Raw genomic sequence first — 139,195 nt, 5'->3', positions numbered from 1 at the left:
TTCCTGCATCGGCAGACGCGGACTTTGCCAATCTAGTGGATGCCTCCAGACGTAACTCTTTAGGATCGGTCAGATCTACGTGGAACATTTCAGAGTTGAACCACTTTCTAAAGGGACTTTTCGTCACTTTAGAGGTGTTCAATTTTCTGGATTGGTCCTCTCGAGTTCTGGCTAATAAGTCTAAAGACCCGGAGTTTCTTAAAAACCCAGAGATTCTCCATAGCGTCCTGTCTTGCATGAACAAGGCAGTACAAGACGGTTCGGAAGAAGTTGCTTCCCTATTTGGTGCTGGTCTTCTGAAGAAGAGATCAGTTATGGATCCCTTTTATCCAAAGCGGTTTCTCAGAGCCAGAGGACAGCGTTATTGTTCGCCCTTCTGTCAGATCATCTGTTTCCTTCTCAGTTAGTGAAGGATATATCTCGCTAGCTAACTGAGAAGGCGACACAAGACCTACTTGTACAAACATCCAAGAAGAGTCGTCCTGTAGTGTCTACGAATAAAAAGGACTCTCGTCCTCCTCAGCAGCCCTTTCGTGGAGGGTGCAGCGGCTCGTTCCCCTTCCAGAAAGAAAGAGCTCTGATAAGAGAGGAAGGTCTTCCTTCAGACCTTTCAAGAAGACAAAATGACTTGATGATCCTCCAAGCACCAGTAGGCGCCAGACTCCTGAACTTTGCAGGAGCCTGGGCAAAAAGGGAACCGACCCTTGGTCAGTTCAGTCCCTAAAGAAAGGATACGTAATCCCCTTCGAGGACAGTCCTCCCCTAACCTCTACGCCTCGGGAACTGTCAGCGAGGTACAGAGACCCTGTGATGAGAAAGACTCTCCTTCAAATGGTAGAGCAAATGTGGGAAAAGGAGGCCATCGAACTTGTGCAGATCCACACCCCCCGGGATTTTACAATCGCCTTTTTCTAGTACCAAAGGCATCGGGGGGGGGTGGAGACCAGTACTGGACGTAAGCGCTCTGAACCGCTTTGTTCAGAAAAAGAAGTTCCGTATGGAAACGTCCGCCTCAGTAATGTCAGCTCTTCGTCCAGGAGATTGCAAGATGCATATTTCCACGTTCCCATTCACCACTTGTCAAAGAAATATCTTCGATTTATGATAGGAGGCAAGATTTTTCAATTCAGGGCTCTGTGTTTCGGCCTGTCTACAGCTCCACAGGTCTTCACCAACCTGATGGCGAATGTAGCGAGATGGCTTCACCTAGAGGGAATAAACATCTCCCTCTACTTAGAACGACTGGCTGATCAGGGCCAAGTCGGAGATTCAGTGCTTGGAGGACTTATTAATAACAAGAAAGATGATAGAATCACTGGATTACTCGTGAACCATCGAGAAGTCGCAACTGATCCCCAGCCAGAACTTGGTCTATCTGGGGATTCAGATGGATTCTCGGGGTTTTCGGGTATTTCCTGCGCGAGAGAGAATCACTCGAGGTTTGTCGAGAATCTCGAGCTTCTTAGAGAGAGAGAGCAGTTCAGCGAGGGATTATCTGAGCCTTTTAGGGACTCTGTCCTCGCTAGAAAAGTTCTTCTCTCTGGGGAGGCTTCACCTTCGCCCTCTTCAGTTTTTCCTGTAAAGGGGTGTGGAGTTGGAAGACGGGACAACTCTCAGACACCTTCCCGATTCCACAAGAGATAAAAAATCACTTGAAGTGGTGGATCCTTCCTCTTCAGAAGAACGAAGCGTGTCACTTGCCTGCAGAACCCACCCGACCAAGTGTTATTTTCTGACACTTCTGGAGGTCGGGATGGGGAGCGACGCTAGGAGCAAGGGAGGTGTCAGGCACCTGGACAAAGGAACAGGTGTCCTGGTACATCAATTGCAAAGAACTAGTGGCCATACACCTAGCCTTAAGGTTCTTCGAGGAGATAGTCAGAGGCGGGGTGATACAGATAAATCGTCGGACAACACCACGGCTCTGCTTACATACACAAGCAAAGGAGGGACGCACTCTTTCTCCCTCTATCAGTTAACAAAAGACCTGTTAACCTGGACAGAGGAAAGAGGCATAACTCTCCTCACAAGATTTGTGCAAGGGATAAAAAATGTGAGAGCGACAGACTAAGCAGGAGGGAATCAGCCCTTCCCACAGAGTGGTGGGAACTCTACACGCAGAAGTGTGCCGAAGTCTTTGGTCCCTGTGGGGGAGACCTCCACATAGACCTGTTTGCGACGTTCCTCTCCAAAGAGTAGAGATCTTTTGCTCTCTAGTGGAAGATCCAAGAGCCTTTGCAATAGACGCGTTTCTCCTGGATTGGTCGGGCTTAGACGCCTACGCCTTTCCCCCGTTCAAGATCCTGGGGGAAGTACTCAGGAAAATTCGTAGCTTCAAAGAGCACGAAGTTGACCCTAATAGCCCCATTTTGGCCAGCCCAAGATATGGTTCACGGAGGTACTGGAGTGGATAGTGGACTTCCCCAGATCTCTTCCAAGCAGAGCAGATCTACTCAGACAACCCCACTTCGAGAGGTTTCATCACAACCTCCCCGGTCTCGCTCTGACTGCCTTTCGACTATCGAAAGACTTGTCAGAGCGAGGGGTTTTTCTCGCAAGGCTGCAGGCGCTATCGCTCGAGCCCGCAGATCTTCGACGAGAAGAGTATACCAATCGAAGTGGGAAGTCTTTAGGAGGTGGTGTAAGAGTCAGAAGCTGTCCTCCTCCAGTACCTCTATAGTTAACATTGCCGATTTCCTCCTATCTCTCTGAGAGAGGAATCGCACCTTTCCGTGTCAACAATACAAAGGATACAGAAGAAGCATGCTGTCTTCAGTATTCAGGAATCGAGGGCTAGAAATTGCAGAGAACAAGGATCTACATGATTTGATTCGGTCCTTTGAAACTTCAAAATCAGCAGCTCCTAGAACGCCTAGTTGGAATCTGGACGTGGTTCCTGAAATTCCGTTACCTCAGATAATTCGAGCCTCTACATCTGGCTTCCTTCCGCGACGTCACTAGGAAATGCTTATTCCTGTTCTCTCTCGCTACAGCCAAGAGGACGAGCGAATTGCACGCTCTGGACTCCACAGTGGGATTCAAAGGAGATGCGGCTATCTGCTCGTTCCAGACATTGTTTCTGGCGAAAAATGAGAACCCATCAAAACCTTGGCCAGAAGCTTGAGTAAAAGGCCTATCTAACCTCGTAGGCAGAGAGACAGAGAGGTCTCTCTGTCCAGTGAGAGCTCTTAAATTTATTTAGAGAGAAAGAAACAGATGGGAGGATGTCAACAGGTCTTTGGTGTGCTGTGAAGAACCCAAAAGACTCATGTCCAAAAACACCTTGGCTTTCTTTGTGAGAAGCCTGATCACTGATGCACACAAGAACTGCTCGGAGGAATCCTTCGGTCTTCTAAAGGTTAAGACCATGAGGTGAAGCAGTAGCAACGTCCCTGGCGTTCCAAAAGAATATGTTCTCTCAGAAATATCATTGAGACTACTTATTGGAGGTGCAATTCAGTGTTTGCGTCTCATTACCTGAAGGATGTGAAAGTGACTTATGAAAGAAGCTTGCTCTCTATGGTCCATTTGTATCAGCAGATACAGTTCTGGGTCTTGGAGCAAAGACTGATCCTTAAAATATTTTATATTTAACGTACATAAACCCTCTTGTCAGATATGTGCTTGGTTTTCTATTAGCAAGCTCACTGATGTCGCACGGGCGCATAGTGTCATTGCTGGTAGGGGATCAAGGGTATGTATGGCTAGTAGGGGGGTACAAAATTTTTTTTTTTGTGTATATTTTGTTATAAATGAACGTGTAATTATGTTTCGAGTTTTGGTGTTTGTAAGGAGTTCGGGGATAACTCCTTGCAATCTTAGAACTAACATGGATGTTAGGATCAGGTGATCGGGATCGGTGTTGTGCTCCTTGAACAAGGTGTATTGTCAGTTAGTGGAATAGTACCCAATGACAAAGGCCTTTAGGCTCTGCCGAGTAAGTGGATAAGACCCCATTGGCAGACCCACAAGAACTCTTAGCCATAGATCAATATCTCGCTGAGGCTCTTGAGGCTAAGCAGACTCCTAGGCAGTAGCCGCGAAGTCTTCAGCTTAATAAGGTAGGAACCAAGGTTTATTAATACCTACAACATATGTTGTTTACCTGTCTATTTCATAGTTAGCTGTCTCTTACCCACCACCATGGGTGGCTAATCAGCTAAGTATATATCTGGCAGGGAAGTTTGAATGTATAAAAAATGATATTGTCATGATACAATAAAGTTTTATACATACTTACCTGACAGATATATACGATTAATGGCCCTGGCCTCCCAGCCTCCCTGCAGGAGACAGGTGGAAGAGAAGAATTCTGATTAGAAAACGGAAATGGTTCCTAGTCCTGCCACCCAGGGCAGGGCGGTAGATCACCTGACCTACCGGTAGCTTGTGCGCGAAATTTGAAATTCTGTCGGGGTACGATGGAGTCTATAGCTAAGTATATAATCTGTCAGGTAAGTATGTATAAAACTTTATTTTGTACATGAACTTCCCTGCCAGATATATCTTAGCTTAGGTCTCTGACGTCACGACAGAAAATTCAAAAACTCGCGGCACACGCTACAGGTAGGTCAGGTGATCTACCTTACCGCGCTGGGAGGCGGGTGTAAGAACCACCAGTCCCCCTTTCCTGTCAGATTGATTATTTCTGTCGCCGGCTGGGACAACACCTGTTGTTCAGTCCTTACGATAGTTGAAAATTCGTTCTCGTTGCCGACGATTTGGATTTTGGTGAAGTACACTTTGGTTGTTGGCTTGGCATACGCTTTTTGGACTGTTTTTTGGATTTTTCTTTTGGATTTCTCTTTCATATCTAAATCATGGATGATTCTGAAGTTAAGAAACCTAGTTTATTTAGGGTTTGTTCAGAGAAGGAATGTAAAGTTAGGCTTCCTAAAGCTGCATTAGATCCTCACTCGGTATGTGAGTCGTGTAGAGGGAATGAATGCTCTTTATTAACCCTTGCAAAGAGTGTGAGAATTTGGATGAGGATGGTTGGAAGGCTCTCTCTTCTTATGTGCGAAAGTTAGAGAAAGATAGGGTGCGCAAGGCTTCTTCAAAGAGTTCTAGATCGAGGGGAGTGAGTGAAGTGACGCTGAGAATCCTGTAGTAGAAGTAGTTCCTTCTCCCAGTTTCAGCCCTGCGCCCAGCTTTGAACCCGAAAGATTCGTTTTCGGAAGTTGCTTCTGGGAGAGCCTCGATCAGGAGTAAGGAGAGCCTCGCTCGCTCTCGACAAGGTAAGAGTGATGATAGTGCAAGTGATCAGTGCAGTGCCCCTAGTGCAGTGGGAGGGTGCGTCTGACCGGCTCACTAACGCTTCCAGGCCTAGACCTCTTCCAGACTCCAGACCCAGTGGAGGAGGAAAGTCGAAAGCCGCAGGAAGGTTAGGGAGACCCCCAGAACCCCCACCCCGGTCAGGCGTCCCCTCGGCAGTTCCTGTTGCTCGTTCCCAGGCTGCCTTGGAACGAAACCAAGAAGGAGTTATTGCGCCAGTGCTTCTCGTCATCTTCGTCGCCTTCTCCTCAGCGTAGATGGAGCGCATCGAGTCGTCGCGCCCTCTCAAGAGGCCCTGGAAGGATCCTTGCGCCCTTCCTTCCAGACGAATCCTTCGCGGAAGAACCTGAAGTGGAACGCAAGAGAACCAAGATTCGTCCTGTTACGCTTCTCCTGTTCGCTCTCGGACTTCGTCCTGTAGAGGAGTTTAAGAGATCTCCTGCGCGTATCCTGGCGGGTCTGCAGGCGCAGATTGCGGCTTTAGCAGAGTCTATTGCCGGGACTTCTCATCGTCGGTAAGGACGCCTCACTTCCGGTGAAGAAGTCTAGAACGTTCCTTCGGCTAAATCTCCTTTGGCTAGAAGAGCTTTTGAGCCTGTTAGTAGGAGTTCAGAAGGGCAGCCGGGAGCTCGGATCTTTCTCCGAGTAGGCTCTCCTCTCTTCCCAGCAAGAGTTGTGAGCATGTAAGGTGTAAGGAGAGCCAGGCAGGCTCTCTCCTAGGATTTCCGCTCCTCTTCAGTTAGGCGTCAAGAGCTTGACAGACGTCAAGAGCCTAGTTTTCGTCAGGAGCGAAGGAAGAGTTCTTCGCCTGTGGCCACTACTCCTTTTGACGGACGCTCGGAGCCTAGTAAGGCTAGAGGCAACAAGAGCCTAGTAGGCGCCAAGAGCCTAGTAACGTAGAACCTGGTAGGCAGCAACGGAAGTTTTTCTCCTCCGTTAGAGCACTCACCGATTGGATAGGCGCTCAGAGCCTTGTAAGCGCCGCGCTTCTGACAGGGATTCATCTGTGGATGTTTTCTCTCCCGTGGCAGGCGTCAAGAGCCTGGCAGGCGTATTGAGGATGGCAGGCGCCAAGAGCCTAGCAGGCGCAGAGAGCCTGATAGGCGCTCTCCCGTATCCAGACGCTCTTCTGTGGAGTTAGAATCTGTTTTCGGACAGACGGGCCTCCACTTGTAGGCGCTCTCCTAGTAGGCGCTCCCCAAGTAGGCGCTCTCCTAGCAGGCGCTCACCAAGTAGGCTCTCTCCTGGGAGGCGCTCTCAAAGTAGGCGCTCTCCTAGTAGGCGCTCTCCAACTAGGCGCTCTCCTAGTAGGCTCTCTCCTGGGAGGCGCTCTCAAAGTAGGCGCTCTCCTGGTAGGCGCTCTCCTGGTAGGCGCTCCCCGTGTAAGCGCTCTCCCGGTGGTTTTTCTTCCAGTAGGCGCTCTCCGAACAGGCGCTCTCCAAGGATTAGCTCTCCTCCGGGCAGTAGAGCTTCTAGACGTCATTCTTCGGAAGAATTTGTTGCTGAATCGGAGGAAGATTTGCCCAAGGATGCTTCGGTTTCTTCGTATAAGAGACTACAGACCTCCTCTTGCAAGATTTTGGGGAGTCTCTTTCGGCCGTTGCTCCTCCGTCTCCTCGTCCTTATTTCAACGACCAATACGGCTAAGAAGTCTTCGGTCGTTAAGATGAAGCCTACAGTGTCTATGAAGAAGGCTATGAAGAACTTTGACGACTGGTTGCTTTCAAAAGAAGAGAAGGGCAAGACAGTTTTTTCTTTTCCCCCGTCCAAGCTGACGGGTAAGATGGGGTTCTGGTACGAGGTCAGGAGAGCCCTTGGGTCTAACTCTTCCCTCTTTCTGGCAGACTCGGACTTCTCTTCGTTGGTCGATTCCGCACGTCGCTCGGCGCTGAATTCTGCGAAGACGACGTGGGGTATGAGCGAGTGGATCACCTTCTGAAGGGAATGTTCCGAGTCTTTAGAAGTTTTTAACTTTCTTGACTGGACCCTGGGAGTGTTGGCTAAGAGGACTCAAGAGCAAGACACTCTTTCGCCTGAAGACCTCCACGCAGTTCTGTCTTGCATGGGACAAGGCAGTGAGAGACGGTTCCGGGGAAATTGCTTCTCTTTTTGGTGCAGGAGTGGTAAAGAAAGCCGCCGTTTTCTGTCTTTTCTTACCAAGGCGGTTTCGCACGCACAGAGAGCTTCCTTGCTGTATTCGCAACTTTCCCGCAACTCTTCCCCAAGAAGACGATTAACGATATAACTCCAGCTCCTTATCAGCAAAAGCGACGCAGGATATGCTAGCTCGCTCGGCTAGAATTCCGAAACCTTTCGTTTCAGCAGAAGACGAAGAAAGAGGCTCAAAGTAGGCAAGAACCCTTTCGAGGAGGACCTTCGTCTCGCTCTTCTTCCTCCAGAGGTTCGAGACCACCTAGAAGAGGAAGGACCTTCTCCCGGTTCTATTAGGGCCAAGAAATAGTTCGGGTGTCCTCCAGACAACTGTGGGTGCCAGACTTCTGAACTTTGCAGATGTCTGGGCACGGAAGGGGGCGGACAACTGGTCCCTCGCGATCATCAAGAGGGGATACCTCATTCCCTTTATTTCGAGACCACCCTTGACCACCACTCCAAGGGCACTGGTGGCCAAATACAAAGACCCACTGATGAATCAAGCCCTCGCTCTAGCGGTAGAGCTGAGTTAGAGAAAGAGGCAATAGAGATGGTTCAGGACCCACTTTCAGCGGGGTTCTACAACCGTTTGTTCCTAGTTCCCAAGAACTCAGGAGGATGGAGACCGGTTCTGGACGTAAGCGCCTGAATGTCTTTGTGAAGAAGAGGAAGTTCGCTATGGAGACGACGTCATCAGTCTTAGCAGCTCTTCGTCCCGGGGACTGGATGGTGTCACTGGACCTTCAGGACGCTTACTTCCATGTGCCGATCCATCCTTCTTCTCGCAAATATCTCAGATTCATGTGGGGAGGGAACGTTTTTCAGTTCAGGGCCCTAGGGGCCCTATGCTTCGGCCTTTCCACGGCCCCCCAAGTATTCACAGGACTCTGATGAAGAACGTTGCCCAGTGGCTCATCTCGAGGAGTGAGGATTTACCCTCTACTTGGACGATTGGCTTATCAGGGCCAAATCCAAGGAGAAATGTCTGGAGGACTTACGAGTGACGTTGGATCTAGCAGCTTCTCTGGGTTTGCTAGTGAATTTCGAGAAGTCACAGCTAATCCCCAGTCAAGAGCGTATCTATCTGGGGATTCTGATGGCTTCTCTGGTTTTTCTGGGCGTATCCGTCCCCAGAGAGGATAACCCGAGGTTTGGAGAAGGTAGCAATCTTTCTAGAGAAAGATGTATGCACAGCGAGGGAGATGGATGAGTCTGTTGGGGACACTCTCCTCTCTGGAGCAATTCGTTTCTCTAGAAGGTTGCACCTCAGACCCCTACAGTTCTTCCTGACGAGGAACTGGGATCGGAAATATCAAGGTTCTGGACTTTGCGTTCAAGATTTCGCAAGAGATAAAGGAGGATCTACGTTGGTTGGCTAGACCCTCTATTGTTCAAGGAAGGCCTTTCCTTGCAAGTCCGGAACCCCAACCTAGTATTGTTATGCAGACGCTTCGGACAAAGGTTGGGGAGCTACTCTCGGGTCGAGAGAAGTGTCATGGCACCTGGAGGGGAGATCAGGTGTCCTGGCACATCAACAAGAAGGAGCTAACAGCGATTTGGTTAGCTCTCAAGACCTTCGAACCCCTCGTAAAAGGGAAATATGTTCAGATCAACTCCGACAACACTACAGCCCTGGCTTACATTCGAAAAACGGGGGGGAGGGGGGGACTCACTCTTTCTCCCTGTACGGGACAGCGAGATCGCTCCTCTTGTGGTCAGAGGGAAAAGGAACATAAGGCTTCTCACCAGGTTCGTACAGGGAGAAAGAAATGTCAGAGCGGATCTGCTAAGCAGAAGGAATCAAGTCCTTCCCTCAGAGTGGACTCTGCACGCGGACGATATGCCAGGAGCTGTGGAGGACGTGGGCAGGCCCCATCTGGATCTATTGCGACCTCCAGGAATGCGCGGATAGATCTATACTGCTCCCCTATTGCAGACCAAGAGCAGTGGCAATAGATGCATTCCTCATGGATTGGAGGAATCTGGATCTGTACGCGTTCCCGCCTTTCAAGATTATAGGGGAAACGTTAAGGAAATTCGCAGCGTCAGAGGGAACAAGGATGACGTGATAGCTCCGTTCTGGCGGCCCGCCACGACTGGTTCACAGAGGTACTGAATGGCTGGTGGATGTCCCAAGATCCCTACCTCTAAGAGTCGATCTGCTCAAACAGCCCCACTTCGACAGGTTTCACAAAAACCTCCCCGCTCTCAGTCTGACTGGATTCAGACTATCAAGAGTCTCGTCAGAGCTAAGGGCTTTTCGGCAAAGTCTGCAAGGGCTATTGCCAATGCAGTAGACCTTCCACATCTAGAGTCTACCAGTCGAAGTGGGATGTTTTTTCGACGCTGGTGCAGGACTCATAAAGTTTCCTCCTCCAGTACCTCTGTGACGCAGATTGCAGATTTCTTATCTTCCTGAGGGAAAAATGCGGGTTGGTGTCTCCACCATCAAGGGGTACAGGAGGCATGCTTTCCTCAGTTTTTCGTCATAGAGGATTAAACATATCTGAGGACAAGGACCTCCATGATTTAATCAGATCGTTTGAAACGGTTAAAAGAACCTCCTCCTTAGTGCCTAGCTGGAATTTCTTGATGTCGTGCTGCTCTTCCTGAGGTCCTCAAGGTTCGAACCTCCCCAGGCTGCTTCGTTCAGAGACCTTTCGATGAAGACTCTTTCCTCTGTGCGTTAGCGTCAGCAAAGAGGGTCAGCGAGCTGCAGGCTCTAGAAGGTGAGGTAGGTTTCCAAGGAGGCTCCGCGGTTTGCTCTTTTCTTCCGGCTTTCCTAGCCAAGAATGAAAACCCTTCTTCGCCGTGGCCCAGGAGCTTCGAAATCAAAAGCTTATCCTCCTTAGTCGGGACGAGAGGAGAGATCTCTTTGCCCGGTGAGAAGCCTGAAATATTATCTCAGAGGAAGAAAAGACTTGCCGCTAATGAGAGCAATCTCTGGTGCTCTGTAAGGGACCCCAGTAGGCCCTTATCTAAAAAATGCACTCTCATTCTTTATCAAGGAATATTATTAGAGAAGCACACTCTTGCAATCAGCAACAGTTTAACCTTCTGAAAGTCAAGGCGCACGAAGTACGGGCCATCGCGACGTCTTGGCTTCAAGAAGAATTTGTCATACAAAACCTTATGAAGGCCACTTTTTGGAGGTGTGAATCAGTCTTCTCTAATCACTACTAAGGAGACGTATCGATTACGTATGATAAGTGTTTTGGCTAGGCCCTTACGTATCGGCGGATTCAGTGCTGGGGCAGGGAGCTGAAACACATCCTTTTTAATCCTTTTTCCCTGTTAGTTTTTAAGTTTGAGTTTTTGGTTGTACGAAGGAAGTTGCAGGAGGCAGCTCCTTCTTTCGTATACTAATGTTAGTAATTGGTTAGGTGATCGGTTGTGCTTAAGGCTCCTTGCAATTGGTAGTGATAGGCTCTGGCATGTAAGCGGGTTGATCCCATTGACCAGATCCTGCTTGGATTCTGCCAAGTAAGTGGACTCAGTTCCCATTGGTAGACCCAAAGAGTTCTTCAGCCATAGGTCACGCCCTCGCTGAGACTCTTTAGGCAACGCAGACTAATAGACAGTAACTATCAAGTCTTCTGCCTAAATCAGGTAAGAACCAGAGGTTTATATTATGTATTCCTTTAACATGTGTGTCCCCACTTTCTAAGTAAGTATGTGTCTCTTTCCCTCCACCAAGGGTGTCAATCAGCTAAGTATATATCTGGCAGGGAAGTTCATGTACAAAAATGATATTGTTAGTATACAATAAAGTTTTGTACATACTTACCTGGCAGATATATACGATTGATGGCCCGCCCAGCCTCCCCTCAGGAGACAGGTGGGAAGAAAATAACCTGACAGGAAAGGGGGACTGGTTCTTACACCCGCCTCCAGCGGCGGGTAAGGTAGATCACCTGACCTACCTGTAGCGTGTGCCGCGAGTTTTGAATTTTCTGTCGTGACGTCAGAGACCTAAGCTAAGTATATATCTGCCAGGTAAGTATGTACAAAACTTTATTGTATACTAACAATATCATTGTATCATGACAATATCATTTTTATACATTCAACTTCCCTTCCAGATATATACTTAGCTATAGACTCCGTCGTCTCCGACAGAATTTCAAATTTCGCGGCACACGCTACCGTAGGTCAGGTGATCTACCGCCCCCTGCCCTGGGTGGCAGGACTAGGAACCAGTCCCGTTTTCTAATCAGAATCTTCTGTCGCCCGGGCCATCAACATTGTGTTGGTTCCTCTCGATTGGTTTTTCTTTTTTCACCGGCAATTGATCTTCTTGACCGACTTTTGGTGACGTATCTGGATTGTTGGATTGGCATACGCTTTTGTGGACTGTTTTGTGGACTTGATTTTGGATTTTTCTTTAAAAATGTCTGACTCTGGAATGGTTGTGAGACGTTGTGTGAATGTAGGCTGTAAGGTGAGGTTGCCGAAAGCTTCGGTAGACCCTCACAATGTATGCAAGGGTTTGCAGGGAGTATGAATGTTCTTTTACTAATACTTGCAAGGAATGTGAGAATTTGAGTGAGAACGAATGGAAGAATCTAACTAATTTTTTGAAAAAAGTTAGAGAGAGAAAGAGTGAGGAAGGCTTCTTATAGAAGTTTAAGTAGTTCGAGATCTGAACTAATTCCTAGCTTGGGATCTTCCCCAAGGGTAAGTATTGCTACTTCTCCTTCCATTGCAGCCCCTTCTCCTATTGCAGAACCTGTAGATTCAGCGAAGAACTTGCGGATCTAAAAGCAGCCTTCAAGTTGATGGAAAACAAAATGGCTGCCATACAAGGTAAGGCTAGTGAATTTCAGTGGACAGTTGATATAGTGTCTCCAGTGTAGTGGAGGGGGCATCTGGTCGGCTCAGCAACGCTCCTAGGTCTAGACCTCTTCCAAGCTCACATGCCCAGAGGAGAAGGAATGTCAAAAACCGAAAGGAGGTTGTGGAGAATCCCCACCGATCAGGTGTCCCTTCGGCGGTTTCTGTGACACCCCAGACTGCCAAGGATCGCTATTGTAAAAGCGTCCTGCGTGAGTGTTTTTCGTCGTCGGGATCTTCATCTCCGAGACGTGATTGGAGGGATTCAGATCGATCTCGACCACTCAAGAGGAGTTGGAAGGCTCCGACGATTGATTCGAGCCCAGAAAAACTTCCCTGAGGAGTCTCCTTCGGGAGTGAAGAAGCAAGAAGAGCCATTCTTTCAACAGAGTGAGAAGGAGGCAGGAGGTGGAGGCTATGGACTCCTCCCCTCCTCCTTCCCCTCCTCCTTCCCCTCCTCCCGAAGAGGATAAAGAGGAGGTTACGAAGAGGTTCATGATGGCTATGCAAGAGCAGATTTCGTCTTTTGTAGGATTTTCTGTCAAAGGAGCCTCCTAGAAGGAAAGACACTTCCCTTCCGATCAAAAGATCTCCAGACGTATGGAGGTATCTGCCGCCAGGATCAACCTCCTCTACTCGAGGTGAGGTTTCCTGTACGAACCTGGATGAACCTATCAGACGTCTGGCACCGGCCAGGAGTGAGGAGTCACCAGGAGGCAGGAGCCAAGAGCCAGGAGTGAGGAGTCAACCAGGAGGCAGGAGGCAAGAGCCAGGAGTGTGGAGTCATCCAGGCAGGAGGCAGGAGTCCGGAATCAGGAGGCAGGAGTCAGGAGCCAGGAGGCAGGAGTCAGGAGGCAAGAGTCAAGAGCCAGGAGGCAGGAGTCGGAGACTCGTTCCTGGAATTTATGACTCTTCTCCAAATAGGAGCTCCTCTCCTTCAGATCGTAGGAGGTCTTGGAAGGACTCCCTCCAAACGTGAGCTTTCTCCTTCGTCTGATCGAGGTTTAGACGATTTGTCTGATGACGAACCTCCTGCAAATGAGGGATTCTCGAGTTATAAGGTCTTAACCTCATTACTGCTACAAGAGTTTGGAGACTCTCTTAGTCCGGCGGCTCCTCCTTCTCCTCGTTCTCTCTTTTCGAGCTCGGCTACGGCAAAATCTTCGGCCTTTCTGAAAATGAAGCCTGCAATATCTATGAAGAAGGCACTCCATTCTTTAGATTCTTGGATGGACAAGAAGAAAGAGTTGGGAAAGGCGTATTCTGCATGCCTCCTTCCAAACTACATGGAAAGAGAGGTATTTGGTATGGGACAGGAGAGACTATGGGTCTTTCTCTGCCTGCCTCGGCAGATGCGGACTTTTCCAATTTAGTGGAGGCCTCTAGACGTCACTCCTTAGGATCGGTCAGATCGACGTGGAGCACTTCGGAGTTGAACCACTTTCTAAAGGGACTTTTTGTCACTTTAGAGGTGTTCAACTTTCTGGATTGGTCACTCGGAGTTCTGGCCAACAAATCTAAAGATCCGGAGTTTCTTAAAAACCCAGAGATTCTCCATAGCGTCCTGTCTTGCATGGACAAGGCAGTACAGGACGGTTCGGGAGAAGTGGCTTCCCTTTTTGGTGCTGGTCTCCTGAAGAAGAGATCAGTATATGGATCCCGATTATCAAAGGGGTTTCTCCGAGCCAGAGGACTGCTTTATTGTTCGCCCCTCTGTCGGATCATCTGTTTCCTTCTCAGTTTAGTGAAGGATATCTCGCCTCGCTAACTGAGAAGCGACACAGGACCTACTAACACAAACGTCCAAGAAAAGGACGCCTGTAGTATCGGCGATTAAGAAGGACTCTCGTCCTCCTCAGCAGCCCTTTCGTGGAGTGGAGGTGCAGCGGCTCGTCCCCCTGCCAGAAAGAAGAGCTCTGACAAGAGAGGAAGGTCTTCCTTTAGGCCTTTCAAGAAAACCAAATGACTTGTTGCTCCTTCAAGCACCAGTGGGCGCCAGACTCCTGAACTTGCAGGAGTATGGGCAAAAAGGGGGAGCCGACCCTTGGTCAGTGTCGGTCCTAAAGAAAGGATATGTAATCCACTTCGAGGACAGCCCTCCCCTAACATCTACGCCTCGGGAACTGTCAGCGAGGTACAGAGACCCTGTAATGAGAAAGACTCTCCTTCAAATGGTGGAACAAATGTGGGAAAAGGAGGCCATCGAACTTGTGCAGGATCCACACTCCCCGGGATTTTACAATCGCCTTTTTCTAGTACCAAAGGCATCGGGGGGGTGGAGACCAGTTCTGGACGTAAGCGCTCTGAATCGCTTTGTTCAGAAAAAGAAGTTTCGCATGGAAACGTTTGCTTCAGTAATGTCGGCTCTTCGTCCAGGAGATTGGATGGTCTCTCTGGACTTGCAAGATGCGTATTTCCAAGTTCCCATTCACCATTTGTCAAAGAAATATCTTCGGTTTGTAATAGGAGACAAGATTTTTCAATTCAGGGCTCTGTGCTTCGGTCTGTCTACAGCTCCGCAAGTATTCACCAACCTGATGGCGAAATGTGGCAAGATGGCTTCACCTAGAGGGAATAAAACATCTCCCTTACTTGGACGACTGGCTGATCAGGGCCAAGTCGGAGATTCAGTGCTTGGAGGACTTATCAGTAACAAGGACAGATAGAATCGCTGGGATTACTCGTGAACTCGAGAAGTCGCAGCTGATCCCCAGCCAGAGCTTGGTCTATCTGGGGATTCAGATGGATTCTCGGGGTTTGCGAGTATTTCCTGCGCGAGAAAGAATCACTCGAGGTTTGTCGAAAAATCTCGAGCTTCTTAGAGAGAAAGAACAGTTCAGCGAGGGATTATCTGAGCCTTTTAGGGACTCTGTCCTCCACTAGAAAAGTTCTTCTCTCTGGGGAGGCTTCACCTTCGCCCTCTTCAGTTTTTCCTGAAAGGGGTGTGGAGTTGGAAGACGGGACAACTCTCGGACATCTTCCCGCTTCCACAAGAGGTAAAAGATCATTTGAAGTGGTGGATCCTTCCTCTTCAAAAGAACAAAGGCGTATCGCTTGCCCTGCAGAACCCAGACCAAGGTTGTTATATTCCGACGCTTCGGAGTCGGGATGGGGAGCGACGCTAGGAGCAAGGGAGGTGTCAGGCACCTGGACAAAGGAACAGGTGTCCTGGCACATCAATTGCAAGGAACTAGTGGCCATACACCTAGCCTTAAAGTTCTTCGAAGAGATAGTCAGAGGCGGGGTGATACAGATAAACTCGGACAACACCACGGCTCTGGCTTACATACGCAAGCAAGGAGGCACGCATCTTTCTCCCTCTTTCAGTTAACAAGACACCTGTTAACCTGGACAGAAGAAAGAGGCATAACTCTCCTCACAAGATTTGTTCAAGGGATAAAGAATGTGAGAGCGGACAGACTGAGCAGGAGGAATCAGGTCCTTCCCACAGAATGGACTCTACACGAAGAGTGTGTCGAAGTCTTTGGTCCCTGTGGGGGAGACCTCACATAGACCTGTTTGCGACGTTCCTCTCCAAAAGAGAATAGAGATCTTTTGCTCTCTAGTGGAAGATCCGAGAGCCTTCGCAATAGACGCGTTTCTCCTGGATTGGTCGGGTGTGGACGCATAGGCCTTTCCCCCGTTCAAGATCCTGGGGGAAGTGCTCAGGAAGTTCGTAGCGTCAAAGAACACTAAGTTGACATTAATAGCCCCATTTTGGCCAGCCCAGGAATGGTTCACGGAGGTACTGGAGTGGATAGTGGACTTCCCCAGATCTCTTCCAAACAGACCAGATCTACTCAGACAACCCCACTTCGAGAGGTTTTCATCACAACCTCCCAGTCTCTCTGACTGCCTTTCGACTATCGAAAGATTTGTCAGAGCGAGGGGCTTTTTTCTCTCGACCAAGGGCTGCGGGCTCTATCGCTAGAGGCCCGCAGAGCCTTCTCGACGAGAAAGAGTATACCAATCGAAGTGGGAAGTCTTCTAGGAGGTGGTGGAAGAGTCAGAAGCTGTCCTCCTCCAGTACCTCTATAGTGAATATTGCTGATTTCCTCTCTTTCTGAGAGAGGAATCACACCTTTCTGTCTCAACAATAAAGGGATACAGAAGCTGCTGTCTTCAGTATTAGAAATCGAGGGCTAGATATTGCAGACAACAAAGATCTACACGATCTAATTAGATCCTTTGAAACTTCAAAAGCAGCAACTCTAGAACACCTAGTGGAATCTGGACGTGGTCCTGAAATTCCTTTCATCGGATAAATTCGAGCCTTTACATCTGGCTTCCTTCCGCGACGTCACTAGGAAATGCTTATTCCTGTTGTCTCTCGCTACAGCCAAGAGGACGAGCGAATTGCACGCTCTAGATTCCACAGTGGGTTCAAAGGAGATGCTGCCATCTGTTCGTTCCAGACAATGTTTTCTGGCGAAGAACGAAAACCCGTCAAAACCTTGGCCCAGAAGCTTTGAAGTAAAAGGTCTATCTAACCTCGTAGGCAGAGAGATAGAGAGGTCTCTCTGTTCATTGAGAGCTCTTAAATTTTATTTAGAGAGGAAGAGACAGATGGGACCTTGTCAACAAGGTCTTTGGTGTGCGGTGAAGAACCCCAAAAGACTCATGTCCAAGAACGCCTTAGCTTTCTTTGTGAGAAGCGTAATTAAAGACGCTCACAAGAACTGCTCGGAGGAATCCTTCGGTCTTCTAAAGGTCAAGACCCATGAGGTGAGAGCAGTAGCAACATCCTTGGCGTTCCAAAAGAATATGTCTCTTAAAAATATCATTGAGACTACGTATTGGAGGTGCAATTCAGTGTTTGCATCTCATTATCTGAAGGATGTGAGAGTGACCTATGAGAAGTGCTTCTCTCTAGGTCCATTTGTATCAGCAGATACAGTGCTGGGTCTTGGAGCAAAGACTGATCCTTAAATATTGTGTTTTTATCGTACATAAACCCACTTGTCAGATATGTGCTTGGTTTTCTATTAGCAAACTCACTGATGTCGCACAGGAGCATAGTGTCATTGCTGGTAGGGGATCAAGGGTATGTATGGCTAGTAGGGGAGTACAAAAATTTTTTTTTTTTGTATATTTTGTAAAAATGAAAGTGTAATTATGTTTCGAGTTTTTGGTTGTTTGTAAGGAGTTCGGGGATAACTCCTTGCAATCTTAGAACTAACATGGATGTTAGGATCAGGTGATCGGGATCGGTGTGTTGTGCTCCTTGAACAAGGTGTATTGTCATGTTAGTGGAATAGCACCCAATGACAAAGGCCTTTAGGCTCTGCCGAGTAAGTGGATAAGACCCCATTGGCAGACCCACAAGAACTCTTAGCCATAGATCAATATCTCGCTGAGGCTCTTGAGGCTAAGCAGACTCCAAGGCAGTAGCCGCGAAGTCTTCAGCCTAATAAGGTAGGAACCAAGGTTTATTAATACCTACAACATATGTTGTTTACCTGTCTATTTCAGTAGTTAGCTGTCTCTTACCCACCACCAATGGGTGCTAATCAGCTAAGTATATATCTGGCAGGGAAGTTGAATGTATAAAAATGATATTGTCATGTTACAATAAAGTTTTATACATACTTACCTGACAGATATATACGATTAATGGCCCACCCAGCCTCCCCGCAGGAGACAGGTGGAAGAGAAGAATTCTGATTAGAAAACGGGAATGGTTCCTAGTCCTGCCACCCAGGGCAGGGCGGTAGATCACCTGACCTACCGGTAGCGTGTGCCGCGAAATTTGAAATTCTGTCGGAGACGACGGAGTCTATAGCTAAGTATATATCTGTCAGGTAAGTATGTATAAAACTTTATTGTAACATGACAATATCATTTTTGTTCAAGAAAGAAGCCAAATGTTTCTGCCACTATATTGATTTGTAGTTGTTCATATACAGAATAAACCTTCGGTCTTGACAATAGGATCATTCTTAACGTACCAGCTGGAAACTGGTTAAAACAATCAAAGATGGTTTAGCCATATAGCAAGGAATGTGTAAGATCTGGCAACTCCTGCATGTACGAGGCGGGAGCTGGTCAGTGACCACGCACCACACTCCGTGATGCGTTAGTCTTTCTTTAAATGCCTTGGAAAGTAGACGCTTACACTTTTGCTCTCCTTCCAAGCCGGTTGATTTGTACCCGTGTTTCCTTTCTTTTTCAGTGTGTTTGTGTTTCGTAATGGAGTCCTCCGAGTCTTCAAGGCCTCGTCAATGCATGTGGCCAGGTTTTTTCTTAGAAAAAGAGGTTTCTAAATCTGTGGAATATCAGAGATTTAGGAATCTTAGTAACCGGTTTCCAGCTGGTGCTAGAATATTATCCTATTGTTAAGACCGAAGGTTTGTTAGCTGTGAAGAGTACAAATTGATTATAAATTTGTCATTTTTTCAACGTTTTATTTTATGGACAAAAGTTACCTATTCTCAACGTAGGTGTGTATGCTTGCTTTTATGTATTTTGTATCATTTGCTTTGGTTTCTTCTCTTGTGCTTTATTTTTAAATTTTTCTTCTGTATAGTGATTCTATTTTTGTACATGAACTTCCCTGCCAGATATATACTTAGCTTAGGTCTCTGACGTCACGACAGAAATTCAAAAACTCGCGGCACACGCTACAGGTAGGTCAGGTGATCTACCTTACCCGCCGCTGGGAGGCGGGTGTAAGAACCAGTCCCCCTTCTGTCAGATTATTTTCTGTCGCCGGCTGGACAACACCTGTGTTCAGTCCTTACGATAGTTGAAATTCGTTCTCGTTGCCGACGATTTGGATTTTGGTGGTGAAGTACACTTTGGTTGTTGGCTTGGCATACGCTTTTTGGACTGTTTTTTGGATTTTTCTTTTTGGATTTCTCTTCATATCTATAATCATGGGATGATTTCTGAAGTTAAGAGACCTAGTTTATTTAGGGTTTGTTCAGAGAAGGAATGTAAAGTTAGGCTTCCTAAAGCTGCATTAGATCATCACTCGGTATGTGAGTCGTTGTAGAGGGAATGAATGCTCTTTTATTAACCCTTGCAAAGAGTGTGAGAATTTGGATGAGGATGGTTGGAAGGAGGCTCTCTCTTCTTATGTGCGAAAGTTAGAGAGAAGATAGGGTGCGCAAGGCTTCTTCAAAGAGTTCTAGATCGAGGGGGTTGAGTGAAGTTGACGCTGAGAATCCTGTAGTAGAAGTAGTTCCTTCTCCAGTTTCAGCCCCTGCGCCCAGCTTTGAACCCGAAGATTCATTTTCGGAAGTTGCTTCTGGGAGAGCCTCGATCAGGAGTAAGGAGAGCCTCGCTCGCTCTCGACAAGGTAAGAGTGATGATAGTGCAAGTGATCAGTGCAGTGCCCCTAGTGCAGTGGAGGGTGCGTCTGACCGGCTCACTAACGCTTCCAGGCCTAGACCTCTTCCCCAGACTCCCAGACCCCCCAGTGGAGGAGGAAAGTCGAAAGCCGCAGAAGGTTAGGGAGAGAACCCACCGGTCAGGCGTTCCCCTCGGCAGTTCCTGTTGCTCGTTCCCAGGCTGCCTTGGAACGAACCAAGAAGGAGTTATTGCGCCAGTGCTTCTCGTCATCTTCGTCGCCTTCTCCTCAGCGTAGATGGAGCGCATCGGAGTCGTCGCGCCCTCTCAAGAGGCCCTGGAAGGATCCTTGCGCCCTTCCTTCCAGCCCCGAATCCTTCGCGGAAGAACCTGAAGTGGAACGCAAGAGAACCAAGATTTCGTCCTGTTACGCTTCTCCTGTTCGCTCTCGGACTTCGTCCCCTGTAGAGGAGTTTAAGAGATCTCCTGCGCGTATCCTGGCGGGTCTGCAGGCGCAGATTGCGGCTTTAGCAGAGTCTATTGCCGGGACTTCTTCATCGTCGGAAGACGCCTCACTTCCGTGAAGAAGTCTAAGAACGTTCCTTCGGCTAAATCTCCTTTGGCTAGAAGAGCTTTTGAGCCTGTTAGTAGGAGTTCAGAAGGGCAGCGGGAGCTCGGGATCTTTCTCCGAGTAGGCTCTCCTCTCCCAGCAAGAGTTGTGAGCATGTAATGTGTAAGGAGCCAGGCAGGCTCTATCTCAGGATTTCCGCTCCTCTTCAGTTAGGCGTCTCAGAGCTTGACAGACGTCAAGAGCCTAGTTTTCGTCAGGAGCGAAGGAAGAGTTCTTCGCCTGGTGGCCACTCTCCTTTTGACGGACGCTCGGAGCCTAGTAGGCACAAGAGCCTAGTAGGCGCAAGAGCCTAGTAGGCGCCAAGACCTATGGTAAGCCTGTCGGCAGCAACGGAAGTTTTCTCCTCCGTTAGAGCACTCCCGATTGGATAGGCGCTCAGAGCCTTGTAAGCGCCGCGCTTCTGACAGGGATTCATCTGTGGATGTTTTCTCTCCCCGTGGCAGGCGTCAAGAGCCTGGCAGGCGTATTGAGGATGGCAGGCGCCAAGAGCCTAGCAGGCGCAGAGAGCCTGATAGGCGCTCTCCCGTATCCAGACGCTCTTCTGTGGAGTTAGAATCTGTTTCCGACAGACGGGCCTCCACTTGTAGGCGCTCTCCTAGTAGGCGCTCCCCAAGTAGGCGCTCTCCTAGCAGGCGCTCACCAAGTAGGCTCTCTCCTGGGAGGCGCTCTCAAAGTAGGCGCTCTCCTAGTAGGCGCTCTCCAAACTAGGCGCTCTCCTAGTAGGCTCTCTCATGGGTGGAGGCGCTCTCAAAAAGTAGGCGCTACTCCTGGTAGGCGCTTTCTCCTACTGGTAGGCGCTCCCCCGTGTAAGCGCTCTCCCACGGTGGTTTTTTCTTCCTAGTAGGCGCTCTACCGAAACAGGCGCCTCTCCAAGATTCTAGCTCTCCACTCCGGGCAGTAGAGCTTCTAGACGTCATGTCTTCGGAAGAATTTGTTGCTGAATCGGAGGAATATTTGTGCCCAAGGATGCTTCGGTTTTCTTCGTATAAGCGAACTTACAGAACCTCCATCTTCGCAAGCTTTGGGGGAGTCTCTTTTCGGCCGTTGCTCCTCCGTCTCCTCAGTCTTATTTTCAACGACCAATACGGCTAAGAAGTCTTCGGTCGTTAAGATGAAGCCTACAGTGTCTATGAAGAAGGCTATGAAGAACTTTGACGACTGGTTGCTTTTATCAAAAGAAGAAGATAGGGCAAGACAGTTTTTTCTTTTCCCCCGTCCACGCTTGAACGGGAGTAACGATGGGGGTTTTCTGGTACCGGAGTCAGGAGAGCCCTTTGGGTTCTAACTCTTTCCCTCTTCTGCAGACTCGGTACTTCTGCTTCGTTGGAGTTCGAGTTCCGACACGTTTTCCCCCCCCCCCCCCCCCCCCCCCCCCCCCCCCCGCTCGGTCGCTTGAATTCTGCGAAGACGACGTGGGGTATGAGCGAGTTGGATCACCTTCTGAAGGGAATGTTCCGAGTTTTTAACTTTCTTGACTGGACCCTGGGAGTGTTGGCTAAGAGGACTCAAGAGCAAGACACTCTTTCGCCTGAAGACCTCCACGCAGTTCTGTCTTGCATGGACAAGGCAGTGAGAGACGGTTCCGGGGAAATTGCTTCTCTTTTTGGTGCAGGAGTGGTAAAGAAGAGGGCCGTTTTCTGCTCTTTTCTTACCAAGGCGGTTTCGCACGCACAGAGAGCTTCCTTGCTGTATTCGCAACTTTCCCCGCAACTCTTCCCCAAGAAGACGATAACGATATCTCCGCTCCTCCCCTTATCAGCAAAAGCGAACGCAGGATATGCTAGCTCGCTCGGCTAGAATTCCGAAACCTTCGTTTCAGCAGAAGACGAAGAAAGAGGCTCAAAGTAGGCAAGAACCCTTTCGAGGAGGACCTTCGTCTCGCTCTTCTTCCTCCAGAGGTTCGAGACCACCTAGAAGAGGAAGGACCTTCTCCCGGTCTATTAGGGCCAAGAAATAGTTCGGGTGTCCTCCAGACAACTGTGGGTGCCAGACTTCTGAACTTTGCAGATGTCTGGGCACGGAAGGGGGCGGACAACTGGTCCCTCGCGATCATCAAGAGGGGATACCTCATTCCCTTTATTTCGAGACCACCCTTGACCACCACTCCAAGGGCACTGGTGGCCAAATACAAAGACCCACTGATGAATCAAGCCCTCGCTCTAGCGGTAGAGCTGATGTTAGAGAAAGAGGCAATAGAGATGGTTCAGGACCCACTTTCAGCGGGGTTCTACAAACGTTGTTCCTAGTTCCAAGAACCTCAGGAGGATGGAGACGGTTCTGGAACGTAAGCGCCCTGAATGTCTTTGTGAAGAAGAGGAAGTTCGCTATGGAGACGACGTCAATCCAGTCTTAGCAGCTCTTCGTCCCGGGGACTGGATGGTGTCACTGACCTTCAGGACGCTTACTTCCATGTGCCGATCCATCCTTCTTCTCGCAAATATCTCAGATTCAGTGGGGAGGGGAACGTTTTTCAGTTCAGGGCCTATGCTTCGCCTTTCCCACGGCCCCCCAGTATTCACAGGACTGATGAAGAACGTTGCCCAGTGGCTTCATCCTCGAGGGAGTGAGGATTTCCCTCTACTTGGACGATTGGCTTATCAGGGCCAAATCCAAGGAGAAATGTCTGGAGGACTTACGAGTGACGTTGGATCTAGCAGCTTCTCTGGGTTTGCTAGTGAATTTCGAGAAGTCACAGCTAATCCCCAGTCAAGCGCGTTATCTATCTGGGGATTCTGAATGGCCTTCTCTGGTTTTTTCGGGCGTACTCCGCCCCCGTCCCCAGACGAGGATAAACCCGGAGGTTTTGGAGGAAAAGGTAGCAATCTATTCTAGAGAAAGATGTATGCACAGCGAGGGAGTGGATGAGTCTGTTGGGGACACTCGCCTCTCTGGAGCAATTCGTTTCTCTAGGAAGGTTGCACCTCAGACCCCTACAGTTCTTCCTGACGAGGAGGGCTGGGATCGGAAATATCAAGGTCTGGACTTTGCGTTCAAGATTTCGCAAGAGATAAAGGAGGATCTACGTTGGTGGCTAGACCCTCTATTGTTCAAGGAAGGCCTTTCCTTGCAAGTCCGGAACCCCAACCTAGTATTGTATGCAGACGCTTCGGACAAAGGTTGGGGAGCTACTCTCGGGTCGAGAGAAGTGTCAGGCACCTGGAGGGGAGATCAGGTGTCCTGGCACATCAACAAGAAGGAGCTAACAGCGATTTGGTTAGCTCTCAAGACCTTCGAACCCCTCGTAAAAGGGAAATATGTTCAGATCAACTCCGACAACACTACAGCCCTGCTTACTTATTCGAAAACAGGGGGGACTCACTCTTTCTCCCTGTACGAGACAGCGAGATCGCTCCTCTTGTGGTCAGAGGAAAGGAACATAAGGCTTCTCACCAGGTTCGTACAGGGAGAAAGAAATGTCAGAGCGGATCTGCTAAGCAGAAGGAATCAAGTCCTTCCCTCAGAGTGGACTCTGCACGCGGACGTATGCCAGGAGCTGTGGAGGACGTGGGCAGGGCCCATCTGGATCTATTTGCGACCTCCAGGAATGCGCGGATAGATCTATACTGCTCCCCTATTGCAGACCCAAGAGCAGTGGCAATAGATGCATTCCTCATGGATTGGAGGAATCTGGATCTGTACGCGTTCCCGCCTTTCAAGATTATAGGGGAAACGTTAAGGAAATTCGCAGCGTCAGAGGGAACAAGGATGACGTTGATAGCTCCGTTCTGGCCCGCCCACGACTGGTTCACAGAGGTAATGGATATGGCTGGTGGACTGACCAACGATCCCCTACCCTAAGAGTCGATCGCTCAAACAGCCCCACTTCGACAGGTTTCACAAAAACTCCCCGCTCTCAGTCTGACTGGATTCAGACTATCAAGAGTCTCGTCAGAGCTAAGGGCTTTCGGCAAAGTCTGCAAGGGCTATTGCCAATGCACGTAGACCTTCCACATCTAGAGTCTACCAGTCGAAGTGGGATGTGTTTTTTTTTCGACGCTGGTGCAGGACTCATAAAGTTTCCTCCTCCAGTACCTCTGTGACGCAGATTGCAGATTTCCTTATCTTCCCTGAGGGAAAAATGCGGGTTGGTTGTCTCCACCATCAAGGGGTACAGGAGCATGCTTTCCTCAGTTTTTCGTCATAGAGGATTAAAAAACATATCTGAGGACAAGGACCTCCATGATTTAATCAGATCGTTTGAAACGGTTAAAAGAACCTCCTCCTTAGTGCCTAGCTGGAATCTTGATGTCGTGCTGCTCTTCCTGAGGTCCTCAAGGTTCGAACCTCCCCAGGCTGCTTCGTTCAGAGACCTTCGATGAAGACTCTTTTCCTCTGTGCGTTAGCGTCAGCAAAGAGGGTCAGCGAGCTGCAGGCTCTAGAAGGTGAGGTAGGTTTCCAAGGAGGCTCCGCGGTTTGCTCTTTCTTCGGCTTTCCTAGCCCCAAGAATGAAAACCCTTTCTTCGCCGTGGCCCAGGAGCTTCGAAATCAAAAGCTTATCCTCCTTAGTCGGGACAGAAGAGGAGAGATCTCTTTGCCCGGTGAGAAGCCTGAAATATTATCTTCAGAGGAAGAAAAGACTTGCCGCTAATGAGAGCAATCTCTGGTGCTCTGTAAGGGACCCAGTAGGCCCTTATCTAAAAATGCACTCTCATTCTTTATCAGGAATATTATTAGAGAAGCACACTCTTCTTGCAATCAGCAAACAGTTTAACCTTCTGAAAGTCAAGGCGCACGAAGTACGGGCCATCGCGACGTCTTTGGCTTTCAAGAAGAATTTGTCATTACAAAACCTTATGAAGGCCACTTTTGGAGGTGAATGATCAGTTCTCTAATCACTACCTAAGGGACGTATCGATTACGTATGATAAGTGTTTTGGGCTAGGCCCTTACGTTATCGGCGGATTCAGTGCTGGGGCAGGGAGCTGAAACACATCCTTTTTAATCCTTTTCCCTGTTAGTTTTAAGTTTGAGTTTTGGTTGTACGAAGGAAGTTGCAGGAGGCAGCTCCTTCTTTCGTATACTAATGTTAGTAATTGGTTAGGTGATCGGTTGTGCTTAAGGCTCCTTGCAATTGGTAGTGATAGGCTCTGGCATGTAAGCGGGTTGATCCCCATTGACCAAGATCCTGCTTGGATTCTGCCAAGTAAGTGGACTCAGTTCCCATTGGTAGACCCAAAGAGTTCTTCAGCCATAGGTCACGCCCTCGCTGAGACTCTTTAGGCAACGCAGACTAATAGACAGTAACTATCAAGTCTTCTGCCTAAATCAGGTAAGAACCAGAGGTTTATATTATGTATTCCTTTAACATGTGTTGTCCCCACTTTCTAAGTAAGTATGTGTCTCTTTCCCTCCACCAAGGGTGTCAATCAGCTAAGTATATATCTGGCAGGGAAGTTCATGTACAAAAATGATATTGTTAGTATACAATAAAGTTTTGTACATACTTACCTGGCAGATATATACGATTGATGGCCCGCCCAGCCTCCCCTCAGGAGACAGGTGGAAGAAAATAACCTGACAGGAAAGGGGGACTGGTTCTTACACCTGCCTCCCAGCGGCGGGTAAGGTAGATCACCTGACCTACCTGTAGCGTGTGCCGCGAGTTTTGAATTTTCTGTCGTGACGTCAGAGACCTAAGCTAAGTATATATCTGCCAGGTAAGTATGTACAAAACTTTATTGTATACTAACAATATCATTTTACTACACTTTTCAAGTTATTCTCGCTGTATTCCTACATGACAATTTTACACTTGAATAATTATGGACAAATTGAGATGATCTATAGCCCAGATATATTTTTTGTGCATTTTTGGGAAATAATTTTCTTTTACTGTATGAATAATTTACACTTTGCAGTGATTTTGTGCTTGTGTACCTGCCAATCACTCTTGATGGAAATTGCCATCCAGTATTGGTATTATAGTAATACAGAGGAAATTATGGCTTGTTGTTCGCTTTTTATTTTATTTTTAAAGTGGAATTGATTGAGTGATGCTAGGTAAAGCATTATCATTCTATCACTTGTATCCCTTTGTTTTCCATTTGGCTAGTTTAAACAATCCTTTTTGTTTCAGATTTATCAGGGCTTTATCAGACAGATTAGTACTGACTGCATCTTTTGTGGGTATATATTTCACAATCGACTAAACAAAAGATCAGTAACTGTGCTGTGTAACTTAATTTCTGTGAATTGCTGTGCATCTGTCTATATTGTGTATATTTATATAGATTTGCATCTTGAGATTGTAGTTCAGAAAAGTAAGTTGCTGGGAGTTATGGTATCCAGAGGTATATAACAAAGATAAGTTTTTTCACACGTTCATGCTCAGCTATGAAGTACTGTAGTATATACTTGTGTTTCATTTGTCAGCTATTTCTTTGCATTATTGGAGTACAGTTCCGTAATTTAGTCAGTTTTTTTTGGTGCGTTGAAGATCACAGTTATTATATCTGTCTTGGATTGAGTGATTTAGTGTCGTAAGCTGCCAGTTCTTATCCTAGTTGTTAAAAATTTTCTGCTGCCTTTGCAATCACTATTGGAAGTATTGTTATTTATTTGTATTATTTAGATGATTGCTACTTTATGCTTTTTGGCACTTTGTTTTGTTTCCAGGTTCCAGTATTTTAAATTCAATTTTAGATTATTCAAGGAGTTGATCTAGTGATTCCTTTGAGATTAAGCTTCTCATTCTAGTGTAGCTAAGAGCTCAACACTTAGGGTCTTTGCTGCAAAAGTAACCTCTCCTTCTTAGACTACAGTTGTTCTGTCCCTGTCACTCTTGTTGTTGCTTTTTTGGCAGATCCTTCTGATTCCTGTCCCTTCAGGGATGCATGTGTCTTTGGTAAGTCCTCACAGATCCATGTGGTCATGAGAGGCAAAGAAATGAAGGCATGCTATGTCCTCATTTTCTTCTTCGTAATCTCTTCACCTTCCACCTTCTCCTGCCTCTGGACCATTGAAGGTACAGGAAGAAGGTCCTGAGGGTTACTGTGCAAGAAGGCTAGGACAGTGCTGAGCAGACATTGCTCTTCTGCCCAGATCTAAATAAAGAACAGATAAAATTTTTTAAAGAAAATAAGCAGTTTCCTTAGATATTCAATCCATGAGTCTTTTATCTAGATCCCCCTGCTATCCTACTCCCCATTTGTCCCAAATGGTAAAATGATAGGTAACCTACAGGTGAGTGGCACTGTTCCACCACTGTCTACCTACCACTGTTAACCACCTTGTTATAAGCTTCAGTGACCAAACCAACTATCGCTAAAGGTGCATACATATAAAAGACTTTGGGTTTGTATGTCTAGGAAAATTGCAAAGTATCCTTAAAAAACTTGCTCTATTTAATGATTTCATTAAATCATAACATCTAACTTATAGAATTCGTTTCTGTGTTTTACTTGTGTAGGAATGATGACCTGCTTGTGATACAACCTGTTATAGAAAACAATCATCAGCCGTTTGGGAATTTTGGAAAAACTGGGCACCAAAAGTCTCAGCATAATGGAATGTCACGGTCTGCATCTTTGCCTCTCACCAACGGAGTAGGATCCCAAAGAAAGAAACCGCCTCCCAGACCTCCACCACCCAAAAATAACCCTGGCAAGGTTTGTTTTGAAAGATTGGTCTGTGTTATTAATGATGTGTATACATACTATACCTTATCTTTATTGGTTTGATTCTCTTAACAGAAAACATTTGGGGTTTTTTTATTCCTGCAACTAGGATAACCATTATTCTATTTATTTTTTGTTTTTGCTTGTAGCATGAGGAGTTTCCTTGCATACCATACTTTAGGGGAAGGAGGCTATTTTGTGCTTATTGATTCTTATGTTAATTGCATTCTTTGGTTTCATGATTGTTAACAGATATGGCCAATGCAATAAAGATATTGCATATAAAAATCTTAAGAAGCCTCTACTCTTTACATGATAGCCTCTGTGACCCAGAGAAAGATATGAAGGAAGAAGCCTGATGCAGTAAATAGTGCTTCCCATTGATTAATCAAATATTTCTATTATGTATATGAGTCAGCATCATATTCAAGAACGTTTATATTCATATGACAATAGAATACAGTACTTTGCTTTATGTGTTGACTGGTGAACTTAGGTTGTGTAAATTCATGTATACTGAATATTTTAACGTACACGATTTGGTGAAAAGGAACAAGTGAAACAAAGAGATTTCTAGATTTGTGGTGACAATAATTTTAGATGTGAATACACTGATTGGTTTTTTATTTAACAAACTGTACATTTCATTTCAGTCATTAGTGGTTTTTAGCCATCAGACTAGTAGACTTGTCCTTTTTACCATAATCAGCAAATCATCTCCCATCTTTCTTTACCCTTACAAGATTAAGTTCGGGATGTACAGGCTGTAATGCCTGGAATAGCTTGTGCTATTTATTAAAGAGAAAAAATCTTGAGATTTGCTCAGGTGAATTCCAGACCATGCTGTATCATAGACATTTGCTATTTCTTTTCATCCTTTTTCTTCATTTATTCTAATTGAGATTTGTAATGGCAAGACGTGCTGATGGTATTTGAGCATTCCACATTGCATTATTTAGCTTTATTCATAATTAAATGTTGTAGGAAAACAACAGATGAGGAAGTGAAGTTGCACTAAGTATACGTATTGTTATCCTGCCCATGACAAGCTTAAGGAAGAATGATCGTATGGTAGTATGGGTTATTGCACTGATGCATCACATGGTGTTGGGAGATGATAATAGTGGCTAGCCTGGTTTGAGCATTAGATGAGAGGATCACATGGCAGTCTCTAAGTAGAAGCTGCTTTCTTCCAGCTGGGGTTTTGCCGATGCTCGGAGAAGGGAGAACCAAGTGGCTTCCCAAATAGGTTTTAGAGCCTAATGCAGTTCTGCATGACTCAGTGAATGGAAAACAGGAGTTTTAGTACACTATTGTAACTGATGAGAACATATGAACTGCCTCATCTTCAGCAAGCAGTAAATATATAAATAAACACTTTAAAAAAACATCTATGACCACAGTTATGATAACTGTCTCAAATATGGTTTGCACTTGCAACAAAATTGCAGTAGTAATATTAACATGCACAGTAGGAAGAAGTAAATATTTGCAGTCAAAAACATTGCAAAAGATTATGGCAGAACTTATAGTCATTATGCTTTCATTTATCAAGACCACAGAGTCCACAGAGTCACATTCCAAGACTCATGGTGTTTGCCCCAAGGATTTTGTCCTCAATGAGAAGGTGACAATTAAAGCAAGGCGCAAGTTCAAGAAGTTAGCTAACTAGGAAGAGCCCAAGGAGAATGTATGAAGAAAGGGAGAAAGCAGTGTAACTGAGGCAGATGGAATGCTCCAGAAGAACATCTCTTGCCATTTTCAGTGGTATCTTTGTGGTGGGGGATGGAGAGGAGTTACAGAAGGGAAAAACATGACAAGTTTCCAAAATATTATGCTTGGTTAATAGTAATGGGACTCAACTGTGGTCACTACAAGGAATATTAAGACATATGCTGAGATGGTTTTTTGGTTAAAAAGTGCCCTCTACTTAGGCTTTTCAAGTCCTTGATATAGGTTGTAAGTGTAGGTGTAGGTTTGAACAGTAAAGGTCTTATTTTTTAGTATGCAGATTAAGATAAAAACTATTGAACAATCTTTATCCTACTGTGTACATATTCTTTGTAAATATTTCTCATGGGGATTGAGTAAAGAATGGCCGTGGTTAGCCACAGTACAATAAACATTTTTATTTCTGGGCTCAGCTCGTGTCGGCCTATGAAAGGATCCTTAATATCATTCTTTCTAGGTAAAATTAATCTAAAATTACCAGAGAAAAACAAAATTAAGAAAATGTCAGTAAAACTGACTCGCTCACTCTTAAAAAAAGGAAAGTGTCGGTATGGTAATAGGGGCGAGTGTGGAACACTACCACGAGACAATAACCAATTAGAACTTCCCAATCAGAATCCCCCCAAGAGAGAGCTGATACCAACGGGCGATGCAGTCGCTACTACTACTACTAGAGGACGCCACGGACAGCAGCGCCCCTAGCGGGCATCCTTAATTTTTAGCGCTAGCGTCAAGACGCATTTTTCCTTGTGCTGTGTTATTTTCGGGATTATCCTATCCATCATCATGGAACGCTCTGCTATTGCTACGGCTAAGTTAAGTAATCATAAGTAATGTTTTACCTCATTTTGTTTCTTTCCCGGGTACCAGTATTTTCCTCTTTAATAGGTCATATACGGTTCCCCCCCCCCGGTTGCCTCGTGGTGGCGCCATGCTGCCTCGTTAAGAATTCCCGGTCCTCCATACTGGGACTTCTTATACTTATGGGCTTACTATTTTGCGTTCATTGTTTTTTACATCGAGTTTTAGCTAGTTTAGCCCTCCTACCATGTCTTTTAGTTTGTTATTTAGGGCTATTATTATTATTATTCCGGCCAGCATCCCGGCTCTTGCTCTTCATCGGCTATCGCTGGCTCCGAGTAGGCTTCTGTTTCTTGGAACAGTCTGCCTCCTCCTGGGCTTCTTTTCTTTTACTAAAAGTGTCTTTTCCATCTTTTCGATGTATTTATTTATTAATTTAGGGTGTTAGGCTAGCCTAGGTGCTTGTTCCTTGTATTGGTACAGTCTGGTTCACGTGGCCCTCTCACGGTTGTGTTGCTCGCGGCCTAGGCCACTTGCGGTCACGTGTTCCATCGCACCTTACCCTGCCCCTGCCCTCCCTCTCTGATATAGGGAGGGGCTGGGGGACCCCTTAGGTTGTCATGACAACCTCAGTCGCCTTCTACTCTCTCCCTCTCTGAAGTGACCAGGGGTTCCTCCCAGCAGGGGGTATAGGGCGACCACTCATGAGGTACCGGGTCTCCGAGCGGGTAGTCGGTGAGGCGGGGAGGAGTAGCCATCCCTCCCCCCTCTCTCTCTCCCGCCGTGTTACGCCGAGACCTTCTCCTCCCCCCCTCCCCAGTTGCTCAGCCACCTCCCTGCTATAACGAAAGGAGCCTTCCGTCGCAGCCGGGGCACCTTTGGTTATAGATTACTGGCTCCGCTAGCAGGCGGGGTGGGCAGGTTACTAGTAGGTCTGTTGCTCTTTGCCTACTCATATCCTTACATCTCTCGCTACCGGAAGGGAGCTTGCTTCTTACCCGTGCACTCTTCTAGTAGACAGGTGGAGAGAGGTTTGTATTATTATTATAATTATTTTAAGGATATACCCTAATTTTACAATGAATTGTGTAATATTATTATATTTCTACCATTCCCGCCATTTTACGTCGTGGTGGTTTCCTTTTACCACCACTCCTGGTTGGTTTCCCTTTGCGTCTCCGCCATCAGCGGGGCTATAGCCTAGGGCACGCAACCAACCTGGTTACCACACGTATTTTGGCGGGGGGCTCCTGGTTTAATCTAACTTTGTCGCTCCGGCACCCCAGCGGAGCATCTGTCAGACTGTAAGTGTGTACCTGGTACTCATGTATCTTTCCACTTACAGGCTACCAACTGCCAGGTCCCAGCGTGTAACGCGACGCTGTTCGACCCCTGCGGCCCGGCCACGATGAGTGTAGGTCTCACGCCCCCTGTGCCACGTCTTTCAACGGGATGATCGTCTGGCACCAGAAGCCTGCGCCATCTGCTACGAACCTGGTCGGTCAGCTGGGAGATGGGGTAAGTCCATTATAGGCTTCATTATCATTTACTAACAACTCTTAGTCATAAGTTTGTTAACCCCATGCCACCACTAGAAGTCATCTCGCTTTTCTTTCAGGCTACTGGTGTGAGGGGGAAGTCGCCCTCGCCACCCTGAAAAAGCGGTGGGGTGGGGGCGGCTTCAGGGAAGAACGCCGCCAAAGGCCAGCCTTATATTCTTGATAAGAACTGGCCCGTCCAGATCTTCCCTGCGGGCAAGTCGACTGGATATGTTGACCCCTTGTCCGCGGCCCCTCTGATAGCCTCCATCCAGCAAGACCTCCAACAATCCTTTGGGGTCGTAGCTGCCCAGGAGTCGGTCCCGGACGTCGCTGCCCTGGACCTTAACATCGAACCCATGGCGGTAGGGGTGGAGGATTTGTTGGTTGAGGTAGGTGTGTCGGGCGCCCAAGGTCTTTCCTTGGGTGCTCCTGGATCTTCTCCTGTACCCTCTTCGAGTGCTTCTTTCCAAGGCTTTGTGGGATCTGAGATCCCTACCCTTCGCTCTCCCGCTCTCTCTGTACCCCCAAAGGTGAAGGGACAGAGAGAACCGAAGACTTTGGCTAAGACAACTTCTAAGAAGTCGTCTTCGTCTTCTTCGGCTAGGAAGTCTTCGACTTCCTACGCCGACGCGGTGAAAGCGAAGCCGAGCTCTTCTCACTCAAAGAGCTCTAGAAGCAAGGCTTCTAAGGAGAAGGCCCGCGGCCTCCCGCCGAGCCAGTGCCTTCTCCCGCCTCCTCCGCTTCCACTCCGGCTACGCCGGTAGGAGGAGCAGGGCCCTAGCACCTTTGATCCCACTCTGCTTTCTCAGCAGTGGTGATGCAACAGGTGGGCGAGCTGGTTGGCTCGCAAGTCTCCGACCCTGGGGACGAGATTCGAGCAGATGTTCGCACAATTGTCGAGCACTCTGTCTCAATCAGGCCAGTCGATTCAAGATCTCTCTAACAGAGTTAGAGAGAATGAGGACCGAGTAGCAGGGCTATCTCAGGCTCCTCTTCCAGTTTCCCCAGTGCCAAGCACTGGCATTCTCCAACTCCCGCCATACGACTCTCTGCCAGCTTTCTCCATGGAGAACCCATGGAGAGTAGCTGCCTACGCTCCTTTCAAGGATGGGATGATCTCTATCCCGGAGTGTGGAACTCGGAGGATTGAGGACTTCGAGTTTTACCCTCCGGGGGTCTGACGCAGCCTTTCATCGTTTATGCTAGGCTGACTGTAACGGCTCTGACTAGGGAAGACAAGATCTCTAGAGAGTCTGTCCTGTATAGTAGAGATCATGCCCAGCGGGAATGGGTTCACTGCCTTGAGGACTGGGAGCGTACGAACACTAAACTCCAGGCCTACAAGAGTCCCTTTACTATTTTCGTGACGGAAGAGGAAGTTTCTCTTCCGTTCGCTACGAAATTAGTAGAGAAGTCCCTTCAGGCAGTCCTCAAGGATGAGCCCATCCCACAGTTGAGGGAGGCGGAGTCTACTTCTCCGCTCTTCCCGGCTTTCGGAGAATTGTGGGAGAACTTACCAGCTACATTCACGCTTGGTAAGCTCAAACCGGACTGCGCCATGGACCAGTTCGGCGAGAAGCTACCGAGGCTGCCGGATTCCCTAATCCAGGCAGAGTTTGATGCGCGAACCAGGTTTGGTAGGTCCCTCAATTCCCTTATAATCACGGAAATGGCTGCTCTTTCTTACGCTACGGAACCGCTGTTCAAGATTTTGGCAAAATCTCAGTTCCAGACGGTACTTTCTGACGCTTTCGACTTCTTCCAGGCTAGGAGGAATTGCTGGAAGCATGTTCTACAAGAGTGTACTATTAGGCACGAGCCGAATAGACTCTTGGCTTCTAGTATGTGGGGAGTGGATCTCTTCCCAGAGTCCGCTGTCAACGAAGTGCACCACGAAGCTGCTAGGCTCAACCAGAGCCTTAGAGCTAGGTGGGGTATTTCCTCGAAGAGGAAACAAGAATCCGTCCCCGCTGCTGGTAAGAAGCAAAAGAAGGCTGGTAAGAGGTTCCAGCCGTTTCAGAAACACCAGCAACAGCAGCAATTTGTGCAAGCTGTCCCAGTTACCCAACAAGGACAACCTGCTAGTTCGAAGCAGAACCAGCCTATCCTCCTGTTTGTGTCCCCTCAATCTCAGCCGTCCACCTCCTCGCAATCTCGCCAGCCTTCAACCCTTCATATGAGGCTCAAGGTTACAAACCAACCAAGAGGTAGGGCGAGAGGTTACTTTCGTCAGCGTGGCGCAGGAAGGGCAACAAGGAGCAGGCAGTTCAGAGGGGGGCGTGGTGGTCAACCCGCCCATCAACAATGAGGCTCCCCAGGTAGGAGGGAGGCTGTTCCTCTTCCGCCACAGGTGGGGGTTCAGCAATTGGGCACAGAGCATAGTGTCCAAAGGATTGGGTTGGAGTTGGATCAAAGAGCCTCCTCCAATCAAATCATTCCACCAGATACCATCAGAGGAATTGACAGATTACGCGGAAGAACTCCTTCAGAAAGGAGCTATTGCGAGAGTCAAGCATCTAAAATTTCAAGGTCGCTTATTCAGCGTGCCAAAGAAAGGCTCAACAAAAAGAAGGGTAATCTTAGACTTGTCAAAGCTAAACTCTTTCATTCGTTGCGACAAGTTCAAGATGCTTACCCTCTCGCAAGTAAGGACCTTACTTCCGCGGAGCCGTCACATGCTCCATCGATCTTACAGACGCATACCATCATATCCCTATAGCCAGGCACTTCCGCCCATTCCTAGGATTCAGGCTAGGAAATCAAACATTCTCATTCAAAGTGATGCCCTTCGGTCTGAATGTAGCCCCCAGGGTATTCACAAAAATAGCAGAAGTGGTTGTACATCAATTGAGAGCTCAGGGAATCATGGTAGCAGCATACCTCGACGATTGGTTGATCTGGGCACCAACAGTCGAGGAATGTCTCAAAGCCACCAAAAAGGTAGTTTACTTTCTGGAACATACTGGGTTCCAGATAAACAAAACGAAATCCAGACTCACCCCAGAGTCTCGTTTTCAGTGGCTAGGAATCCAATGGGATTTGTCTTCCCACAATCTGTCAATTCCAGTGACCAAACGGAAGGAAATAGCAAAATCTGTCAGGCAATTCTCAAATGCAAACAAACGTCAAGGAGAAACCAGGAAAGAATCCTAGGGTCCCTCCAGTTTGCTTCGGTAACAGATATCCTCCTGAAGGCAAGGCTGAAAGATTTAAATCGAATTTGGCGATCAAGAGCAAACTCCAAATATCGAGACAAGTTGTCAGTGATCCCACAGATCCTCCGCAATCAACTCCGTCCTTGGTCAAAAGTAAGAACTTAGCCAAGAAAGTACCCCTTCAATATCCCCTTCCAGTGTTAACCATTCACACGGACGCCTCCCTGTCCGGGTGGGGGGGATACTCTCAGTTCAAACAGGTTCAGGGGACTTGGTCAGTTCAATTTCGCCAGCTCCACATAAACGTGTTGGAAGCAATGGCAGTATTTCTTACCTTGAAGAGACTGCTTCCCCCGAAGAAGTCTCATCTAAGGCTAGTTTTGGACAGTGCAGTGGTAGTTCATTGCATCAACAGAGGAGGGTCCAAGTCCAAGCATGTCAATCATGTCATGATAGCCATCTTTGCCTTAGCAAACAAACACAAATGGCATCTATCTGCCACTCACCTGGCAGGAGTAAGGAATGTGATAGCAGGCGCCCTGCCCTCCCGGTCAGTTCCTCTGGAATCAGAATGGTCTCTAGACGACGGGTCATTCCAGTGGGTAAGCCTGAGAGTCCCAGGTCTCCAAGTGGATCTCTTCGCCTCACAAGCGAACCACAAGCTCCCTTGCTATGTGGCCCCCAACCTGGACCCTCTGGCTTATGCCACGGACGCCCTGTCGTTGGACTGGAATCAGTGGAGGAGAATTTATGTTTTTCCTCCAGTGAATCTTCTCTTGAAGTCCTAAGCAAAACTAAGGTCTTTCAAAGGGATAGTAGCTCTGATTGCACCGGACTGGCCCAAGAGCAACTGGTATCCTCTTCTTCTGGAATTGGGGGGTCTCCGACCTCAACGGATCCCCAATCCCAAGCTATCACAATCAGTACAAATGAGGACTGTGTTCGCTTCCTCAGGAATTCTCCAGACCCTAACTTTATGGACTTCATGAAGTTTGCGGCTAATAAAGATGCTAATATTGATCCACAGAATATTCTCTTCCTAGAATCAGATAAGAGAGAGTCAACCATTAGACAATATGACTCAGCTGTTAAAAAATTAGCATCTTTCTTGAAAGAATCGAACACTACAACCATGACAGTTAATCTGGCTATATCCTTTTTCAGATCCTTGTTTGAAAAAGGTTTAGCAGCTAGCACTATTACCACTCATAAATCGGCTTTGAAGAAAATCTTTCAAGTAGGTTTTCAGATAGATCTGACTGAATCTTATTTTACGTCTATCCCTAAAGCCTGTGCTAGACTTAGACCTTCCCAAAGGCCTACTACAGTTTCATGGTTCTTAAATGATGTCCTCAAACTAGCTTCAGATACTGACAACTCATCTTGTACATTCATAATGCTCCTGAGGAAGACATTATTCTTACTAAGCTTAGCCTCAGGAGCTAGAATTTCAGAACTGTCGGCTCTATCCAGGGATGCAGGTCATGTGGAATTCCTCCCATCAGGAGAAGTTCTACTTGCTCCGGATCGTAGCTTTTTAGCCAAAAATGAGGATCCTCTGGCAAGTGGGTTTTTCCCCCCCCTTGGAAAGTTATCCCACTTCCCCAGGATCCTTCTCTCTGCCCAGTATCAAACTCTTAGAGCCTTTCTATCTCGTACTTCTTCAAGATCCTCAGGTGCTCTCTTCATGAGAGAAAAAGGTGGTACTTTGTCAGTAAAAGGTATTAGGCAACAAATCCTTTACTTCATTAAACAAGCCAATCCTGAGTCATTTCCAAAAGCACATGATATCAGGGGAGTAGCCACCTCAATTAATTATTTTCAACATATGAACTTTGAGGATCTTAAAAAGTATACTGGATGGAAATCCCCGACAGTCTTTAAACGCCACTATCTAAAGTCCTTGGAATCTTTAAAGTTTTCAGCAGTAGCAGCGGGAAACATTGTTTCCCCTGATACTGTATAGTAGTCGTAGTATAGATCCAGGTCTCCTTTCTACCTACAGCTTCCAACATGCCTCACCCTATCGCCATGCTACTCGGATATCCTAGCCTTAGCCGTGGAATCATATAGTGGATTGTTCCTTATTTTTTTGCTAGGGACATCCACACTTGTACTGATAGTGTACTTCAGTGTACCTACCCACACTTATTTTTATGCTAGGAGTTAAGGACACAATGGTTTTGTTTGTATATTTTGTAAATAATTTCAAGTAAATCCCTTTAGTTTATATTACATGCATCACTGTATTTACTGTTAATTACATTTAAGTACTTTAAAATTACTAACATTCTGTTATTTTTTACTGTTTAGTATAAGTTAGTTTAAGTGCTTAGTTTGTATTGCTGTAATTGATTTACTTACATTATATCCATCATTTTACACTGTTTTTCATTGTTCCTTTTTTCCCATCTTGTCTGTTTCTCTGGTACTCTTTCATAGGCCGACACGAGCTGAGCCCAGAAAAGGGATTTTTGACGAAGGAAAAAATCTATTTCTGGGTGATTGGCTCGTGTCGCCCTATGAAACCCCCCCTTTTTATTGTTTTCCCCCCCTTGCAGGACAAGATGTTTTTTATTAAGGATGCCCGCTAGGGGCGCTGCTGTCCGTGGCGTCCTCTAGTAGTAGTAGTAGCGACTGCATCGCCCGTTGGTATCAGCTCTCTCTTGGGGGGATTCTGATTGGAAGTTCTAATTGGTTATTGTCTCGTGGTAGTGTTCCACACTCGCCCCTATTACCATACCGACACTCCTTTTAAGAGTGAGCGAGTCAGTTTTACTGACATTTTCTTAATTTTGTTTTTCTCTGGTAATTTTTAGATTAATTTTACTAGAAAGAATGATATTTAAGGATCCTTTCATAGGGCGACACGAGCCAATCACCCAGAAATAGATTTTTCCTTCGTCAAAATCCCTTTTCTCTGTTTGCTGGCGTTTTTGTAATCTCAGTGTGTTTGTTTCTGCTGTACATTTCAGTAATTCAGTGCTGTCGTTGCATTCCACAGAGAAACTAGCAGAGGTAATTGACTTAGAAAAAAAGTTTGTGCAAGTTTTATAAATAGGTTTTGATGTCAAAATCCGACTGATATCTGCTGCCACCTTAGCCATCTCATCCTTACTATTAAAATCTTGATACTCTTTGAGGATTATTATCTAGATTGCTCTTTCAAATGTTATTTCCAACATTGCCATATGTTGAACTCTTGTATGGCAGTACCAAGTATACATCAGAATAGTGTGGATTGCCTTTATTAGGAAAAAGTCGGTAGATTACATTCACCTGTGCCTTTGTGCTTGAGGATGACTCAGCCCAAGAAGAGTCTACTTGAGCCCAAGAAGAGTCTACTTGAGACTCAGAGGTCTGGAAAAACTAGCCCCTATTAATAATAATAATTGTGTTTGAGGCTGTTCCATATACATTATTGGTGGAAGTTCTATCAAGATTGAAAGACAAGTGCCTTTCTTTTGGAGATGATTGATCTTTACTACCAAAAAACTACAATGGTCAAAATCTGTTTTCTTAGTTTTCGGAAGAGTTAATTCATGCTGGTTTGCTAATATAATTGCTTATCTTCCTTTTATGCATGAACTTGGGGACATTATATGCAGTATGTAGAATTTTGCTGAACTTGGTTATGTTGGTGGCAGTGTTTGTACAAAAATTGGTATGCAGACTAGCTTTGTGTATTGGTGTATTTTACATTTCCATGGTTATTCTCATGGTGATTTGACAAGTACTTCTGTAGATTTCTTAATATCTCCTTAGCATGTGTTTTGTAATCAGGAGACCATATATTGAGAAGTTAATCAGTTACATACATAAAAGGCTTTTCATGGTTCTCTGTGGCCCTGATCATAAGACCGTGTAATGACATAAGGGCTTCATTTTTGGCTTGAGTGTCATGGAATTAGTTGTGGAGTTATTTGACTACTATTTGCCAGTGAGACTTTTCAATTAAATTAAATGTATGGAGGAAGGTTGCCTAATTGTGAATCATTGCACTTCTATGTACATAGCAGTTTCTATCTCATTGTCAACCTAGTAGAGAAATGACTACTGTTTGCGCATTAAAAAATCCAGCTTTCATTTTACTTCAGTGGTTTTTAAATTAATTGAGAATTTTGAAGAAAATAACCAAATTACTGATTGATGTTAACAGGCAATGGAATTAAGACCCAGTAGATATTGTAGACTTTGCATTTTAATTTCACTAGAGTTAATGTACATGGATGGATTGGAGAATGTATATAAGGATAGAGAAACAGATGTAGTGAATATATTACTTCTTGGTAGCCTTGTCCATGAGGTAGCCTTGTCCTACTTTGTATCAGTTGCTATTTGATGATGATATTAGTACTGGGTAGGTGTTCTTGTAATTGTTCCCTACAAAATTCCCAGTTTCTTTGAAGATTGAGTATTGTGTGTTAGTCTGCAATATGCAATTCCTTATTACTGTATCCTAACTTATAGCCAGGGAATCTAACTCAGCGTTTCATTCAGTTTTGTAATATATATTTTCCTGAGACAAGCATGAGGACTGTCCCTCCATCCAGATTTTCAGAACTCCTTCAGACCTGATAGTAGTAAGGTAAAATTTTATGATACCTCTGATGCATTTGCAAAGGCCTTGATTTGGTAAATCAGCAGTAAAGTTACAGAAAGTTTTTGCATTAAACTTGTGCAAAAAATTTGATGAAATATAATATTAATTCCACGGTGTAAATCATCTGCCTTACCATAAAGAACTGTAGTTTTAATGAAGGTCTTAAGAACTTGTAATCTTCAAGTAATCGCCAGAAAGGTTTAGTATATGCTTTTTGAACAATTTACCTTACGTAAAATTTGCCCCTCTCCCTCAAACCACAGATTAATTATCTATGCGTGACATCACTTGATACCAGAAATTCTGACCTTCCACTCTGAAGTAAGCCACAGGTCATTTCAGTTAGTTTTTGCCATAACTAGACAAATTGTTCTTATTCCATTCCTAGTTTGACGAATCTCCACAAAAGCCCACAGTTTTACAAATGTCAGAGCCTATTTTTGGAAATATGATTGTTATTTACAATTGACATTGAAATTTAAATTGCATACTCATCTGTGCAAAGTGCAAGAAAGCAGCCATGAAACCATAGTATATTAACAGATTACATTTAAAACCATCCCTTTCTGAGTTGAAGGAACGTTCAGATCCAGAGGTTATGTATAAAGTAGTTTTAGTAAAAGCACAGAACAGACAGGAGTGGGAGATTTTCCCAGAAGCACTTGCGTGGTTGGACTCACTGATGATGATGATGCTGCAGTTCTTACTTAGTTATGGAATCTTGCATTTATTTCAAAAGGAAGTTAACAGATTTATGCAGAATGATTGATTATAGCACAAGTGAAAGCATCATGATGCAGTTACAGGTGTAAACTTACACAATCCAGAGTTCTGATAATGATCGGGAGGGCCATTTTTCATGACTGTTGTTGCCCTTGCACCAATTTGTACTGACCTCCTTGTACAGAATATAGGCTAATGGTTTAAAGTCAAAACAATATGTAATAAGTCTAAGAGAAAAATTGGGGAATGTACTAAGAAAATTCAAACATGAATGCAATAGTATTGTTTACCTGCACTGTATTTAAAAGTTGTATAGTACACTATATGCATATTGTCAGTTTTTTGTAAGTACTAAAGTACTGTATAGTGTCTATTGAAGGTGTTGATAAAAACTTGCATGTCTTATTTTTTATATACTTGGTGGTTACAGTACATTGTCATTTTAAGTTAAAAAATCTAAAATCCTTTTATGCTCTTTGTATCTTTGCACATAACAAGGGGATTTACAATGTATGAGTCATTCTAACACAGTAGTTCCTTGTAAAAGTGTGAGGTGTCAGCTCCATTAATGGAATCTGATTTTTTTACATTATTTCCTTCATCAAGGGACAAGAATTTTATTCAGCGCCTGTGATTAATTATTTGCACTACTGTATATTTTTTAATGAACCATACAGTCATTTTTTTAATAATGCTGGATTTTTATGCACAAATGGCTAGATAGAGGAGAGAAAATTTAGAAGTTTGTGTATCAGCTACGTTTTCATTAATATTTGATGTTCTCTGCAGCTAACTCCGGAAAAGGCACACCCCATTTTTCACAGGTTACATAAGTTTTCAGTTAGAAAGGTCAGTTGTTCATAAATTTCATAGCTTCCCTTATAGTTCCCAGATTATCAAGTATCCCTGTATTTTGGCTTCCTTGATAATGAGTTTTGCTTCAGTTTTATTGATTTATTACTGTTCTATATTTTTGTGTTATTGGCTTACTTGTTCCGCCTACTGAATAAAAGCAAAGATAACCAATATTTTACTATTATTGATAGATTTCTATGTTTATGATATGGCCTCTTGAATAATTTAGAATAGAAAAGTTGTAGAAAGACAAAGTTTAAAGACACTCCTCACTTAATGACATACCTGTTTGATGACTGCTTGTACTTAAGACTACCTTTCCATCTAATCGGTATTGTATGCAGTATGAGAACTGTACATGTAAATTGCAGATTGTAAGCACTCATTTGATTGTTTGTTTGTATGTAATGTCTGTTTACCCTCTCTTTCTGTTTGATTGTACATGGTTATTTTATTACAAATTTTGCATAAAGATATTATCTCATAACAAAATGTGATTGTGTTTATTAGTAAGCAGTTACATTACATATTTACCAAAGGTTCCAGGCTGTTATACATTGCCTAAGCTCAAGTAAGCAATATGTTAATGTTAGGAGGGCTTGAAGATTTCCCAAATTTTCTTATGCCTTACCATATTAATAACCACATTTTTTTCTTTACTATGGACAGTTTTTTTTTAACAGACAAACACTACATATATATATATAAATATATATGTATAGTGTTTGCTAATCAACCAGTTCTGTTACCTCTCCTGTTGTGTGTGTGAGTTTGAGAATTAAGCTAACCTTGTGCTTACCAAGGTACATGATTACAGTTTCAGTTTCATCTTGGCCAGTGAAATTACCCCAACCCTCCACCTCTGCTATTCAGGAATTGTCCTCCTTCCCGCTTATATTTCCTCGGCCACAGATAACTCACAAATGGTGCAAGTAATATATGAGTGCTTAATTTTGCAAACCAAATTAAAACAAATAACATTGTAAGTCCAGTATTTTTATTACATTTAACTGATGCAGTGCAGTATTATACAGAGTGCCCTCGACTTACGGCAGGGGATCCGTTCCAGCGCCACAATGAAAGTTCATTTTTGCTGTAAGCCGGTTTTTCGCCATTAATGGCGCTTTTAACAGTGCTCACAGTGCAGTAAGTGCCATTAACTTGATGCTCAACAGTGCTTATAGGGCCATTACTTTATGCAACATCAAGTTACAGCGCTGTTACAGTGTCGTTAGAAACACTGAAAAAGCACCATAAGATCGAATCACCGGAAGTCGAGGATGCATTGTAGTTCTTGCTGTATCGTAATATTGCATACATTTATTTTACAGTGTGTGTTTTTTCTGTGTACAATCATGTATACATTGCAGTAGGAAAATATGCACTTGCTAAGAGAGAGAGAGAGAGAGAGAGAGAGAGAGAGGGGGAAATGCACAATAATTGCATAGTTTCCTTATTGCAATGGTTACACGTATGTGGACACAGTCATAAAAATACTGTATCAGATGGATAGAATGCATAGTGCGCACACTGTATAGATACATGCTGTGCACACTTGTATGTGCACTCATGCAGGTTGGCCAATAAGCTAGGCTTATACATAGACTTCACATAACAAAAATGCAATCTTGATTCACAAATTTTTGAAATTATTTCTTTGTTTAACCTATAATTTTGTTTGGAAATTAAAAACTTATAAATTCATTGTCACTGTCTTGAGTTATCCATCAGCAGTGGAGGAGACGGAGGGGAGAGGGCTTGGGACTCCATACATATTGACCAATTCACTTACATACTGAGTAGTAGGAATGGAACTTGGTTATTAAGTGAAGAGTGTCTGTACGTTACAAATGCTCAAATAGCTCCCAGACTATTTTTGTGTTAATAAGACATGAAATTTGCTATTGTACATGAAGATACATTGGCTAAGGCTTATAAATTTTTATGTTTGTGTTGGCTTGCTTAGCTTGCAGCATGCATCATTTTGATTCATAATGTGTTAGTAGTTGATGAACTTTATGCTTAAGTGTAGTTTTATTTGTGATGTCCAAGTGAATAGTCCTTGTTGGTTTTGCGATTATCATCAGTGGTTGTTATTCATTTCCTTTTAGTTAGTTTTTTTCTGGACCTGATAAGTATTTCTGTTTAAAGTATAGAAATTAGTGTTCTGATTTTTTTCCCTTTTGATATAGATAGTATATTAACTTTGTTGCCCATTTTCACCAGTTTGATATAGGTAGTATATTAACCATAGTTAATGTGTGTGTTTTGATGTTCAATGATCCCTTAATGCTCCCTCCAGGGTGTTTTTTGTTTTCAAGAAATTCCCCTTCACTTCCCTTACCCCTCATTTTGAAATGCCCCTTCATCCCTCATTTGAAATGTCCTTCACTCCCCTCATTTGAAATGCCCTTCACTCCCCTCATTTGAAATGTCCTTCACTCCCCTCATTTGAAATGCCCTTCACTCCCCTCATTTGAAATGCCCTTCACTCCCCGGTTCCCTTCTTTGAAAATGCCCTCCCCACTCCCATTTCCCTTTGAAATGAATCCAATTCACTCCCCTTCATTATGAAATTGCACCTCTTCTCCTTTTGCACTTCACCCCCAACCTCCCTCATTTGATTAAAATGCCACTTTTCCCCCTCTTTATCACTCCCTTCCAAATTTTGTTGATTGATGAAAAAATATGCACACTCTTCTTCTAACAATTATAAACATCTTCTTCCCCTACTTTCACTCCTTCCAATCATTTACTCATATTGAAATGCCCTACCTTCAACTCCCAGTCATTTGGAAATGCCCTTCACTCCACCTAATTTGGAAATGCCCTTCACTCCTTAATACTCATTTAAATTATATATTTTTGCCCTTTACATTCCTTCATTTGAAATTGCCCTTCCACTCCCCACATTTTGAACATACGCAACATCATCAGCACCACACGCACTTCTCATTTGAAATGCCCTTCGTACTACCCCTCATTTGAAATTGCACCCTTCACTCCCACTCAATTTTGAAATGCCCTTCTTACTCCTCTCATTTGAAATGCCCTTCACTCCCCTCTCCATTTGGAAATGCCCCTTCACTCCCCTCTCATTTGAAATCCCTTCGCCTTCCGCTTCATTTGAATGCCCTTCCCACTTTCCCCTCATTTGAAAATGCCCTTCAATCCCCCATTTGAAATGCCCTTCACTTTCCTTCATTTGAAATATGCCTTCCAGCCGTCCCTTCATTTGGAAAATGGCCCTTCACTCCCTTCATTTGAAATGCCCTTCCACTTCCCTTCAATTTGAAAATGCCCTTCACGCCCCTCCCCATTTGAAATGCCTTCACTTTCTCCCTTTTATGAAATGCCCTTCACTTCCCTTTATTTGAATGCCCTTCCACTCCCCTCATTTGAAATGCCCTTCACTCTTCATTTGAATGCCCCCTTCACTCCCCTCATTTGAATGCCCTTCATCCTCTCAATTTGGAAATGCCCTTCATGAGTCCCCTTCCATTTGAAATGCCCTTACATTTTCCCCTCTTGCAATGCCCCCTTCACTCCCTTTATTCATTTGAAATGCCTTCACTCCCCTTCGCATTTGAAATGCCCTTCACTCCCCTTCATTTGAAATGCCCTTCACTTTCCCCTCATTTGAAAATGCCCTTCACTTCCCTCATTTGAATGCCCTTCCCACTTCCCTTCATTTTGAAATGCCCTTCACTCCCCTCATTTGCCAATTTGCCCTTCCCACTTCCTCCTCATTTGAAATGCCCTTCACTCCCTTCTCAAGTTTGAAATGCCCCGTTCACATCCCTTCATTTGAAATGCCCTTCACTTCCCTTCATTTGAAATGCCCTTCATTCCCCTCCCATTTGAAATGCCCCCTTCACTTTCCCTTCATTTGAAATGCCTTTCACTCCTTCATTTGAAATCCCTTCACCATCTCCCTTCATTTGAAATGCCCTTCACTCACCTATTTGAAATGCCCTTTCCTTCCCCTCATTTGAAATGCCCTTCACATCTTCATTTGAAATGCCCTTCACTCCCCTCATTGAATGCCCTTCACTCCTCTCATCATTTGAATGCCCTTCACTCCCTCTTTGAAAATGCCTTCACTCCGCCTCATTTTAAATGGCGCCTTCACTCCCTTCATTTGGAAATGCCCTTCAACTCCCTTCATTGAATGCCCTTCACTCCCTTCATTTGAAATGCCCTTCACTCCCCTCATTTGAAATGCCCTTCACCCCTCATTTGAAATGCCCTTCACTCCCTTCATTGAATGCCCTTCACTTCTCCGGCTCATTTGAAATGCCCTGCACTCCTTCATTGAAATGCCCCTTCATCCTCTCATTTGAAATCGCCCTTCACTACATCATTTGAAATGCACTCACTCTCTGTCATTTTGAAATGCCCTTCACTCACCTCCTTTGAAATGCCCTTCATCCCTTCATATTAAATGCCCTTCACTCCTTCATTTTGAAATGGCACCTTCACTCCCTCATGTGAAATGCCCTTCCCACCCCTCTCATTTGAAATGCCCCTTCACTCCTTCATTTGAGATATTGCCCTCTTTCACTCCCCTCATTTGAGAAATGCCCTCACTCCACTTCATTGTGAAATGACCCTTCACTTCCCCATCATTTGAAAGCACTTCAATAATCTCATTTTGAAATGCCTTCACTCCTTCATTTGAAATGCCCTTCACTCCCCTCAGTGAAATGCCCTTAACTCCTCCATTTGAAATGCCCCTTCACTCCCATCATTTGAAACGCTACCTGCACTCCACTTAATTTTTGAAATGCCTTCACTCCCTTCATTTGATAATGCCTTTCACTCCACCTCATTTGAAATGCCCTCACTACTATCATTTGAAATGCCACCTTCATCCCTTCATTTGAATCCCTTCACTCCCCTCATTTTCCGAAAGCCTCTTCACTCCCTTTATTGAAATGCCCTTCACTCCCTTTATGTGAAATGCTTCATACCCTCATGAAATGCCTACATCTCTTACTTTGAATGCCCTTCACTCCCCTCATTTGAAATGCCCTTCACTCCTCTCATTTGAAATGCCCTTCACTCCCCTCATTTGAAATGCCCTTCACTCCCCTCATTTGAAATGCCCTTCACTCCCTTCATTTGAAATGCCCTTCACTCCCTTCATTTGAAATGCCCTTCACTCCCTTCATTTGAAATGCCCTTCACTCCCCTCATTTGAAATGCCCTTCACTCCCTTCATTTGAAATGCCCTCCCACTCCCCTTATTTGAAATTCTTTCCCTTGCTCCCTTCTTGTGAAATGCCCCCTTCACTCCCTTCATTTGAAATGCCCTTTCATCTTCATTTGAAATGCCCTCAACTCCCCTCATTTGAAATGCCCTTCACACCCTCCCTTTATTTGAAATGCCTTCACTCCCTTTATTTGAAATGGCCCTTTCCACCCCCTCCCATTTGAAATGCCCTTCACTCCCTTCATTTGAAATGCCCTTCACTCCCCTCATTTGAAATGCCCTTCACTCCCTTCATTTGAAATGCCCTTCACTCCCCTCATTTGAAATGCCCTTCACTCCCCTCATTTGAAATGCCCTTCACTCCCTCATTTGAAATGCCCTTCACTCCCTTCATTTGAAATGCCCTTCTCTCATTTGAAATGCCCTTCACTCCCTCATTTGAAATTGCCCTTCACTCCCCTTCAATTTGAAATCCCTTCACTCCCTTCATTTGAAAATGGCCCTTCACTCCCCTTCATTTGAAATGCCCTTCACTCCCCCTTTCTCCCCATTTGAAATGCCCTTCACTCCTTCATTTGAAATGCCCTTCACTCCTTCTTTGAAATCCCTTGACCTCCCTTCATTTGAAATGCCTTCATCCCTCATTTGAAATGCCCTTCACTCCCCTTCATTTGAAATTGCCCTTTCACTCCCCTTTCATTTTGAAATGCCCTTCCTCCCTCATTGTGAAATGCCCTTCACTCCCTTCATTTGAAATGCCCTTCACTCCCCTCATTTGAAATGCCCTTCACTCCCCTCATTTGAAATACCCTTCATCCCAATCCTGTATGAAGGGGGCCGGGTGGTAAACTGCCTCAGAACAATAGTCATAACAGATACTACCTGAAAATGTGAGTGTCTGAATTACGTATTAGAGAGAGATCTTCTATTCTGATGGCAGTGCTACTTATCCATGAGGTTATCTATGCCTAAATGTATAAAGACTATTGTAATATATGTATTATTCTGCAGTAACTGCCATTAATTAGTTTTATAATATTTGATGTCATAATTTGTGTTACATTTTGCATTCTGACTTATATCATTACCACTATAAATTTTTATTATTTCAGTAAAATCTGCCAAACATTCATCTAGCTGTAATTTTACTAGTACAGAAAAGCAAGCATTTCATGGTTATACCTAGTTAGGTTGGTAGGTTGTTCATGATCTGCCTTCTGACTTGTAGGCAGTTTGGATAAGTTTTTTGTTTTTCAGTTATTCTTTACCTAGCTGCCATTGTGAGAGGATCTTCTCAGAGCAGTGCTTTTTGAAGGAATTTGCACTGAGAATTTATGGTCTGTTATTAAATAATTTTTTTGTGACAGTGTCATCTTCGTGAAGGAAAGGACTTTGCAAATGGATTATCGAAATTAGAATATGATTGCCAAACCTGTGAGGATTAAGCGCCTCAGTGGCATAGTCAGTTTGGTCTTGGCCTGCCACCTCGGTGGCCGCGAGTTCAATTCTCGGGCATTTCATTGAGGGGTCAGAGATGTCTATTTCTGGTGACAGAAGTTCACTCTCGACGTGCTTCGGAAGTCACATAAATCCGTTGGTGCCATTGCTGACATAATCCTGTGAGGATTATGTTAGCCAGCCTTGTGTTTTAGAATATATTTGCCAGGAGTGTGACTGTTGGGATATGGAGAATATCAATGTTTTGATTAAACATAAGACAAGGAGTGAAAATGTAGGAATAAATTAAGTGTACCGATGCTATAGCCAGTGTCAGCTGGTTTGTCATCGGAATATTATCTTCATTATCATTTTGTCATGAAATACTGCTGATATTATTGGATGCTCATTGGCCGAATTCCATCTAATTTGAATGTAAACTTGCATGCAAGACATGGGATTACAGTATACACAAAAAATGCAAAAGTAACTTTAATGATAAATATGTCCTTTTGAGTTACTAAAGATATACCTTGGCCGTAATGATGATATAGATACTAAGTACCAGGAAACAAAGAGGCAAGTAGCAGGAAATATAACCTGACATTCAGATTTAGAGCTTCAGCAGAAACAACTGCTATCGTTTTTACCCCAATATGGCAATATGCACTTTGCAAGCATTCTTTAAAATGTATGAAAATTTTAAATATCCAAATTTTTTGACCGCACAATATATTTCTAATAGCAATTGTTATAAGCATTTTATAATTGTCAGCCTATATAATAGGAAACAGTAGTACTACAGACTCAAATCATTGCTTAGTTGTTTTTTTACTGTTATTTCAGAAGTATTACATTCTCTTCATATTACAGGTGTCTAACATCCATGTCTCGGTTACATCTTTTTCTTCATAATTTTTTTTTATTGATAAAAGTCATTTTTGTTGTCCATAAAGTCATGAATAATAATATAGTACAACTGACTTGTTCAGAACTCATTAAATTCCTTTCTGTTCCAAATTCTTATCGTCTTCCTTTCATGCTCACCTCAATAATTACTTTCCCAATATATTGCTGCTTTTATGAAACTTAAGTAGAAATCACATCTTAAGAATACTATAGTAGGTTAGACTTATATAAATTGCACTGGATGGGAGAGTAATGCTGCAGCAGCTCTTAAAATTCTGGCATTAGAACCATTAGAGAACTGGCTGTTAAAAATGCTTGGCGGTATCTTATGGAAACTATCTGTATATCAATGTATGTATAGTATAAAATGTTGCAAAAGGTTTGATTTGAATAAAAAATTATGGATCATCAATGTAATAGTATATACTTAATTTATGTGAGCCTAATGAAGCTCAGCATTCTAAATACTTTTCCAGTTTTCATAGTGATGCTGAAACAAGCATCTTATTTTTTATAGTACTGGAAATGAGTTTTTATGACTTATCACATTCAGCAGTTTATTGACTACTACCCCATAAAATCTTTTAATCCTCTTCGGGCTGTGACTATGGATTCAGTATATTGTTTTGTTGACACTGATAAAAACATGAGCAGGCAAAGCTGGTGTGAAGTAAAATATGCATAGGCTTACCTGCAGGAATGTACCATTAGCTTTGATGGACTCCCAACAGAATTAATACCAGATCCATATCGCATAAGAGTTTTTATCAGGATCACTGACCTGCCATGTAGTATTGTACATATTTCTTTGCTGTGCTGGTAAAGCTGTAGGTAGATGAATGTTTGGTGAGAATTGAAATAACAAATTTTAGAATTGTTCTTTTTAAAAAAAGAATGATAGCTGCTCCATGCATTTGAAAACTTGAAGAAGACATAATCATAACCTTGCATTCTTTTAATGTGGTAACCAAGTGGAATACATAAGTGAAAAGGCTTTTGTGTCTGATTTATGTTGTGTGATTGGCTTTACATTCTAAAGATTCTTTAGGCATTTCACTTATGTGTTTGAGTAGGGACTCCAGATGCATTGCAAAACTAGTGTTTTATATAAGTGATTTACCCAGTAATTACTTGGCTAACAATTTCTTGCCTTGGCAGCTTGAAAATTGGTAAAATTTGCAGTCACTGTTTTACAGGTTTAGTGCAGGGGACCGGTCCCGCCCACCAACGGGAATACCAAGAACTATACTAGCAGATCACTTCATTCTAGTTCTGCCGATGTTCGTGTAACACAGATTGTTGATGGCAGCTGTGTTCTTAAATGCATTGGAGACCAGATTTTGGCAAAGAATTATTGCCGATTTCGGGATTTTGGGTAGCCTTATTCGAGTTTTTCATATTCTGATGTGATAGCAAATTCACAATCGTATTGATAACTACTGGTAGCATAGTTTAGCAACCTACCACCCTTTAAGGTTAACACAGTAATGAAAGATTGCTTTTGTTGCTGAACTAATACGTTCGAGATGTTACGAGTAAATAATGTAATGATGTAAACATTGCATTCGTTGCCAAACTAATATTTGCGTTGGTGACATGTTACAAGTAAGTAATGTAATAATGAAACATTGCATCTGTTACGTACTTTCATGTTTGCTACCAGACCTATTTTCTTTGGTTGTGAACACATATCTGAGAGTTTCAATTGATACCTGATAGATTTGAGCTATTTTGAGTTTTGTACGAGGTCAGAGAACAGTTTGTGATATAAGCACGCAGACAAAAGTATATTATGTTCATATAGAAAATATGTATATGTGGAAATTTCAATCATTATGCTACTAGCTCTCCTGTTCCCTAGCTAGCCTGGCACCAACTCTCTCCACACACCAATTTTCTTTCCTTCTACTGGCCCTCATTAATTTTTCCTCCTCTTGCTCCTGCACTTGGCTCCCTTGCTTTCTTCCTGTGCCATTGCTAGTCTTGTGTCTGGGTTAACATGTTACCCTTGTAATTGAATGAAGTGTTGTGAAGTGGAGGAGGTGTTTACTCATCCCTCAATTCTCCTAGACAAAAGTCAGTCATACTCCCTTAAGGTCTAAATCTGGGAGGATACATACTAGAAGTCCAAGGGAGGTCGGGGGGTTTACACACAGGTAGGTGCCCCTCAGTCGAGCCTGTTGCCGGTCCCAGATATCGACAGACAGCCACTGGGAAGGCGTCATACTGAATGTGTAGTGGAGGAGGTTGCTATCCAGCCCTATCAGTTCTCCTAAACCCACTCTTTGTCAGACTCCCCTAAACCAGGGAGGAGACAGTGTTGGTCCATGATAGTCCAAAAGGGTTTGGCCCCAGATGTTTGCCCCTAAATAGAGCCTGCTGTCTGCAGGTGTTGACAGACAATTATTTGAAAGGTGTCCGTAGAGATGTGCTTTTATTCTAGCGCCACTCCAGTGTAAACAAACCACCAATAGTGTTTTATCAGTTGTTAAAAAGATACTTTTCAGTGCGGAACATAAGCGCTTGAGCTTCCAAGAGTGGCTGCTAGCACCTGAGCTTCCAAGAGCTGCTGATAGTGGCCGAGCCTCCAAGAGCACCTAATAACACCCAAGCTTCCAAGAGCGCTTGATAGTGCCTAAGCTTCCAAGAGCGCCTGATAGCGCCCAAGCTTCCAAGAGCGCCCGATAATGAACGAGCATTCTATGGCCCTTGATAACATCCATCACAATCACTCAGGCAGTTTTGCCTATTTTTTACCTGTTCCAACTTTGCGTAGAGTTCTCGGGCAGAATTGCACCCTTTTGTGTCATCAGTTAGTGTCTCAAAGCACTGGTATTTGCAGACAGGGACTTTAGTGGACGTATTTATGAGCTTGTTGAAGAGAGCTGTTGCATCTACAGGGAGTTGGAGCCTGACTATAATTTTTTAGGGAGCAAGACAAATCTTTTTTGTCTGTTACTCCCTCTGATGTTTAGACAGAACAGTCCTCCTGGTTGAAGTTCTTTTCAAGATTTTGGAATAAGATAATTTTTGTCTTAACAGAAGGCAGGAGACTTGCAAGGTGTTGCCAGCCTCAGCTGTCTAACAAGAAAATCACAGCTACTTTCAGAAGGTATATGTAGATACTCAGTCATTTTGTCCTTTGGATTGATGATATCTTCTCTCTTGAGTGCTCTTTTATGGATAGTCTTTCGTGGGCTCCAGACTGGAAGGAGCACCATGAACCCGTTCATTAGTGTCACCCGATCATCTTCAGAGCTCTTGGCGCTGAATCCCGAGTGTCCGACTCCTGCTCCGGTCTGCTCATCTCTTTCTAGCTATATACAAGGCTACCACCACTGAATGCCTATTTCTTTTTCATAAGATTTTTTTAGTATTGTGTTTCACTAAAACAGAAGTTATTACTCCTGGTTGGGTTCTAGAACCTTTTTTATCCAATGGCCAGGCTTTAGTGTCTCCTATGGGCTTTCCAAGCTTCTGTAAGCATGTCAGATATTAGCTTTATCCAAGTACAGTGCCGTCTATGTTTTTAGTTTGTACAAGGTGTTTTTGAGTTGACGCTATACATTATCACATAGGATGTCGACCCCATTCTAATGGCTATGTGTCCATGGCTGTCAAGTATTGACAGGGTCGACAACTGGTTCATTTAGTTATCTGTGAGTCTGCATGTTCTACAAATTTGTTTGGTTTTCAGAGACTAACCGTACCATCCTGTCATCCAATCTCTGTGTTGCATGAATGGAGTTCTTGGTTATTAAGATACTTCTTCATTTTCATGTCCACATACAGCCTCTGGAAGATATCTCAGACTCTTCTCATGAGACAGTCTGCCAGTTTGGGAGTTTAGGCTTCAATAACTATGGCACGAGCCTTCTCTCGAGTCTACACTCCACTTTCCTTTGTTTTCTTTTCTGGCCATGAACTTCACCCTGTGACCTGAATTTTAAGTTGGGCCTATGGTGGTAGTAGTCTGAATTATAGTCGTCCGGAAGAGGTCCCTCATCATGAGACTAGTCTTATCTTACTTCTCACTCCTCGTTCTAGTCAAGGGAGCCCGCTCATGGAACCATGAGTTACTTCTCAGGACGTATCCCTGGGAGAACAGAACCTTCTCACATATGCCAGAATAGCCTAGACTGAGGTAGTATTCCTTTAAACATCACCACAGGTATTACATTTTTACTTAAACACTCACAAGCAACTAAGCAAGCGGAGAGTTTGTTTGTTTTACTGTGAACGATCGATCGATTTTTCTCTAGTCAAACTGGAATTCCTGGCGGAGAAACAAAATTGTTAGAAACCCATTCTATGCTCGAGTGGACATCAATTCCCCTCTTCTGTTGAGTTAAGTGCTATCTATGGGGCAGGCTAACGTTCTTCCACCTTTCAATATAGTCAGGAAGGGCTAGATGTTTTTAGACCCATCAAAGCGTTATTATGTCCCTTGTTGCCCTGTTCTGAGTTGCAATTATGGTTCCTAATTTGCTGTGATGGAATGATGAACTATCCAGAATCCCTCCACCTTTTGTACCTTTTTGAACAATCTCACTTCAGAGACACCATCAAGGGTGGAAAGACATTTGAGAGATGGGAAAGGGTATCGAGCCAAGTCTTGACTCGATAAGGTTTGCTCGTTTACCTTGAGAATTTTTTACTGAGAACGAGGACCCTTCCATAACCTGGATCTCTCTCTCAAGAATTTAATAGTAGAGAAGACAGTCTTGTCAATCAGGGATAAGGCCCAGGAACACCCATTAGTACGAGTTTTTTTTCATCACCAGCTTTCCTGCTCGCCTGGTGCCAGATTACAGCTGGGCACCAGCTCTAACCAAAACTCCTAGGAACACCTTCCAGCTCCTAAATGTTTAGTAGTTGGATGGCGACCAGCAGTGTCTCTGAGCACTCGGAAACGCTCACTAACTTTGAGGAAGAATAGTGGGCTGCCTGTACAGTTGGAGGGTTCCAGTATTACCTGGAAGGAAACGGAAGTTTGCGGCCATCCTTTCCTTAGTGTGATGGCAAGAGCTCCTGTCGTCCTCTTGACTAAAACTTCTGTCTCCAACAACAGCTTGGCACAAGCTTGTTCTCTTGAGCACCCAACAGTGCTTACCAGATCTGAGGATGAATAGAGGTCTTTCCAGCAAGCTGAGATGTTCAAAGACCACCCATAACCTCAGGTGTTATGGCTGGATCTCATCTCATCTGCTGTTTAGAACATCTGGTTCTTCATACTAGTAGACTTATTTTCTGAGATACTCTCAGATATTTTCTGAGATACTCTCAGATTTAGGGAGCATTTCTCTTCCTATTAACTGAAAGCTAAAAATGTCAGAAAAGTTTTTCCTCTTTCAACTTCCGGGCTTTTCTTGTCTCCATTCTACAATCATTCTATAGAAAACAGTGTTAAATATTTTTACAATACCTTTTGACTATCAGTAACTGGCACGAGATGGTGGAAGGAAGCATGAGGTATTCTACCATCTCTTCACCTTGTTATAAGGTGTCAAGTTCTAGGGAGCCAAGGGGGTACAGTGTACCTAGAACACCCACCACTCTTAGTGGATGGGTTGTGGTTTTATTTCAGTGTAGGTGATAGTGTGTCTGGTTGTTTTCTTTCTGGTACTGCACCCAGGGCAAGGGCACCTTAGAAAGTTTTGCTAGCAATCGTATAACTCCTCAAGCTACATAACTTCCACTAATGCTTTGATAGCCATCAGAATACTCCATCGCCACAAAGCTCCCACTTAAGGAGAGGCACTCCTGGCTTTATCACCATGCTGCTACAGGTTAAGTTGAGCAACAACCAGAGGCAGTTTGCTACTGCAGGCTCTTGTGACTAATAAAAAACTACAAGCATTGTACTCAATGCTAGTGACTCTTTGCATTCAATTCATTATATGACTCAAAGGTTAGGAATGAAATAAAATAAGATTTTGTATCCAATGGACCCTCCTGTATTTGCATTCTCCAGATTTGTGGATTTCTCTCTGCACCATATCTACCCATTACTCGCAGGAGATTCACCTATTCGCTGTATTTTTCTATGAGAAATATCCACATATTCCTTTGTTTTATAATTTCATCATAAAATGCACTTTTTGTGATAAAACTCAAAAAACCAGGTACTATTAAAATTTTTAGTGGGTTTTTCTTGATTTTTAACTAACAAAATACTAGGCCATTTTCAGCGTTTTTATGGGGGTTCCAACTATTTGTGGATTCTAACTATTCGCAGGGGGGCTGGTACACTTCCCCCACGAATATGGGGGGACCACTGTAATACTTACCCAGTAATTACAGACTGAGCTCCCTCCCACCTCCCCGCTGATGTACATATGGCAGAAATAGAATGAAGTGGTCTGCTAGTAGTCTTGCTATTCCTGTTGATGGGTGGGACCAGTCACCTGCACTAAATCTGTGAAGCGTTATCCACAAATATTTTAATTTTCAAGCTGCCGAGGCAAGAAATTGTTAGCTAAGTAATTACTGGGTAAATATGTATTATATAAAATTGTATTTTATCATAAAAATTTAAATTTTCTGAGTGTTAGTACTACTGTTGAGTAATTCAGTCGTACCTAATCTTTTTACTAATCCTACCCCTTTTAAATGTTTTAATGATTTATGAACCAGCAGTAGGTATTTTATGCTTTGGAATTCTTGTGTGGTTCTTTTATACAAACTTACTGTGCCTAACATATTTTGATTTAGCTTGCATATAAGTCATGTTCAATGTGAGAGAGAAATGGCTCTCATTATGATTTAATTATATTAATTTTGTGTGTTTTTGTGATACGTAGTTATTGCTTCAATATAAAATTCCTTAAACTGGGAATGTTCTGAGTTGCATGATTTAATCTCAGTTGCTGTTGATTTTGAATTGCTTTCTGTTTATTTTAGCAGTAATTTCCTGTATGAATCCTTAAATGCAGTATTTTGAATTGAAGTAAATCTGTACTGTGTTGTGTATTTATTAGTATATTTACCCCTCCAGTCTTGGAAGTTTATAAATACACATACTACATTAGAATAGCTAAGGTTCATTAAGTGTTTGGAAGGAACTTGAAGAGCTAGCTTTAGTGCTAAATGTAGTTTACCTAACTTAAGAAACTTAATTTTTGGCTCAACTCTAGTTGGTTTAACTTGTTCAGTTCAAAGGTACTAATAATAATTTCATTTATTGTTTAGAAAGGACACCCTCACCAAGAATTGAATGGACCATCAAACAGACACAGTGTAGTAGGAGGTATTGTAGGAAAACTCAGAGGCCCTCCACCGGCTCGCCCTCGTCCAGCAAGTACCCATTCATCTTTATCAGCTCCAAGTACCCCTGCTACAGATGCATCACTAATTGACTTCTCCTCTCCCCCTGGATCCCCAACGACCAGGTCTGGTAGTGATGGACTAAGTGTTAATAGCTTTGGAAGTGAATCATCCTCGGGTAACCAAAGTTCAGGGTTTGATGACAGTTTTGATCCTTTTGGCTCCATTATGGAAAATAATGCCTTCTCTGGGGGCAAGGAAGTCGGTGGTTCTTCGTTCTTTACAGGAACCTCATCAAATAGAAGTTGTAACACAATACCAGCTAAAGAAGTTGGAGTATCTTCTTTCTTCACTGGAGGCTTTGGAAGTCAGCCATTGCAAAATGCATCTATTTTAGATGATGACCAAGACCCCTTTGAAATGCTTGCAAGACGAACAGAGATGGCTTCCATACAGAGTAAGGCAAACTCTACGCCTACAGTAGAAGCTCCAAAACATGGAAGTCCTGGGACTCTTCCACACCCTTCTGCTCAACCAGTAGCTCAGATTCTAAGCAACAATAAACCAAAAACAAAGCAAAGTTTCAAGCCAACAATCATTCGAACAAAAGCACCTGTAACAAGTTCCCAAGTTGAGAGTGCTGGTGATACTAGTGCTTCAAAAGATGAGCTAAAAACCATTGATTGGAGCAGTGGGTCAAAGACATCTAATGCAGCCTTTGGCACTGGGTGGGGGGACACAAACATTATCGATCAAACAATTCCTGAAGAACCTCCTCCGCCTCTGCCACCAAGACCTGAAACAGAGGTTAGTTGTATGTCTGGCCATTGCCCAGTGTTTCATTATGAATCTATACGTATTTCTTTTAACCAGTATAATGCATTTTCTTCAGTTACTATGTGAAGATACTGTGATGGTCATTAGTCATAGAAGTTGCATTTCAGCAAACTTAAGATGCTTTTTTTTTCTATAACTTTTCACTTTATGAGATTAATTTGTTTATTTTTATGACTTTTTAATCTTTGTTGCTGAATAATGTAGTTCCATAAAGCAGTATACATATTTAAATTTTAATTTTTTTCTTCATTTTGAATTAAATCTCGAAGTAAAAAATTATAGAAATGACATAACTAGAGGTATTATTGTATTAACTTATAATTCTCCAGTTTAATCCCTAAAGTCAAACCCTTGGATACATTATTAATATGAACCAATGAGGATGCTTAAGATTGTTAGAACAGATCTGACGACACAGTCTTGTGGCACCCAGACAGAATGGCATTGCTTTTATGCCCTTTCTTATATTAATATAAAATCTGTAGAGGCATATTTCAGTGACTAAATGTAGGCAACTCACCTTTCAGGATGATGATCAAGATAGACCATATGGTGTAGCAGAATATGATTATAATGGCGATAAAGATGATCTTGATTTCAAGGTAAGTGGTTCTCAAATAAGGAATTTAGCTGTGTGCATTTGCTTGTGCAGGTGAATTTAAAAAATCAAATGAATGGAGCAAGAGCCTCTTCCAACACAAGGCTGGTTTAATCTAAAACAATATTTTGTCTTAAAAGGGTTAACAGTACATTCTGCATAGTCATTACAGGTGATTTTTAACTTAAATACAATCCAGCCTCTGTGAAACTAAAAAAATACACAGCATACAAAATAATTGTAAGTTGCACATATACTTATGTATCATTCAATCTTGTGTATCATGAGGTCATTAAAATTTTGTCCAAAAATGACAGATCAATTTGTATTTTTCATAACTAACAAACTTGAGGTCTTGACATTAGGATAATCTTCTAGCACCAGCTGGAAATCTGGTAAAATTAATATAAAACTTGTGTAATAGAGTAAGGTAGATACACTAGTCTATGCTCTCTGAGTTAGCTTATAACTAATAAATATGCCTAGAAGCTTAAAGTTCATTCTGTTAAATGTGAATCTATATATGTTAATCAAGCTTACCAACCTTGTGACCTGTCTGAGAATTCATTACTATTTCTCAAACCGTAATTTACTACTGCATGCCAGCACACTGGCATAAACAACAGCAAGTACTGACATAATCAAATCGAGAAACAACTGTTTGCCAGTGTCAGTTACTGTTACTAACACTTGTTTATTAAGGGTTGCGTTACATTTGTTGACTTGTCAAGTAGTGCTAATTTTCAGTGGTGACTTCCATAAATAAAGATGGAGAGGAAAGTGTTATGAAAGTATGGCGCAGTGGAGGGTGTTTTATAAGAAGAGGGAACATCCTAGAGTTTCGACTCTTCCTTCTTGGGATGGATTTCTTCTCCTCGGATGGATGATTCGGCTTCCCCCTCTCCTGTGATCGCTCTCCGTGTCTCCTTCCTTTTCTTCCATTGATTTGTCAGTGGAAGTATTGGGAGTTCCACAGGATGATGATGTGTTTAATGTAGTCCCTGGTGGGAGATTCTCCTCTACAGAGAGTCCCTCTGTCCACGGAAGTGAGACAAGACCTTCGTTTGGTGGTTGGAAAACCAGAATATCTTGGTGGGAATCCCTCTATGTTCTCCCCCTCAAGACTTACTTCTGTTTTCGGATGCCTCCATCTCGAGTTGGGGAACTCATTTGGGAGACCTCCTTGCGTCAAGCGTTTGGAGTGCGGAAGACGAGCTTCTACGCATCAACGTTTTGGAGCTGAAGGCAGCTTTCCTGGGGCTGAAGGAGTTTCGGGAGGAAGTAGAGGGTCATTCGGTGGTTCTGAAGTCTGACAAGACCACGGTGATTGCTTATGTGAACAAGCAAGGGGACCTGGTGTCTCCTCTACTGCATTCCTTGACAGTAGAATTACACCAGTTGGCAATTGACAACTGGGTAGAGCTCTCTGCTAGTTACATTCTGAGCAAGAGGAATATGGTAGCCGACAGACTGAGTCGTCGGAACCAAATCCAGGGCACGGAGTGGTCTCTGCATCAGGTCGTGGCAGACAGGGTTTTGCAGGTTTTGGGGGAGGCCTATGCTAGACCTCTTCTCAACCCAGTTTAACAGAAAACTGGAAGTTTACTGTTCGGAGGACGCATTCCAACACCCTTGGGATATCCTCCAAGTTTACGCCTTCCCTCCGTTTTGCCTGATCTGTCAGGTTCTGAACAGGGTAATGAATTCTCAAAATCTCAGGATGACCTTAGTGGCTGCTCTGTGGCCTCAAGCAGAGTGGTTCCCAGACCTTCTGTCTCTTCTGGCAGAGGTTCCAGAGTAATTCCTCCGTGGAAGAGTAATTCCTCCGTGGTGACAACTTCTTTGCCAACCTCATGTCGAAAGATTTCACTAGTCAGTAGAATCCCTGTCTCTTCACAGATGGAGACTATCATGTATCCGAGCAAGAGGATTTTTTTCAGGAGGCAACAGGACGTATGTCCAGTTACGTCGGATAATCCTCTTCAGCAGTTTACCAGGGGAAATGGGCAGTCTACTGTGATTGGTGTCATCGACGAGGTTTCTCTCCACTCAAAGCCTCTGTTCAGCGTATAGCAGATTTTTTTTTATATTCCTCAGGGATGAGAAAGGACTCTCTTTCTGCTGTCAGGGGCTACAGAGCAGCACCAGGTTTGGGCGTTAGACATCTCTTCATTTTTGGAGATTTCCTTGTTGTTCAGGGGTTTCAAATAAACCTATTCTCCAAGGGAACTCAAACCTCCTGCATGGGATGTTTCACTTGTCCTGAGAAGCCTTATTCGAGCTCCATTCGAGACCTTGCGTTGTTCATCAGACCGAGAGAGATCTGACGCTAAAGACAGTTTTCCTGTTGGCCTTGGCTTCTTTGAAGAGAGTGGGAGAGCTTCATGGCCTAAGTTATGATGTGAAACATACCAGGGGTTTGGGGTCAGTGACCTTTGAGTTTGTCCCAGAATTCGTGGCCAAGACCCAAAATCCCTCAGTACATAACAACAGATTTGCCTCTCTTTCCATTCCATCATTGAATGACTTTGTGGACAATGACCCACAGGGGCTCTTACTTTGTCCAGTCAGAGCCCCTTAAAAGGACTCGTCATCTTAGACCTAGATGTCGTAGACTTTTTGTCAGCACTGGTCGTTCTAGAAAAGAGGTTTCCAAGAACACTATTTCATTCTGGATACCTGAGGCAATTAAGCAGGATTATTCCTCGCCTGATGGTTCTCTCGCTGAGTCTTTGCAGGCTAGAATACATAATGTCAGAGATATAAGTTCTTCTCTGGCATTTAAGGAAAATTTTGCTGTTCATAGAATTTGAGTGCTGGTTCCTGGTTGCGCCAGTCCATGTTTTACTTCTTTTTATGTGAAAGACGTTGCTCACAGATCTTTGGATACATTTTCCTTAGGTCCTGTGGTGGCTGTCCAACAAGTTGTGTAATTCATCCATTACCCCTAATAGGGTATTTTGTATCTTACCTATGATGATTGTGTGGAAGAGAGGATGAGTGAGTTGGCTGGTCTCTTTCTTTCTCTTTGTTCTTTTCTTCTTCCTACGGGTGGGTTGAGGAATAGACACATCACATGCTGGACTGGTCTGATACAGGTGAGTAAGGTAGCCATACTCAAAGTTCGTGTGTTTTATGTTTTTTAAAGTACCAAACCCTCTATTCAGTCGCAAAATACTCCTCACTCTACAGCAAAGGGGAGTAAGGAGTGGTAACAAACCCCTTTGAGTATATAGTTTGTTACTTGAACAATCAGAATTTTTTTTTGCTTCCCTGGTTGCAATGAATCTGCTCATATATCATTGTACTTCAACCCAGATGGCTGAGTTGTTAGATATCTGTTAATCTATCTTCTCACAGGCATAGGACCACCTTCTCTAGAACTCATTCTTCAAAGAGGGGTGGTCAGGTGGATTAACTCCCACCAGGTTTAGGATACTTGTACCTCCCAACAAGTATAAGTCTATCCTATTGTTAAGACTGAAGGTTTGTTCCACATATGAACAAATGACAGAATTTTTTAATCAATTTGTATCTTTCATAGCTAACAAACCTGAGGTCTTAACGTTTACTGCCCACTTCTAGCCGACCCTCTCTTTGTTATAGTTCCTGGGTTGGGGAAAGATTAAATACGTCACGTGGCAGTGTGCAGTCTCTGACCAGCTATCACCTCATACACGTATGAGTTGCCAGATTTTACAGATTCCTTGCGTTCAATCTTTGATTGTTTTTATCCTGTCACCAGCTAGCACTTGGAAATATCCTATTGTTAAGACCTCAGGTTTGTTAGCTATGAAAAATACAAATTGATTAAAAAATTCGTCCTTTTAGCTGTGGCTGAAGAAATTAATAATTTGCAGGCCACAAAACATTTTAGAAGAGACAAAACTAATAAAGTATCTGATATTGGTGAAATCATACCTTTACTTCATTTGATTTATGGCATTTATAAACAAAGTAAGTTGCATTTGTTCATATATGTATACATACCTTTTGGTCTTTACATATGGGATTTCCTCTCAGTGCAAGCTGGAACTGGCTGTTAAACTTGAAACAAGGCAATTAATGGTAGTAGGCTGTTGACGGCAGGGGAGGAAGACCTGTTATCCAGTACGCATTAACTTGATCTTTTGGCCACTGTCTATCTCTTCTGCTGCCTGTTTGACTTAATTATTCATTTTTTTGTTTTTGTTTTTTTACTAAAATTATTGTTTTGAGATATTTTGGAAATACTGCAGCCTTACAATGTATCTACTCTTTTTACATTTTGTTTTATTCGCACCTTCATACTGTTTAGTTGTTCCTACATAGTTATGCTGTGCAGTTATCATCATCTCGTTTTAGCCTTATGAACATTTCTCTTTTATATTCATTCTCTCTAACTTGTTTTGCTATTTGATATAACACCAACCCAACTCTAGTCTTAGCCTTGGTATTTGTTCTTTTATTCTGTTAATATATCTTTTGTTTCTTACGCTTCCAAGGAAAGAGAGAGGGAGCCTCTCTCCTCCAACTGTTTTATTTTTAGATGCCTTCCCAACCCTGTTTTATCGAACATCCTTGTTCTACATCTATTTTCTCTTCTGAAGTGTTTTCTCCCTGAAACAAACGGTTATTATTTCAGCTACACTGTTACTTGGAATGTTGTAATATTTTAGTCTTTCAGATGTTGAGATTGATAGGTTTGAGATGGAATATGGTTCTCTTGCTACAGTGCGGTGGTGTCATAACGTATGGTAAGAGAGCTCTGCTAGCCTTCAAGCATGGAATCCCCTTATCTTACCAGTAGCTGTTCCTTTCTAAGGTTCCTGTCTGTGGTTCTTGCTCGGGGAGTAGGGGGCCTGGTTTCCTATAGTCCCTCCCCCTCCTCTCTTTCCTTTTCGTGATTTTCATCACTGCCTTCTTACCTGGAAAGTTACATAGTATCATGTGGTCATGACAAATCACCTTCACCCCCTTTTTTACCATCAGAACATTGCCCATAGATCGTTGAACTTTTTTTTTTTTCTTCTTCTTCTCCTTGGGGCCTGTGGTGGCTACTCAACAGTCATGTAGCTTACCCAGCTCAATTGGGGACAGGTGGCATCTTGTCTAAGGAGTACATCTGCAAAAGAGAGGGAGGGTGTGTGTGGGACTGGCCCCATACCTTTCTCTTTTATACCCTTCCTCTCCCAGTGGGCAGAGGTATGGCTTGCAAGCCGTCACGTACTGGACATACACATGTATGCAGGTGTTGTTCTATATGACTGAGTGCCCTATCTATAATCTAGGAAGGGGGAGAGAGGCATTGGTAATGAACAACCCATTGGTATCTTCAGCTTTATTGTCCCTGTCAGTATGATTTCATCCTCATCTGTCTTCAAACCAGTGATGCTACATCCCATTAATTTGAAAGGTCCAGAAGTCTGCTCATACATTGCTCTTACATGACTAGGAAGAGATACACCAGGTGAAGCAAACTACCTGTCAGTTCAGAAGATTGCCCAGAATCCTCCCACCAAAAGTAGGTCTCCCATATGTAAAAACTGAATGGTTATATATGTGTAGGAACAAATAACATTTATAAAGTAATTTGTATTTTTCCTAACATACAAACCTGAGGTCTTTACATAAATGGCCCACCGCCATCATCCCTCATTCTGCTACCTGAGGAAAATAGGTAGAGTGAATGTGTACCGACTGGATGGCAGGTGTTCCTTCCATACCTTTGGTAGCCAACTGCCAATAATCACCTTGTTGTAAGTTTAATGGCGGGTTCCAGCCTGCACTGAAAGTAAATCCCATATGTAAAGACTTCGTGTTTGTAGGTTAGGAAAAATACAAATTACTTTTAAAATTTGTCTGTTATAAACCGGGCTTTGATAATTTACAAAAAATAAACAAATCTCCAATGTGCATTCACTTAGCAATTAATTGCTGTAATGATATTTGTAAACATGACTAGAATGCAATGGTGCCTGATCACTATGTTCATAAATTATAATATGATAATATGACAATAATGCATGAAATATAAATGTGTACAATATGTAAACCAACAGTTTTAAGTTAAAATTATCAAAACATACTATTCTTAATACAAGAGTATTACAGTATTTGACTTTTGCAAAAGAAATCTGTCGGTGTAACAACCTAACCAGTGCCAATAGTGTCTCTCTCTCTCTCTCTCTTCTTCTCTCTCTCTCTCTCTCTCTCTCATGCATTCTTTGAGAAAAAAGGAGCAGGTTTTTAAGTTTTTGCTGAAAATGAAGGCCAGAAAAGGTTGAAGTGCCAGCAAACATTGAAAAGTGTCAGGAGATTAGAATTTAACAGTTTGCATATAAAGGAGTTCAAGCTCCATTTTAGCAAAGGTGTAAGCATTCCCCGGGGAGATGCATAAAGAGCAGGCCAGAATTTTCATAAGGAACTAAACATGACAAATGACAATAATCATTCATTAGCTTTGCTGTATTTTTTATAACAGCAATACATATACATATACGTATGTGAATTGAGGTAGCAAGACTGTTTACATATGGGTTTTTTACTGATGTCTGTCATCTGGCATGGTCTGTGGTTCAGCAGTGGCCTTGTCCCAAGTGTGCCAAATTAAAGAGGTTGTACTGTACTGAATTTCCCATTTTCTGTTTCAGGTGGGTGATGTCATACAGTTGCTGTATCGAGTGAACGAAGAGTGGCTTTGTGGACGTTGTGGGCTTAAGGAAGGCATGTTTCCAGAGTCTTTTATAAAAGTAAGATAACTGCAAGGACATTTTCTTCATTGAAACAGTATTGAAATTTGATAGTTTAATCTGTTGCAAATTAAGGAAATTTTATTTTGAATTATAATCAAACACAATTATAAAGTGTACCAGGTTAGTTTAAAATTGCATAACTGCGTATGATGAAAAGCTTGTAGGTCACCTTTTCCCTGTATTGGGAAATATTTAAGTTAGATTTTTTGTAGAAACCATTAGATAATTTTTAACTTGAATTGTAATGTTGTTCATATACGAAACAAACCTTTGGTCTTAACATTGCGCCAAGCTGGAAACCGGTAGAATTAATAATAAAACTTGTGATATCCAGGGACTATTGGCATCTATACCAGGTCACAGGTATTGTAGTTCCCAGAATGCCCTTGGCGTCCCGTGACCTATCAGTTACTTTCCTACCGCCTTTAAGATAGGATGTGATTACACTATCTGTTTTAAAGCCGGTTTAGTTTGCCCATTTTTATTCATATTTTCCTATTTTCTCTCTCTGGGTGATCTCGGTGTGGGTGTGATCTGCTAGGTGTGTGTACGTTGTGAGATGGAGAATTTTGCTTCAATGGAAATTTCTTCGGGTTCTCGCAAGAGACAAAGGAAATGCCCTAGAGTGAGTGGGTTTCCTTGTTCAAGATTTTTAACATCAGTATCTACAGATCCACATCCAACGTGTAGTAGGTGCAAAGAAAACGTATATACTATTACTAATCCTTGTTCAGTTTGTCGTGGTTGGTTGGTGGAACAATGGATGAAGTTTTATGGGAAGGGCCAGTACAAAAGAAAGGAGACGATGCCATCTTTGGATGACCAAGCGTTGTCAGCTTCTTTTGTATCAGCAATACATCAGACTGCTCCATATGTTTCATCTCCTGCTTTTGATGTTTCCTATACCCCTTCAGTTTCTTCTAGCAATACATTATTGGAAACTTCAGGAGGGGTTTTGGTAATTTTATGCATAATTATGCTCCGTCATTCCCGGCAGGGAAAGGGGGACCATCGCCATCTTTGTCCCAGGTGTCAGCCCCCGATGCACAGAGAATGGAAAGAATGTGGTCAGCGTTAGGCCTACCAGGCGTACCAACCTTGGAGGGGTTGCTTTCTCACTGTGGCTTCACGTTTCCACCCGGGGGCCGACAACGATGAATGTTCCTCATCCCCCTGGCCTGCAATTTATGGGAGCAAATGCTACGGCAACGACAACAACATTGATGTTTCCAGTGATGAAGAACGTTGGAAACAGTTTTGCAGCACACGCAGGGACTCCAGAGGAGGCCGCTCAATCTTTCCCTACAAGCGTGGTGACGTCACAAGCGACGTCACACACGGGCATGGCTGACATGATGACGTCACAGTCTACTGCTTTTCTCACTACTTCATTGCCTCTGGAGACAAATACGCTTTCTGACTCTTTGGCACACACAGTCATGAAGAAATTACAAGCTCTAGCGGACAAAATAGATAAGAAAGACAAAAAGAAAAGACGTGAATCGACTTCTTCTTCGAGCCAGGACTGTCACATCCCTGTCAGCAACAAAGTGAAGAAGGCAGTGGCTGGTAAACTTAACACTAACAGACAAAGTAATTTACAGGCGTCCGAACGGGCGAAAGCATCAACGGTCGCTGGAATGGCGGCCGCTGCTGAGATGCCAGTGGTGAGGCCAAAGCGTTTAGCAGAGACTCAACTGTCGTTGGTGAAATCGGCGAGTGGGCTGCATTTAACGAAGAACGGGGAACGTATACCAGTTTCTCCCGTAAGACCTTTTATAATAAGAAGAAAGGATGAGAAAGCTCCCATTCAAAGGTCAAATAATAAAAGAGTTGGTAACCTCTCCTGATACACTGATGGAAGGCGTTATTCGCCTTGACGAGAGATCAAAGTCAACTTCCCTGATGGCTGTCGGAGATGATAGTCAAATAACCTTGAATAATATTAATAGAGATAGAGAGGAAATTAGCTCGGTTTCGAGAGAACCTTCATCTTGGAAGTATAGATTGAGTTCTCGCTCTAGATCTGCGAGTAGAGAAGAAATTAGGCAGTCACGTTCTTGACTATTCAAGATCGAGCCGAAGTCGGCCATCAGAGATCAAAGATGCTGCGGACGTAGGGTCAGATGGCCATGATGCACCCAGACATTTGTCAGAGGATAGAAGTGAACTAGCTTCTCCTGTGGCTGAACACAATACATTTGAACCGGAGGTGGTTGATTTGATTCATCAATTCAATAACCTTTCGAGGAGCCCAGAGGCACCTGCCAGTACAGTATACTTCCACCAAGAATTGATATGGTATTGGGGCTGAAAAAGGATACGAAGGTGTCTATGAATTACCTTGCTCAAGTCATGCGGAGTCAGTTTTACAGCACTTCAATGCACGGATTGCTGGAAGGGATAATTCATTAAGGTCAAATAGATCATTTAAGTTTATTCCCCCATCATTGATGAAACATGGGAAATATTATGCGACACCTATGGTTCCTTTGCTATCAAGACAAATTAACCAAGATGTGGTAAGGTTAAAGCCTGGATTAACCTTGGATCAAGTTAAGATGGAATGCCCGTCGATGACTTGTCAGGAGGCTGCTACATTGGAAGCAACGGCTTCTTCTATCTTTCAGACTGCTTTTTGGTTAGACCTTTGGTCAACAGCAGTAGTAAAAATTGCATCCTCAGGAGTTACAAGAAAAGTAGTGGATGAGACTGTTTTTTCAGATTGCTCCAATCAGGTTCCAAAGCGATTGTTTACTTGGTGAATTTGAGTGTCAATGTATGGGCTAATATCCTGTTGATGAGGAGGGATGCAGCATTGGCTAGATTAAGCCGCACTATTGACTTGGATTCCTTGTTAGCAATGTGGAATGGGGATATCTTAGAGTCGCAATTGCTGTTACCAAAGGGTATAGTGGAAGCTGCTATAGATAGAAGAAGGATGGATACTAACGACAGATTAGTCCAGCAGGCAGTTAGAAAAACATTTGGGAGCCAGGCTAGTTCTAGTGAGGTAAGACATCAGCAATTACCTCAAAAGAAGCCAGTGAGACATATCATCTCTAGTAGATCAACAAGACCCTCTTCCCCAAAGAGGTTAGCTCATCGACCCTTTCACAATAGACCCAACAGAGGAAGGGGTATTAAGGGCAGGTGGAGAGGTTCGAGATTATAGGATGGGCGCCTCTTATCACTTGGCCACATGAGTGGGGGGTTGCCTGGCAAATCATTGGAGGGTGTGGCAGGAATTTGGAGCGGAGCAGTGGGTGGTGGATTTTTGCAGAATCAGATATTTGATTCAGTTCGAAGTGACCCCCACCCCTGACAGAACAACCATTACCACACCTCTCTTATGTTCAGGAATCTGAGAAAGCTCTTATTCTGCAAGAGGAAGTGAAGATTGTTTTGTTTGGTTAACAAAACAAGAAGTGATGGAGAAAGGAGCTGTAGAACAAGTATGGCTTCCATCAAAGGGGTTTTACAGCCGTATTTTCCTTGTCCCCAAAGCCAACGGAGATTGGAGGACAGTGATAGATCTGTCAACATTGAATCTGTATAAAGAAAACCAGATTCAGAATGGAGACCCCAAAGACAGTTCTAGCAGCAGTCAGGGACGAGGACTTTATGCTGACAATAGACTCGAAGGACGCATACTTTCAGATCCCAGTCCATCAGTCTTCCAGGAAATTTCTCCGCTTCAGTCTTGCAGAGAAAGTTTTCCAATTCAGAGTCCTGTACTTCAGATTGACAATGTCTCCAAGTTTTTACGAGAGTATTTACTCTGTGTCGACATGGGCGCACGCTCAGGGGATCAAGCTAATAAGATACCTAGACGACCGGCTGGTGATAGCAAAGTCCAGAGAAAAATTACTTCGGGACAGGGATACCCTTCTGCAGTTTTGTCACAGCTTAGACGTTGTGATAACTCAGGAGAAGTCAAAGTTGGATCAAAGTCAACAGCTGGTGTATCTGGGTATGATTATAGACAGTAAAAGCCAAAGTGTTCCCAGCAGACCAGAGGGTAGAGAAATGCAAACAAGTGGTGAATGCCTTTCTGGAAAAGCAAACACAGCCAGCAAAACAGTGACAAGTAGTCTTGGGAATTCTAAGTTCCTTGGAGAAGCGGGTACCACACGGGAGACTACACCTTCAATCATTGCAATGGAGGATGAAGGAGTTTTGGTCGCCAACGGTAGATCACCCATATGAGCAAATTCCCTTGTCGACAGAGGTGAGGAAAGACCTACTGTGGTGGGTGCAGGACAACAATCTGATAGTGGGAGTTCCCCTTCAGCAACCCTCTCCGGACCTCTTGCTGTCCTCGGATGCATCACTCGAAGGTTGGGGCACCCATGTGGAGGAGCTGATGATTTCAGAGATGTGGAGTTGTAAGGACAGAGTTAAAAGCAGCGTTTCTGGCACTACAAGTAGTTGTCGACTTACGACCACAATTGGCTCTGACCAACCGGTTGTAAATCGATTTGGACGTAAGTCGGCCCATGTTAATTTACTGTAAGAATATTATACTAGCCTAGCCTACATTAGGGTAATCAGTACCATCTTTACATATAGGGCAGCCTAGCCTACACTACACAGCATTTCTTCATACCTATATGGCATAGTAATTATTAATTTCAGCTAATTCTCTAGGTTCAATGCACATTGGCTTATGATAATTCAGTCTTCTTCTTCCCAGCTTTATCCCTATTTGGGGTTGCCGTTTCTAATGAGTCTCTTTCATCTACCTCTGTCCCGTGTCATTTCCTCCCATACTCCCCTCTCCCTCATATCATCTCTAATGCAATCTCTCCACCTGGTCTTAGGTCTTCCTCTCCTTCTTGTTCCATCCACCTCCACGTCCATCACTTCTCTTGCCATGTGTTGCTATGATAATTCAGTACAAAGAGAAATTGAATAACATTTAACAAGTTAGCCTCGCGTATACAGTATACTACATATATGTACAGTTTAATTTAGAAGTTTGTTAATACAGTTGAATATCTTAAAACCGGCATTCTATGGTCCGGAAACTCCTGTGGTTCGGCTCTATTTTAAATCAGCAGCCACGAGATAGTTCCGCCGCCACCTGGGACGCGCCAAGTATTGTTTACAACTTCAAGGCAGCAAAAACTATGCCATATATCCTTTGTTAGTATGAAAATAGTTGTTAGTAATGTAAATATGCAAAGTCAGGTATGTTTTTTATATTAACCTTGGAAGAATAAATATATATTTTTAAATATGCCACTTGAGAATGCTCAACTAAGCCAAACTTTTTAACTTTTAATCAAAAGAATGAGACATTTGTCAAGCACAAATTCCTTACTCTGTAGGCAGTCCCCGTGTTACGACGGGCTCGGCTTACGACGTTCCGAGGTTAAGACGCTTTTCAATTATATTAACCCTCTTACGCCGAAGCCCTAAAAATCAAAACCTCTCCTGTATGCCGGCGCCGGTTTGGAGTGAGCGCGGAAGCGGAAAAAATAATTTTTTCAAAAAATCACAGCGCGCTTAGTTTTGAAGATTAAGAGTTCATTTTTGGCTCATTTTTTTTCATTGTCTGAAGTTTAGTATGGAATCATCAGAAATGAAAAATAATATCATTATCATATGTAAATAATGCGATATATGGTAGCGAAAAAAAAAAATTCATAGATAATTGTATTCAAATCACGCTGTGCAAAAAACGGTCAAAGCTAACGAGTTAATTTTTTTTGGTTGTATTGTACACTAAATTGCGATCCTTTTGATATATAATACATAGTAAAACAATAAAAGCAACACCGGAAAAATATTATCACAAAATGAAGTACGAATTCGTAAAGCGCGGATGTAAAAAAATGTTATTTTCAAAAATTCACCGTAATTCTAAATATTGTTCTAGAGACTTCCAATTTGTTTCAAAATTAAGACAAATGATTGAATATTACGATAGTGTAAGAGTTTTAGATTAGAATTGCAGATTTCGACCATTTCGGACGAGTTAAATTTGACCGAATATCGAAATTTTTATATATATATTTTTTTATATGCACATATTTCGGAGATGGAAAAAGCTACAACCTTCAATTATTTTTTATTGTATTTTTCATGAATTTGCGCACATTTTGATATATGAAACTCTATAAAAAAGCTAATATGAAAAGGAGCAAATATTAGGATAATACGATGTACGTATTTCGGAGACTTGCGGCCGCAAATCGGCGCGCGGAGTGAAGGTAAATATATTTTTCAAAAATTCACCATAAATCACAATATTGTTTTCGAGACTTCAAATTTGTTTTCAAAATGAAGAAAAAATGACGGTGAATATTACTAGGCCATAAGAGTTTTAAGCTTACAATTGCGTTTTTCAACTATTTCGGTAGAGTCAAATTTGACCGAACATGGTTTTTTTTCTATTTATCGTGATTTATATGCAAATATTTCGAAAAAAAGAGAAAAGCTACAACCTTCAATCATTTTTAGTTGTATTCTACATGAAATTGCGCACATTTTCTTATATAAAACTTTATGTAACAGCTAATTTTAAATGGTGCAAACATTTCGACAATCGCACAAAAAAATTCTGATTTTTTCGGAAGAGTTACCGCGCGAACGTAAGGAAAATGTTTTTTATTTTTTTCATAAATTCACCATAAATCGAAATATTGTGCTAGAGACTTCCAAGTTGTTGCAAAATGAAGGTAAATGATTGAATATTACTAGAATATAAGAGTTTTAGCTTACAATTGCGTTTTTCGACCATTTCGGTAGAGTCAAAGTTGACCGAAAGTTGAAATTTTTGCACTTAACGTTATTTATATGAAAATATTTCGAAACTGATAAAAGCTACAACCATGGGTTGTTTTTTGTTGTATTGTGCATGAAATTGCACACATTTCCATATATAAAACTTTATGTAACGGCAAATTTAAAAGGGTGCAAACATTAGGACAATCGCACGAAAAAATTTATCGGAAGAGTTATTGCAAGAACGTGAGGAAAAAGTTTTTTTCATAAATTAACCATAAATCAAAATATTGTGCTAGAGACGTCCAATTTGTTGCAAAATGAAGGCAAATGAATGAATATTATTATAATATAAGAATTTTAGCTTACAATTGCGTTTCTCGACCATTTCTGTAGAGTCAAATTTGACCGAAGGTTGAAATTTTTGCACTTATCATTATTTATATGAAAATATTTCAAAACTGATAAAAGCTACAATCATGAGTATTTTTTTGTTGTATTTTACATGAAATTGCGCACATTTTCATATATAATACTTCATGTAAAGGATAATTTAAAATGGTGCAAAAATTATGTCAAAGTGACGAAATAATTTTCGAGATGTGTCACTGATACTTTTTAGTGCGATAAGAAAGAAATTCGCGCTTGCGCGCCTGCGTAGCGATTGTAAACAAAACAACGCCTTGATCGTGAACTTCCCAGCATCCGCCAAGGCGCGTGATACAAAAGTTTTCGGCTGGTAGGCCTATAAGTATTTTTCCGCGAATTTTTAAAAAAACTTTTTTGAGCCGACGTATGATACGTCCAATCGGCATACGGGAGACATTTTGACACGACGTTTAATACGTCCAATCGGCGTAAGAGGGTTAATCAGAAATTACTTCCAGGGTTACGACGCCTACAACACTGATCTGGCAGATGAAATATGACACCAAAAATGCAAAATAATCAATATTTGAATTTTTTTTATGAAAAATGCAATAAGAATGCAATTTACATAGTTTTTAATGCACCCAAAGCATTAAAGGTAAGGTTTTCTTAGGATTTTTTATGAAGTTCCGGCTTATAACCATTTTCGGCTTATGACGCGTCTCAAGAACGGAACCCCCATCGTAACACGGGGACTGCCTGTATGTGCTTGAGAGACCATTTTGATAATGTATTTTATGTAACTGTGTATTTACCTATTTGATATGCCACCCATAAGATTATATGATGCTAGAGGCAAGAAGTGTAAGCATAAATCTTTATTTCGTTAGTGAATAGTACTGTTTATTTTCCTCAATAGATGGTGCCGTTGTGCTTTGTTTACGGTTTTACGGCGACGGCGACATTCAAATGCAGTTATCGCCAAAATTCATTCATTATTTTGTTCATCTCTTAATCCTCTACAGTAAATATCAACTAAGAAACTACGTAATAGTGATAATTATGAAGCTACGAAATTTCCGATATGAAAGTCACCAATAATAAAGTGCAGATTCTGAGAAGTTTAGTACTGTATTTAGACTTATGATTGGGCAGGCTAACTCGGGAATGTAGGCTAAATGTGTTAAAATACACTATTTTAAGGAGATTTATACTGTATAGTTATAAAATGATGAAGTTAAAATATATGAGTAATAAAATGATAAAAAGCAGTATCAGAACGTAGCTAGTAGTAGGCTAAGTCGGAAACTAGGCTATTTGTATGTGGAATTACCTAAAGGCTTAATATTTTAGGGATGTATTGTATATTCCGATGTCAGGCTGCAGACAGCTACATATATTAATGAATTAAAAATACAATGAACATGCAACTTTTCCGTGAATCTTTTAAAAAGTTGTACATTATTGTATCCAATAATATTGTATGTATTCTCATATTATTAAAAATACTAACAAAGTGGTCAATGTTTTGTTTTCAAAAACAGCTGATGGCGAATACGAGTTTAGTTCGCCATGTTTACGTTTTATTTCGCCATATTTAACTCAATTCAGAGTGAATTGCCTTGCTTCTAGTTAGTATAAAATATCTAGATACTTTACTTATATGAGACAAGGTAATTTGTTATTATACGACATGTTTTTAAGTCGAACTTAGTAGACATCAGAGCCACATATATTCCAGGAAAAAGAAACATGGTAGCCGACAAATTGAGCCGCAGGGACCGGATTCTAGGAACGGAGTGGTCCTTGCATCAAGAAGTGGTGAACAGAATGTTCATCTTGTGGGAAAGGCCGATCATAGACCTATTCTCAACCAGGTACAACAAAAAGTTGGAATTGTATCATTCAGTAGTCCCGAACACAGAGGCAGTAGCAGAAGATGCGCTACAACACCCATGGGACAATCTGGATGTGTACACATTTCCTCCATTTTGCCTAATCTGTCAGGTTCTGAACAAGGTAATGCGGTCTCAGAACCTCAAGATGACTCTGGTAGCCCCTTTATGGCCGAAGGCAGAATGGTTTCCTGACCTGTTGGAACTCCTAATAGATGTACCGAGAGAGTTACCTCCATGGAACAACCTACTTGTCAACCACACATGGAGAGGTACCATCAGTCGGTGCAGTCCCTATGACTTCACGGGTAGAGACTGTCAAGTATCTCCTGCGAGCGAGAGGCTTTTTTCAGAAAGCAGCAGCACAGATGGCAGAAAATATCAGGTGGTCATCGGCAGCGTTCTACCAAGGAAAATGGTCCTCATACTGTGATTGGTATTGTAGAGGGAACTTGTCTCTACTCAGAACCACTATTCAACAGTTAACAGATTTTTCTGTTATACGTATCTCGGGACAGAAAGGCATATGACTGTATCTGCTGTAAAGGGATACAGGGCTGCTCTAGCTTCGGCTCCGGGATAGAAGGCGTGGACATTTCTTCTTCATGTGAGATGGTTATGTTAATGAAGAGTTTTGAGCATTCCTGTTCCCCGAAGGAACTAAAAGCCCCAGATTGGAATTTGACCATGGTACTGAGTAGTCTTACAAAACCCCCATACGAGCTATTGAGACAGGCCACAGATAGAAGCTTGACCCTGAAGGCAGTCTTCCTATTGGCTCTAGCCTCAACAAAATGGGTGGTGGAGCTGCATGGTCTGTCATGTGGTGAAGCATTCAAGAGGTTGGAAGTGTATGGTTTTTTAGTTTTTCCCAGAATTCGTTGCCAAAACTCAAAACCCATCTGTAATGGATGGCAGATTCGACTCCTTTTCCATACCTACTCTGGCAGAATTTGTGGGTAGTGACCCTGAAGAAATGCTGCTATGCACTGTCAGAGTACTAAGAGCGTACTTAACCCTTAAACGCCGAAGTGGTATTTTAAAAATCTTCTCCCGTATGCCGGCGGCGTTCGTGAGCGAGCGCCGAAGCGGAAAATTTTTTTTCTAAAAAAATCACAGCACACTTAGTTTTCAAGATTAATAGTTCATTTTTGGCTCCTTTTTTTGTCATTGCCTGAAGTTTAGTATGCAACCATCAGAAATGAAAAAAAATATCATTATCATATATAAATATTGGGATATATGACAGCGTGAAAAAAATTTCATATATAATTGTATACAAATCACGCTGTAGGCAAAACGGTTAAAGCTAACGAGTTAATTTTTTTCGTTGTATTGTACACTAAATTGCGATCATTTTGGTATATAACACATTGTAAAACGATCAAGGCAACACAGAGAAAATATTATCACAAAATGATGCATGAATTCGTAACACTCGGACGTAACAAAAAGCTGTTTTCAAAAATTCACAATAAATCGAAATATTGTGTTAGAGACTTCTTATTTGCTGCAAATGAAGGTAATTGATCGAATTTTACTAGGCTGTAAGTGTCGTAGCTTACAATGGCAGTTTTCGACCATTTCGGTCGAGTTAAAGTTGACCAAAGGACGAATTTTTTCTGTTTGGCGTTATTTATATGAAAATATTTTGAAACTGATAAAAGCTACAACCATAGGTTGTTTTTCATTGTATTCTACATGAAATTGTGCACAATTTCATATCATAAACTTTATGTAACGGCTAATTTAAAATGGTGCAAACATTACGACAATTGGACGAAAAAATTTATGATTTTTTCGGAAGAGTTACCGCGCGGACGTAAGGAAAAAGTCTATTTCATAAATTCACCATAAATCAAAATAGTGCGCTAGAGACTTCCAATTTGTTGCAAAATAAAGGTAAATTATTGAATATTACTAGAATGTAATGGGTTTAGCTTACAATTGCGTTTTTCTACCATTTTGGTCGAGTCAGAGTTGACCGAAGGTTGAAATTTTAGCCCTTATCGTTATTTATATGAAAATATTTCAAAACTGATAAAAGCTACAACCATGGGTTGTTTATTGTTGTATTCTACATGAAATTGTGCACATTTTCATATATAAAACTTTATGTAATGGCTAATTTAAAATGGTGCAAACATTACGACAATCAGACAAAAAAATTTCTGATTTTTTTTTTTCAAAAGAGTTACCGCGCGGATGCAAGGAAATTTTTTTTTTTTTTTTCATAAATTCATCATAAATCAAAATATTGTGCTAGAGACTTCCAATTTGTTGCAAAATAAAGGTAAATGATTGAATTTTACTAGAATGTAAGTTTTGTAGCTTACAATTGCATTTTTCGACCATTTCGGTCGAGTCAGAGTTGACCGAAGGTTGATATTTTGGCACTTATCGTTATGTATATGAAAATATTTCAAAACTGATAAAAGCTACAACCATGAATTGTTTTTTTGTTGTATTCTACATGAAATTGTGCACATTTCCATATATAAAACTTGATGTTACGACTAATTTAAAATGGTGCAAACATTACGACAACCAGACGAAAAAATTTATGTTTTTTTCGGAAGAGTTACCGCGCTAACGTAAGGAAAACGTTTTTTTCATAAATTCACCATAAATCGAAATATTGTGCTAGAGACTTCCAATTTCTTGCAAAATGAAGGTAAATGATTGAATATTTCTAGAATATAAGAGTTTTAGCTTACAATTGCGTTTTTCGACCATTTCGGTAGTCAAAGTTGACTGAAGGTTGAAATTTTGGCACTTATCATAATTTATATGAAAATATTTCAAAACTGATAAAAGCTACAACCATGAGTTGTTTTCTGTTGTATTCTACATGAAATTGCGCACATTTTCATATATAATACTCCATGTAACGGCTAATATAAAATAGTGCAAAAATTATGTCAAAGTGACGAAATAATTTCTGAGGTGTGTCGCTGATACTTTTTAGTGCGAGAAGATAGAAATTCACGCTTGCGCGCCTGGGTAACGATTGTAAACAAAACAACACCTTGATCCGTGAGCTCTCAGCATCCCCCAAGGCACATGATTTAAAAGTTTTTACCTAGTAGGCCTATAACTATTTTTCTGCAAATTTTCAAAAACTTTTTTATGTCTACTACCATACATCCAATCGGCACCCAACAGACAATTTATATCGACGTTTAATACGTCCAACCGGTGTTAAAGGGTTAAGAAGAACGTGGCATCTCAGGCCGGGTTGCCGAAGGCATTTTGTAACTACAGGACGGAACAAGAAGGAAGTGTCCAGGAACACAATTTCGTTTTGGCTGAGAGAAACGATCAGGAATACATACATGAAAGGAGACAGGGTCAAATAGCCTGGAGCCTCATGACATCAGGGGCTCGAGCGCTTCTTTGGCATTCAAGAATAATATGTCTGTGGAGAGGATTTTGAAAGCTTGTATTTGGAGACTGTAATGATAATTGCTGTATAGCAAAGAAAGATAAAGGAAAGGAAAACGCATCTTCGAGAAATTCTGTAGCAAGGAGGCATTCGTGCATGTGTTGGAGGTGCCTGTTCTCATGGTGGTTCTAGAATCGGCAGGAGTTTTGTGGAACTTACAGGCGCCGAGGTGTCGTGAGAAACGCTGCGTCTTCTGATGCAATACTTCGTCGAGAAACGTCTAAATTGTTCCGGTAATCTCGGGGGTCTGTGACACTTGCCGTAGGCCCCGCCCCCAGAATGCCGTATAAATACGACGGACGAAGTAGGAGAAGGCAGATCAGATCATCAGTTAGTCACAGAGTAAGAGATCATCAATAAGAGCCACAGATCAGATTATCAGTGAGAGATCAGCAGCAGAGATCAGAGTGAGATAAGAAAAGGATGAAGGATCAGAGAGGAAAAGTCGCTCGAGAGAGTTTGGTCAAATTCTGGTCAAGTCGTCGTCAGGAGTGGACGACCGAGGCATTTCGACGTAGAGCAAAACTTCAGAGAAGAAACGTTCTGCAAGAGGTTTAGAGAAGTTCCTGCCCTTCGAGTATCAAGAATAGACATTATTTTCTGCAATACGGAGTCAAGAAGACGTCTGCAATCGCAGTTCTCCTTTTGTGAAGCCATCGCTTCGAGTCGCAAAACTGGCCAGCAAGTATTTGAATTACCTCACTGTTCCCCCAGTTCACGCATTGTAAGATTTTGCCTTTTTATGTAAATAGGAGATACCATTCTGCATTTATCTTTGTTAGTAAGCTTGTAAATAAACCTTTGTTGTGTTAGTGTTTCTTTCTATAGTCGTATTCCCAGTTTCAACTGTTGGTGTTGAATTTTTTTTTATTTTTTTATTTCATACCGAACCTGAAGCGTACCTCTCTCAGTTCGTAACAGCGACGCCAAACAACTTTCACTTCCTTTTATTTAAAAGATGTTGCTCATAGATCCTTGGACACTTTCCTTGGGTCCAGTGGTGGCTGCCCAGCAAGTGGTATAGCTCATCCGGTACCCCTGGCGGGTCAGTTTGTGTCGAGTCTAAGATGAAAGTATGAAAGTAGAATGAATGAGATGACTGGTCTTCCTTCTTTACTACTTTTCTAACTATTTCTTTACCTACGGGCAGTATGAAGGAGAGTACCATCATGAGCTGGAACAGACTAGATACAGGTGAGGGGGACAGCCTGATATTAGATCCAGATACAAGGGACAGAAGTGGTTTATGAGAACGGATAGTTCTCCACCTTCCGTAATGCAATAAACCATGGCATTGTATGAAACACCCAGAGATGGAAACTAATAGATTCTCATATATCTATGGTTCAAAGTCCATATTTTTAGAATATATCTATTCGGAGTGGATAAAGGTGGCAAACTCCCAGTCGGTTATAGAGACTTACCTCCCACACCTCCCACCAATAAGTAAGTCTATCCTAATGTTAAGACCGAAGGTTTGTTTTGTATATGAACAAATGACAAATTTTTAACCAATTTCTGTTTTTCATAACTAACAAACCTGAGGTCTTAATAGATAAGGCCCACCTCTAACCACCCCTCTACCAGTCTAAATTGGTTTGGAAGAGTAACTGATAGGTCATGGGATGTCAAGGGCATTCTGGGAACTACAATACCTCATGACCTGGTATAGATGCCAATAGTCCCTGGATCTCACAAGTTTTTTTTTTTATTAATTCTACCGGTTTCCAGCTTGGCGCTAGTATTATCCTCATGTTGAGACCTCAGGTTTGTTAATTATGAAAAATACAAATTGGTTAAAAATTTGTAATTTTTAATGAATTAATAGAATTTATTATAGCTGGCTATTTCAGTAATAGTTTCTTTTATATTGGTGGGTAATTGTTTTTATTGAAAATACCTGAATTTATGGCAGCTGGATCTTTTAACTGTAGATTTTTTCTTATATAGTATTGAGTTTTATGCCAGATATGGAAATGTAGTTGCTTTTTCACAACGGAGCTGAATATATTTTGAAAGCTAATAACACTACCATAGCTCCTCTATACTTTATAATTTTGTAACCCAGAGCATTAAATAAGAAACCAGTGTTGAACTGGTTTAACTATGTGGTAATATTAATTTAATTTTAAGATGGATCTTTGTCTCATCTAAATTCTTATAACAAAGACTCAGTCCCATTTATAAACATTAGTGTCAAACATAAGAATGTTGAATTGAATTTGCTTTGCTTGCAGATTGTTGTACCTCTTGCTGGTGAAAGTGTCCCATCAATTTCGTCCAGCATCTCAGCACCTTTGGATTCTGTAGGTACCCTATCTACCTCAAGTTGGTCACCAACGCCATCCAGTGAAGTTTCTGATGAAACTATGGTCACAGCTTTATATACTTTTCAAGCAGAAACTGTTGGAGATTTGACTATACAAGTAAGTTGGAATAAATTTGTAATGAAAGTTGTAGTTGGCATATGAATTAGAGACAGTACTAGAAGTCCTGTGCAATGCCTTCAGTCTGCAGCTGCAGCTCGGAAATTAGTACAATAAAAAGATTTATTTCCCACTTCTTTTTTTATGTGATTCTCTCTCTCTCTCTCTCTCCTTTTTCTTTTGGAGGGAGGGGGTTTTTGGGTGTTTTCTCTCTTACTGGGAGGGATATAACTTACTCTTTACTTTGTTTCAGGCATGGATATGTTGACCAGGGATGGTTGTTTACAATAAAAAAATTATTTTAAACCACTACCTGGTCTAAAGACCCAAATAAATGCTTTGTTGGTGGCTTGTATATTTTTATTCATTTGAACTTGGTTAATGTTCTCAGTTAACTTATTTAGAATTAGTCACCCTGACTTGAATTTTTCATTGATGTAGCCTGTTTCTATGTATATATTACAGACTTGATTTAATTAGAATATATTGGTGCACTTGTATATATATAATGTATATACAGTGTACACACATATGTGTTATGCCTTTTATTTATAGGTTTCGGTTGTTTAGATGTTAAAATCTTTATGCTGTGAATCATCACCACTGTCACCACACCACCTTCAACACTTGATGCAAAGGTGCCTGTGAAATTCCACCATTCATGTCTTTCCTGTGTTTTGTTTTGCACAAATATCTAGCCTTCCTTCTCATAGTTAGCCTCCAAGAAGCTTTGGGTCTTCCAAATCATCTGGTGGCCATGAGATCAATTGATTGATTGATTAATTATGAAATATAAGTCTTGAGGACCAAGCGCTGGAACCCATCAGGATTATTCAGTGCCCTAATGAAAATGAAATATATAAATTATGATTATGTTATTATGAATAAGTGAATGATAACTGTTCAAATATTAATGTAAAAAATGAAGAGTGATGATAGATAAAACCAGTAAAAAATAAAAATAAAATTATTTAAAAATATTTACTTTATAAAATAAAAATTACTAAAATCTTTATAAATTATCAGTACTGAAATTGTGAGAGCCCGGCTGATGCTAAGACATACTGTTCTCCCATGGGTTATGTAACAGTCATGTCCATGGTATCTCCATCTTCCTTTTATCATTATCTGATCTATGATGAAATTTTAAAATATACCCATTGTATTATATCTGAGCTTTATTCTTATATCAACAAAATCTTCCAGTTATTGTTTTCATTATATACCATGAGTCATATGTGTATAGCAATACAGGTTGTACTACTATGAATACCTAAATTTAAGTTCCTGTGTTGAGAAGCATTTCTTCTTTTTGCAGGAGGGCTGTCAAGTGCGTGTTACTGGTCGTCTTAATGATGAATGGCTCTTTGGAGAGTACAATGGCATGAGTGGGCAGTTCCCAGCCAATTTTGTTGACAGAATTCCTCCTGATCTTCCCCAGATATGACGAAGCTATTCTTAGGCTAAGAGAATGTCTATGAACTCTTGAATTTTTTTTTTTTTATCCTGATGATAGGTAAAACCTCATTAGTGCTCAGTGATCTGTAAATACGTTACATATAGACATCATTAGTAAATGGTAAAATACCTAAGGGTAACAAGTGAAATAAATCATTAAAAGGGTTTCTGGTGAAAGAACTTCATCCTAAACTGTAAAGGAAAATTTGCAGCACCCGTAACTTTGTCAGTAAGCTTGTTACTATGCTTAGTCAGAATTTTTAAAGAGGTCACATTTTTGTACTAAACTTTTACATTTTCAGTACATTGCTATGAAGTTTCACATGATTGTAAGTGTTCCAGTTAGAGGAGAAATTTGGACGAGTGGAAGTTTTTCTGAAAGCTAAGAAAGGCAGTTGTAGTTGTTAACCTTGCTGCAATTTTTTGTAACAGATTTGTGATATGTGAATAGGTCGTTTATGAGCTTCTTTGTATGAAGCAATGTGATATTTGCTCAGATTTCTGTTAGAAATATATCTATAATTGTGTATACAAGAGATAGGAAAGATATAATTTTTTAGTATTGAATAATTTTATTTTGTTGAAGTAAACATCTTACTAATGAAGTTCATTTTTTTAATCCAGGTTGGATGAACCAATGTACTTTGTTTCTATACACTTTGGTCATTTTATTTGTTATGACATTATTTTTTTTTTTTTTTTTTTTGCCAAGGATAATGCTGTCAGTACCAACTTATGTTAATTTATCAACACTTGCCCTCTTGTCATTAATATGGAGGAGAGACTATCTTCCTTTAAGAGTTTATACATACTACTTTTAAGTCATAGGCTAAGGGATGTTTCCATTTCATATGCGTATTTCAACTATTGTTCAGGATCTTTGAACCCAAGCATATTCTAGATACATTTGATTGATCATTGGTATTAACTTTCTACAAGCACAGTACAAATTATTCCTCTCTTCCTGTATTTCATTGTTTATATACTATGTTTTTCAAGTAAAAATTTATTTCTTTGCTAGTTAAAAATTAGATGAAGTGATATTTCATGATCCTGAAAGATGAAACTTAATCTACAAAATCCTGAGACATTCAATAGTCATTTATTGTCAATCTTGAATGATAATTAAGCATGTATGCCTACAGAAACTTCCATTTTAAAAATGATATCCTAGTTACTAGGCGAGGTAAGAGGTATTTCATGTGTGTTACCTTGGATTAGTCATTTTTCGGTAAGTATTATTTTTAGATGTACTACAGAATTTATATGTTCATATGTCCTCTTCTCATTTTATTAAATTTTCCTATATACGATAATTCATCATTTTGTAGCAAACCCATTACTTTTAACATTGCCTTTTTGTGCATCATAAGTGAGTCTTGGACATGTCATGCTACTTAAAAGGAAGGCGATCATCAGGTGACTTGGGTAGATTGGTTCATGTGCCTACATTTCCTTGAATCCATAATAGTTAACCGAACCTTAATTATGCCAACTGTTTACCGCTAAACAGTCCAGAGATTCTGGGCTTTTGAAATGGTTTACAATTGTCATGTATTAATTGTAGTTATAATGCCCTGTGTTTTGCTCTTGTATAGGACCAATTTTTTGCCTCTTGCAATTTTTTGCCCACGGCACCCCTTGCTTTCCATTTGCGTCCAGCCCTCGTCAGGTAACTTTTGAGTGTTGATCTTCAGTGGACACTTTATTGTCACAACTTAGGTTTCGTTGTTGTCTTACACCTAGTTATTCCATTAGGAACTTTGGGATTTGCAGGGTCTTCTCAGTGTCAGAGAATCATTAATGAAACTGCCTCCTAGGCTATGGTAATGAGGTTGAGATGATATACATGTAACTTTTAAGAACAAGATTTATTTTTTCAATATTAACTCATTAACTGAAGGCTCTGTTGTAGCTGGATTGTATACAGAGCGATTCATTTAATTAATGAGGACTTACCAACCTACCTGAGCCATCTGATCTTGTTTTTCTTCAAGTGGAATGATGCCTGGGATTCACAGAGGAGAGACTAATAGGCTATGTTAAAGTATTGGTTTGTATTGAATTTTTTTCCAAAGATTACCATGTTTGATGGCTTGATAACTTCTGCCTATCTGATTTTATGGTATTTTGTTATTACAGTAGAACTATTATTAAAAAGATTTTCCTGCCATTCTACTGACATGTTTTTTCCCCGTTTGTCTGCCATACTTCAGCCTTATATTTTAATAACGTTAAATGCTTACAAGTAAACACACTTCTTTCCTTAATAATCCTTGCTGAAAAGTTGGGGAGGATCTTGTGTGCCTGGAGGTCTTAAAACACCATCAAACATGGTATTACCTTTTTTTTTCTTCTTTATACGGAGACCATTCTGAATAATTTTTTGTAATTTTTCTATCTGATAGGTTCGTCTTTTTAATAAGAACTCTGTGGATTTGTTTTGAGTACCCAAACATCCATGCTTAAGTGGTGCTAATGTTATCCTATTCATTGAAGGTGGAACACTTCAGAATAGAAAGAAATTATTTGACTACTTGAGTAGTCATTTAAAGCATTTTCTTGTAAGAAAGTGGAATAGTAATTAGTATTTTTTGCCAATGGTACTTTAGAACATAACAAAATATGTATAGCCAAGTAGTATAAGCTGTTTCTTACCATCACTGCTTTTAGACACATCCACTTGTAGTTGAACTTTTCCAAGAAATAATTGTACATAAATTTCAATTTACAGTTTATTAAAATATATTTATAATGTTTTGTGTAAAATAGAACTTTTCTAAATGGTTATACACTGTTTAGTAGTATACTTTTTCAGTGGACACCAATAATAAAATCAGAAATACTTGTGGGAAATGGCTTGGATTTTTAGGTGGTTTTAGTTAAATGCATTATAAAAAGACTTGGATTGTTTTGAAATTTGATGCAAGATAGATTTTACATAGGCAAAAATGGTTACAAGCAAATACTTTTTGACATTTTTCTCATTTTACCTAATTAAGTTTAGTAAAAAAAATTTTGTACTTACAGTTTTGAATGCAAATAACCTGAAATGATAGGGTTAGAGACAGGGTTAGAGACATCACCTTACAACATCATAACTAGTGGAAAATACTTATGTAAAGGATTGTATGTATTTTCCACTAGGAAAAGACATACAGTCCCTTACATATGTAAAAGTGATGAACATTTACCATATGAACACAAGTTACTATTTTAAATTGAGTTTTGGACTTAAAGAAAACCATTTATCATATTGTACTTCTATTACTGTGGTAACATATGGTAAGTTACTATCTTAAATTGATGAGTTTTGGACATTTATTTAAAGAGTTCTTTATCATATCGTACTTCTGTTATCATGGTAACGTGAAATAAATTTTATTCTTTTGCCCAGCCCCTGTTAGTCTAGTTATGTGTATGGTGGTCTGGTGAAAAACATTACTATAATCATAAGTGAAGATTTTTTCAATTGATTTCTAGAAGGTACGGCTGAAATATTCATGAAATAAAAGTATTTTCTAACTGTATGATTATGAAATATATTTTCACCAGTTCACTTCTGAACTACAAGGGAATATTATGTAAGGGATTAATAGACCTTTCTAGTGATACCTGGTATAAAGTTTTTGTTTCACCAAGTCCTTTGTTCCTTATTCTACCTAAAAGATTTACTGATTTTTTTTAAAGACTTTTAAAAACTTGTATTTAAATACTTCCATTCATAACAAACCTTGTCTTTTCAAGTTCATATCTTGATTATCAAAATACCTGATTTATGTAACTAATCATGTCCTGAATATCAAAATTTCATGAGATTGACAAAACTGCACTCTAGACCTCAATGTGCTTTACTTGACCCACTCCAGGCCATTTGACATAGTTTTTTCTTCTCCAATTCTGTAGTATAGAGGTAACAATAATTTTTTACACTGTTGCAGTGGCTAGCAGTCCTGCAAAGATTGAAATCCATTGTAATAACTTTGATATTGCAGATACTTTAGGTTTGAAGTTAACTTTTGGCAGTCTGTAAGGTTGCAATTATCACTGCAACGAAGTTCCTGCTAGTGTATCCTGCTGCTGTTTTGCATTATTGATGCCAAAGATATTTGGTAGAAAAATGTCATGATAAAGGTCTTAGTGTGTGTGATACAACAAGACATAGAAGATGTAATGCTGTGCATTAATGATCTAGGCAAGCTCCAGTTGTACTGTAATGTAGAGTAAGAGATAATCTGAAGAATGCTTGTCAATATAGTGTATGCTCTGTCTGTTTCATATTTTGTAGCACAGCTAATGTTAAGACAGAATTGGCCAAAAATTTTAATTCTTTAAGTCACTACAAATTCCCTGACAATTTACATTAAGATCACAAATAATAATTAAGTTTTCAAGTGGTAATAGGTATTATCCCTTCCCTAAGCCCCCCGTCCACATGGTCGAGCTTTGCTCAACGAACTCTGTTCGATGTGGCGTCAGAAGTGGGAAAAGTCGGAACCTTGCCCATTGGTTCTCCGCTTCTGACGTCACATTGAACAGAGTTCGTCAAGCAAAGCTCAAGCGTGTGGACAGGCCTTAACCCTGCATGCAAACCGAATCATCGTTATGCACCAAGTTTGTTAAAATGTAGCTAAAGTGTATCTCCCCTATATCCCTCAGTAAGAACCATTGGACATAAAAATTTTTTGTTAGTGATGTTAAATGTTCTGCCCAAGATTATGTAGAGTAATAGAAAGTGCCTTGGTTACCTTTTTGGATTAATTAATGGTATCTGACAGTCTACTTTGTTAAACAGTACAGTTAGCACTGTCTGATGTTGTGTGGTGAGCTTTTATTGACAACCTTTCTTTCGTTTGTATGTGGCAAAACCTTGTTATTTTAATGACATTTTCCTTTCAAAATGTGATCATTTATACAGTAGCATGGAATCTGGAATAGTTTTCTTGGCAACCCCATCTTGCTGAACTGTACATTGAATTCATGGTGATGCCATTTCTCATTTGATATTTTATTAGTAATGCCTACTTCTAAACCCATGCAACTATTGTAAGTAGCCTTATTGCTATGCAATGGACTTAGGCTGTTACAATCCTTCCACATGCACTGCTGCTGCTGCTCCAAATAAGGAAAGTGGCCTTCATGTATTGCAAGCAGAGTCATTGAATGACACAAGTTCCTGCTCTTCATGGTTTTAGATTTAGTAACACACTAGAGCCACTTTCCACTGTTGTATCATACATATATAAATAGATATTTTAAAGACTATAATATTTCTCTTTAATTTTCATACTACCATCAGCCATTTTGTAATAAAAATAACCATTACATATATCAGAATTCTTGTTATTAAAAATTTGTATATTGAACTATTGTAGTTATATTAAAATCATTAATTCTGTAAATTACAGTCATAGGCTTATAGTTTTATCTGTATAAATGCTCATTGCCTAATAAATTTTGAACCAAAGATGCCAATATTTACAATTTGACAGTTTGATAAACCTTTTTTTTTGTTTGTTTGTTTCAAAGGTAAGGTGTGTCTATAAACACTACTCAGTACCAAAAGGAATACGTACCTAAATGATAACTCAGTACCAAAAGGAAGTATTAAAATGATACTCGAGGTACCAAAAAGAGTATTAAAATGATACTCAGTACAAAAAGCAAAAAGGAAGTATAAAATGATACTCAGTACCAAAAGAAGTATTAAAAAGAGTCCTAAGTATTAAATGATACTTCAGTACCAAAGGAAGTATAACATATTACTAGTAGCCAAAAGGAGTATTAAATCATACTCAGTACCCAAAAGGAAGAAGTCTGAAATGATACTCAGTCCCAAAGGCACGTATTAAAATGAGTACTCCAGTACCAAAGGGAAGTATTAAATGATACTCAGTACCAAAAGGAAGTATTAAATGATACTCAGTACCAAAAGGAAGTATTAAATGATACTCAGTACCAAAAGGAAGTATTAAATGATACTCAGTACCAAAAGGAATATTAAATGATCCTCAAAAAGGGTAACCAAAAAGGAAGTAAAAATTAAATTGATACTCAGTACCAAAAGGGAAGTATTCAAATGAATACTCAGTACCAAAAGGAGTATTGTAAAATGATTGACTCAGTACCAAAAGGAAGGATTATAAAATATTACTCAGTACCAAAAGGAAGTATTAAATGATAGCTAGCAAGTAGACAGATGGTTGCCATAAGCACGGTACGTACCGGACAACTCATAAACTAGAATGAACTCATTAACTGATATGATAATTTTTGTTTATAAAATAATGTCTAACACGTTCTATAGTTGCTTTCCTCAGAATTAGGGTAAAAAAAAAAAATACTAGATATCTGTGCTACAAATCAGCATATCTCAATTTTAAAAGTAATTTATATTTTCTTCTTGGGCCTTTCATGTAAGAGTATTTCTACACATGAGCTGCACTTGGTCATTGAATCTGAGTAAAGGGTAGTTAATAGGAGGTAGGCGAGTTGTCAAAGAGCACTTTTTCCTTCAGCAACAAGTTGGTTTAACTGTGAACGGTAAAGGTTATGGTTTGCATACTTAAGTTGTGCAATTTAATAATTTTGGTTTGTTTCTTCAGGAATTCAAATCCTTAGTTGTAGATAATCTCGACTGACTGGCAAGTTTTACCAGCCCTTTTTATTACAAAGGACTGGAGGGAATCACACTTTTGAGATAAGCCTTAAAACAGGATACCTGATTGTGTAGTCTACCTGGACTGACTGCGGCCCTTCTAATAATTACTTAACGTGACTACTGCCTTGAAAAGGAAGATGGCCAGTCACAGGCCCATTCATTCTAGCCTTAGGCCATCCAAGCACCAAAATTCTTTTTGTTTGTGAGCTTGAGATTTCACATGTTGGGCAACCATAGGAAAGTGGTCCCAGGACCTGGGGGTAACATTCCCAGGTAAAATGTGGTAAGGGTAGTTTTGGGCTACCGGACACCTGCCCTCACTTTTTGTGAACCAAAAAGTTCCCTGAATGGCTAGGGACAGGCCAACCCCTCTAGGTTCTTGAGCTTTAGCCCAGGCTGGTCTAACATTCTCACAAGATGAACTGTAAATCTTCATTTGTGAAGCCATAAAGGGTAATCTGACAGTACCTTTTTGCACCTACTGGTACTATTGAGACCCCAACACTTATAAAAGGTTAAGTTCTCAAAGAAAACACAACAAGGCTCTACCAAACACAGAAGCATCTCATTTGGTCCCATTAACAAATTTTTGGAGGAAGGGTACTGAGAGATATTGAAGTCTGCTGGCAATGAAGAGAACCCAACACTCGTAAGAGGTAAAAAGACAGCGCTGCACAGCTCACACTAGACACAAAAACATCTTATTTGGCCCCCTGCCAGCATATTCTCAGAGGAAGGGTACCAAAGAGGCAGCCTGCTGGTACTACAGAGACCCCAACACTGTCTTAAAAGAGGTGGGTTCTCAAAGGAAGCACTGCAGGGCTCCCACAATGAGATTCTTGATGTCCAGCCACCAACTAGGGTTCTACCTTACTGATCTGCTCAACAGTACAAGCTGGGAGGGTCTTTTGAAGCTGAACAATGCTTTAGTTACCACAGGAGTGAGTGTAGGTGGAGGTACCCATGAAGAATAAACCTCTCACTAGATAACAGATAACTGAGGACTACCTGTCAAGCTGACAGGTAGTCAAAACAGGAACTGCTGAAACCTTAAACCAGGTGGCATAAGTTTCTGAAGGAAAGACACTCGCTGTTGCCATATCTATCAGCATGCCCAGGTACATCTCATGTTTGGCCAAGAGGCCTGACGACTACTACTTTGTCATGATTCCCAGGTCACAACAAAATATGAGGAGGCACTTTGTTGTAGAGCATTTGCACCTCCAATGATACCAGCATTAGAAAATCATCTAGTTGATGCAGCAAGCATATACAGTCACCCTTAAAATGAAATCCAACAAGGAACATACCATTCCCATTTTGAACCAAGTCTAGAATAAATTAACTAAAAGGAGATATCAGTGAATGATATCCATTTTCTCTATTAAAAAGAGAAGACTGTAAAAGCTGGGAGGGCAGTCATCTATGACTTGACAGTGCATTACTCTCTGACGGGATATCCCCTTCCCCTCTGCTAATTGGGCCAGAGCCTTCAGGAATCCTGGAGAGATCAGGAAATGGTATTGGTAAACAAGGTATGATAGGCATCCCCTACTTATTGCCTAGAGAGAATTGCTAACCTCAGCATGTCTCTTCCCTCCTCCTTCCCTTTACTTCCTTCCTGGCTAAAGCTGGAGAGGGGGAATAAAAGGGCTGAGAAAACTCCTGGCTTCTCCTAGAAAAAAAATAAATTTGTTAGCTTCTTTGTCTATGTTTAATAGAGGGGAGACCTTCCTAACAGTAGACATAAGGTATGGCCTTTGAAGGCTTGCTTGGGGATTCCCATTGTTACCCTGGCAGGCGGACTTGGGGGATCAAGGGGTTTCGACTATCAGAACTTCTCTTCTCTACCCACCTAGACTCTTGAAAAGTGTCAAGAGAAATCAAAGACCAATCCAGTCTGCTAAGTGAGACTATTTTTGGATAAACTTGTCAGGAGAGGGGTTCCAACAATAAATACGAGTGGAACTTCTTGTGAGGGAGAAGATATGCATTCTCATTTCTTCACCTTATTTCATCCATGACTTTACTTTCTTTAGCTAAAGTAAAAAATGTATATAACAAGAAGCAGTGACAGACTCGACTGTGAACCTAAGCAGCTGTACAAATGGGAAAACTCCAACCCAGTATTCATGTCACAATTAAACTGACAGATTCATTTAGCATGCACAGAAAACCTTATATAAACCTTACTTACAACAGTTCCTCCTGCTGGTTAGCAAATGCCATCGTCAACCCCTGAGAAATGTGGCTTGCTTGAAGCCCTCAAAGCCTTTTGTTTTGGTGTATATACGTATTTGTTTTCTCTCCTATTCATGACCATTTTGCAGCTTCAACTATGTGTCTAATCAGGCCTTGGTCTGTTTTTGTACTTGGAACATTAAATATCACATAAAATTAATTGGTGCATACTTAACTTCAGTAACTTTAAATTCAGTGTGTTCCACATAGGTTCAACATAACCCGGGAAGCTGTACAGTGAACCCCCTGTATTCGCGCACTCCGGATTCACGGACTTCTCTCTGGAACACATACCCCAATTATTCACAAAAATTTGCTTATTCACTGTATTTTTCTATGAGAAATATCGACAAATTCATGACTTTTTTATCAATTTCATCATAAAATGCACTTTTTGTGATAAAACTATTAACCTTTAGGAGCCAGGATAATATATCGACATGCAGCACCCCCTGCCGGCAAAATAAAAATTAAAAAACACCATCAATGGAAAGAGGAAGATATGCTAATGCACATGGTGAAAGAAGAAAAATTCTACAAAATTTTCCCTACCTTCCATGAGAAGTAGAAAATAATTATTTACAACCCTTTGTGGGGCCTCTTTTACAAACAAACATAAATTTTACCATATGTTTTTTCTAATAAATAATTTGATTTTATTTTGTAAAATTATAATTATAGCTCACACAATATCAAAACAGATAAGAAATAAAATCAGTAATAAATTCTTAGCATATTTGTTGAAAATTATTTACGTACATTTATCGAGAACTTAGATTCAGTAAAAATTTTTCTATTTGTACGTACGTTTTTTCTAATATTTCTTTGCACTTTTCTTTGAAAAATTACATTTACAACTAACATACTGTCGTAAAAGAAGAGAACAAAAACCAACAGCAACCCCTTGGTATATTTATGAGCTAATTTGCAAAAGGAGGTTATGTGAGACAAAAATGCAGTACATTCTCCCTTCAAGTCAGAAGAAGCAGAACTAATGTCCTGAAATGCCCAACTCGTGAGATTAGCCAGTGTAAAAGTGGCCATTATTGAATTTATGGGTTATAAAAGTATTGGCACACTCTTTCCCACCCGATTCCATCCAAATCGATGGCGCGTAATAGTTTATCTACAGGATCAATCTGTCCACCACCCCTAAGCTATTTTTACTACTCCGAAGGAGCAATCCATCCATTAAGGGTTGAAAAAAAAAAAACAGGTATAAACATTTCAAGTGTGTTTTTCTTAGTTTTAATTAACAAAATAGGCAGTTTTAAGCATTTTATAGGGGTTCCAACTATTTGTGGAGGGGGGGGGGGGGGTCTGGTATGCATCCCCCCACGAATACAGGGAGGAACACTGTAAATAGGAGTTTTAGCCTCATCTGACCGGGTAACCCATCAAGATAGACAAAACCAAATGTCCCGAATATTATCATCAGTTAATTTAACCTTCCAATAATTAGACCCATGAAATAAGTGGTAAAAACAAAAATTTACTATTATCTATTTTTACATTTCAGCATCCTGTCATCTTTCACATAATATAAGCAATAGAGATGTCACAACTAGAATGTTAATACTATTACCAAGAACTCTGTATTTTTGTTTCACAGTTAGTGATGGAGGAAATGAAAACCACTTTGGAAAGCACATTAGTCTTAAAATTTCATTGGCTGTGAAATATCTGAACTTTAACTGTTTTAGAAGATCAAGTCTCTCTGGATCACCTAACTCTAATCTTGACAGCCTATTGTAAACTGCATCCACATCAAGATCACTGTTTCCTTTGATAACAGAACCAGTACCTTCAACATAATGACCGTAACCTTTGGTGAAGCAACAACTTCTCTTGGATTCTTTATCAACAATATCTAGTATCATACAGTACTTACTTAATACCTTGTCTTTTAATAAATAAGGTTCCAAATTTATGTCACTTTCCATGAATGAGCTCAGAGAGAGTGAAAGATCAGAGTATGACTTTCCTGGCTGATGCAATTCATTATGTATATTTCCATGGAAGTTACGAAGAAGATTTTGAAGAGAATCAATAACAGGCTTTCCACAATTTGCACAAATCTCCCTCGCATCACTTAATACAGGAGCCTGGATGTCCCTTCTGATGCATAAACATGCTGTTAGCTCTTCCTTAATCTGAAAACATTAGCAGTACATTAATAAAATCATGAGAATGAAAGGCTGTCCCAATTCTTACCATATCTAGGTTTTACCAACTCTTTACAACAAGGAAATAAAAAAAGGAATACAATACCTCATCTGAGACATCTAAACAGAAAGGGTAGAGCTGCTGTTTGGCTAGAAGGTAATACCTCAAACGCGAATTTGGAATCCCAAACTCTGTTGGTGATAACAGGAACTCCTGTAAGTAATAAAATGACAAATTTGTAACTAATTTGTATTTTTCATAACTAACAAACCTGAGGTCTTAACATTAGGATTTACTAGCGCCAAGCTGGAAACCGGTAGAATTAAAATTAAACTTGTGAGATCCAGGGACTATTTGCATCTATACCAGGTCACGGGGCATGTATTACCCAGAATGCCCTCGGCATCCCGTGACTCACCAGTTACACTTTAATCCAGTTTAGACTGCTAGAGGGGTGGTTCGAGGTGGGCCTTTCACTGTTAAGACCTCAGGTTTGTTAGTTATGAAAAATACAAATTAGTTACAAATTTGTCATTTGTTCATATACGAAACAAACCTTCGGTCTTAATATTAGGATATACTTACTTATTGGAGGGAAGTAAGTCTCTTTAACTGACTGGGAGTTTGCCACCTTTATCCATTTCCAAATATTAGGAGTATTCCATGAGAATGGACTATAAACCCTTGAACCAAAGATATAAGAGAATCTATTGGTTTCCCTCACCGGGTGCTGGTACCATGCCATGGTTTATAAACTATGGAAAATAGAGAACCTAACATACTCATAAACCACTCTTGTCCCTTGTATCTGGATCTACTATCACCCCTCTCTTCCCTATTACCGAGAGGAGTGTGTTGCTACTGAAAAGTATACTATACTCTAAAATAACTTTACAGTATGGCTGACCACCTCACCTGCATCTATTCCGTTCCAGCTTATGATGGTACTCTCCTTCATACTGCCCGTAGGTAAAGGAGTAGAAAGAAAGTAGTAAAGAAAAAAGACCAGTCATCCCATTCATTCTACTTTCATACCTTCATCTTAGACTAGACACAAACTGACCCGCTAGGGGTACTGGATGGGCAGCCACCACTGGACCCAAGGAAAAAGTGTCCAAGGATCTATGGGCAATGTCTTTTAAATAAAAGGAAGTGAAAGTTGTTTGGCGTTTCCAAACACCAGCTTTCAGAATTCTCTCTACAGACATTCTTCTTGAATGCCAAAGAAGCACTCAAGCCTCTGATGTCATGAGCTCTAGCCCTCTCCTGGCTATTTGACCTCCTGTCTTCTGTCATATAGGTATTCCTGATCATTTCTCTTAGCCAAAATGATATTGTATTCCTGGACACTTCCCTTTTGTTCCGTCCCATATACAGGCGACCCTCGGTTAGCGGCAGGGGTTCCGTTCCTGGCCACCGACGCCAAGCGATTTTCGACGCAGAGCGATTTTAAAGCCTACAGCCGCCGCACACCTCCTTTCGAAACTCTAGACCAGTCAAAGGCGCCGTAATCCCACAACGGCGCAATAAGTAAAATTATATTTATGCAGTATAGTACTATAGAATTTACTGTACAGTACATGTGGGTGTCTAGAGTATGTAAAGATATAATAAAGTTTATACAGTGTACAGGTAGCTGTAGTGTTCAGGTTACGATCATTAGTCTTACGATAGTTCGATTTTATGAGAGATCAAATTACAATGGCCTGACTTTATCCATCTTCTAGTTACATAAGTTCAATAACAGCAAAAGAGAATTATGAAAGTATGGTTTTAACGTTATACTCGTTACGTGAACGTGTACAGCCATGAACAACCGAACGAGAAACGACTTTTTTTTTTTTTTTTTTTTAAGTACAACCGAACTGGATAACATCTTTTTGGCTTGTATTTCGATCATTGTACTACAGTGCAACATTACCGTATTTGTTATAAATGGCGTTATGTATAGAATAGAACTGAGATATCTTAATGTAATAACTTTATTCGCTATAGATCAGAGATCAATATAGATTAAAGATCAATCGGGAAATATACCGTTAAATTTAAACCTGGTTATAACTGAAGCTGAGAAAACTGTTCAAGCTGCTAATGACTATTATCGTACATCGGCAACAAGGATAAAACTGCAGTAAACGTCTGCCATCACACACAACTGTAGATAAAATTGGGATAAAATCATTTTAATCAAAACTACTGTGCTTGAAAGAACACATTTTACTGTTGGTTTCACGCCGAAATAATAAGATAAATAACGTAAAGTTCGTATTACGATGATATAAAGGATTACGTATTGCGAACGGAATCACATAATTTTTTACGCAACTAAACATGCCGCCAACGTAATCTGTTTAACGAAAAAAAAGTAGTTCACATTCACAACGAGACATATTCAATAAATATTTCCACCTAAAAACACGCTGTATAAGGAAAAATAACTTTGTCTCATATAAGTCAAGTATATAGATATTCGTTTATGCTACTAACTAGAAGCATTCGCTCAGAATTACGTTATGGTGAAACAGACTCGTATTCATCAGCTGATTTCAAACCACAACATTGGCCGCTCCGCGGAATACGGGCTTAAGTTTGCCGTAGTATTTTAAAATACAATAATATGAGAATACATACAATATCCTTGGATACAGTGAAATAATGTATAACTTTTTAAAGGATTTATGGAAAAGATGCATAATTAATAAAATAACACAATGCATTTTTCGGAACTGGCGGAGAAGAACGAACATGAAAAACCATCCCCGGACGACGTGGAGCGTAGTTACAAAGGCTGCCTTAATTTGTATCTTATTTCTGTACAAAAATGAAAATACCTTTACGCAATATATTTTCATAGCACATTTTAAAACATAAAAGCATAAAACATTTGAAAAATCGACCATCGATCGCTAAATTTGCACATTTTTTTTTTTCTTTTTAACTCGATATTTTCGGAAGAGAGGCAGACGGCGGCATACAAGAACGAAAATTGAAAAAAACATCGTAGTCGATAACTTGAAGGGGAGTTTCAAAAGCTGCCTTTTTATCATATTTCTGCACAGAAATAAAAATACCCTATTCGTAATACATTTTCATAATCATTTTAAACATAAAAGCATAAACATTTATAAAATCGACACATCGATCGCTAATTTGCACTTTTTTTAAATCGATATTTTCGGAAGAGCGGCAGGCGGCGGCTTACAAGAAAGAACATGAAAAAACATCGTATTTGATAACGTGAAGGGCAGTTTCAAAAGCTGCCTTTGTATCATATTTCTGTACAGAAATAAAAATGCCTTTCACGTAATACATTTTCATACACATTTTAAACAAAAGCATGAACAATTATGAATCGACACATCCATAGCTAAATTTGCACTTATGGAACTATATTTTCGGCATAGAACAGCGTCAGAGGCATATATTTTACCCTAATACCTACGTAATAACTCTCCATAAAATTTGTTAACCCTTAAACGCCGAAGCGGTAAAAATCAAAAACTCCCCCGAATTCCGGAGCCGGTTTTGAGTGAGCGCGGAAGCGGAAAAAATAATTTTTTCAAAAAATCACAGCGCGCTTAGTTTTGAAGATTAAGAGTTCATTTTTGGCTCCTTTTTTGTCATTGCCTGATATTTAGTATGCAATCATCAGAAATGAAAAATAATATCATTATCATATGTAAATAATGCGATATATGGTAGCGAAAAAAAAAAAATTCATACATAATTGTATTAAAATCACGCTGTGCAAAAAACAAAACGGTAAAAAGCTAACGAGTTTCTTTTTTTTCGTTGTATTGTACACTAAATTGCAATCATTTTGATATATAATACATTGTAAAACAATAAAAGCAACACCGGAAAAATATTATCACAAAATTATGTACGAATTCGTAAGGCGCAGACGTAAAAAATTGTTTTTTTAAAAAATTCACCATAAATCTAAATATTGTTCTAGAAACTTCCAATTTGTTTCAAAATGAATACAAATGATTGAATATTATGATACTGTAAAGAGTTTTAGCTTACAATTGCGTTTTTTCGACCATTTCGGTAGAGTCAAAGTTGACCGAACGTGGTTTTTTTTCTATTTACTGTGATTTTATATGCAAATATTTCGAAAATGAGAAAAAAGCTACAACCTTCAAAAATATTTTCCTTTATTTTACATGAAATTGCGCACATTTTCATATATAAAACTCTATGAAAGGCCTAATATGAAACGGAGCAAATTTTCCAAGAATTCGATGTACGCAATTCGAGATTTATGGCGGAGAATCCGCGCGCGGAGGGAAGGAAAGTTTTTTTCATAAATTCACCATAAATCGAAATATTGTGCTAGAGACTTCAAATTTGTTGCAAAATGAAGGTAAATGATTGAATATTACTAAAATATAGAGTTTTAGCTTACAAATGCGTTTTTCGACCATTTCGGTAGAGTCAAAGTTGACCGAACGTGGTTTTTTTTTTATTTATCGTAATTTATATGCAAATATTTCGAAAATGAGAAAAGCTACAACCTTCAATTATTTTTCGTTGTATTCTACATGAAATTGCGCACATTTTCATATATAAACTTTATGTAACGGCTAATTTAAATGGTGCAAAATCATTACCACAATCGCACTATGATTTTTTCGGAAGAGTTACCGCACGGACGTAAGGAAAATGTTATTTTTTTCATAATTCACCATAAATAGAAATATTGTGCTAGAGACTTCCAATTTGTTACAAAATGAAGATAAATGATTGAATATTACTAAAATATAAGAGTTTTAGCTTACAATTGCGTTTTTCGACCATTTCGGTAGAGTCAAAATTGACCAAAGGTTGAAAATTTGTCACTTATCATTTTTTATATGAAAATATTTCAAAACTGATAAAAGCTACAACCATGGGTTGTTTTTTAGTTATTGTGCATGAAATTGCGCACATTTCTATATATAAAACTTTATGTAATGGCTAATTTTAAAAGGTGCAAACATTACCAGAATCGCATGTATGATTTTTTTTCGGAAGAGTTACCGCGCGGACGTAAGGAAAAAGTTTTTTCATAAATTCACCATAAATCGAAATATTGTGCTAGAGACTTCCAATTTGTTGCAAAATTAAGGTAAATAGTTGAATATTACTACAATATAAGCGTTTTAGCTTACAATTGCGTTTTTTCGACCATTTCGGTAGAGTCAAAGTTGACCAAAGGTTGAAATTTTGGCACTTATCGTTATTTATATGGAAATATTTCAAAACTGATAAAAGTTACAATCATGAGTATTTTTTTGTTGTATTCTAAATAAAATTGCACACATTTTCATATATAATACTTCATGTAACGGATAATTTAAAACGGTGCAAAAATTATGTCAAAGTGACGAAATAATTTTTGAGATTTGTCACTGATACTTTTTAGTGTGATAAGAAAGAAATTCGCGCTTGCGCGCCTGCGTAACGATTGTAAACAAAACAACGCCTTGATCCGTGAACTCCCAGCATCCCCCAAGGCGCGTGATACAAAAGTTTTCGGCTGGTAGGCCTATAAGTATTTTTCCGCAAATTTAAAAAAAAACTTTTTTGAGCCGACGTATGGTACGTCCATTCGGAAATCGGGGGAGATTTTGACTCGACGTTTAATACGTCCATTCGGCGTTTAAGGGTTAATATAATTTGCATAACCTTTATGGTCTGAATGGCATTTCTACATATGTATGAACTCGTTAGACAACGGCGCTAGCGGCGCTGTTAACTGAAATTTGTGCCGTAAAGATACCTTTAAAATGCCTTATTTTTTTAATGAATATTTTTGACGATCGCCGTAAAACTGATTCGCCGTTGAGTGATTGCACCGTTAACCGCGGGCCGCCTGTACTTACGAACAACCTCCGGCACCCCAGCCTGAGGTCCCTTGTCCTTCTTAAGTACTCTCTTATTACCCTGACGGGACACAGAAGCATCTCTTCTTTGTCATTGTCTACGAATTCTGCCAGAGAAGGTATGGTAAAGGAGTCGAATCTGCCGTCCACTATTGATGGGTTTTGAGTTTTGGCCACGAATTCTGGAACAAACTCGAATACCATTGACTTCCAACCTTTCGAATGCTTTACGATATATGACAGGCCATGTAGTTCCCCAACCCTTTTGGTTAAAGCTAAGGCCAATAAGAAGACTGTCATCAGGGTCAGGCTCCTATCTGTGGACTGCCTTAGTGGTTTGTAGGGGTGTTTTGTCAGACTACTCAGTACCATGGTCAAATCCCAATCTGGGGGGGCTTTTAGTTCCTTTGGCGAACATGACTGCTCAAAACTCTTCATCAACATGGCCAACTCCCATGAAGACGAAATGTCCACACCTTCCATGCATAAGACCGAGGCTAGAGCAGCCCTGTACCCCTTCACAACAGATACAGACATATGCCTTTCTGTCCTGAGATATATCAGAAAGTCTGCTAATTGCTGAATAGTGGTACCGAGTGGAGACAAGTTCCCTCTACGACACTTATCACAGTGCTGACCATTTTCCTTGGTATACTGCTGCAGATGACTTTCTGATATTTCCTGCCATCTGCATTGCTGCTTTTTGCAAAAACCCTCTCGCTCGGAGGAGATACTTGACAGTCTCTACCCGTGAAGTCATAGGGACTGCATCGACTGGTGGTACCTCTCATGTGCGGCTGACATAGTAGGTTGTTCCATGGGGGTAACTCTCTCGGCACGTCTATTAGGAGTGCCAAGACGTCCGGAAACCATTCTGCCTTCGGCCTTAAAGGAGCTACCAGAGTCATTCTGAGGTTCTGAGACCGCATTACCCTGTTCAGAACCTGACAGATTAAACAAAATGGAGGAAATGCGTAAACGCCAGATTGTCCCATGGGTGTTGTAGCGCATCTTCTGCTACTGCCTCTACGTCTGGGACTACCGAACAATACACTTCCAACTTTTTGTTGTACCTGGTTGTGAATAGGTCTATGATCGGCCTTTCCCACAACATGAGCATCCTGTCCACTACCTGTTGGTGCAAGGACCACTCCATTCCCAGGATCTGATGTCTACTAGGTTTTCTACAGCCCACTGATGAAGTTGAACTGCCATCACATGTAACTGCCGAGAAACTAGGCCTCCTTGTTTGTTTATGTAAGCTACTACTGTGGTGTTGTCTGACATCAATACCACTGATTACCCCTTCACCCTCTCCCCGAATTCCTGTAGTGCTAGAAACACCGCTTTTAACTCCAGCACATTTATATGGAGTTCTCTGTCCTCGCCACTCCATTTTGCTGAAACCATCAGCTCCTCCATATGGACTCCCCAACCTTCTAATGACACATCTGAGAACAGCAAGAGATCTGGGGAGGGTTGCTGAAGGGGAACACCCACTGTCAGATTGTTGTCCTTCACCCACCACAGCAAGTCTTTCCTCACTTCTGCCGACAAGGGAATTTGCTCGTACAGGTGATCTACTACTGGTGACCAAAACTCCTTCATCCTCCATTGTAGAGATCGAAGGCGTAGCCTCCCTTGTGGTACTAGCTTCTCTAATGAAGTTAGAATTCCCAGTACTACCTGCCACTGTCTTGCTGGCTGTGTTTGTTTTTCCAGAAAGGCATTCACCACCTGTTTGCATTTCTCTACTCTCTGGTCTGTCGGGAATACTTAGGCTTTTATTGTGTCTATAACCATTCCCAGATACACCAGCCGTTGACTTGGATCCAACTGTGACTTTTCCTGATTTATCACAATACCTAAGCTGTGACAAAACTGCAAAAGGGTCGCCCTGTCCCGGAGTAATTTCTCTCTGGACTTTGCTATCACCAGCCAATCATCTAGATATCTTATTAGCCTGATTCCCTGAGCATGCGCCCATGTCGACACGAGAGTGAACACTTGTAAAAACTTGAGGAGACGTTGTCAATCCGAAGCACAGGACTTTGAACTCAAAAACTTTCTCTGCAAGACTGAAGCGGAGAAATTTCCTGGAAGACTGATGGACTGGGATCTGAAAGTATGCATCCTTCAAGTCGACTGTCAGCATAAAGTCCTTGATCCTGACTGCTTGTAGAACTGTCTTTGGAGTTTCCATTTTGAATCTGGTTTTCCTTATAAACAGATTCAATGTTGACAGGTCTATTACTGTCCTCCAGTCCCCGTTGGCTTTGGGGACAAGGAAAATCCTGCTGTAAAACCCCTTTGACGGAATGGATACTCGTTCCACAGCCCCTTTTTCCATCATCTTCTTCACTTCCTCTTGCAGAATAAAAGCCTTCTGAGGTTCCTGAGCATAAGCAAGGTGAGGTAATGGCTGTTCTGTCAGGGGTGGGGTTACTTCGAACGGAATCAAATACCCGACCCTGAGAACATCCACCACCCACTGCTCTGCTCCCAGTTCCTGCCACACCTTCCACTGATTTGCCAGGCAAACCCCCACTGGTGTGGCTGAGTGATGAGAGGTGCCCATCCTATCGTCTTGAGCCTCTCCCTCTTCCCCTAATCCCCCTTCCTCTGTTATTTCTATTGTGAAAGGGCCAATGAGATAACTTCTTTGGGGAAGAGGGTCTTGTTGCTCTATTAGGAATGTTATGTCTCACTGGCTTCTTTCGAGATATTTGCTGCTTCCTTACCTCCATAGGGTTAGCTTGACTGTTAGATGTTTTACTAACTGCCTACTGTACCAATCTATCGTTAAGTGTCCATCCTTCTCCTATCTATAGCCTCTTCCAGTATGGCCTCTGGTAACAGCAATTGCGACTCTAAGATATCCCCATTCCTCATTGCTAGCAGGGAATCCAAATCAACAGTGCGGCTTAGTCTAGCCAAAGCTGCATCTCTCCTCATTAACAGGATATTTGCCCAAACATTGGCACTTAAATTTGTCAAGTACGCAATTGCTTTGGAACCTGATTGTAGTAATCTAATGAACATTGATTCATCCACTACTTTTCTTGTCACTTCTGAGGATGCAATTTTCACCACTGCTGTTGACCAAAGCAGTCTGAAAGACAGAAGCCGTTGCTTCTAACGTAGCAACCACTTGGCAAGTCATGGAAGGGCATTCCATTTTAACTTGATCTAAGGTTAATCCAGGCCTTAACCTTACCACATTTGGGTTAATTTGTCTAGATAGCAAAGGAACCATTGGTGTCGTATAATATTTCCTATGTTTCATCATTGGAGGAGGGATAAACTTAAACGATCTATTTGATCTTAAGGAATTATCCGTTCCCGCAATCCGTGCATTTACGTGTTGTAAAACGGACTCTGCATGACTTGAACAAGGGAATTCATACGACAACTTGGGTGTGCTTTTTCAACCCAAACACCATGTCAATCTCTGAAGGCAGCATACTGGCAGGTGTTTCCATGCTCCCCGAAAGGTTATTGAATTGACGAATCAAATCAATCAACTCCACATACGAAGCCAGAAACATGATATTGTCATGTTACAATAAAGTTTTATACATACTTACCTGACAGATATATACTTAGCTATAGACTCCGTCGTCTCCGACAGAATTTCAAATTTCGCGGCACACGCTACAGGTAGGTCAGGTTGATCTACCGCCCTGCCCTGGGTGGCAGGACTAGGAACATCCCCGTTTTCTAATCAGAATTCTTCTCTTCCACCTGTCTCCTGCGGGGAGGCTGGGGGGTGGGCTATTAATCGTATATATCTGTCAGGTAAGTATGTATAAAACTTTATTGTAACATGACAATATCATTTTTATACATTCAACTTCCCTGCCAGATATATACTTAGCTGATTAGCACCCATTGGTCGGTGGGTAAGAGACAGCTAACTACTGAAATAGACAGGTACAACATATGTTGTAGGTATTTATAAACCTTGGTTCCTACCTTATTAGGCTGAAGACTTCTTGCGGCTACTGCCTTGTAGTCTGCTTAGCCTCAAGAGCCTCAGCGAGATAATGATCTATGGCTAAGAGTTCTTGTGGGTCTGCCAATGGGGTCTTATCCACTTACTCGGCAGAGCCTAAAGGCCTTTGTCATTGGGTGCTATTCCACTTACATGACAATACACCTTGTTCAAGGAGCACAAAACCGATCCCGATCACCTGATCCTAACATCCCATGTTTTATTCTTTAAGATTGGTAAGGATGTCATCCCCACGAAACTCCTCACAAACAAACCAAAAAAAACTCGAAACATAATTACACTTTACATTACAAAATATACAAAAAAAAAATTTTGTTACTCCCCCTACTAGTCATACATACCCTTGATCGCCTACCAGCAATGACTCTGCTCCCGTGCGACAGTAGTGAGCTTGCTACTAGAAACAGCACATATCTGACAAGAGGGTTTATGTACGAAAAAAACACAAAATTAAGGATCAGTCTTTGCTCCAAGACCCAGTACTGTATCTGCTGATACAAAAGGACCTAGTGAGAAGCACTTCTCATAGGTCACTCTCACGTCCTTCAGATAATGAGATGCAAACACTGAATTGCACCTCCAATAGTAGTCTCATGATATTCTTCAGAGACATGTTCTTTTGAACGCCAAAGACGTTGCTACTGCTCTTACTTCATGCGTCTTGACCTTTAGAAGACCGAAGGATGCCTCAGAGCAGTTCTTGTGAGCGTCTGTAATAACGCTTCTCACAAAGAAAGCTAAGGCGTTCTTTTGGGACATGATCGTTTTTGGGGTTCTTCATGCACACCAAAGACCTTGTGACAAGCTCCCAATCTGTCTCTTCCTCTCTAAATAGAATTAAGAGCTCTCACTGGACAGAGAGATCTCTCTATCTCTCTGCCTACCAGGTTAGATAGGCCTTTTACCTCAAAACTTCTGGGCCAAGGTTTTGATGGGTTTTCGTTCTTGCCAGAAACATTGTCTGGTAAAGAACAGATGGCAGCATCTCCTTTGAACCCCACCGTGGAATCCAGAGCGTGTAATTCGCTCGTCCTCTTGGCTGTAGCGAGAGCCACCAGGAACAAGCATTTCTAGTGACGTCGCGGAAGGACGCCAGATGTAAAGGTTCGAATTTGTCCGATGAAAGGAATTTCAGGACCACGTCTAGATTCCAACTAGGTGTTCTAGGAGTAGCTGCTTTCGACGTCTCAAAAGATCTAATTAGATCGTGGTAGATCTTTGTCGTTAGCAATGTCTAGGCCTCGATTCCTGAAAACCGAAGACAGCATGCTTCGGTATCCTTTTATTGTCGAGATAGATAGGTGTGACTCCTTTCTCAGAAAGAGGAGGAAATCGGCAATATTCACTATAGAGGTACTGGAGGGGAGGACAGCTTCTGAACCTTACACCACCTCCTAAAGACTTCCCACTTCGACGGTATACTCTTCTCGTCGAAGCTCTGCGGGCTCTAGCGATAGAGCCCGCAGCCTCGCGAGAAAAGTCTTTCGATAGTCGAAAGGCAGTCAGAGCGAGACCTGGGAGGTTGTGATGAAACCTCTCGAAGTGGGGTTTGTCTGAGTAGATCGTGTCTGTTTGGAAGCGATCTGGGGAAGTCCACTATCCACTCCAGTACCTCCGTGAACCATTCCTGGGCTGGCCAAAATGGGGGCTATGAGTATCAACTTCGTGCTCTTCGAAGCTACAAACTTCCTGAGCACTTCCCCCAGGATTTTGAACGGGGGAAAGGCGTAAGCGTCCACACCCGACCAATCCATGAGAAACGCGTCTATAGCGAAGGCTCTCGGATCCTCTACTAGAGAGCAAAAGGTCTCTATTCTTTTGGATAGGAACGTCGCAAACAGGTCTATGTGAGGTCTCACACAGGGACCAAAGACTTCGACACACTTCTTCGTGAAGAGTCCATTCTGTGGGAAGGACCTGGTTTTCTCCTGCTCAGTCTGTCCGCTCTCACATTTTGTTATCCCTTGAACAAACCTTGTGAGGAGAGTTATGCCTCTTTCTTCCGTCCAGGTTAACAGGTGTTTTGTCAACTGATAGAGGAGAACGAGTGCGTGCCTCCTTGCTTTCTTATGTAAGCCAGAAGCCGGGTGTTGTCTGAGTGATCTGTATTACCCGTCTCTGACTATCTTTTTCGAAGGACTTTAAGGCTAGGTGTATGGCCACAAGTTCCTTGCAATTGATGTGCCAGGACACCTGTTCCTTTTGTCCAGGTGCCTGACACCTCCCTTGCTCCCAGCGTCGCTCCCCATCCCCGACTCCGAAGCGTCGGTAAACAACACTTGGTCTGGGTTCTGCAGAGCAAGCGATAAGCCTTCGTTCTTTTGAAGCTGAGGGATCCACCACCTCAGATGCTCTTTTACTTCTTGTGGAAGTTGGAAGATGTCCGAGAGTTGACCCGTCTTCCAGCTCCACACCTCTTTGAGGAAAAACTGAAGAGGGCGAAGGTGAAGTCTCCCTAGCGAGAAGAACTTCTCCAATGAGGACAGGTCCCTAAAGGCTCAGGTAATCCCTCGCTGAGCTGTCCTTTCTTTCTAAGAAGCTCGAGATTCTCGACAAACCTCGAGCAATTCTTTCTCGCGAAGGATATACCCGAAAACCCCGAGAATCCATCTGAATCCCCAGATAGACCAAGTTCTGGCTGGGGATCAGTTGTGACTTCTCGAGGTGACGAGCAAACCCCTAGCGAATCTATCATGTTCCTTGTTACTTCCAAGTCCTCCAAGCACTGACTCCTCGACTTGGCCCTGATCAGCCAGTCGTCCAAGTAGAGGGAGATGTTTATCCCTTCTAGGTGAAGCCATCTTGCTACATTCGCCATGAGGTTGGTGAAATACTTGTGGGCTGTAGACAGACCGAGCACAGAGCCCTGAATTGAAAGATCTTGTCTCCTATCACAAAGCGAAGATATTTCTTTGACTGATGGTGAATGGGAACGTGGAAATAGGCGTCTTGTAGGTCCAGAGAGACCATCCAATCTCCTGGGCGAAGCGCCGACATGACAGAGGCGGACGTTTCCATACGAAACTTCTTTTTCTGTACGAAGCGATTCAGAGCGCTTACGTCCAGAACTGGCCTCCACCCCCCCGATGCCTTTGGTACTAGAAAAAGGCGATTGTAAATCCCGGGGAGTGTGGATCTTGTACCAGTTCGATGGCCTCTTTCCCACATTTGCTCCACCATCTGAAGAAGAGTCTTTCGCATTAACGGGTCTCTGTACCCTCGCTGACAGTTCCCGAGGCGTAGATGTTAGGGGCGGTTTGTCGTCGAAGGGGATTACATATCCCTTCTTCAGGACCGACACTGACCAAGGGTCGGCTCCCCTTTGTTCCCATACTCCTGCAAAGTTCAGGAGTCTGGCGCCCACTGGTGCTTGGAGAGCAACAAGTCACTTAGATTTTTTGAATGGTCTAAATGAAGACCTTCCTCTCTTTTCAGAGCTCTTCTTTCTGCAGGGGGACGACGAGCCGTTGCACCTCCACGAAAGGGCTGCTGAGTAGGACGAGGTTCCTTCTTAACCGTCGCCACTACCGGTCGTCCTTTCTTGGACGTTTGAGTAAGTAGGTCTTGTGTTGCCTTCTCAGTTAGTGAGCGAGATATATCCTTGACTAACTGAGAAGGAAACAGATGATCTGATAGCGGGGCGAACAGTAAGGCAGTCCTCTGGCTCGGAGAAACCCCTTTCGATAAAAGGGAACCATATACTGATCTCTTTTTCAGGAGACCAGCACCGAAAAGTGAAGCCACTTCACCTGAAACCAGTCCGTGTACTGCCTTGTCCATGCAGGACAGAACGCTATGGAGAATTTCTGGGTTCTTCAGAAACTCCGGATCCTTAGATTTGTTGGCCAGAACTCCGAGCGACCAATCCAGAAAATTGAAACACCTCTAAAGTGACAAAAAGTCCCTTTAGAAAGTGGTTCAACTCTGAAGTGCTCCACGTCGCTCTGACCGATCCTAAGGAGTGACGTCTAGAGGCCTCCACTAAACTGGCAAGTCGCATCTGCAGAGGCGGGTAAAGAAAGACCATAGTCTCTCCTGTCCCATACCAAATACCTCTCCTTCGTGCAATCGGAAGGAGGCATGCGAATACCGTCTTTCCTAACTCCTTCTTCTTGTCCATCCAAGAATCTAAAGAATGGAGTGCCTTCTTCATTGATATCGCAGGCTTCATTTTCAAGAATGCCGACGATTTGAGCCGTAGCTGAGCTCGAAAAGAGCGAACGAGGAGAAGGAGGAGGCTGCAGGACTAAGAGAATCTCCAAACTCTTGTAGTAGTAAAGAGGCCAAGACTTTGTAACTCGAAAGTCCCTCATTAGCAGGAGGATCGTCGTCAGACAACTCGTCTAACCCTCGATCCGACGAAGGAGAACGTTCTCGTTTTGAGGAAGAGTCCTTCCAAGACCTCCTATGTTCTGAAGGAGAGGAGCTTCCATTTGGCGAAGAGTCATAACCTCCAGGAAACAAGGTCCCCGACTCTTGAACTCCTGGCTCTTGACTCTTGCCTCCTGACTCCTGCCTCCTGGCTCCTGACTCCTGCCTCCTGACTCCTGACTCCTGCCTCCTGACTCCGGACTCCTGCCTCCTGACTCACGGATCGGACTACGGACTCCTGGCTCCTGCCCTCTTGACTCCTACCTCCTGGCTCCTGGCTCTGCCTCTAGACTCCTGCCTCTTGCCTCCTGGCTCTTGCCTCCTGGCTCTTGCCCCTCCTGGCTCTTGCCCCTCCTGGCTCTAGCCTCCTGCTCTGCCTCTTGCCTGGATGCCTCCACACTCTTGGCTCTTGGCTCCTGCCTCCTGGTTGACTCCTCACTCCTGGGTGACTCCTCACTCCTGGCCGGTGCCAGACGTGTGATTGTTTCATCCAGGTGCGTACAGGAAACCTCACCTCGAGTAGGAGTATCGATCCTGGAGGTAGATACCTCCATACATCTGGAGGATCTTTTAATAGGAAGGGAAGTGTCTTTCTTCTAGGAGGCTCCTTTGACAGGACTCCTACAAATGACGAAATCTGTTCCTGCTCGCCATCATGAACCTCTTTGTAGCCTCCTCTTTATCCTCTTCGGGAGGAGGGGGGAAGGAGGAGGCGGGGAGGAGTCCATAGCCTCCACCTCCTGCCTCCTTCTCACTCTGGTTGGAAGAATGGCTCTTCTCGCCCTTCTTAACTCCCGATGGAGACTCCTCAGGGAAGTTTTCAGGGCTCGAGTCAATAGTCGGCGCCCTCCAACTCTCTTGAGAGGCCGAGATCGATCGGAATCTCTCCAATCACGTCTCGGTGATGAAGATCCCGACGACGAGAAACACTCACGTAGGACGCTTTTTACAATAGCGGTCCTTGGCAGTCTGGGGTTTGTCACAGAAACCGCCGAAGGGACACCTGATCGGTGGGGATTCTCCACAACCTCCTTTCGGCTTTCGACATTCCTTCTTCTGGGCATGTGAGCTTGGAAGAGGTCTAGACCTAGGAGCGTTGCTGAGCCGACCAGATGCCCCCTCCACTACACTGGGGACACTTTATATCACTGTCTAATGACAAATCACTAGACTTACCTTGTATGGCAGCCATTTTGTTTACCATATTTTGAAGGCTGCTTTTAGATCTGCAAGTTCTTTCGCTGGATCTACAGGTTCTGCATAGGAGAAGGGGGCTGCAATGGAAGGAGAAGTAGCAATACTTACCCTTGGGGAAGATCCCAAGCTTGGAATTAGTTCAGATCTAGAACTACTTAAACTTCTATGAGAAGCCTTCCTCGCTCTTTCTCTTTCTAACTTTTTTAAATAATTAGTTAGATTCTTCCATTCGTTCTCACTCAAGTTCTCACATTCTTTACAGTATTAGTAAAAGAACATTCATACTCCCTGCACCTCTTGCATACCGTGTGAGGGTCTACCGAAGCTTTCGGCAACCTCACCTTACAGTTCCTACATTCACACAACGTCTCACAACCATACCAGAGTCAGAATATTTAAAGAAAAAGAAAAAATCCAAATCAAGTCCACAAAACAGTCCACAAAAGCGTATGCCAATCCAACAATCCAGATACGTCACCAAAAGTCGGTCAAGAAGATCAATTGCCGGTGAAAAAGAAAAACCAATCGAGAGGAACCAACAACAATGTTGATGGTCGGCGACAGAAGAATTCTGATTAGAAAGGGCGGGGATGGTTCCTAGTCCTGCCACCCAGGGCAGGGCGGTAGATCACCGACCTACTGTAGCGTGTGCCGCGAAATTTGAAATTCTGTCGGAGACGACGGAGTCTATAGCTAAGTATATATCTGGCAGGGAAGTTGAATGTATAAAATCTTGGTTTTCTCCTTCCTCCAGTTCTAGCGTACTGTGCTCAGCCACAGGAGAAGCTATCTCACTCCTATCCTCTGACACACGTTCAGGTGCTTCGTGGGCGTCTGCCCCTACGGCCGCGGCCTCTTTGATCTCTGATGGCTGCCGACGGCTCGATCTCGAATAGTCAGCGGATCTAGAGCGAGAATCTTGCCTATACCTCCAAGATGAAGGCTCTCTCAAAACCGAGCTAACTTCCTCTCTATGGTGATTAATATAGTCTCCAACGACCGTCGGAGAATTCAGCATTGATTCCTCATGTAACCCTTTAACGCCGATTGGACGTATTAAACGTCGATATAAATTGTCTGTTGGGTGCCGATTGGACGTATCGTACGTCAATATAAACAAAGTTTTTTAAAAAATTCGCGGAAAAATAGTTATTGGCCTACTAGGCAAAAAATTTTGAATCACGCCCCTTGGGGGATGCTGGGAGTTCACGGATAAAGGCGTTGTTTTGTTTACAATCGTTACCCAGGCGCGCAAGCGCAAATTGCTTTCTTCTCGCACTAAAAAGTATCAGCAACACATCTTGGAAATTATTTCGTCACTTTGACATAATTTTTGCACCATTTTATATTAGACGTTACATGGAGAATTATATATGAAAATGTGCACAATTTCATGTAGAATACAACCAAAAACAACTCATGGTTGATGCTTTTATCAGTTTTGAACTATTTTCATATTAATATCCATAAGTGCCAAAATTTCAACCTTCGGTCAACTTTGACTCGACTGAAATGGTCAAAAAATGCAATTGTAAGCTAAAACTATTACATTTTAGTAATATTCAATCATTTACCTTTATTTTGCAACAAATTGGAAGTCTCTGGCACAATATTCCAATTTATGGTGAATTTATGAAATAAACTTTTTCTTTACGTCTGCGCGGTAACTCTTCCGATAAAATCATAAATTTTTTCATCCGATTGCCATAATGTTTGCACCATTTTAAATTAGCCGTTACATAAAGTTTCATATATGAAAATGTGTGCAATTTTATGTAGAATACAAAAAAAACAACCTAAGGTTGTAGCTTTTATCAGTTTTGAAATGTTCTCATATAACTAACGATAAATAGAAAAAATTTGTCCTTCGGTCAACTTTAACTCGACCGAAATGGTCGAAAACTGCAATTGTAAGCTACAACACTTACAGTCTAGTAATATTCAATTAATTGTCTTCATTAGGCAACAAACGGGAAGTCTCTAGCACAATATTTTGATTTATGGTTAATTTTTGAAAACAGTTTTTTCTTGCGTCCGCACGTTACGAATTCATGCATCATTTTGTGATAATATTTTCTCTGTGTTGCCTCGATGTTTTACAATGTGTTATGTACCAAAATGATCGCAATTTAGTGTACAACACAACAGAAAAAAATGAACTCATTAGCTTTAACCGTTTTGCTCACAGCACAATTTGTATACAATTATATGAAATTTTTTTTTGCGCTGTCATATATCCCAATATTTATATATGATAATATTTTTTTTTCATTTCTGATGGTTGCATACTAAACTTCAGGCAATGACAAAAAAAGGAGCCAAAAATGAACTCTTAATCTTGAAAACTAAGCGTGCTGTGATTTTCTGAAAAAAAAAAAATTTTTCCGCTTCAGCGCTCACTGGCGAACACCGCCGACATAGGGGAGACGATTTTTAAAATACCGCTTCGGCATTTAAGGGTTAAGCGGACAGCGCCTTCCACCAACGTATCAGACGAGGTTGTCAACTCTCTATTCTTCATTCTTTTAATGGGAGCCTTTTCATCCTTTCTCCGTATTTTAAACGGTCTTACAGGCGAAACTGGTATCTGTGCTCTATTCTTAGCTGCACTCTCCGCCCCCAACGTTGATTTCACCAATGGCATTGTAGCTCTCTTAGACTCTTTGTAATCTCTACTGGCAACTCCGCGTCGGCCGCTAGCCCAGTGACCGTCGACGCTCTTGCTCGTTCGGACTCTTGTAAATGACTTCATCTGCTAGCTTTGAGCTTCCTAGCCACTGACTTCTTGATTTTCTTGCTGACTGGGATGTGACAGTCCTGGCCCGAAGATAAAGAAGAATTCACTCTTCTCTTCTTGGCCCGAGAAGGTCACGAAATCCTGTATCCTCAGACACTTGACTGGTACACGCCATGACGTCATCGAACTTAGCGATGACGCTGATCTAGAGGAAGATAACGAAGAAGTCGACGAATCACGCCTTTTCTTTTTGTCTTTCTTAGCAATTTTCTGCTCTAGATCCTGTAATTTCTTCATTACTGTGTGTACCACTGAGTCAGAAAGCGTATTTGGCTCCGGAGGCAGCGAAGTAGATCGAGAAGCAGTAGGCTGTGATGTCATCGCGTCTGCCATGTCAGTGTGTGACGCTGGTTGTAACGTCACCAATCTTGTAGAGAGAGACTGGGTGGCTGCTGCTGTCATCCCTGCGTTTGCAGCAAAACTACCTCCAACGTTCTGCATCGCTATAAACATTGAAGCTGTTGGCATAGCCACAGCATTATTTCCCATAAAGTGCAAGCCAGGAGGATGAGGAACATTCAGCACTGCCGGATTCTGCTGGAATCGTGACGCCATATAATGCTACAGCAAGCCCTCCAAGGTTGGTATGCCTGGTAGGCCTAGCACTACCCACGTACCTTCGATTCTCTGCGCGTCGGGAGCTGGCACCTGGAACAAAGATGGCGATGCTCCCCCTCTCCCTGCTGGGAACAACAGAGCATAAATATTATGCATAAAATTACCCAAAAACCCTCCAGGAGTTTCCGATAATGAATCGCTAGGAGAAGCCGAAGGGGTATGGGACAAATCAAAAGCAGGTGGCGAAACATATGGAGCAGTCTGGTGTATTGGCGATACAAAAGAAGCTGGCAACGCTTGGTCATCCAAAGATGGTGTCGTCTCCTTTCTTTTGTACTACCCTTTCTCATAAAACTTCCTCCACTGTTCCACCGACCAACCGCAACAAACTGAACACGGATTAGTAATCGTACATACATTTTCTCTGCACCTACTACACGTTGGATGAGGATCTGTTGACACTGAAGTTAGGAATCTTGAACACAAAAAGCCGCTTACTCCAGGGCATTTCCTTTGTCTTCTCTTCGAAACGGAAGATGATCCCGATGGTGAAGCAAAAATCTCCATCTCACCAAGTACACACTCTTACAGATCACACCCACACTGAGCACACTCAGAGTGAAAATTAACAAGAAAAATGAAAGTGAAATAGATAAAAACTGGGCAACTAAAACCGGCTTTAAAACAGATGGAGAGTAAACACATCCTATCTTAAAGGCGGTAGAAAAATAACTGGTGGGTCACAGGACACCGAGGGTATTCTGGGTAATATATGCCCTGTGACCTGGTATAGATGGTATTCTGGGTAATATATGCCCTATGACCTGGTATAGATGCCAATAGTCCCTGGATCTCACAAGTTTCATTTTAATTCTACCGGTTTCCAGCTTGGCGCTAGTAAATCCTAATGTTAAGACTGAAGGTTTGTTTCGTATATGAACAAAGATAGTTTTATACTAAAACATCACTCCTTTATCTATGATTAGGTTACCAGATAATAATAAAAAATCAAAAAGCATAAAAGAATGGACAACAAGGTGAAAAATAAAAAATTTAGATACAAAAGTTTTAACATTTTATAAAACTTCAATTGGACAGGAATCAATAGTATTTAAAAATTTTTCCAATTTGTGGCATTCCCTATTTTATTTTATCTTATTACAGACCTGCCAAACATAATTCTTGCTCCTCAGCATTTCCATGAGTTGCTCCCTTGCCAGGGATTTTTCAAAGCCAGCTACATTTTCCAGTAAAATCATTGTTGGTGGATGGGATAATTTTTCAAGAAGGCCTATCAAGTGCAACAAAGATGATGTACGAGTGTCCTCAACATCACGTTTCAAACCTTGCCTGAAATGAAGATATGTTGCATTGTCCATAACAAACTTGTTGCATTGTCCATCAAAAACTCCTGTTAGAAAGGATGCATATGTGTCCATAATGAATCATGTAGATAACTGCACCCACTTTAAGCTGCATTCAAGATTATTTTCTTTTTACTGAGCTATGAGAAAGATCCAACCACAAAGAAATGTGTATATATATTAAATAAATATATAGACAGCAAATAAACTATTCACAATGAATAGAAATATCATGAATTTAAGTAAGTAATGTATACAAACAGAATGGACATAAATATAACTTGAATTTACCTTCAGAATTCTATCTTATTAAGGTAGCCTTACAAATTTCCACCTAAACATTTTGCAATACAAATGTTTTCGTCCGATTGTTGTAATGTTTGCACAGTTTTATATTTGCCATTACATACAGTTTTATATATGAAAATGTGCGCAATTTCTACTTACGATGGGGTTAGGTTCCGAAAAAACCATCGTATGTCGAAAAAAACCGTATCTCAAATATAACCTAACCTACACTAAGGTAATCAGTACATCTTTACATATAGGGTAGCGTACCCTACGCTACACAGTATACTTATACATATGTGGCATAGTAATTATTAATTTCAGCTAATTCTCCAAGTTCAATGCATATTGGCTCATGATAATTCAGTACTAAGAGAAATTGAATAACATTAACAAGTTAGCCTAGTATATACAATGATAGATACCATGGTAAATCAGACTCAGATTCGGACCGATATCGGCATAATTGAGCAACGCCTACATATAATTATGGAATAAAAACATAACGAACATGCATCTTTTCCATTAATCTTTTAAAAATTATACATAACTCTATCCTATTACTATATTGTATGTATTCTCATATTACGTATTGCATCATAAAATACTAACAAAGCAGTCAGTGTTTTGGTTTGGAAATTAGCTCGTGGCAAATACGAGTTTATTTCATCATATTGCCCCAATTCGGAGCAAATTGTTTTGCTTCTAGTTAGCATAAAAGAATATCTAGATACTTTACTTATATGAGACAAGGTCATCTTTTTGTTATAAGACATGTTAATTTTAAGTCGAAATTTGAATTTAATATGTCTCAGGAACTAAAATGACAATTTGTCGAAAATTGCATTTTTCCTAACTATACAAACCTGAGGTCCTTTAACAATAGGAAGTAGCTAGTGGCAGCTGGAACGGTCGTAAGCTTCGAACAAGGGGAGAACGGTAGTTAACTGCTTGTCCGACAGTCGCGCGCCGCGCGACTGGGAGGTAAACAAATCACTTTTGCTTTTGGCCCATGCAAAATACGCAGAGTGAGGGTGGCTATGAGGAGGGACTATATGTAAAGGACCTCAGGTTTGTATAGTTAGGAAAAATGCAATTTTCGACAAATTGTCATTTGTTCCGATACGTAATACAAACCATCGGTCCTTTAACAATAGGAAGACTCACTTCTTGGTGGGAGGAATCTGAGTCTTTTGATGAACAGACTGGTGTTCGTCCATCCCTGGAATGCCTCCCTGGTCGTAAGAGCGAGGGAGGGATCCAAGCCTCTGTCCGATTGATCGGGGTGTGCACCGCAGGATCAATGGTCAGACCTCTGGGCCGAGTACTAAGAGAGAGGCAAGCGTATCTCTTCGTACCAGCAAGCAAGAACTTGTTCCTGTTTGCAAGAGGCAACATAAAGTATGGGTTGTCTCAAGCTGGCATCCACTTCCTCCCCCTTGTTGGAGGAAGTGGTGGATATACGCTCCCTATCCCTAGTGAAAGGGATAGGATGGGGCTCTGTTGAGTAGCTCACTGCATCTTGTCCTAATCCAGCAGTGACGACCGTGTCCCTCTAACCACAGGTAGGGGAAGAAGAGATGGGAAGAGGAGCCAGTCACACTCTCATTCACTCATCCATTCTTACGGTCACACAGGACCTCGATGCTGTTCAGCCTGCGAGGGTCTGGGTTCGCTACACAACGTGTTGAGCAGCCACCACGGGTCCCAAGGAAAAAGATCCAAGGACCTGTGGGCAATATCCCGAAGGTAGAAGGAAGGGCATGTGGTCTGGTTGGACCAGACCCCTGCCTTCAGTACCTGCGCCACGGAGAAGTTCTTGCGGACAAGGCAGCATCTCCTTCGCATCGAAGGCGGTGAAGTCCATTAGGGAGGGGAATGTGAACGACTCGAACCAATCGTCAGGGACCGAAGGGTTCTGAGTCTTCGCTACGAAGTTCGGTACGAAATCGAGCGTCACGGATCCCCATCCCCTGGATGCTTGACTTCGCAGGAGAAGTCATGCAGTTCCTCAGAGGAAAAGAAGGAAATAGTCGCATGACCTATCCCTCTTGCTCTACTTCGGGTGATGTGCAGTACCCATACTGGTCTGTCCGTTTGCCACGAAGTCTCTCGCATCCTCTACTCCCCATGCAGCGAAGTTCTCGGTATGGATAGGACACCGACACTCCATGGTGGGTGTCAATGGTATGGGTTACTGTGACAGCTATTAAAACGAAGTCATGATTGCTTTGTAACAAACCGAAACTAAGTCAACAGTTAGTTCGTAACGGACTCGGGCGTCTGACAGCTGCCGACTGACTGCGTTCGGTAGGAGGCAAGTTGTTCAAGCATCCGAGTAAGTCACGTGACCTTCGCCTTTAAAGGGTTATGCCGAGAGACCAAACAAATAATGTATTTGTTGTCACCAATGCCGGACAGCGAGGTGATGATTCTCTTAAGGCATGTGCCCAACAGGCGAAAGTCAATTGCCTTCTAGAGACCGAGGTCCCTGAAGGCAAAACATCTCATGGTGTTGAATCTCAGCTAAGGAGAAACAAACACTATGTACCGTTGAAGACGAAGGTAGATATTGAATGCAACCTACGTCTTCACAGACGAATCGAGAGAAGGATTCTCAAGATTCATAACCTGTGCTTACAAATGACTGAAAACGCTAACCGCTATTTCATTGCTGTCGGTGATAGAAGTCGTAGTTGCAATGAAAGCGGGGCGTTCTTCAGTAATGAAAACACAGGGGAAACCGCCTGAAGAACTGCTTCTCATGGGCTGAACATTTGGAAGTAGAGCTGTTAGGTCGGAGAGTAGGCGATGTCTTCTGACATATCTCGTAATTCGGGTGAACAATGAACAATTGTACACCTACGAATACGAGATATTTTGAAGACAAACTCAGATGTCTGCAAAATCATTCGCATTATCGCAGTGCGATGCAGCGGGAGACTTGTACAGACTTCTGTTACCGTGCGGTAAACAGAAAGATGAAAGAGTCCAAGAGATATCTCTATTGAAAATTCTCGCAATGTCGAAGGCGATGGAATCTAGCGTCACAGCAGTAGATGGTCCTTCATTATTGCGAGAATCCCCATTAATCAGAGACCTAAGTCCATGATTGTTGGGCAGAGATACGGTTCGGTAGTCAATCAAAGCCAGGGGAGAGAGAGACATAACTGACCGTGAATCTCGGAGGCCAGCTGATACTGAGCTGCTGTCAGGCAGTTTCAATACGCAGTAGTTGAGCCTGAGCTCTCGCCGACTCGTCATCCTGAGTTGCCATGTAATCCATGAAGGAATGCGTTCGGCTAGAACTACCGAGCATAAAAGATATGCTCGAGCAATTATATTTAGGCGAAACGAATTTCGGTAAATATAAAAGTTGAAATGGTGTTGTCGTGACAAAACCATAAGTATATAAAATTGAAACTGAAAACTCCTGGGAGGTTGCAGGCAACCCCGAGTTGCAGTTCAATTAGAATACTTCTCTCTAAGTCGCAATCCGAGATAAACTAGGATATGCGCCTACCCCTCGGACCATTCAAACTGCTTAGTAGAATCATGGTCGCGAGGTTAATATACGTAGTATATTTGTAGGATTCTGAACAAACGATCTCCATCCTAAATTCTTTCCTTCAAGAAAACAAAATAAGGATTGGAGATCGAACCCACCTTCGATCTCTATCAAAGAGTGAAGGAGAAGTCTTCCTCGAAGGAAAGCTTCAATGGGTGAACAGAATACTAAGACGATAGTTCAAGCCAAACTGGATATTCCCGTCCGATCTTCTCTATTCCCAGGTTGGTCGCCTACTGTAAGATAGTTTCTTTCAGCAGCAGTCTTCTTCCCAATGCTAGAAATTCCAGGAATTCGAGCATAGGCGAGGTTCCCGATTATCATGTAACATCGGGGATTCTCGTCTCGCTCACTTTAGACCGTGGTCTCGCCTAAGTGTTTGGAGATCGTAAAAACTCGAACACTCTGAATGCGCTAGAAATTCCTTAGAATTCTAAGCAGTCTGCGAAACCCCCACCGAATTCGTGAAACGATATCGGCTGGTGGTCCTCTCGATTCCCGTAGAAATCGAGAATGGCAGGATCCCTCCTCAACGACCGGGGCTTACGTCAGGTAGGACCCGAAGGTCCCCCGGTAGCGCAGTCCCGAACGTGGGATCCTACAGAGAAATCTCTGTAGGATCCCTCCCCCCCCTTTCCCTCGTAGCCGTAAGGAGAGAGGGAATGAGGAATTGGATACTCGCTCGCCTTCCAGTGGAACTAGCAGTTGGAGAAGAATAGGAGCAGCCATCGCCTTGCGGCGATGGTCTCTCAGAGTCTGGGAAAACGTATCGTCAGGAGAAAACGTTTTCCGCGGAGGGTTACGAACTCTCACTGTAGGTAAGGGTCTGCCGCCACTGTGAACGTCGTCTGGGTGGGGCTGATCGACACCTGACAGGAGAGAGCCAATACCGTCCTCCGACTCATTCCAGTCCTCGTCGAGGTCGAAACCTCTCAGGAGGAACCGAAGGAGTATTTAAATACGGTGTCCGAAGACACGTAGAAACGCCGCTGTCGCAGTAGAGGAGGTGGAAGTAGCTTGATCGACCGGCCAGAACTGAGAGAGCCTTCTTGTCCGGAGACGAGAGACTCTGGTTCGAGACAGAATCGGCAAGCTCCGATCGCGGCAGACCCACCGTCTGGTTTGGGATTCCCTCGCGGGACCCCAAAACGACTCGAGCAGAGACGTGGGCTCTGCTGGTGGAGCGGGCAATCCTTCCGCAAGGTCATTATGCTGACGAATCCAGCTTAATGACTTCTCGCAAATTTCCTCCGTTATCTCGGGGGAGTAACCCGCCGTCTTGCGGAGTAGGACCGTCCAGTCCCGTCCCCCAGCAAGAACAGTATCCCGACCGATACTCCTCCTTCCGAAGGAGGAACCACAGCGGCAAGACCCCTGAACGGTTTTGCCTCCAGCTACTTGCGCGTATGTTCCTGGTCGGTCCTAGAAAAACCGTGCCACTTGGTCCATTAACGGCGTCCATAGCGGGAATCGCGAGCGGCGCACCTCTTCGCGATCAACTCAATAGGTACCTCGCTCCTCCCGATGTAGCCCGAGGAGGTGAAGGTACAGGAGAAGCAGACCTGACGCCCCCCCCTAGCTCGCTGGCAGGACCAGCGTGCTTGGAGGGCTGCTGCTGATCGTCCACCCGCAGTGGCGATCGAGCAGCAGGCCTAGCTTGCCGCTCGCTGGGGCGAGAGGTCGGCTCGGAGAGAACGTCGACGCTGATCTCTAGCGTCAGGCGAGCTGTTGCTGGGTTACCGTCTCCGCCCGCCCGGTCCCGATGGGAGCGGCGTCAGGTGACCTGCTAGGCTCGTTGTCGCGGTGAGACCGGCGAGAGTCCTCTCGGCGCGTCGAGCCGCTGGTACCAGCCGTGGCTGGTACCGACGACCGCGGGGACCCCTTCCTCGCTAAAACAACCCCGTGGCTGGTCAGCGACCGTCACGTCAACCCGAGCAGCCAGCTGGTCGCTGCGAGCGTCCACTGGCCCAGCGAGAGTCGTCTGCACGACACTCGCCAGTCTTCTGCTCCGCGCTTCGGTCTTGGCGGCGAGCGAGCTCGCGTGTCAATTACTTTGGCTGGACGGTCTCCCGCGGGAGACCGTCCACTCGGTCTTCTCGCTAACGAGAAGCCGAGGCGGATCCTGGTTAGCGGCAGAACCAGAAAACCTAGAACCAGCGAGGAAGTGCCAGCCGAAGCTGGTACTCCTCTGGTCCCCGTCTTCTTCTCCTTGGTAGAAGAAAATACGGGCCCTGTTCCCGAGGGAGCAGGAGGACCAGCAGAAGAGCTCCCCGAATCGCCGGAGCGAGACGGGCCCTTAGAAGGTCCCGAAGGAGCCTTCTTAGGGGGGAAAAACCCGGGTTACCAGCTGGTCGCTGCAAGAGCGGCCGCTGGCCTGGCAAGAGTCACCTGAGCGTCTCTCACCAGCCTTTTCTGCTCCGTGCCGCGTCTTGGCGCCGAGCGAACTCTGGCGCCGAAACTTGGCTGCACGGTCTCCCGAGGGAGAACGTACACTCGGGATCTCTCGCAAACGAGAGACCGAGCCGGAACCTGGCGTAGCGGCATCGCCGCTAGCACCAGGCGGGAGAAGTACCAGAGCTAACCGATACTCCTCTGGTCCCCGTCTATCTCTTCCTTACGGAAGGGGAGACGGGCCCCGCTCTCCCAAGAAGGAGCAGGAGGACCAGCAGAAGGACCCCCCCCCCCATCCCACCGGGGTGGGACGGGCCCTTAGAAGTTCCCGAAGGAGACTTCTTAGGGGGGAAGGCAGCCTTCTTCTTCTTCGGCTTATGGGCCTTAGAAGTCGAAGGGGAAGAGGCAGCAGCAGAACGATGAAGATGAAGATGACAGCTTCCTCTTCTACTCTTCCTCGTCAGCTCACGCAGGACAGTCTGTCAGGTCCTCCATCCAGGCCGGAGCCGGGGCTATTGGCCGAAGCAACACGGCCCGACTGCACCTGTCCGGAAGGACCTGGGACTGGGGGGAAGACACACCGTGGGCAGGACCAGCATGGTCAGGCACAGGAACCAGGAGCGACAGGAACAGCAACCAGCTCAGGAGCGGCAGGAACAGCGGCAGCGGTAGACCCAGAAGGAACAAGCCAAGCCAAACAGCGGGAATCACATCAGCGGCAGGTACGGCATGGCCCAGCGATCGCCTCGTAGAATCATCGGCAGCCAGCGGAACCTGGGTCCTGGCGGCCGGTCCAGGGGCGAGCTGCTGGAACAGCGGAAGTCTGGGGCAGGCAACACGAAGAAAAACAGGCGGCGGCGGCAACCCCACCTCGGTACGGCTGCGGCCTAGTAGCGGCAGACGGCGTCATCGACACAGCATGGGGAGTGTAGACCAGGAGGGGGGGGAGCAGCATAAGCGGCCGTGGTAGTAGTGGAGACCGCCCCAGACCTCGCTAGACGCTGCAGCAGCCCGTGGATGCTAGGCACGGCCCTGCCTCCGCGGTGGTCCGGCCATACCTGTCCAAGGTCGTCTCCCACGGATGTAGCACCTGCGGTAACATAGATTATTATTAGTAAGGATGGGGTTCCCTTCACGCCCCAACCTGGGGGGGGGGAAAAAAAGACATGCCCCCACCCCGAACGCAAGGAAAGACCCCAAATACAAAATACAACGAAGAAGCTGAGCGGGGGCAGGAAGGAAGACGAAGAATCGGATACCAAGGGAGTCGCGGGAGAGCTTTCCGACGACTTCCTGGCAGACCTTTCGCCTTCCCCTACCCCCGCACAGCAGTGAAAAGTAATATGAAAATGAAACAGAATACTGCCCTAAGCGATTCACTTCATAGAACTTAAAGGGGAAAAGATCAATTCCCGGGTAAGAACGGAAACTTGATCCAATAATATGATGCTATAATATATATGAAATGAAACAGAATACTGCACTTGCGATTTCATTTTCACATAAAAAAAATCGTAAGGATCAATTCCCGGGTAAGAACGGAAATATGATCCATTAAATTCATGCAAATAAATAAATGAAAATGAAGGAATAATTCCAATTATCAAAATGCAAATAAAATAAATGAAAATGAAAAGAATAGCAATTGCAAATCCACTTCATTGCATTCTATTATACAAAATTAAAAGGCTCGTGCCGAGCGCAATCACACTCTTCGGTAACGAACGCACAGGGCAAAAATATAATGAAAAGAGTACTTACATTTTTCAATTACACACTTTCGCCCAAAATACATGACTCGGCGCGAGCGCGCCCGCCCTCGGCACCGAGACATAATTCAAGGGTTCAATTCATGAAAAGAGAGGAAATCGCCGCATCTACGGCGATAACTCCATGTTGGTTCATAATTAAGTAATGAAAATGAAAACAGTGTACTTACAGTTTCATTTTCAAGTCAAACAAACCATTAGTAGAAAACACAATATAAACAAAGCATACGACGATGAAGCGGGCAGAGAGCGGATGACGAACACGTCCTTCACACCCGCGGCCGAAAGCAAAAGTGATTTGTTTACCTCCCCAGTCGCGCGGCGCCGCACTGTCGGACAAGCAGTTAACTACCGTTCTCCCCTTGTTCGAAGCTTACGACCGTTCCAGCTGCCGCTAGCTACTTCCTATTGTTAAAGGACCGATGGTTTGTATTACGTATCGGAACAATTATTTTTTTCGTTAAAAGATTGCTTTGTGGGCATGTTTATTGTGTAAGGAAAATAATGTGATTCCATTCACTATTTTTACGTGATTTCTTCATAGTACAGGCTTTACCCTTACGTTATTTATCTTTTATTGATGTGAAAACAGCAGTAAACTGTATTCTTTCAAGACCTGAAGTATTGATTAAAATGATTCTCTCTCAACTTTATCTACAGTTGTGTTTGATCGGATAAGTTTATGGGAGTTTTATCTTTCTTACCAATGCACAATAACGGTCATTAGCAGCTCAAAAAGTGTTCTCAGCTTCAGCTACAACTTTTCTTAAATTTAACAGTATGTTTCCTTGCTGATCTTTGATCAATAGCAAACAAAGTTATTACCTAAAAATATATCAGTCCTATTATACATAACGTCATTTATAACATAACTGTGGTAATTGTTTACTATCATACGATGGTTGAAATACAAGCCAGATGGATGTTATTATCCAATTTTGTTGTATTTAGCAAAATGTAGTTTCTCGTTTGGTTGTTCATGGCTGTACACATTTACCAAACGAGTAAAACGTTAAAACATGAACTTTCATAATTCTCTTTTGTTGTTTTTTTATCTTATTTAACTAGAAGATGGGATAAAGTTAGGCTATTTTAATTTAGGCTACTGTAATTTGGTCTGTCTCTATTGCTTCCTGTTGTACACTGCTGGGCTGCACCCGTTACGAGCAAAATTTAAAAATATTTTCAAAATATTGTCGTATCAGTATTAAATGCTAACCCCATCATAAAATCGAATTATTGTAAGACGAATTATCATTACTCGAACACTATCTGTACCATAAATACTGCATTTTTTTTTAAAATTGTCCATCAATATCATTATAATTCTAATAAGACACTATCTAATTTCCTATCCTTCAAAATGCTTTATCACTATTGACCCTTTAACGCCGATTGGACGTATTAAACGTCGACGAAAATTGTCTGTCGGGTGCCGAACCGACGTATGGTACGCTGACGAAAATTTTTTTTTTTTTTAAATTCGCAAAAAAACAGTTAAGGCCTACTAGGCGAAAACTTTTGAATCACGCGTCTTGGGGGATGCTGGGAGCTCACGGATCAAGCTGTTGTTTAGTTTACAATCGTTACCCAGGTGCGCAAGCGCGAATTTCTTTCTTCTCGCACTAAAAAGCATCAGCAACACATCTCGGAAATTATTTTGTCACTTTGACATAATTTTTGCACCATTTTATATTAGCCGTTACAGAGTATTATATATGAAAATGTGCGCAATTCCATGTAAAATACAACAAAAAGCAACTTATGGTTGTAGCTTTTATCAGTTTTGAAATATTTTCATATAAATAACAATGTGCCAAAATTTCAACCTTCGGTCAACTTTGACTCTACCGAAATGGTCGAAAAACGCAATTGTAAGCTAAAACTCTTATATTCTTGTAATATTCATTCATTTACCTTCATTTTGCAACTCTTCCAAAAAAATCAGAAATTTTTTCACCCGATTGTCATACTGTTTGCACAGTTTTATATTAGCTGTTACATAAAGTTTTACATATGGAAATGTGCGCAATTTCATGTAGAATACAACAAAAAAATAACCCATGGTTGAAGCTTATATCAGTTTTGAAATATTTTCATATAAATAACGAAAAGTGCCAAAATATCAACCTTCGGTCAACTTTGACTTGACCGAAATGGTAAAAAACCGCAATTGTAAGCTAAAACACTTACATTCTAGTAATACTCAATTATTTACCTTTATTTTGCAACAAATTGGAAGTCTCTAGCACAATATTTTGATTTATGGTGAATTTTAGAAAAAAAACTTTTTTCTAAATCCGTGCGGTAACTGCCGAAAAAATAAAAAAATTTTCGTCCGATTGTCGTAATGTTTGTAGAGTTTTATATATTAGCCGTTACATAAAGTTTTATAAATGAAAATGTGCACAATTTCATGTAGAATACAACAAAAAAACAACCCATGGTTGTAGCTTTTATCAGTTTTGAAATATTTTCATATAAATAACGATCAGTGCCAAAATACCAACCTTCTGTCAACTTTGACTCGACCAAAATGGACAAAAAAACACAATTGTAAGCTAAAACTCTTACATTCTAGTAATATTCATTCATTTACCTTTATTTTGCAACAAATTGGAAGTCTCTAGCACAATATTTCAATTTATGGTGAATTTATGAAAAAAAAAACATTTTCCTTACGTCCGTGCAGTAACTCTTCCGAAAAAAATCTTGAATGTTTTCGTCCGATTGTCGTAATGTTTGCAGTTTTATATTTGCCGTTACATACATTTTATATATGAAAATGTGCGCAATTTCATGTAGAATACAACAATAAACAACCCATGGTTGTAGCTTTTATCAGTTTTGTAATATTTTTATATAAATAACGATAATTCAACCTTCGGTCAACTTTGACTCGACTGAAATGGTAAAAAAAGGCAATTGTAAGCCAAATCTATTACATTCTAGTAATATTTAATCATTTACCTTTATTTAGCAACAAATTGGAAGTCTCTAGCACAATATTTCAATTCAATTTATGGTGAAGTTATGAAAAAAACTTTTTCCTTACGTCCGCACCGGCAACTCCCGACAAAATCATAAATTTTTTGTCCGATTGTCGTAATGTTTGCACCATTTTAAATTAGCCGTTACATAAAGTTTTATATATGAAAATGTGCGCAATTTCATGTAGAATACAACTAAAAATAACTCACGGTTGTAGCTTTTATCTGTTTTGAAACATTTTCATATAAATAACGATAAATGGGAAAAATTCGACCTTCAGTCAACTTTAACCTGACCAAAATGGTCAAAAACTGCAATTGTAAGCTACAAAACTTGTGGTCTGGTAATATTTAATCAATTACCTTCATTTTACAACAAACAGGATGTCTCTAGCACAATATTTTGATTTATGGTGAATTTTTGAAAACAGCTTTTTTTACGTCCGCTCGTTACGAATTCATGCATCATATTGCGATATTTTCTCTGTGTTGCTTTGATCATTTTACAATTTGTTATATACCAAAATCATTGCTCACAGTGCAATTTGTATACAATTATATACAGTAACCTCCCCGTTAACACGAGTTCTGTTAACACGATTTCGATCTTACACGAGTTCAAAATCATACAGAAAAATTCTGCTAACACGTAATATTCGATGTTACACGATTTGAATTTTCCGCTGAGAGCAAGAGCGCGGGAGGTGTGGCGAGAGTCTGACTCACCCCACCTTTCCCGCGCTCTCTCTCTCTCTTGCCGAGAGAAGGCCGAGGGAAGAGAGTAGGGTGAGGAGAGAGAGCGGGACAAGGAAGGACAGTGGAGTGAGGAGGGAGAGGGGGGTGAGGAGGGAGAGGGGGGGGTGAGAAGAGAGAGCGGGACGAGGAAGGACAGTGGAGTGAGGAGGGAGAGGGGGGTGAGCGTGGGGACTGGAGTGATGCGTCATAGTGTTTACTAGTTTATGTGCGTTACAACTATACTGAACAGTATTTTCTTAAATAAATACAACTAGGGTAAGAATGTGTGTTTTTATTGTTTCTATGACCTTTAAATATATATAAATATATAAATAAAGTTTTTTTTCTGGCAAAATCCCAAAATAGAGTAAGTTTCCCATTGCCCTGGAACGTTAACCCCCTTATTTCCATTATTTCTTATGGAGAAATACTTCCCTGTTAACACGAATTCGGCTAACACGACATCTCCAGGAACGTAACCCTCGTGTTAACGGGGAGGTTACTGTATGAAATTTTTTTTTGCGCTGTCATATATTCCAATATATTTATATATAATATTTTTTTTCATTTCTGATGGTTGCATACTAAACTTCAGGCAATGATAAAAAAGGAGCCAAAAATGAACTCTTAATCTTGAAAATTAAGTGTGATGTGATTTTTTGAAAAAAAAAAATTTTCCGCTTTGGCGCTCACTCGCGAACGCCGCCAGCATACGGGAGACATTTCGGAAATACCGGCTCGGCGCTTAAGGGTTAAGATAAGCAGCCAATCATAACTAAGTATTTTAAACACCTTGAGATGACTAAAGCATATATTGACACAAAAAGGTGAGAATAATTCCACATTCCACAAGAGGTAACCATTTACAATACGCCTTGAACAGCATTAAGTCCCCATTAACCTCAGCTGCACTGCTTTTTGTATTTTACTTCTTCTCCCTTACTTTAGTCTTTTCCCCACCCAGTTGTTCAATTACTTCAATGTCATCTAGCTCAAATTTTCACTTTCTTGTTTCTGAACAAAACTTTAAAGCAAGCAACATTAAGTTGAGAAATGTGAATGTGGCATGAAAGCAATTTGTAATTATGATGGAAATAAAGGATCTCACCTACCTGGTAAAAGGCTGACAAGGGGGACTCATCATTATAATATCTGGAGAAAGAGATTCCAGATTATCTAAAGTCAACCCCATGATATTGTAGGCCTTGGGAGTCTTTGGAAAATTGTGCCGATATACTTCAAGTGCTGTAGTGTTAATTTCATAGCTCCCAACAATATCAAACAGAAGTCCACTTTCTGTAAAAATAATGTTTATATCAAAAAGGAGATAGAAAAACAAGGCAGAAAACAACTTCGGATATAGAAAAAAAAAGAAGACTGACATTAAAACAAAATAAGTTCAGCTAAGACAATTTTCTATCCCATGCAGGATTAGGCACTTATATTCTTATCGCCTCCCTGAAGGGTACTAACATTAATTTACAAATAAAGATAAAAAACAATTCTCTTTTGTGCATCCATTTCCACATAAAAAACATATTGAACTTCATTAAATATACAAACCAAAATACTATTTCATACCTTTGGCTGCAACATGCATTCCACCTATCCCACTGTACAGCTCAAGGATACGGAGTGGCTGCTGCACTTCATCTGCTTGCATTTTTTTAATATCAGCAACATCACATCGGCTGGATTTTGACATCCTGCGGGTAAGATAACTAATGAAGATCTGATGCTTCCAAAATTTGTAAAGTTTTTTTTACATGGAACTGGTCTTAAGCAATATTACTTTAACATATCCTGTCTTGAGTGCTATTACTATTTGTTTACATCTTAAACCCTTCTTTACTAACAGTTTGTTTGGGGGTACACAGAGTACCACCATTCAAAACCATTGCACAGTACCGGATACATGAAGGTGGTACGCACAAACCACCACAATTCCCAACCTTTCTCTTATGATTCGGTTTGAAGGGTTTGAAGCAAAACAAACAGTATTGGATATGCTCAGGAAGGTGGTATGCATTGCCAGGCATATGATGAAGCAAAATAAACATTATTCCTGGCTATCTAGATTCAGACATTTGGATATACACTGTGTACACATACATACACACACACATACACATATACATACACACACACACATACACATTCAACAGTACAAGTATAAGATAAACAAAAACTTTCGTATTTTGGAACGACGTGTAATCTCTATCTGAAATAGATGAAAAAGAGTTTCATGGCCACACTTACTTATAGTACCAGTAGGGCACCCTAAACGCAACTTTCAAAGCTTCAAGTTAAACCATCAAAGGGTTAACATCATTAAAATGTGATTTTATGATATTTTAAAAATAAATATTTATATGGGATGAAATTTAAAGATGTAAAGTTTTATTTGCTGAAGGAATTTTTTCTGTTATCTTCAATACTTTTAGAGATATTAGCATTTCAACAGCATTAGGGCCAGGCTGTGCCAGGCAGCCAGAATTGCAATAATTAAAACATCATTTAAATGTGAATTTAAGATATCTTAAAAATAAATCTTATATGAGATGAAATTTAATGAGAAGGTTTTATCTGCCGCAAGCATTTTTCTTTCATCTTCAATACTTTTGAGATACTATTAGCATTTGAATAACATTAGAGACTAATGCAATAATTAAAACATATAAATGTGAATTTAAGATATTTTAAAAGTAAATCTTGTATGGGATGAAATTGAAAGATGAAAGGTTTTATCTGCTGAAAACATTTATCTTCAATATTTTGAGAGATATTATCATTTGAACAGTGTTAGGGCCGGGCTGTGCCAAGCTGCCAGAAATGAGCCCATTTCTAGTAAGACTTTGCTTTGCTTGTAATCAAGTGTGGCAACTCTTAGAAGGGAAGTTGGGGTGCGTCATTTTGCTTTGTACTTCTGGCAGTAATGCAGTAATCATGGAATATGCTCTAGGCTCTGATGCTGTTGTTTATTACAATAAGTGGAAAAGATGTAACTAAGAACCCATGCTCATTTTTTAGACACATACAAGAGTGAAAGATAAAAATCTTTTATGCAAGTATAAAACCACTTGTAATTTTATTTTTCTGTGCTTCTCTGCTCCTGTCTTCTTTCTCTGGAGATACTTCAGTACAAAGCTAATGATCTTTAATACGTAGAAGTTGCCTTACGTATCCTATCTTTCTCTAATATGAAAATATGAGAAGACTAAACCTTCCACTGTCTCTCATCCCAGCCTATACACTCAGACATGTTACTTCTGGAAAGTAACTTTCATTCCTACACTTAGTACAAACAGTATGTGCATTGTACTTAACAGAGGTCAACCTTGTCCTACAACCTTTGCTACAGTAACAGATACAGGCAGTGTCCAGTTATTGGCATTCCGGTTTTATGGCGCTTGCCTAGTGCCGAAATAGGTATCAAAATGTGCCGATTCCTGGTTATCAGTGCTGATACAGACCTAACAGAGGTGCCATTAACCAGTTATCACGTTTATGTTATCAGTGCCAATAAGTGCCTTCAATTGCCGAGTTTCAGTTAGTATCTGCAATTTTTGCTTATCATCAAGCCATTGGAATGGAACCCCCGCCGATAACCTAGTACTGCCTGTACTTGTCACTCCTAACTCAGACATCATTGGTGAAAAGCAAAAGTAAAAAACCTACAAAAGATACAAAAAGTCTCTTAACTAATGTCTGACTAAATAACAAGAAGCCAAAGGCTATGAAAAGAATCGTATGGTACTTCACCAGTAGTCCTGTAAACAACCGGTAAACAAAAAACATCCAAATTTAAAGAGCTGCTGCTTACAACCTTCATTGGAAGCTGGCATAAATAAATTGAGCTCGTTTGCTGTTATTTAACCTTCTGCCCTGGTAGTGGGAGGGAATACCTGCCTACACCAAAACAAAAGAACTGCACCTGCGATTTTCACATTTTAGTCGTACATAAAATGACAAATTTTCTAAGAATTTGTATTTTTCATAGCAACAAACCTGAGGTCTTACCAATAGGATAATTTTCTAGCGCCTGGCTGGATCCAGTTAAATCGCAGATGAAAATCAAGGAATCTTGTGAGATCTAGCTATGCATGCGTATATCGGATGAAAACTGGTCAAGGACCACGCACCCATGCCACCGTGTTCAGTCTTTATCTTAACTGCTTGGGTGAGAGTCACGGTTGCCTTCTCTTGGCCTTTTACCTCGTTCATTGCCCGTTTTCGCTTTTGATTCTGTGTGTGTGTGTTTGTATTATGGCTTCTTCTGCTCCTTCCTGGCCTCGCCAACATATATGACTGGAAACTTAAGTTTGTTCATGACACTTACCTGTCAGATATATATATAGCTGTATTCTCCGAAGTCCGACAGAATTTCAAAACTCCCGGCAAACGCAGTGGTCGGCCAGGTGGTTAGTACCCATTCCCGCCGCTGGGAGGCGGGTGTCAGGAACCATTCCCATTTTCTATTCAGATTTTTCTCTGTCGCCGGTCGGTAAACAACTGTTTACAGACCTCCGCCTAGGATTTTGGAAAACTCTTTGTTCACTTGAGTATTTGATTGTCTCTTGGTTTTTTGAAACTTGCTCAGTGGATTGGCATACGCGATTGTGGTTTGTCTTTGAATTTGGTTTTGGATTTCTCTAATATGTCTGGATCTTCTGCAACTAGTTTTAGAGTGTGTACTGTGCTAGAGTGTAAGGTGAGGCTACCGAAAGCTTCGGTGGATCCTCATACAGTATGCACGAAATGTAGAGATCATATTTGTTGATGAATGATAGGTGTTAAAGAGTGTGAAAGGTTGACCGAAAATGAATGGGGAAGACTTATGATTCGTATGTTCGTAAAGCCTTGTGAAAGGGGATAGAATCAGAAGATCTTCCTCCAGAAGTGCTTCTGTGAAGAGTAAGGATAGTATTCGCATTCTAACCTCTGTAGAGGTTGTTACATCTAACCCTGTGTATTTGCCTTCGGGCAATGAAGTTATTGCTTCGGAAGGTATTGCCCTTTCTTCCATCATGGAGTCGATTCGTGCACTAGAATCGAAAGTGAGTGCATTGAAGACCACAGTGAAGTGTAGTGGAAACATTAGTGCCCCTAGTGTAGTGGAGGGGCGTCAGATCGGTCCATAGTGCCTCTAGGAATAGACCTCTGTCGGACTCCCAGGACTCAGGAATGACATGTTGAAAACCGAAGGAGGGCTACGGGAAATTCCCACCAGTCTGGCGTCCCTCAGCAGATCCTGTGGACGCTTCCCAGGCTGCCGAAGCGTGTGATCGAGCACGGATATTGAAGGAGTGCTTGTCGTCCTCTGAGGCGTCCTCTCCTGACCGGGGATGGAGCTCTCAGAGGGCCTCTCACGAGGAGTACGAGTTTGACACTAGATGTCGCACAGGCGGCCAGCGTCTTTCTCGTCCTCTTAGGAGAGGTTTTAAGGAAGTGGACGCTTCACGTCCTATTTCTCGTCCTGTTCTTTCATCATCACCCGAACACTTCGAAGAATTGACGCCTAAGAAGAGAGGCAGGACGTCTTCTTGATGAAGACGCTTTTGAGAACTATCAGCGTCTTAGAGTTCAAAGGAAGAAGAGGGCTCCAATTCGCCCTTCTTCGCGATATAATGAGTCCTTCTCCCCTGAACGTGGAACTTCACCGTCTAATGATACTCGTAGGCAATTGCGTCACGATTGTCGGCTTTCTTCGCAAGGGGAGAAGAGGAGGCCTCATCGGCGTAGAAAGGATCTTTGGCTTCCTGTTAAAAGATCGAAACAACCTTTGTCGGCTTCGCCTCGCTCTTTAGCCTCTCCTGCGTCGTCTTCTTCGGGATCCTTCAGACTCAACCGAGAACACGCAAGTGTTTCCGGAGAGAGTGTCCAGAAGTGGCGATGGGGACAGAAGCGTTAGATGTCGCACAAGCGGCCCTCGCTTTTCTCAGGAGGTTGAGAACGAGCAAAGAGAAGCCTCGTGTCGACGTTCGACGGACTTCTGCATCAACTCGACGCTTCTATCATGAGAGAGCCTACCAACGCCAAAAGTATCAGGACGTTCCAGAAGGCTCTAGGATTCGAAGAGAGCAACGTTTAGATTATGTGTCTGATCTTACTCCTCAAGAAGGGAAATACTGTACGAATATCGACGAAAGGCTCGTGCTTTAGAATATGAGAACTCGCAACGCGTTAAGAGAGATCGTAAGACTCACCGGACGCTCGAGAGGACGCCCCGATACAGGTTAAGCGTCCTAGCGAAGTTTGAAAGACGCTCGACGTCCGTTAGAGCACGTCCCGCTTCAGGACGCTTTTGAGACGCTTCTTTGATGGATAAGCGTCTTATAGACACTAGAGTCCAGCGGGATCGGAAGCTTTCATTGGCACGACTTCCTGTGAGTCCTAAGTCTCGCTCCCTTAGCAAGGGCGCTCGCGATGACGATAGACACCCGACTATTCGGGATTCTCGGAAAGAGAAACGTACTCAACTGAGAGAAGATCGACAGGAATCCCGCAAAGAGGCTTTTGAAGAAACCTTTGCCTTTAATGACTTCGAAAAGACAAGGAGGCTTTACAAGAGAGTCTGAAGTTTTTCAAAGACAACGGCGGATCATTCGCGCATGTCCTCGTCTATTCCTTCAGCGGATAGAAACTCCCCTTACGAACAGAGCCTCAAAGGAGAACCACTTCTTGTTTAGCTAAAGAAACTTCGGACCGGCCAGATCAAGGAGAGTCTTCTAACGATACGCATCCTGCAGAAGAGGAAGAGCCTTCAGAAGCGTCTACTGATTATAGCACGTTAACGCGCTTACTGAAGGAATTGTTTCGGAAAATTCCAAGCACCAGTTCCTCTCTCGCCGCCATCGCAACTATCCTCATCCAAGACGAGAAAAGCTCCGGGTTTTGTTAGGATGGCTGCTTCGCTTTCTACTAAAAGAGCGTTGAAGAGGATGAATGATTGGATGGAATCAAGGAAGACGAAAGGAAAGACGTCCTTTGCGCTTCCTCCAGCTAAGCTAAACGGGAGAGCCGGTATATGGTATGAGACCGGAGAAGAAACAGGGTTGAGACTTCCGTCGTCTTGCGCAAGGTGACTTCTCAAACCTGGTCGAGCACCAAGAAGATCTTACCTGTCCTCGGCTAAGGTTTCATGGACTATCCGGAAATAGAATCACCATCTAAAACAAAGGACTGTACAGGACGTTGGAAGTATTCAACTTCCTAGATTGTGCTTGGGAGCTTTAGGTTTGCAACTAAGAGCCCAGAATCTTGTCATTAGAAGAGTTATCGAGCGTCCTGTCATGCATGGACAAAGCAGTAAGGGATGGTTCGGATGAGTTAGCTGCCCACTTTACTACGGGAAATATTAAAGAAACGAGCGCTTTTCTGCAGTTTTACGGCTAAAGCAGTTTCCCCTACGCAGAAAGCGGAGTATTATTCGCCCCCTTTTCTTCCCATCTTTTTCCTGAAATATGGTAAAGGATTTATCTGTGAACCTGAAAGAGAAAGCGACACAAGATTTGCTGTCTCAATCATCTAGACTTCCTGCGACACAATCATTCTTCTCGAGTAGCTCAGGTACCAAAGAAGAATTTTAAGCCCTTTCGTGGCAAGCACCTCAAGAGCTGCTACACGAGGAAGGGGCTTTGCTAGAGGCAGAACCCCCAAACCCCCGCAAAGCAAGAGGAAAGAAGTGACAACCTTGCACTTCAGGCACCGGTGAGGAGACTTTCTCTCTCGCAGAGGCTTGGAGAGCAAGGGGGACGGACACCTGGTCCCTCAAGATTATAGAGAAGGGATACAAAATTCCCTTCCTCTCCATGCCTCCGTTGAGCATTGAAGCCTATAGACCTGTCACAGCTTATCAGCCGCAGAAGCAAACAGATTCTACTCGATTTATTAGATCAAATGATCGAGAAAAGAGCCGTAGAACGAGTGCTCTTGACAGATTCCCCAGGCTTCTACAACAGGTTATTCCTGGTTCCGAAGCAGTGGGGGATGGAGGCCTGTCCTAGATGTCAGCAGTCCTGAACCTTTCGTGAAGAAAGCAAGCTTCAAAATGGAAACATCACAATCGTCCTAGGGCCTTGAGACCAGGGGATTGGATGGTGTCATTAGATCTCCTAGACGCTTACTTCCATGTCCCCATCCATCCCCAGTCCAGGAAGTTTCTCAGGTCATTTTAAAGAGGACAGGTCTTCCAGTTCAGAGCCTCTATGCTTCGGACTGAGCACAGCTCCCATGATTTTCACTTTTCTCATGCGGAAGTGTGGCAAAGTGGCTTCACCTCTCGAAGATACGAGTCTCCCTTTGACCTGGACGACTGGCTCATACGGTCCGTCGTCGAGAGCAAGGTGTCTGGAGGACCTTCAGACTACGTTACGTTGGCGAAATCTTTAGGCCTCCTGATCAATTACGAGAAGTCCCATCTGACCCCAACACAGTCCATCGTGTATCTGGGGATTCAGATGGATTCAGTGGCTTTTCGGGCTTTTCCGTCGCTAGAACGTCAGCGGAAAGGCTTAGAAAAAGTGTCAGCCTTCCTGGAGAAGGAAACATGCTCGGCGAAGGAATGGATGAGTCCTGCTGGGGACCATTTTCTTCGCTGGAGAAGTTTGTTTCTCTAGGGAGACACATCTCAGGCCCCTACAGTTTTTCTAACAGAAAATTGGCAGGACAGACAAAACTTAGAGGCGAATTTGAGAATATCCCCGTTGGTCAAGAAACACCTAGATGGTGGCTCGATCCCACCAAGATGTCGAAAGGAGTGTCCCTCTGTCTTCAGAGCCCCGACCTTGTGTTATTTACAGACTGTCTATGACAGGTCTGGGGAGCAACTCTGGGAAAGGAAGTGTCAGGCCTCTGGAGAAAAGAACAGAAGCCTTGGCACATCAACCTCAAGGAGTTAGAGGCAATTCGCTTAGCACTTCTAGCCTTTCAAGAACGATCATAGGCCGAGTTGTTCCAGATCAACGCGGACAGCACCACGGCCCTTTCTTATATCAAGAAACAGGGGGGGGTGGGGGGGACACTCTCGTTCTCTCTACAAGATAGCGAGAGATCCTGTTATGGTCAGAGGAGAGGACATAACTCTCCTGACAAGATTTGTTTTCAGGGGTCCAGAATGTCAGAGCAGACATTTTAAGCCGTCGAAATCAATTAATTTTCAACAGTTATGGAGACTATGGGGACGACCATAGTGGACCTCTTCGCGACTTCGAAAACGAAGAGACTGCCTCTTTACTGTTCACCGATCATCGACCCGGAAGCAGTAGCAGTAGACGCAATGCTTGGGACTGGACGTGGATGATGTACGCCGCCTTTCCCCCGTTCAAACTTCTGGGAGAAGTAACAAGGAAGTTAGCAGCGTCGGAAGGAACAAGGATGACACTGGTCGCACCATTCTGGCCAGCAAGCGAGTGGTTCACAGAGGTCATGTCCCTACTAGTGGACTTCCCAAGAATCCTACCAGTAAGACCCGATCTTCTCAAAACAGCCCCACTTCGAGAGATATCACCAAAACCCGTTCGCTCTGAGTCTGACTGCATTCAGACTATCAGAAACTGGCAAGAGCGAGAGGGTTTTCAGGAGAGGTGGCAAAAGCTATCGCCACCGCGAGAGAGCTTCCTCTCAATCTGTCTACCAGTCTAAGTGGGCTGTTTTTAGAAGATGGTGTGGAGAGAGGGCATTTCCTCCTCCAAGACCTCTGTGAGCCAAATCGCCGATTTCCTGTTACATCTTAGGAATGTAGACAAGTTGGCAGTATCAACAATTAGAGGATATAAGAGTATGCTGTCAACAGTCTTCCGTCATAGAGGCCTAGATTTGACGAAAGATAGGGATCTTCACGATCTTCTGAGATCCTTCGAAACATCAAAGGTTCCACAGGTTAAAACACCTTCGTGGAATTTGGACATAGTTCTAAAATCTTTAATGGCGAGTCCCTTTGAACCTTTACACGAGGCTTCGCTGAAAGATTTAACGAAGAAGGCCCTCTTTCTAACCACCCTAAGCCACTGCGAAGAGGTGAGTGAGGTTCAAGCAATTAGCAAAATGTTGGATTTAGGGGACACAATGCAGTCTGTTCCTTGAGTCCTTCCTTTTTAGCTAAAAACGAAAATCCTTCCAATCCCTGGCTAAAAACTTTGATATCAAGGGATTAACAGGGATTGTTGGTCGAGAGCCAGAAAGAGTCCTGTGTCCTGTCAGAGCTCTAAAATTCTATCTGGATAGAACAAACAAATTAGAGGTCAATCAGACAATCTTTGGTGTTCTGTGAAAAGACCTGATTTACCTATGTCTAAGAATGCCTTAGCGTTCTTCTTGAGAAGCACCATCAGGGAGGCCCATTCGTCCTGCCCGAGATAGTGATCTGAAAATTCTGAAAGTCAATGCTCATGAAGTTAGAGCTGTCGCACTTCGATGGCATTTCAGAAGAATATGGCGCTCAGCGATATTGTGAGCACCACATTTTGGCGAAGCAACTCTTGTGTTCGCTTCACACTACCTCAGGGATGTGAAAGTGACATATGAGAACTGCTTTTCGCTTGGACCATACATATCAGCATGATTCAGTTTTGGGTACGGGAAGTGGCACGAATCAATCCTTTAGAAAATGATAGGTGTGCTTTTATTTTATGGTTGTTGGTTTTTTTGGTTGTAGGGTCAACCGCTAGAGGCGACTTCCCTTTATTTTAGCCTTAAAAGTTTTGGGGACTAACTTTGCTAGGCTAGGTCAGGTGTGGTTTTTTCTTTGCTTCGCTGCCCTTAAAGTATGGTCAATATGGTCTAGACACATTGTGGTCACGCCCCCGTTGTCAGATCATCTAGATCTCACCAGCTATACAGGTCATGTCCTTGCTGGAGACTCTAGTAAAGCAAAAAGCAGACTTGGGTGACAGTATCACGAAGTCAGCTACGCTAACAGGTAAGGAACCAAGATGTCTATCATCTGCATGTGAAATGTTTCCCAAAATCCTTTTATTCTGTCCCTCCCCACCTCCAATGGTGGGAATCAGCTATATATATATCTGACAGGTAAGTGTCATGAACAAAATGATATTGTTATGATACAATAAAGTTTGTTCATACTTACCTGGCAGATATATATAATCAAGTACCCGCCCAGCCTCCCCTCGGGGACAATGACATTAAAAAATCTGAATAGAAAATGGGAATGGTTCCTGACACCTGCCTCCCAGCGGCGGGAATGGGTGGGTACTAACCACCTGGCCTACCGCTGCGTTTGCCGGGAGTTTTGAAATTCTGTCGGACTTCGGAGAATACAGCTATATATATATCTGCCAGGTAAGTATGAACAAACTTTATTGTATCATAACAATATCATGTTTCCTGTCTTCTTGTTTCCTGGCTTCTTCAGCGACAGACCCACACTCCACATGCGGTAGGTGTTGTGCTAATGTTTGTACCATAATGAATCTTTGCCCGGAATGTTGTGCGTGGCCTAGAGAGCAGTGGAAGTTATTTGATAGTAAGAGGGAGCATCGTAGAGTTTCTACCCTTCCTTCGTGGGAGGGATTTTCATCTCCTCACCCTGATGCTTCGTCTCCTGTTGCAGTCACACCCCATGCTAGTGTCATTGTGCCTTTGTCTCCTTCCTTTTCTCCCATCGATTCGTAATTGGAAGTATCGGGAGGCCCTCAGGCTGATTTATTGTGTAGTCACCCCCTCTTCCTCGGGAGTTAACTTACTTCCTGCGAGGGAGGAGGCTCTTCATCAGTTTCTTTTGTTTCAGATTCAGAGGCATCCAAACTGGCGGCACTCTGGGGGTCACTTGGGATACGGGGTTCGCCCTCCTTGGAGGGTTTGCCGAAGCACTTCATGGATGCTCGCCTCACCCCCCCAAAGCTACCCAAGCACTCTCCCCTCCCCCTGGCCTCGTCTTCATTGGTAGACGGGGCCAGCCATATTGTATTGCTCCGCCACTGACGCTTGCCGCTTCTTAGAGTCAGGGAGAAGCCGTGACGTCAGCGCTGCTGGTGATGACATGGGGTCAGCCATTTTGTATCTCTCCGCCAGTGGCACCTCCCACCTCCTCGGGTCGAGGGGAAGCCGTGAGTCAGTGCTGCTGGTGACGTCACTTCCATCAATGACGTTCATCCCCAGTTCCCTCTGCTGTGCTGCCTCGCTCTTCTGTGTCATCATTGTTTGTTCCCGTGATGTCATTGCTGCCATCCAGTATGCTCCATCTCCCTTCCATGTCATCTGCACCCTCTCTTGCTGATATGTCTGAGGCTTCATGTCAGGCGGTTCTTAAGAGATTGGACTCTGTTTTGGAAGATAGGTTTGCAGCCATGTCAGTGCGAAAGACTGGGAGCAAGCGTGTTGCATCGTGGCCTCCACTTCTTGCCAAGAGAATGTGAAGGAGTTAGTGCTGTCATCCTCTCCTTCTCCCACATCTCCGCTGCATCAGCGTATCTAGTGTTGGAAGGCTAAGGACTCTGCCTTTTCTTCGTCTACGAGTGTTAGTGTTTCATCCCCTGTGCAATCTGCAGTGGTTGCTTCATCCTCTGCATCAAGTCCTGAGTGTGTTGCAACCTTGCACGTTCGTGCGCATGTTGCTGATTCTTCCGCTTCTTCGGCACCAGGGCCTACTCGTCGTCGAAAGGATCTCAAGGCACCTGTGAAGAGATCAAAGGTTGTGAACATAGAAGTAGTGCAGCAGGAGTGTTCGTCTCCCCTTACCCTTGATGCTGTCCGTACGTGCATCCGCTCCGCATAGACGCGTACGTGGCCACGTACTCCAGTCATCTATTGGGAGTGTGCGTAGTATGTTCCTAGTGTTACGGTTGGTTCATCGCAGGAGTTGGCGCTTGGCTCCAGCCCAGACAGGTCGACCAGCATTTTGCACTGTTTGGCTGCTGGCTCTTCTGTTGGTCTACACAAGGAAGGCATGTTAGATAAGCCTGCATCTTCTTCTCGTCGTCGGTCTCCGTTGCCGGAGCAGGAGGAAGGAGACACACAAGAGTTTTTGTCTTCCTTTACCAAAGTTGTTGATCTCATTCGTGGGTTCAACAATTTGGAGAGCAGGACTCGGGCTCGGTCGTCTTTTACTCCTTGCTTGGAAGCCTTGCTGGGGGCTATGCAAGATCCCAAGTCCTCATTTCAGCTTCCCTTATCGGGGCATGTCCAGTTAGTCTTGCATAAGGTGAACACCTCCATTCCAGATCGAAACGGGTCTCTTTGGTCAAGGGGTTCTTCCAAGTTCCTTCCCCCTCCACTCAAGAGGTATACTAGTAAGTATTATGCTATGAACTCAGCCTACTTGTTGTCTCATCATCTTAACCCAGACGTCATTCGTCTGAGCCAGGGTTGACTTTGGAGCAGGTGAGGTTGGTGGCACCATCCTTGTCTCAGCAGGATGCCTCAGCTTTGGAGTCTACAGCAGCCTCCATGTTACAGACTGTGTCATGGTTGGACTTCTGGTCGACGGTCATTGCCAAGATAACGTCTGACAGGTCCCCAGAGGGGTTGGTGAGTGGTTCTTCTCTTGCCAGTTTGTTGCAATCTGGGGGCAAGGCGTTCTCGTATCTCGCACACCTCAGTGTCAATTTGTGGGCTAATCTTTTTCTAATCAGAAGAGATGCAGCTTTGTACAGGACAGTAAGATTGGTTGACCCTGAGTCATTGTTGGAGCTAAGGAATGGGAACCTTTTAGAATCTCAGTTCCTGTTCCCTCGGACAGCTGGAGGATACGATAGACAGACGCCAGGCTGACACAAAAGACAGGTTAGTGCACCAGGCTGTGTCAAAGTCAGTCTCATTCTTGGAGACGTCCCACCCTCCTCCTCCCCCTGCTCAGCAGCAATCACGGAGATCGTTGCCCGGTAGGCCGTCTAGGAGTTCGGTTTTGGCAGGGCATTCCCATTCGTCTCAGTCTAGGTCAGAGGACTAACGTCCCTTTTGCTCCCGCTCTTACAAGTCAAAAAGGGGCTCCTGGGGCAGAAATAAAGGGGGTCATTGATAGGTTGGGTGCCTCTCCCTCTCCTTTCCCACAGGTGGGGGGTGCCTGGCGGGCCAGTGGGCCAAGTGGCAGAGTTATGGGGCGGAGAACTAGGTAGATGTCCCTCGGGTGGGGTATCTACTACCATTCGACTTCTCTCCCCCACTGTCGGACAAACCTCTGCTCAGGCGGGTGTATCCCCGATGCCTCACTTTCAGATTCAGATCTCAAGACCATAACTTACTCTTAAGTGCATCAGCAAGCTCCATACACTTTCAGGCAGAGTATCATATTTGAAACAATGGTTAGTGGCTGGTCTCTTTGTTTTGTTCAAGAGTTCATGGCCAAGACTTGATGATCTAGCAGGAATAGCTCTCTTTTCAACTCCCTTGCCATACATGCCTTGTCTTCTGCTCTATACAACACTTTTATGTCCTTATCTCCACAAAACAAATTTTTCATCCTTCTTCTCATTTATTTCTGTAGTAAGAATGGGCTATTTCCAAGAATTCTATCTCTTGGTTCTACATGTGGGTCATCAGAGTCAGCAGGCGTCTACTAATTATATATCTTTTAGTCTACCAAAAGTAATTTACAGTAATAAGGTTATGCCATTGTATACTGAAAGGACCTTGCCAAGCTCAAGATCAAGGGTCATGAGGTTCAAACTCTTACAGCTTCCCAGGTTTTAAAGGTATTGTAATCTGAAGCTCTGCCATCTTTACAGCATACACTAGCTTTGTAAAAAAAAAAAAAAAAAACTTTGCTTAGTTTTACCTTCATGACATAACTCATCAAACAGTTATTGTCTAACAGAGTGGACCTTTCATCGCGGCAGGCCATGTGCTTTCTGTAGAGGGGATTCAGGCTAATCATCCTCTTCATGAATCATCCCTGACTATTTACCTCACAAAAGGAGACTTGTTTCCTGGGATACCAGCTGTTATGTAGCTTCCCTTGGTGAGTGTTTTTGCCTGGGTTCATCTTCCAATGTCAATCAGTTCCTCATTGAAGCATAAATTATTCAGAGGAATGTTGCCATACTTCTTGGAATGTTCTCTCGGAAACCATGACTTCCTTTTCTTAAAGATCACCTGCCTTATTCTCCCTCCTAAACTGCAGTTAAGGGTATTTAAGATTATTGGGTTTGTAATAAACAATAATTCTACAATGGCTTATTTTTATTGAAACACAATAATCATCTTTCAGTCCCTGGACCCCTTCTCCTCTTTGATCAGATGAAAGATAGCACAAAAGAGAGCACAACAGTATCTTCTTTGCAATGTTTCAAACTGGTGTGCCTGGGTGCATTGCTTGTAATAAGACCATAATTTCTAAATGAAGTAATTTTCATATTACAGTACTATTTCTTTAATTAAAATTCTATAATACAAACTCTGAACCCAAATCTACTTTGATATTTACTGGCATTAATGAACTGACTTTGTCGCTTCAGCTTACCTTGAAGCATTTGCTGAAGAGGTTTTTGTGCAGGAGAATGTTCTACAGACACTGGTCATGTTCCAGTTACAGGTTCACTAAGGTCAACTGGGCCTTTAATACAGGTATCTTGAACTTCTGAATTTGGGGATGGGTTCCTGGACCTGAAGGCATCCAACAGGCTTGTTTTCCTAGGAAGTCCAGTAGGGTATTTCCTTTCCATGTGCTTCAACATATTGGAGATGCCAACTCCACTTCTGAACTCTAAGAAGCAGTGATTACGTATTTCCTCATC

At 42.4% G+C, this 139,195-nt stretch overlaps 2 protein-coding genes across 6 annotated transcripts in view; one reads left to right on the top strand and one right to left on the bottom strand.

Annotated features, from left to right (window-relative positions):
• The first annotated feature begins 26,330 nt into the window (after nucleotides 1-26,330).
• On the top strand, nucleotides 26,331-85,543 carry LOC135205758 (SH3 domain-containing protein 19-like). 2 transcript variants are annotated; one of them, XR_010312595.1, is made up of 9 exons: nucleotides 26,331-26,439; nucleotides 27,588-27,786; nucleotides 41,139-41,198; nucleotides 55,957-56,838; nucleotides 57,396-57,470; nucleotides 64,099-64,197; nucleotides 78,879-79,067; nucleotides 79,623-79,705; nucleotides 80,386-80,523. XR_010312595.1 is itself a non-coding variant. In XM_064236889.1 (8 exons), the coding sequence occupies exons 2-8, from the start codon at nucleotides 27,688-27,690 to the stop codon at nucleotides 80,512-80,514; spliced, it is 1,533 nt and encodes a 510-aa protein (XP_064092959.1). In that variant the 5' UTR covers nucleotides 26,332-26,439; nucleotides 27,588-27,687; the 3' UTR covers nucleotides 80,515-85,543. The 2 variants fall into 2 exon arrangements, 1 of the variants encoding a protein (XP_064092959.1); XM_064236889.1 differs by lacking the exon at nucleotides 79,623-79,705 and having other exon boundaries at nucleotides 26,332-26,439; nucleotides 80,386-85,543.
• A 5,105-nt stretch (nucleotides 85,544-90,648) lies between these two features.
• LOC135205757 (tRNA (cytosine(38)-C(5))-methyltransferase-like) overlaps nucleotides 90,649-139,195 on the bottom strand; it is a 71,534-nt gene continuing 22,987 nt past the window's right edge. For 2 of the 4 annotated variants that reach the window (XM_064236884.1, XM_064236885.1), the window contains exons 2-7: nucleotides 138,922-139,195; nucleotides 125,088-125,212; nucleotides 124,619-124,802; nucleotides 111,568-111,751; nucleotides 91,699-91,806; nucleotides 90,649-91,580 (exon numbers count right to left, since the gene is read on the bottom strand). The exon at nucleotides 138,922-139,195 is cut by the window's right edge and continues 69 nt beyond it. In XM_064236884.1, the coding sequence (XP_064092954.1) occupies nucleotides 90,954-91,580; nucleotides 91,699-91,806; nucleotides 111,568-111,751; nucleotides 124,619-124,802; nucleotides 125,088-125,212; nucleotides 138,922-138,980 (1,287 nt within the window). In that variant the 5' untranslated portion in view covers nucleotides 138,981-139,195 and the 3' untranslated portion in view covers nucleotides 90,649-90,953. The remainder of the gene's footprint in view (nucleotides 91,581-91,698; nucleotides 91,807-111,567; nucleotides 111,752-124,618; nucleotides 124,803-125,087; nucleotides 125,213-138,921) is intronic. The other 2 variants (XM_064236886.1, XM_064236887.1) reach the window with 1 other exon arrangement.

Source organism: Macrobrachium nipponense, chromosome 24 (genome assembly GCF_015104395.2).
Source record: "Macrobrachium nipponense isolate FS-2020 chromosome 24, ASM1510439v2, whole genome shotgun sequence".
NCBI lineage: Eukaryota > Metazoa > Arthropoda > Malacostraca > Decapoda > Palaemonidae > Macrobrachium > Macrobrachium nipponense.
This window is presented reverse-complemented; position numbering and strand designations above follow the sequence as displayed.

What these genes read in the sequence shown, in the direction of transcription:
- LOC135205758 (XM_064236889.1), top strand. Translation starts at nt 27,688, where the DNA reads ATGTCACGGTCTGCATCTTTGCCTCTCACCAACGGAGTAGGATCCCAA. An exon ending in ATAAGTTTTCAGTTAGAAAG is followed by an intron (nt 41,199 to 55,956) that starts GTCAGTTGTTCA and finishes TTTATTGTTTAG; the next exon opens with AAAGGACACCCTCACCAAGA. An exon ending in TTCCAGAGTCTTTTATAAAA is followed by an intron (nt 64,198 to 78,878) that starts GTAAGATAACTG and finishes CTTTGCTTGCAG; the next exon opens with ATTGTTGTACCTCTTGCTGG.